This window comes from Salmo salar, chromosome ssa19, assembly GCF_905237065.1.
Source record: "Salmo salar chromosome ssa19, Ssal_v3.1, whole genome shotgun sequence".
In the NCBI taxonomy this organism is placed as follows: domain Eukaryota; kingdom Metazoa; phylum Chordata; class Actinopteri; order Salmoniformes; family Salmonidae; genus Salmo; species Salmo salar.
Window position 1 is genome coordinate 4,703,515 of NC_059460.1, and position 144,179 is coordinate 4,847,693.

At 42.8% G+C, this 144,179-nt stretch overlaps 3 protein-coding genes across 11 annotated transcripts; 2 read left to right on the plus strand and 1 right to left on the minus strand.

Moving 5' to 3' along the window:
• Nucleotides 1-2,595: 2,595 nt before the first annotated feature.
• LOC106578327 (eukaryotic translation initiation factor 3 subunit C) lies at nt 2,596-58,869 on the plus strand. 6 transcript variants are annotated; one of them, XM_014157018.2, is made up of 27 exons: nt 2,596-2,789; nt 5,258-5,378; nt 5,467-5,532; nt 9,719-9,908; nt 20,296-20,421; nt 28,781-28,841; nt 29,625-29,743; nt 30,009-30,136; nt 30,490-30,652; nt 31,053-31,156; nt 31,498-31,639; nt 37,188-37,316; nt 37,638-37,731; nt 38,021-38,208; nt 40,448-40,672; nt 42,579-42,770; nt 43,254-43,425; nt 47,461-47,620; nt 47,932-47,997; nt 50,120-50,207; nt 50,396-50,561; nt 54,379-54,423; nt 56,491-56,535; nt 56,744-56,791; nt 57,408-57,449; nt 57,934-57,972; nt 58,319-58,869. In XM_014157018.2, the coding sequence occupies exons 2-27, from the start codon at nt 5,278-5,280 to the stop codon at nt 58,504-58,506; spliced, it is 3,087 nt and encodes a 1,028-aa protein (XP_014012493.1). In that variant the 5' UTR covers nt 2,596-2,789; nt 5,258-5,277; the 3' UTR covers nt 58,507-58,869. The 6 variants fall into 6 exon arrangements, with proteins under 6 accessions (XP_014012493.1, XP_014012494.1, XP_014012496.1 ...); XM_014157019.2 differs by having other exon boundaries at nt 31,065-31,156; XM_014157021.2 differs by lacking the exon at nt 56,491-56,535.
• Nucleotides 58,870-61,279: 2,410 nt separating this feature from the next.
• Nucleotides 61,280-101,885, plus strand: prodh2 (proline dehydrogenase 2). 4 transcript variants are annotated; one of them, XM_045701999.1, is made up of 12 exons: nt 61,280-61,514; nt 69,065-69,145; nt 69,263-69,550; nt 70,736-70,926; nt 74,200-74,326; nt 75,078-75,149; nt 77,764-77,844; nt 80,306-80,449; nt 91,799-91,965; nt 100,762-100,872; nt 101,037-101,125; nt 101,549-101,885. In XM_045701999.1, exons 3-12 carry the CDS (start codon nt 69,296-69,298, stop codon nt 101,728-101,730), a joined length of 1,419 nt encoding a protein of 472 aa, XP_045557955.1. In that variant the 5' UTR covers nt 61,280-61,514; nt 69,065-69,145; nt 69,263-69,295; the 3' UTR covers nt 101,731-101,885. The 4 variants fall into 4 exon arrangements, with proteins under 4 accessions (XP_045557955.1, XP_045557954.1, XP_014012500.2 ...); XM_045701998.1 differs by having other exon boundaries at nt 61,282-61,514; nt 69,062-69,145; XM_014157025.2 differs by having other exon boundaries at nt 61,282-61,514; nt 69,062-69,550.
• A 29,852-nt stretch (nt 101,886-131,737) lies between these two features.
• tbx6 (T-box transcription factor 6) lies at nt 131,738-136,780 on the minus strand. Its single transcript, XM_045701907.1, has 8 exons — nt 136,561-136,780; nt 135,758-135,971; nt 134,977-135,244; nt 134,602-134,745; nt 134,321-134,391; nt 134,160-134,209; nt 133,630-133,939; nt 131,738-133,076 (listed from the first exon to the last, which is right to left on the minus strand). Exons 1-8 carry the CDS (start codon nt 136,628-136,630, stop codon nt 131,738-131,740), a joined length of 2,466 nt encoding a protein of 821 aa, XP_045557863.1. The 5' UTR covers nt 136,631-136,780.
• Nucleotides 136,781-144,179: the final 7,399 nt, after the last annotated feature.

Sequence of the window (144,179 nt, forward strand, 5' to 3'; positions counted from 1 at the left end):
GTATGTTGCATTGATCCGGTCTGACGAGGAAGGAGTGGGGGGGGGGGGGGGGGGGCTGGGCGTTCCTCATTGAGGACCAAGTATGTTGCATTGATCTGATCTATGGCAGTAAAGCGTATGGTTCGGCAGCCCGGACATATTTGGAAAGGCTAGATATCATACAAGGGCAAGAATTTGTAATGGGGCGTTTCGGATGTCTCCAGTGGCTGCACTACAGATGGGGGATATGCCATTACAGATTAGGAGACAGCAGCTGGCAATTAATTGTTGGGTCAACCTACAGGGACATGGGGTGTCTCATCCTACAAAACTGATTTTATAGGCATACTGGAAACATGAGCGAAGACAGAACACGAGCTTTGGGTGGGTGGGTAATACCCAGGCGAAGGAGATGGGACTGTATGGAAGGGAGTTTAGTCCAACGGTAGCTATCCCTGTGAGTCCACCATGGCTCCTCCCACCTCCAGTAGTTGATCTCTTCAATCTCTCCCTATCCCAGTCTGCTGACCCCACATGCTTCAAGATGGCCACCATTGTTCCTGTCCCAAGAAGGCAAAGGTAACTGAACTAAATGACTATCGCCCCGTAGCACTCACTTCTGTCATCATGAAGTGCTTTGAGAGGCTAGTCAAGGATCATATCACTTCCACCTTACCTGTCACCCTAGACCCCCTTCAATTTGTTTACCGCCCCAATAGGTCCACAGACGATGCAATCGCCATCACACTGCACACTGCCCTATCCCATCTGGACAAGAGGAATACCTATGTAAGAATGCTGTTCATTGATTATAGCTCAGCATTCAACACCATAGTACCCTCCAAGCTCATCATTAAGCTTGAGGCCTTGGGTCTCGACCCCGTCCTGTGCAGTTGGGTCCTGGACTTCCTAGCGGGCTGCCCCCAGGTGGTGAAGGTAGGAAACAACATCTCCACTTCGCTGATCCTCAACACTGGGGCCCCACAATGGTGCGTGCTCAGCCCTCTCCTGTACTCCCTGTTCACCCATAACTGCGTGGCCATGCATGCCTCCAACTCAATTATCAAGTTAACAGACGTCACTACAGTAGTAGGCTTGATTACCAACAACGACGAGACAGCCTACAGGGAGGAAATGAGGGCACTCGGAGTGTGGTGTCTGGAAAACAACCTCTCACTCAACTTCAACAAAACAAAGGAGATGATCGTGGACTTCAGGAAACAGCAGAGGGAGCACCCCCCTATCCACATTGACAGGACAGAAGTGGAGAAGGTGGAAAGTTTTAAGTTCCTCAGCGTACACATCACTGACAAACTGAAATGGTTCACCCACACAGACAGTGTGGTGAAGAAGGCGCAACAGCGCCTCTTCAACCTCAGGAGGCTGAAGAAATTTGGCTTGTCACCTAAAACCCTCACAAACCTTTACAGATGCACAATTGAGAGCAGCATCCTGTCAGGCTGTATCACCCCCTGGTACGGCAACTGCACCGCCCACAACCTCAAGACTGTCCAGAGGGTAGTGAGGTCTGCCCAACGCATCACCGGGGGCAAACTACCTGCCCTCCAGTACACCTACAGCACTCGATGTCACAGGAAGGCCAAAAAGATCATCAAGGACAATAACCACCCGAGCCATTGCCTGTTCACCCCGCTAACATCCAGAAGGCGAGGTCAGTACAGGTGCATCAAATCTGGGACCGAGAGACAGAAAAACAGCTTCTATCTCAAGGCCATCAGACTGTTAAACAGCCATCACTAACACAGAGAGGCTGCTGCCTATATACAGACTTGAAATCATTGGCCACTTCGCTACACTCGCAATAATAACATCTGCTAACCATGTGTATGTGACCAATAACATTTGATTTGATTTATAAGTGTTGGAGAGACTAAAGAAAGATAGGGAGGGTGTTGATCCATCTGATTTTTTTAAGAGACGTCTGGATACTGTGTATCAGGATTTTATGGCCTTTTACACAGATAGTTCAAAAGATGCAAGGACAGGATGTACTGGGTCAGTATTTGAAGTGCAGGAATGTGGGGTGGCAATCAGGAAACATATTACAGATCATCTGGCTGTATATACGGCTGAGATGATGCCCATACTGTTGGAAGTTAAGCTACACTAATTGTAGTCTCACCCATTCATTTCTAATGACCGGTCATTTTTGACCAGGAACACCACAGGTGTACAAAAGTTAAAGAAAACCCAACATTTTATGAAAATCAGATGCCCTGTGTGGACAAAGTCATGGAACCTTATGAGAATCAGATTAAATGAACTACATTTTTCAGAGAGAAAACTTGTAAATCGGTCCAATTCAACCAGAATACAGCAGGAGGGTTAAATGTGATAGTAAAGCATTCAACAGTAAAGTGTGATTATTTCCAGGAAACAGACTGTGGAGCTTGTATTGCTACAGTGTGGGCAGTATCAGAGGGAACGAGAGAGGTTGAGATCTAGTATGAGGGAGAAGGGGAAACAGTAAATTCGTTTATTGATTAGAACGTGATCAGATATAGTCTAAAATATTTTGTTATCATTTAGTTTCTCTGTCTCTGGCCCACACTCCAGTACAGTTGGTGGCGGTAATGCACCATAACGTTGGATGCCAATCGCCGATAAACCCCACTGAAGAAGAAGAGGAAGTGACGTCACGTCCCTGGAACCACGTTATACCTCTTTCCTGAAGCCAGTGCCTGAAAGAGGTTTTGCACTCGAGTGCTGTACCCGTAAAATTGCAAAGGTGGAGTAGAAATCATTCCCAAGTGATCAGACACACAACAGAAGATTTTTCCTGGACATAGGTGAGGCCCTTGTAATGATTAGTTGGAGCTGTGTTTAATTTACATTTGCTGGTAACGTTTTGTCTAGGCATGTCTGGGCCTAGTAGTAATGCGTCAGCAGCACACTAGCTAGCGGGTCGTCGTTGTTGCCTTGAAAAGGAAGCGTTCACTGTTTATTTGATGTTGTTCGCTAGCTGTCCTACCCTTTACCATTTCACAGTGCGAGGATATGTGAAACCAATGGTTAGTTTACTTGCTAACTAGTTTCTGAATTAACTAATAGGCAGCCTTACTCTGCCAATAATAGATGATCGTGCCCAGAGCCATGTATTTATAGCCAGCTGCAGATTCTTATACCCGATAATGTGATTATTATTTTTTTAACCAAAGATTTGGTATCCATTACTGCTGGGAGTTTGCCCATCCAAAACTAGGCCAGATATTTTTTTACAACAAACCTAGTATTTTTCTAGTATCTAAGTTCTCGATTCGGCCAAACATTTCTTCTAAAATGTCCAGTTGCAGATGGTACGTTGGAATTTAGAAAATGCTCCGTTATTAAAACAGTTTTTCCCCATGAAGTAATCTAACAATGTGTACGCCACCATATTGTGTATTTCAAATCTAATCCAAAGATTCTAGATTTACAAAATATTCGAGTGATAGCTCTAACAATGGAAATGCATGTCCTCAAAGATGGAAGGCATACGGGAGGAGGCGAGTTCAGGTGGGGCCATTCTAGCCAATGAGAGGGCAGATACGTGTGATCAAGGCCATCTCCATTTAAAAGTAGTGAGTTTTCTTCATTGGCTGTTTTGATCTCGACTCATAGGAATCCCCAACCAGTTGACTACTTTTAAAATGGTGGAAGGCCCCAATTGCTGTGTCCATTCTAAAATGTGTTATGTCTGTGAGTCCTCTCTATTAGTGTTGTCCCGATACTACATTTTTGACTTCGATACTCAATACCAAAACGGTACTCAATACAAAACGATACCATGGCAATAAAAAATATGCTTATTAACTAAAGTCACAGAATAACCACTGTGCTTAATTTTTTTTAAACATTGAACATGGTGATAACTGGTAGAACAAATAAAACAAATTCTATACTGAACAGAAATATCAATGCAACAATTTAAGATTTTACTGAGTTACGATTAATAAAAGGAAATCGGTCAATTGAAATAAATGTAATAGGCCCTAATCTATGGGTTTTACATGACTGGGAATACAGACATGCATATGTTGGTCACAGATACCTTAAAAAGGGTAGGGCCGTGGGCCAGAAAACAAGTCACAATCTAGTGTGACCAGCATTTGCCTCAAGCAGTGCGACACATCTCCTTTGCATAGAGTTGATTAGGTTGTTTATTGTGGCCTGTGGGATGTTCCACTCTTCAATGGCTGTGCGAAGTTTCTGGATATTGGCAGGAACTGGACCACGCTGTCGTTAATGCCGATCCAGAGCATCTCCAAACATGCTCAATGGATGGCATGTCTGGTGAGAATGCAGGCCATGGAACAACTGGGATATTTTCAGCTTCCAGGAGTTGTGTACAGATCCCTGTGACATGGGGCCGTGCATTAACATGTTGAAACATGAGGTGATGGAGGAGGATGAATGGCACTAAAATGGCCCTCATGATCTTTTCACAGTATTGCCATCAGTAAAATGCAATTGTGTTTGTTGTCCGTAGCTTATGCCTGCCCATACCATAACCTTAAAGCCACCATGGGGCACTCTGTTCACAACGTTGACATCAGTAAACCACACAACGCCATTCATCGGTTTTCTCTCATTCATTGAGATGAGTGGGTCCACTCCAAAGTGCAGAATGTCATGACACTCACCTGTCTTGATCTGTAAGACAACCTGTAGCTATGTATTTAGAGTTGTCAATTGGGTTTCTGCATTGATGCATTTACATGACACTACAACATTGTGGCAGCCATGTTAGCCCCCCATTAACCTAACCTAGCAAGCGTAAAAGAAACACCTGAAATTAAATGTTGGGAGGTTCTCTTCTGCACTGTTCAACCAATCCAGTAAATGTGGGAATATTAATAAAAATACTATACAACTGATTGTCTAAACTGAGCATTATGAAGCATTTAAATGACACTATAACATTCTAAAGGAGCCAGGGCAAGTGTTAGCTAAATTGCTAGCTAACTAGCTATTAGTCTTGTGCCATGAGACAAACTTTAACATCTACTGGCCAACAATCTAGCTAGCCAGCTGCATCATTTCAATAATGATGTAGGGATTTCCACTTATTTTTCTGGTTCAACTGGTACGTGTTAGCTTTCCAGTTGCATGTAGGCCTACATCTGACATGGAATTTCTACAGATAAATACAGTATGTAGTCAGGGAAGTTGATTCTAGAATAGTACAAAAACCAAAATGTTATCTGTAATTTCATGTTGCTCCTTCACACCAGATGTTTGAACCTCATTGTAAGATATCATGATTCCACTTCCACAGATTGACGGCAGCCTTAAGCAATGTCACGTTTCTTTGCCACCGGGTCCGACAGTGAGTCTGAATCCTCCTCGTCGGCTGACGAGATCACCCCTAAAGCACCTGGAACTACTTTCACCAAGCAGTCAGTACTACTTTCTCTCGTCAAAACCTCAGTCACACTAACTTTTGTTTCTACAGCTCTCTCACTTTTCCACATTTGGTCCCTGTAGGTCATTGCTACTTAGTGACGATGAGGAGGACACCAAGAGAGTGGTGCGCAGTGCCAAGGACAAGAGGTCAGGAATTTACTCTACTTCATGATCCAAAGAACAATCTTAGCCTTGTCCCTGATCTAGTTGTGCTGTACAGCCAGCTCCTGTGGTAGTTATTATGCCCTTTGGATATCAACCATCATAGGAGTTGGCAATACAGCATAGGCATAACTAGGGTTGCGACGGGTTGGAAACTTTCTTGGAAATTTTCCATGGGAAGTTAAGCCCGGGAATTTGGGGAATTTTGCTTAAATTCATCAAAAGTGATCTTATAACAGTGACCCTTTTTTGTGGGATACACAAGGCAATTCTAGGTCTTGTGGCATATTGTGGTTGAACTATCCCCAATTCAATGGAACTGCAACCCTCTGCATGCACAGTGCATTCTTCCATTTTAATAATAAAAAAAATAAATCACCTTTATTTAACCAGGTAGACCAGTTGAGAACAAGTTCTCATTTACAACTGCGACCTGGCCAAGATAAATCAAAGCAGTGCGACAAAAACAAAAGAGTTACACATGGGATAAACAAACGTACAGTCAATAACACAGTAGGAAGAATCTATGTACAGTGTGTGCAAATGTAGTAAGATTAGGGAGGTAAGGCAATAAATAGGCCATAGAGGTGAAATAATTACAATTTAGCATTAACACTGGAGTGATAGATGTGGAGATGATGATGTGCAAGTAGAGATACTGGGGTGCAAAAAAAAATAAACCATTAACAATATGGGGATGTGGAGTGTAATCTTCCATCATATGTACAGCTGATTCTCAAGATCTTGCACATTCATGAGATGCTATTGAGCCCACACTACTACACTGTCTGAGCCAAGGACTACATGCTTTCTGGTAAGTTATGATTACATTACTGGGTGGGGTGAATATATTTTATATGACATGCATGATTGTATTTGTGAACTAGTAAATAGTAGCCTACAGCAAAGTGTTTAAATAATTTCTAACTTGTTAGCAATTTCTGCTAGTTAGTTTTTGCTACCATGTGGGTTTTAGCTTGCTTGAGCCTGTTAACTGAGCAGTGTTAATTCACCTGTTTCCATACATGTTTCATTTTTAAAACATTTATCTTACAAAGAAGTTGTTTAATCTAACTGCGTAACTATTTATCTGTACATGGAATTGTATTTGGGTTCTTTTTAAAATTATTTTTCTAATCTTTACAGGAAAATGCCACGGGCACGATCTGATGTGTGGAGACATTTCACTGCAGCTAATGTAGAAGGAAAACCTCTGTACATTTGCCAATACTGTACCAAATCATATGTGAAGAATGCAATAAAGATGCAGAATCATCTGGCCAAGTGCATAAAGTTCCCTCAGCGCTCACAACAAGCAACTTCTGACATAAGTCCTTCTACTTCTATTTGAGGAATCGGACACCTTATCGATAGCCAACAGCTCATGGTCCTCCTGGAATCAGATGTTTTTTTTACTCAATGGAGGAAGGTAGTCAGAGAAATGCTGATGGATGTCTGGCTCGAGCTGTCTATGCAACTGGTTCACCTCTGATGCTCACAGGCAATGTGTATTGGAAGATATTTCTGAATGTTCTTCTCCCAGCATACACCCCTCCAACCAGACGCTTTATCTACTCATTTGCTGGATGCAGAGTTCAAGTGAAGGTCAAGCTAATCATTAGAGAAAGCAGACTATTGCAATCCTCTCTGATGGGTGGTTGAATGTTAGTGGGCAAGGAATAATTAACTACATCTCCACCCCTCAACCAGTATTCTACAAGAGCACAGACACACGGGGCAACAGACACACTGGTCTCTACATTGCAGATGAGCTGAAGGCAGTCCTCAATGACCTTGGACCACAGAAGGTATTTGCACTGGTGACAGACAATGCTGCGAACATGAAGGCTGCTTGGTCTAAAGTGGAGGAGTCCTACCCTCACATCACACCCATTGGCTGTGCTGCTCATGCGTTGAATCTGTTCCTCAAGGACATCATGTCATTGAAAACAAACTCTACAAGAGAGCCAAGGAAATGGTTAGGTATTTGAAGGGTCATCAAGTTATAGCAGCAATCTACCTCACCAAGCAAAGTGAGAAGAATAAGAGCACCACATTGAAGCTGCCCAGCAACACCCGTTGGGGGGGTGGTGGTGTTGTCGTCATGTTTGACAGTCTCCTGGAGGGGAAGGAGTCTCTCCAAGAAATGGCCATATCAGTCTGCTTATATGGATACCCCCATCAAGTGTCCTCCTGGATGATGTATTTTGGGAGCGAAAGTTATGCGGCCTGAAACTCCTGAAACCTATAGCAGTAGCCATAGCACGTATTGAGGGAGACAATGCCATCCTGTCTGATGTTCAGACTCTGCTTGCAGACGTAAGAGAAGAAATCTGTACTGCCCTGCCCACTTCACTTTTGCTCCCAGCAAAGGAAACTGCAGTTCTGAAATGTGTCAAAAGTGAAGACTTCTGCCTGATACCCATACACGCCGCAGTGTACATGTTGGACCCCAAGTATGCTGGCAAGAGTGTCCCGTCTGTTGCAGAGATCAACAAGGCCTATGGTGTCATCACTACCATGTCTCGCCACCTTAGCCTGGATGAGGGCAAGGTTCTTGGCAGTCGAAGTACACTTCCAAGCAAGGGCTTTGGGATGGAGATGCAATATGGATAGTGGTTGTGCCAACATATCTCATCAGCCACCTGGTGGAAGGGACTTTGTGGATCTGAGGCTCTTTCCCCTGTTGCCTCCATCATCCTCCAAATCCCACCAACATCAGCCACTTCAGAGCGCAAATGGTCCTTGTTTGGGAACACACACACACCCACACACCAAAGCACGCAACAGGCTGACCAATACAAGGGTTGAAAAACTGGTGGCCATCCGGGCAAATTTGAGGCTTTTTGAGCCTGACAACGAGCCATCCTCAACAAGGTTGGAAAGTGACAGTGAAGATGAGGCCTCAGAGTCCGATGTTCAAGAGGTGGACATTGAGGAGAAGACATGGAAGCCTGAGAGGAAGACAACCAAAGCTTTAGTTTCTAGACTATCATTTTACAGATGTATGTTAAATGTTTTTGGGAGATGCGATGGCTCATTGGGGATCATTCAATATTCCCTTTTGTTGTTCAGTGAAGTCATCCCATGTGAAGAGTAAACTCATTTAATTAAAGTTCAATTCATAACTAAATAGTTTTTTTATTTCTAATGGAAGGATTTAATCATTTGCAATTTTCTACTTATAAGGTAAAAGGTTTCTGTCTCCATGTGATATGGTAAATATATCCAATGCAAAAAACATTACATTTAAATGGTATTAATATTAATTAGCATACTCCCATTAATTCCCATGGAAGGGTTCCACCTCTGAATATTCCCCAAATGTGCAACCCTAGGCATAACAGATCTGGGACCAGGCTACCACCCATAGGACTTGGCTGTACAGCATAAACATACAGTACCAGTCAAAGGTTTGGACACCTACTCATTCCAGGGTTTTGCTTTATTTTTCCTGTTTTCTACATTGATTAATAATGAAATAACTCGGATAGAATCATGTAACGAAAAAAAGTGTTCAACAAACCCAAATATGTTTTGTATTTGAGATGCTTCAAAGTAGCCACCCTTTGCCTTGATGACAGCTTTGCACACTCTTGGCATTCTCTCAACCAGCTTCATGAGGTAGTCACCAGGAATGCATTTCAATTAACTGGTGTGCCTTGTTAAAAGTTCATTTGTGGCATTTGTAATGTGTTTGAGCCAATTCGTTGTGTTGTGACAAGGTAGGGGTAGTATATAGAAGATAGCCCTGTTTGGTAAAATCCCGAGTCCATATTATTATGGCAAGAACAGCTCAAATAAGCAAAGAGAAACAGTCTATCATTACTTTAACACATGAAGGTCAGTCAATGCGGAACATTTCAGGAACTTAGATTTATTTAGAATTCAAGGAACACTTAATTAGCATGGCTTCCACAGCATTTTGCAGCGATATCCCATCTGGTTTGCGCTTAGTTCCACTATCATTTGTTTTGCTGTCTTTACTATTATTCTACAATGTAGAAAGTAGTAAAAATAAAAACCATTGAATGAGTAGGTGTGTCGTAACTTTTGACTGGTACTGTATCTGGGACCAGACTAGTGTCCTTTGACTGGACTGCCTCAGACAGTATGTGTTGTTAGTATGCCTACTCTGGACTATGCCATCTAACCAATTCTTATATCCCAGGTTTGAGGAGCTGACAAACCTGATCAAGACGATCCGCAACGCCATGAAGATCCGAGACATGTCCAAGTGTCTGGAGGAGTTTGAGCAGCTATGTCGAGCATTCCTCAAAAGCAAGACTATAGTGGACAAGGAAGGGGTACCCCCCTTCTACATCCGTCTTCTGGCCGACCTGGAAGACTATTTGAATCAGGTAAACCTCCACAGTTCACACTTTTCTGCATGTGAAACTGCTCGAATGTCAGCCTGTGACATCTTGGGACTATAAGGTTCTAGCGAAAAGCATATTTCTGAGATATTGAACATCAGTTTTCAGATCTCAGAATTGTTTTGTAGTGGATTTTTCTTTCATAACCCATTTAAGGGTCTCACCTTAAAGGTACCTAAAGTGCAGAGTGGTAAAATCCTGAGATGTTTTGTAAATCAGTTTTTTGGGGGGGGGTTGCAACTAGGGCTGTGCCGGTCACAAAATTGTCAGCCGGTGATTGTCAAGCAAAAACATTTGAAGTGGGAAGTTTACATATACACCTTGAAATAAAGTGGTGATCCTAACTGACCTTAGACAGGGATTTTTTTACCAGGATTAAATGTCAGGAATGGTGAAAAACTGAGTTTAAATGTATTTGGTTAACCTGTCTGGGCCAGTGGGACGCGTCCCACCCTAAATCAACAGCCAGTGGAATCGCGCGAAATGCAAAACCTCATAAATGCTATAACTTCAATTTCTCAAACATATGACTATTTTACACCGTTTTAGATACACCTCTCCTGAATCGAACCACGTTGTCCGATTTCAAAAAGGCTTTACAGCAAAAGCAAAACATTAGATTGTTAGGAGAGAACCCAGCCAGAAATAATCACACAGCCATTTTCAAAGCAACTAGATGCATCACAAATACCCAAAACACAGCTAAATGCAGCACTAACCTTTGACAATCTTCATCAGATGACAATCCAAGGACATCATGTTACACAATACATGCATTTCTTGTTCGATAAAGTTCATATTTATATATAAAAACAGCATTTTACATCGGCGCGTGACATTCAGAAAATCTTTTCCCTCAAATGCTTCCGATGAATCAGCGCTACAATTTACAAAATTACTGTTTGAAAACATTGTTAAAATGTAATATTGTCATTCAAAGACTTATAGATTAACATGTCTTGAATGCCACTGCTTTGCCAGATTTAAAAATAACTTTACTGGGAAATCACACTTTGCAATAAACGACGTGCTATACCCAGCAAAATAGGCTAGGCTATACATGTTGGGGCCATCTTGGAACGATCAACCATCAAAAATACTATTGTAAATAAAACCGTACCTTTGATTCTTTATCAGAAAGCACTTCCAGGAATCCCAGGTCCATAACAAATGTAGTTTTGTTCGAAAAAGTTAATCATTTATGTCCCAATTGTTAGCGCGCTCCGAAGGCTACTGAAAATGTACCGTGCTGAGTAGGACTTGTTGTCACGAATGTACAAAAAAAATATATTTAAGTTCGTTCAAACGTTGTATAACATAAATCTTTAGAGCTTTAATAATATTCCATGGGGACGTTTGCATTGTCTTTCAAAACGTTTCGAAAGGGGAGGGTAGCCATGGGCGGCCGCGTCATAATGGTAAATGGCCCTCCACCTGTGACCACATTCCACAGCCACTCTTTCAGTCAGTTTTGATAGTAGGAGACTCAAACCACTTTGTAAAGACTGGGGACATCTAGTAGAAGCCTTAGGAAGTGCTAAATGATTCATAAGCCCCTGTGTGTTTCAATGGCAAATGTTTGAAGTGATATCCACACATCAGATTTCAGTTTCCTGTCAGGATTTGTCTCAGGGTTTTGACTGCCATATGAGTTCTGTTATCCTCTCTGGGCTAGGCGGGACGAATTCGTCCCACCTACGTAACAGCCACTTGCAGCCTGTGGCGCGATTTTCAAAACCTTAAAAATCCTATTACTTCAATTTCTCAAACATATGACTAATTTACAGCTATTTAAAGACAAGACTCTCGTTAATCTAACCACGCTGTCCGATTTCAAAAAGGCTTTACAACGAAAGCAAAACATTAGATTATGTCAGCAGGGTACCAAGCCAGAAATAATCAGACACCCATTTTTCAAGCCAGCATATAATGTCACCAAAACCCAGAAGACAGCTAAATGCAGCACTCACCTTTGATGATCTTCATCAGATGACAACCCTAGGACATTATGTTATACAATACATGCATGTTTTGTTCAATCAAGTTCATATTTATATCAAAAACCAGCTTTTTACATTAGCATGTGACGTTCAGAACTAGCATACCCCCCGCAAACTTCCGGGGAATTCGCTAACATTTTACTAAATTACTCACGATAAACGTTCACAAAAAGCATAACAATTATTTTAAGAATTATAGATACAGACCTCCTCTATGCACTCTATGTCCGATTTTAAAATAGCTTTTTGGTGAAAGCACATTTTGCAATATTCTAAGTACATAGCCCAGGCATCACGGGCTCGCTATTTAGACACCCGGCAAGTTTAGCACTCACCATAATCATATTTACTATTATAAAAGTTTCATTACCTTTTGTTGTCTTCGTCAGAATGCACACCCAGGACTGCTACTTCAATAACAAATGTTGGTTTGGTCCAAAATAATCCATCGTTATATCCGAATAGCGGCGTTTTGTTCGTGCGTTCCAGACACTATCCGAAATGGTAAAGAAGTGTCGCGCGCATGGCGCAATTCGTGACAATAAAATTCTAAATATTCCATTACCGTACTTCGAAGCATGTCAACCGCTGTTTAAAATCAATTTTTACGCCATTTTTCTCGTATAAAAGCGATAATATTCCGACAGGGAATCTCCTTTTCGGCAAACAGAGGAAAAAATCACAAAGGCGGGGCGGTCGGGTCACGCGCATAAGCCCAGAGTCCCTTGATCGGCCACTTGAGAAAGGCGATAATGTGTTTCAGCCTGGGGCTGGAATGACGACATTCTGTTTTTTCCCGGGCTCTGAGCGCCTATGGACGACGTGGGAAGTGTCACGTTAGAGCAGAGATCCTTAGTAAAAGATAGAGATGGAAAAGAAGTTCAAGAAATGGTCAGACAGGCCACTTCCTGTAAAGGAATCTCTCAGGTTTTGACCTGCCATTTGAGTTCTGTTATACTCAGACACCATTCAAACAGTTTTAGAAACTTTAGGGTGTTTTCTATCCATATGTAATAAGTATATGCATATTCTAGTTACTGGGTAGGAGTGGTAACCAGATTAAATCGGGTATGTTTTTTATCCAGCCGTGTCAATACTGCCCCCTAGCCCTAACAGGTTAAACTCATAGACACCATTCAAACAGTTTTAGAAACTTTAGGGTGTTTTCTATCCAAATCAAACAATTATATGCATATTCTAGTTACTGGGCAGGAGTAGTAACCAGATTAAATCGGGTACGTTTTTTTATCCGGCCGTGCAAATACTGCCCCCTATCCCCAACAGGTTAACCTCTCTAGGGTAGGTGGGACGAAATCGTCCCACCTACGTAACAGCCAGTGGAATCCCGTGGCGCGTTATTCAAATACCTTAGAAATGCTATTACTTCAATTTCTCAAACGTATGACTATTTTACACCATTTTAAAGACAAGACACTCGTTAATCTAACTACACTGTCCGATTTCAAAAAGGCTTTACAACGAAAGCAAAACATTAGATTATGTCAGCAGAGTACCCAGCCAGAAATAATCAGACATCCATTTTTCAAGCTAGCATATGTCACAAAAACCAAAACCACAGCTAAATGCAGCACTAACCTTTGATGATCTTCATCAGATGACACTCCTAGGACATTATGTTATACAATACATGCATGTTTTGTTCAATCGAGTACATATTTATATCAAAAACCAGCTTTTTACATTAGCATGTGACGTTCAGAACTAGCATTCCCACCGAACACTTCCGGTGAATTTACTAAATTTCTCACGATAAACGTTCACAAAAAACATAACGATTATTTTAAGAATTATAGATAGAGCTCCTTTATACAATCGCGGTGTCCGATTTTTAAAATAGCTTTTCGGTGAAAGCACATTTTGCAATATTCTGAGTAGATAGCCCGGCCATCACAGGCTAGCTATTTTGACACCCACCAAGTTTGGTACTCACCAAACTCAGATTTACTATAAGAAAAATTGGATTACCTTTGCTGTTCTTCGTCAGAATGCACTCCCAGGACTTCTACTTCAACAACAAATGTTGGTTTGGTTCCAAATAATCCATCGTTATATCCAAATAGCGGCATTTTGTTCGTGCGTTCAAGACACTATCCGAAGGGTGACGCGCGGACGTGTATCGTGACAAAAAATGTCAAAATATTCCATTACCGTACTTCGCGGCATGTCAAACGCTGTTTAAAATCAATTTTTATGTGATTTCTCTCGTAAAATAGCGATAATATTCCGACCGGGAGTCGTTCAAAGACTCAAAGAAGAAAATTGACTCTTCTGGGCAGGAGTAATAACCAGATTAAATCGGGTACGTTTTTTTTATCCGGCCGTGAAAATACTGCCCCTATCCATAACAAGTTAATAACCAATTCGCAAAAGTTTGGACACCTACTTATTCCTACTATTATTCTGACATTTCACATTCTTAATTTCATACCTTATTCTAAGGTGTATGTAAACTTCTGACTTCAACTGTATATATAAACTCAAAAAAAGAAACATCCTCTCACTGTCAACTGCGTTTATTTTCCGCAAATTTAACGTGTAAATATTTGTATGAAAATAAGATTCAACAACTGAGACACAAACTGAACATGTTCCACAGACATGTGACTAACAGAAATTGAATAATGTGTCTCTGAACAAACGGGGGGGGTGTCAAAATCAAAAGTAACAGTCAGTATCTGGTGTGGCCACCAGCTGCATTAAGTACTGCAGTGCATCTCCTCCTCATGGACTCTACCAGATTAGCCAGTTCTTGCTGTGAGATGTTACCCCATTCTTCCACCAATGCACCTGCAAGTTCCCAGACAGTTCTGGGGAGTAATGGCCCTAGCCCTCACCCTCCGATCCAACAGGTCCCAGACGTGCTCAATGGGATTGAGATCCTGGCTCTTCGCTGGCCATGGCAGAACACTGACATTCCTGTCTTGCAGGACATCGTGCACAAACGAGCACTATGGTTGGTGGCATTGTCATGCTGGGGGGGTCATTGTCAGGATGAGCCTGCAGGATGGGTACCACATGAGGGAGGAGGATGTCTTTCCTGTAACGCCCAGCGTTGATATTGTCTGCAATGACAAGCTCAGTCCGATGATGCTGTGACACACCGCCCCAGACCATGACGGACCCTCCAAATCGATCCCGCGCCAGAGTACAAGGCCTCGGTGTAACGCTCATTCTTTCGACGATAAACGCGTATCTCACCATCACCCCTGGTGAGACAAAACCGCACACTCGTCAGTGAAGACCACTTTTTTTTTCTCCAGTCCTGTCTGGTCCAGCGGCGGTGGGTTTGAGCCCATAGGCGACGTTGTTGCCGGGTGATGTCTGGTGATGACCTGCCTTACAACAGGCCTGCAAGCCCTCAGTCCAGCCTCTCAGCCTATTGCGGACAGTTTGAGTACTGATGGAGGGATTGTGCGTTCCTGGTGTAATTCGGGAAATTGTTGCCATCCTGTCCCACAGGTGTGATGTTCGGATGTACCGATCCTGTGCAGGTGTTACATGTGGTGTGCCACTGCGAGGACGATCAGCTCTCCGTCCTGTCTCCCTGTAGCGCTGTCTTAGGCGTCTCACAGTACAGACATTGCAATTTATTGCCCTGGCCACATCTGCAGTCCTCATGCCTCCTTGCAGCATGCCTTAGGCACGTTCACGCAGATGAGCCGGGTGCCTAGGCATCTTTCTTTTGGTGTTTTTTTAGAGTCAGTAGAAAGGCCTCTTTAGTGTCCTACTTTTTCATAACTGTGACCATAATTGCCTACTGTCTGTAAGGTGTTAGTGTCTTAACGACCGATCCACAGGTGCATGTTGATTTAATTGTTTATGGTTCATTGAACAAGCATGGGAAATAATGACGATCTGTGAAGTTATAATGACGATCTGTGAAGTTATTTGGATTTTTATGATGCCGTTTAGGGAGCTTGCCAAACGCATCAAAGGTGTGCGATCCTCTAAACCGTTTACAGGCCAGGGCTGCAGAGCATCTGTTGACTATCAGGGTTTATCCAGTGGGCTGTATCACCAATGAAGCTCCGTAATCTTGCAGACCAGCAGTCGGTGGCGATGGCGACGTGGTCAACCCCTCTCATGGCTTTCATCACCTTTATTTCCTTGGAGGCTTCATCAATCCTGAAGCGCAGTGTGGGCCTTGATAAGATATTTGAGTTGGGCTGCAGATCCTGAACAAACTCAGAACGGTTCTTGTTCTACAACAGCGAATGGTTGGAGCTCTTGGACCACATACTTCACCACAGCTTTGTTGATGGATTTTTGAGACACTGTCTTCAGTAATGTGCTCTGCTTGATGGTGGAAGGAGTCTTAGGGCATGTTTTCTATATATTGTGTTTGCCGTTAGTTCTCCATACTTAATAAGATGGTGTACATGCTTTCTCTGAAATAAGAAAAGGAAAAGAGTTACTTAGCTCTAACTACCATCGCCAAATACTTAAGGTGTAGGATCCTAATTTTAAAGCTATAAACATTTTTTTTTATCATTGTAAAATGGTGGTTACAAACTCTTACCTATGTTAATTGATCTAGCTAGAAGGTTACGTCAACTTAAGTCTACAGTAATTAGCAAGGTAAAAACTTCATCAGTTTAACAAACTAGCTAGTTAGCTCATGTCAGTTTAGTTATATTGCGTTAGCTAGTAAAGCTTCTGAATCTGGGCACATTTTAGCCAGCTAAAGTAGCTAGCTACTAGCTAGTGAACTTTTTAGGTATAGGATTAGCGAGCATCAACTAACGCTGCTTGTTGCATTAGCAAATATGGGCTACTTAGGTTAGCTTATGTTAGCTAGCATGCTAACGTTATTCTAGCTAGCAAGCTAACAGTAGACTTACCTCAATGTGTTTTTTTAGGTTAGACAGCGAGTTCTTGAACGCTAGTATTTCCTGAACTTTTGGTGAACATAACAGACATCTCATCCGGTAGGATGAATCCTTCATTCTGAGAAAATAAAACATTTATTTTAAATACAGCCATGGGTGTTCGAACACATCAGGGGTGGTGGTAGAGTGATGTCGGACATGATTGTGCGATTTCGGACACAGTTGGGCAAAGTGCTGCTGAGTAGATTTACTTTTTGCAAGTGACAGGCTCCCGGTGGGTGGGGTTTAAACTTCAGGAGCCTTGGATTTGCCCAAACTGATAAGGATTGGATCAACTTTGCATGTCATTGCCTGCTGCCTAGCAAAATAAGTTCACCCATGAGTGTGCCGACTCGCCGACGTTGCTTGCATCTTTTTTCCAGCAGTTTTTTTTTCTTAGAGCTTCAAATTGATTTTGTAGCGAGTAAAGGAAGATGTTAGGGGAAATGTATCAGAGTAAAAGTGTACTTTTTATTTGTAGTGAAGTAGAAGTCGACAAATACAGACTTAAGTACAGTAACAAAGTATTTGTACTTTTACTTTACACAACTGCTCTATACCTGTTGTAAAGTGGATTAATGTGCTTGATTTTAAGAAGTTATTTGACCACTTTAGTTGTGATACAAACCTCATCAAAACATATAGGCCTATGGGATAGGCTACATGAGGTGTGTGACTATGATTTTTTTTAAATTAATAAAAAAATTAAAAAATTGTCGCAAATAAAGGGCCGTGTTTATTGCTTTATGCTGGGCATCATTCACAAGTGATGGGTTAATATTGTCACCCGTCAAACGATTCTTGATTTAATCTCGTATTTACATATAATATATTTGTGAAATGTTTTTATTTAGAATGGACCGTTATCATGCACCTTTCTCAAAACAGGGGAAGTGGGAGAAAATGCATGTCATCTATGCACTTAAATAGTGAATGGAGGCTTTTTCCGTGGTTCATTTTCATGCCAGCCAGGTAGGCTATACTCCTGTTGTAAAGATAAGCAATGTGCTTAATATTAGGAAAGTTGAGAAATAAATATAGTAGGCCTGGCCTATAGAAAGCTGATGGGATCCTCTTTTTAAGAGAGGCCATCACTGTTTTCTCGGGCAATTGCATAGCCTATAGAAACGTTGCGCAACATGACCTCATGGGCTCTCATGAACTGTTTGTTTCGCATTGAGTGATTTTAGAGGGACTATAGAGTGCTGTGTACCAGGCAGTTAAGCTAGGCTCCTAATGACCAGCAGCATCAGACCTTGGAGAAGCCTAATTACCGCGACTAAACGGTCACGTGGAATTTGACTGCCTTCATGACTCGTGACCGCCGATGTGGCGGTAATACGGTCACTGCAACAGCCCTAGGTGTAACCGCAGATAGAACCTTATGGCTTTCAAATGTCAATCTGGGTTCAGCCATAAAGTTCTGACACTTCTGAATTAGATTTTTTTTAATTTTTTTTAACTGAACATATTAGAATACATAAATGATAGAATAACACTTTACCAAGATAGTCAGAACACATCGTCAAATACATTAGTAAATGTGATGACATCATTTACTTAAGCTTTTTTGTTGTTGCTTGCCAGCCGTTATTGCTTACTAGCCTAGATCACTGTTTCCCAAACTTGTTCATGGGGCCCACCATGGATGTGCATTTTGGTTTTTGCTCTAGCACTGCACATCTGATTCAAATAACCATCTCAAGATTTGATTATTTGAATCCATTGTGTAGTGCTAGTAGGAACAAACAAGATGTGGACCCATGGGGGGTCCATCTGTATTTGTTCTGGCTTGTGATTGGTTTGCAGATAGACCCTTATGTTGCCAAGTTCAAATGTTGTATTTGTATGAAAAACCATTTTACAAAAATTTCAGAGAACCTTGATCTATTGATTTGAGGTTATCCAAACTATGAAAAAGAAAAACTATGCACAGACGTTATCGATAGAAAGAAGAAAAAAAAAAAACATTAACCTCTATGGGCTAGGTGGGACGCTAGCGTGCCACCCGTGGTGCACTCCATCAACAGCAGGTGCATTTCAAGAGCGGCAAATTTGAATCCAAATAAATGTCAAAATTCAAATTTTTCAAACATACAACTATTTTACACCCTTTGAAAGATAAACATCTCCTTAATCTAACCACGTTTTACGATTTCAAAAAGGTTTTACGGCGAAAGCATAAATTTAGAGTATGTTAGGACAGTACATTTACAAGAGTTGTGTGTAATGTTTTGTCAAGTCAAAGACAGGGTCACCAAAACCATAAAATCAGCTAAAATTATGCACTAACCTTTTACAATCTCCAACAGATGACACTCCTAGGACATTGTTAGACAATGCATGCATTTTTAGTTCTATCAAGTTCATATTTATATCCAAAAACAGCGTTTTACTGTGGCGTTGATGTTCAGGAAATCGTTTCCCTCCAATAACCGGCATTCAAGTCAGCACCACAAATTAAATAATTAAAAATTAGAAAACATTGGTAAAATATTATATTGTCATTTAAAGAATTATAGATTTACATCTCTTGAACGCAATCAACTTGCCAGATTTAAAAATAACCTTACTGGGAAATCATACTTTGCAATAATCTGAGCACTGCGCCCAGAAAAATACGCGTTGCGATACAGACTAGCCGCCATGTTGGGGAGATCTAAAATCGAAAATACTATGTAAATAATCCATTACCTTTGATTCTCTTCATCAGATGTCACTTCCAGGTATCACAGGTCCATAACGAATGTAGTTTTGTTGAAAAAAGCTCATTTATGTCCAAAAATCTCCGTCTTGTTAGCACATGATCTAAGCCCGCCGGACTTCACTTCATGAACGAGGGGAAAAAATATATTTACGTTCGTTCAAACATGTCAAACGTTGTATAGCATAAATCATTAGGGCCTTTTTTAACCAGAACATGAATAATATTCAAGGTGGACGAATGCATTCTCTTTTATAACGTATTGGAACGAGGGTACCCAACATGAACTCGCGCGCCAGGTGTCTAATGGGCCATCATCGTTCCATGGCTCTTGTTCGGTCAGATCTCCCTCCAGAAGACTCAAAACACTTTGTAAAGGCTGGTGACATCTAGTGGAAACAATAGGAAGTGCCAAAATATTCCTCAGCCCCTGTGTTTTTCAATGGCATAGGTTTAAAGGTAATACAACACATCAGGTATCCACTTCCTGTCAGAATCTGTCTCAGGGTTTTGCCTGCCAAATGAGTTCTGTTATACTCACAGACACCATTCAAACAGTTTTAGAAACTTTAGGGTGTTTTCTATCCATATATAATAAGTATATGCATATTCTAGTTACTGGGTAGGATTAGTAACCAGATTAAATCAGGTACATTTTTTTTATCCAGCCGTGCAAATACTGCCCCCTAGCCCTAACAGGTTAAGTAATGTCCGGAACGCTGTGATTTATGAAGACGCACTCTTAACACTATCCCTAAAGACATGATGTTTCCCTACAGCTTTGGGAGGACAAAGAAGGCAAGAAGAAGATGAACAAGAACAACGCCAAAGCCCTCAGCACCCTGCGGCAGAAGATCCGGAAGTACAACCGGGATTACGAGACGGAAATCACCAGCTATAAGGAGGTGAGGCTTTTCACTACAACACAGGATGGTAGATTCTTAAGAAGCTGTTTTTAAAAAAACAGTGCATATAACACTTACCACTAAGGAATGCACATATGAAGCTACATTGAAGAATCTAGATATTCATTATGGCACTTTTTTTTACTTTTTTTTTTTACATTCACTGCCTTCAGAAAGTATTCACACCACTTGATTTCTTCCATATTGTGTTACAGCCTAAAGTAAAATTGTATTAAATTAAGGTTTTGTCACTGGCCTACACACAATACCCCATAATATCAGTTGTTTTTTGAAAATGTTTCAAATTAATGAAAAGCGCTAATGTCATGAATGCAACAACATTCTAGTACATTTATAAACTGGATTGTGTTTCGGAATTATATCCGTTTTTCCTCTTCTTTTTTTTTCATCGTTGTTGCTTATAGCCGATTTGATACAGTTCAAACAAAATGCATGGTTGGTGGTTCAAATTAATCAAATGTGGTTTAGCGATTGAGTGGATCGTTTGTAGAAAGGTAATTCGAAGAATTGCTGTGATATCCGTACTTCACTAAGTAAAGTTGTATGGTTAAAAACACATGTTGGGCTGTATAGGCTGTTTATCTGACAAATCGGCTACCTATTTGAAATCAATGCAGCAGCCTGCCTTCGATCATGGGCATGTAGTCTAGACTACGACTGGAAAAATTGAGGAATTCAAGACAATATACAGTGCATTCGGAAAGTATTTTTCCACATTTTATGTTACAGCCTTGTTCTAAAATTGATTAAATCTACACACACAACACCCCATAATGAAAAGCAGAAACAGTTTTTTCAATATTTTTGCATATGTATTAAACTGAAATCACATTTACATAAGTATTCAAACGCTTTACTCAGTACTTTGTTTAACCTCTTACATCTAGACGTTCCGCTAGCGGAACACCTGCTCCAATATCCAATGATGGGCGTGGTGCGAAATACAAACTCCTCTAAAATCCGAAAACTTCCATTTTTCAAACATATGACTATATTACAGCATTTTAAAGACAAGACTCTCGTTAATCTAACCACACTGTCCGATTTCAAAAAGGCTTTACAGCGAAAGCAAAACATTACATTATGTCAGCAGAGTACCCAGCCAGAAATAATCAGACACCCATTTTTCAAGCTAGCATATAATGTCACAAAAAACAAAACCACAGCTAAATGCAGCACTAACCTTTGATCTTCATCAGATGACAACCCTAGGACATTATGTTATACAATGCATGCATGTTTTGTTCAATCAAGTTCATATTTATATAAAAAAACAGCTTTTTTACATTAGCATGTGACGTTCAGAACTAGCATACCCCCCGCAAACATCCGGTGAATTTACTAAATTACTCACGATAAACGTTCACAAAAAAACATAACAATTATTTTAAGAATTATAGATACAGAACTCCTCTATGCACTCGATATGGCCCATTTTAAAATAGCTTTTCGGTGAAAGCACATTTTGCAATATTGTCAGTAGATAGCCCAGCCATCATGGCTAGCCATTTAGACACCGACCAATTTTAGCCCTGACCAAACTCCGATTTACTATTACAAAAGTTTGATTACCTTTGTTGTCTTCGTCAGAATGCACTCCCAGGACTTCTACTTCAATAACAAATGTTGGTTTGGTCCAAAATAATCCATCGTTATATCCAAATAGCGGCGTTTTGTTCGTGCATTCTAGACACTATCCGAAGTGTAAATAAGGGTCACGAGCATGGCGCAATTCGTGACAAAAGATTTCTAAATATTCCATTACCGTACTTCGAAGCATGTCAACCGCTGTTTTAAATCCATTTTTATGCAATTTTTCTTGTAAAAAAGCGATAATATTCCGACCGGGAATCTGCGTTTAGGTAAACAGAGGAAAGAAAACAAAGCATTCGGTCGACGCGGGCACGCGCCTGAGTCTCACAGTACTGTAACCAGCCACTACCCAAACGCGCTACTTTGTTTCAGCCAGAGCCTGCAAAGCCACGATTCAGCTTTTTGTCGCCTTCTGAGAGCCCATGGGAGACGTAGGAAGTGTCACGTAACAGCAGAGATCCTCTGTAATGGATAGAGATGGCAAAGAAGGCCAAGAAATGGTCAGACAGGGTACTTCCTGTACAGAATCTTCTCAGGTTTTGGCCTGCCAAATGAGTTCTGTTATACTCACAGACTCCATTCAAACAGTTTTAGAAACTTTGGAGTGTTTTCTATCCAAAGCTAATAATTATATGCATGTTCTAGTTTCTGGGCAGGAGTAATAATCAGATTAAATCGGGTACGTTTTTTATCCGGCTGTGAAAATACTGCCCCCTATCCATAACAGGTTAAGCACTTTTGGCAGCGTTTACAGCCTGGAGTCTTCTTGGGTATGTTGCTACAAGCTTAGCACACCTGTATTTGGGGAGTTTCTCCCATTCCTTTCTGCAAATCCCATCAAGCGCTGTCAGGTTGGGTGGGGAGCGTCGCTGCACAGCTATTTTCAGGTCTTTCCAGAGATGTTTGATTGGGTTCAAGTCTGGGCTCTGCCAGGCCCTCTCAAGGACTTTCAGAGACTTGTCCCGAAGCCACTCCTGCGTTGTCTTGGCTGTGTGCATAGGGTGATTGTCCTGTTAGGTGAACCTATGCCCCAGTCTGAGGTCCTGAGTGCTCTTGGGGAGGTTTTCATCAAGGATCTCTCTGTACTTTGCTCCATTCATTTAACCAGGTAGGCCAGTTGAGAACAAGTTCTCATTTACAACTGCGACCTGGCCAAGATAAAGCGCGACAACAGTGACAACAGTTACACATGGGATAAACAAACGTACAGTCAATAACACAATAGAAAAGTCTGTATACAGTGTGTGCAAATGATGTAAGGCTATAAATAGGCCATAGTGGCGAAGTAATTACCATTTAGCAATTTACACTGGAGTGATATATGTGCAGATTAGGAAGTGCAAGTAGAAATACTGGTGTGCAAAAGAGCAGAAAAACAAATATGGTGATGAGGTAGGTAGTTGGATGGATGGGCTATTTACAGATGTGCTGTGTACAGCTGCAGCAATCGGTAAGCTGCTCTGACAGCTAACACCTAAAGTTAGGGAGATACGTTTCCAACTGATTTTTGCAATTCGTTCCAGTTATTGGCAGCAGAGAACTGGAAGGCGCCCAAAGGAGGTGTTGGCTTTGGGGATGACCAGTGAAATTTACCTGCTGCACGCGTGCTACGGGTGGGTGTTGCTATGGTGACCAGTAAGCTGAGATAAGCGCCAGTGGGTTTGGCGACGAGTATGTAGCGAGGACCAGCCAACGAGAGCATACAGGTCAGTGTGGTTGTTAGTATTTGAGGCTTTGGTGACAAAACGGATGGCACTGTGATAGACTGCATCCAATTTGCTGAGTAGTGTTTTGGAGGCTTGTTTGTAAACGACATCACTGAAGTCAAGGATCGGTAGGATAGTCAGTTTTATGAGGGTAAGTTTGGTAAGGAGGCTTTGTTGCAAAATAGGAAGTCAATTCTAGATTTAACATTAGATTGGATATGCTTAATGTGAGTCTGGATGGAGAGTTTACAGTCTAGCTAGACACCTAGGTATTTATAGTTGTCCACATATTCAATGTCAGAACTGTCCACAGTAGTGATGCTAGTCAGGCGGGCGGGTGCAGGCAGCGATCGATTGAAGAGCATGCATTTCGTTTTACTTGCATTTAAGAGCAGTTGGAGGCCATGGAAGGAGTGTTGTATGCCATTGAAGCTCGTTTGAAGATTTGTTAAGTGTCTAAAGAAGGGCCAGATGTATACAGAATGGTGTCATCTGCGTCGAGGTAATAATCACCCGCAGCACAGCAAGAGTGACATCATTGATATATGTATATACAGAGACAAGAGTTGGCCCGAGAATTGAAACCTGTTGCACCCCCATAGACTGCCGGAGGTCCGGACAACAGGCCCTCCGATTTGACACACTAAACTCTATCAGACAAGTAGTTGGTGAACCAGGCGAGGCAGTCATTTGAGAAACAAAGGCTGTTGAGTCTACCGATAAGAATACAGTGATTGACAGTCGAAAGCCTTGGCCAGATCGATGAATACGGCTGCACAGTAATGTCTTATCGATGGCGGTTATATCGTTTAGGACCTTTAGCGTGGCTGAGTTGTATCCGTGACCAGCTCTGAAACCAGATTGCATAGCGGAGAAGGTACGGTGGGATTCGAAATGGTCGGTGATCTGTTTCCTCACTTGGCTTTCAAAGACTTTAGAAAGGCAGGGCAGGATGCATATAGGTCTGTAACCGTTTGGGTCTAGTCTCCCCTTTGAAGAGGGGGATGACCGCGGCCGCTTTCCAATCTTTAGAAATCTCAGATGATACGAAAGAGATTAAACAGACTATTGATAGGGGTTGCAACCGTAGCAGCGGATCATTTTAGGAAGAGGGTCCAGATTGTCTGGCCCAGTTGATTTTGTAGGGATCCAGATTTTGCAGCTCTTTCAGAACATCAGCTGTCTGGATTCGGGTGAAGGAGAATTTGGGGGGGGGGGGGGGATCTTAGTCCAGTTGCTGCGGGGGGTGCAGAGCTGTTGGTTGGGGTAGCCAGGTGGAAAGCATGGCCAGCCGTAGAGAAATGCTTATTGAAATTATCTGTGATTTATCAGTGGTGACAGTGTTTCCTAGTCTCAGTGCAGTGGGCAGCTGGGAGGAGGTACTCTTATTCTCCATGGGCTTTAGTGTCCCAAACTTTTTGGAATTAGTACTGCTGGGTGTACGTTTCTGTTAGGAAAGCAAAGGCTAGCTTTTTCAAACTGACTGTGTATTGGTTCCTGACTTCCTTGAAAAGTTGCATGTCGCGGGGGCTATTCGATGCTAGTGTAGTACGACACAGGGTGTTTTTGTGCTGGTCAAGGGCATTCAAGTCTGGAGTGACCCAAGGGCTATATCTGTTCTTCTACATTTTTGGAAAGGTGCATGCTTATTTAACCTGTCTGGGAAACGTGGGACGTTTGCGTCCCACCCTAGTCAACAGCCAGTGGAATCGCGTCGCGCGAAATACAAATACCTCATAAATGCTATAACTTCAATTTCTCAAACACATGACTATTTTACACCATTTTATAAATACACCTCTCCTGAATCGAACCACGTTGTCCGATTTCAGAAAGGCTTTACAGCAAAAGCAAAACATTAGATTGTTAGGAGAGTACCCTGCCAAAAATAATCACACTGCCATTTTCAAAGCAACTAGCATGCATCACAAATACCCAAAACACAGCTAAATGCAGCACTAACCTTTGACAATATTCATCAGATGACACTCCTAGGACATCATGTTACACAATACATGCATTTTTTGTTCGATAAAGTTCATATTTATATATAAAAGCAACATTTTACATCGGCGCGTGACCTTCAGAAAATATTTTCCCTCAAATGCTTCCGGTGAATCAGCACTACAATTTACAAAATTACTATTCGAAAACATTGGTCAAATATAATATTGTCATTCAAAGAATTATAGATTAACATCTCGTTAATGCAACCGCATTGCCAGATTTAAAAATAACTTTACTGGGAAATCACACTTTGCAATAAACGACGTGCTATGCTCAGAAAAATAGGCTAGGCGATACAGGTTAGCGCCATCTTGGAACCATCTAAAATCAAATATACTATTGTAAATATTCACTTACCTTTTATCTTCATCAGAAGGCACTTCCAGGAATCCCAGGTCCACAACAAATGTTGTTTTGTTCGAAAAAGTTTATAATTTATGTCCCAATAGCTCCTTGTTAGCGCGTTCCGAAGGCTGTGCGAAGCGCGCGGGACTTGTCCTCACGAATGTGCAAAAAAAAAGTATTTACGTTCGTTCAAACATGTCAAACGCTGTATAACATAAATCTTTAGGGCCTTTTCAATCAGAACTTCAATAATATTCAAGGCGGACGATTGCATTGTCTTACTAAACGTTTCAGAACGAGTGAGTACTCACGGGCACGCGCATCATAGTAGTAATGGCCCTCCCTCTATGACAAACTTTCCAGGCCTCACGTTCGGTCAGTTTTTACCAGAGAAGACTCAAACCACTTTGTAAAGACTTGACATCTAGTGGAAGTCTTAGGAAGTGCTAAATGAATCATTTTTTTTACATTTTTACATTTTAGTCATTTAGCAGACGCTCTTATCCAGAGCGACTTACAGTAGTGAATGCATACATTTCATTTCATACATTTTTTTTTTCCTGTGCTGGCCCCCCGTGGGAATCGAACCCACAACCCTGGCGTTGCAAACACCATGCTCTACCAACTGAGCTACAGGGAAGGCTAACTCACGGTGTGTTTCATAGGCAAAGGGTTGAAAGTGATTCCACAAATTTCCACTTCCTGTTAGGATTTGTCTCAGGGTTTTGACTGCCATATGAGTTCTATTATACTCACAGACACCATTCAAACAGTTTTAGAAACTTCAGAGTTTTCTATCCAAATCTACTAATTATATGCATATTCTCGTTTCTGGGTAAGAGTAGTAACCAGTTTAAATCGGGTACGTTTTTTATCCGGCTGTGAAAATACTGCCCCTTATCCCCAACAAGTTAACCTGTTATGGCTAGGGGGCAGTATTTTCACGGCTGGATAAAAAACGTACCCGATTTAATCTGGTTACTACTCCTGCCCAGTAACTAGAATATGCATATAATTATTGGCTTTGGATAGAAAACACCCTAAAGATTCTAAAACTGTTTGAATGGTGTCTGTGAGTATAACAGAACTCATATGGCAGGCAAAAACCTGAGAAGATTTCATGCAGGAAGTGGCCTGTCTGACAAGGTGTCGTTCTTCTTGTCTCTGTTTATTGAAGAGTGAGGATCTTAGCTGTCCCGTGACACTTCCTACGGCTGCCATAGGCTCTAAGAAGGCGGCAAAACGCTGAATCGTGGCTTTGCAGGCTCTGGCTGAAACAAAGTAGCGCGTTTGGGTAGTGGCTGGTTACAGTACTGTGAGACTCAGGCTCGTGCCCGCGTCGACCGAAAGCTTTGTTTTCTTTCCTCTGTTTAGCTAAATGGACATTCCCGGTTGGAATATTATCGCTTTTTTACGAGAAAAATGGCATAAAAATTGATTTTAAACAGCGGTTGACATGCTTCGAAGTACGGTAATGGAATATTTAGATTTTTTTTGTCACGAATTGCGCCATGCGCACGACCCTGATTTACCATTTCGGATAGTGTCTGGGACGCACGAACAAAACGCCGCTATTCGGATATAACGATGGATTATTTTGGACCAAACCAACATTTGTTATTGAAGTGGCAGTCCTGGGAGTGCATTCTGACGAAGACAACAAAAGGTAATCAAACTTTTATAATAGTAAATCTGATATTGGTGAGTGCTAAACTTGCCGGGTGTCTAAATAGCTAGCCCGTGATGCCTGGGCTATGTACTTAGAATATTGCAAAATGTGCTTTCACCAAAAGCTATTTTAAAATCGGACATATCGAGTGCATAGAGGAGTTCTGTATCTATAATTCTTAAAATAATTGTTATGCTTTTTGTGAACGTTTATCGTGAGTAATTTAGTAAATTGTTAGTGAATTCGCCGGAAGTTTGGGGGGGTATGCTAGTTCTGAACGTCACATGCTAATGTAAAAAGCTGGTTTTTGATATAAATATGAACTTGATTGAACAAAACATGCATGTATTGTATAACATAATGTCCTAGGTGTGTCATCTGATGAAGATCATCAAAGGTTAGTGCTGCATTTAGCTGTCTTCTGGGTTTTTGTGACATTATATGCTAGCTTGAAAAATGGGTGTCTGATTATTTCTGGCTTGGTACTCTGCTGACATAATCTAATGTTTTGCTTTCGCTGTAAAGCCTGTTTGAAATCGGACAGTGTGGTTAGATAAAGGAGAGTCTTGTCTTTAAAATGCTGTGAAATAGTCATATGTTTGAAAAATTTAAGTTTTTGTATTTTTGAGGAATTTGTCATTCGCGCCACGCCTATCATTGGATATTGGAGCAGGTGTTCCGCTAGCGGAACGTCTAGATGTAAGAGGTTAAGATGGTGAGGAAAGTACTTTTATAGAATAACAAGGCATCCTCTACAGACGGGATGAGGTCAATATCCTTCCAGGATACCCGAGCCAGGTCGATTTAGAAAGGCCTGCTCGCTTTTCATGACAATTATGCTGGCATACACTACGCTGTCTGAAGTAACTTCTGCACGCATAAATTCAATCCGACCTACCCCTTGTGATTTCAACTTAATAATGAACCTTTCCCAAGATACTCCGAGCCAGGGTGAGACGCTTAGTTCCTACGCATGGCCCGTTGACATGGCAATCTTACTTTTCTCCCTCTCATTCAGAACCCAATGGCGTCAGCGGATGAGGAGGAGGAGGAGGAAGAGAAGTATGAAGTTGACTCGGGTGAGTTTCTTACCACACCTTTTCATTACACCTCGAGCTATGCCTACAGTAAATGCCAGTAGTGGAAGACTCAAGTCTGCTTTTGTTAAAGCCAGAACCGACCATAGGGCATGAGACTACCTCCTATTTGAAAATCGCGCCACGGGATTACACTGGCTGTTGCCCAGAGAGGTTAACGAGTGATTATGTTAAGATTGATTTTTTTTTTTTATAAGATAAGTTTAATGCTAGCTAGCAACTCACCTTGGCTTCTTGCTGCCTTCGCGTAACATGTAGTCAGCCTGCCACGCAGGCTCCTCGTGGAGTGCAATGTAAGGCAGGTGGTTAGAGCGTTGGACTAGTAACCGGAAGGTTGCAAAAACGAATCCCCGAGCTGACAAAGTAAAAATCTGTCGTTCTGCCCCTGAACAAGGCAGTTAACCCACCGTTCCTAGGCCGTCATTGAAAATAAGAATGTGTTCTTAACTGACATAACCGATTGTTATGAAAACTTGAAATCGGCCCTGATTAATTGGCCATTCCGATTAATCGGTCGACCTCTGGCCGAAATAACTTAAACCCTTACCAATATCCAAAACAAATGTCACAAAATGTTGTCATAATATATGCTCAAACGCTTCCGAACTGTTTTGGCTGAGAAGGCATTGGGCCCATTTTTAGTGGTATGATTTGACTAGGGATCAAATCCCCATCTTTACAATCGCAGTGCACCATTGATACATGAATTCTATGGACTAGCCACTGTTTTAACTGCAGTTATCGTTCTAATCACTTTGTCTGTAGGGTCGTCGTCAGACAGCGACGAAGTGCCGGGAGTTGCCAAGAGCTTCCTGAAGAAGAAACCGGCTGCCGAGGTGGCAGCGCCTCCGCCGGACGCCAGCAAGTTCCTGAAGGCAGCGACGGTAAGAGGATGATGCCCTCAGTGGCTCTATTGCAGTGCGCAGTTATTGGCAAGCACACTCACTTGAAAATGTAAATTTTTTTATTGTAGTAAGCCAGAAATGTGACATTTCTCTGTTTTGGCTGAGGGGCTGCCTAATCATAAAGCACTATCATTCTCCCTACCAAGCCCTCTCCCACCGACAGTCAATCTTTTGTTATTGTCCACCATCACTTTAATCTAACTTGTATGTGTGTAATGACTGTGTACATTGTCATCTTCAACAGGACAAGGAGGCTTCCAGCAGCAGTGATGAGGATGACGAAGACTGGGACTCGGACACCGCGGAAAGTGGCAGTGGTAGTGAAGACGAAGAGGGCAAGAATGCCTCCATGGCCCAAATCTTCCTGAAGAAGTCAGTCCCTTTCCCTGTTCTTTTTACTACAACATCCTTTGTACCTCACGTGTTAGACTCAATCCACAATCATTCTGTCCCATCACTGCCTGTGTAACTGAACATTGCTCGAATTCTAAACATCCTGCCTTTTGCTTTCCTTCAGTAGCTCGCACTCTATGTAAAAATATGCTCTAGAGTAGGGGTCAGCAACAGATGGTATGCGGGCCATATTCAGGCCCATGTTTTCTGTTCTGGGAAGAAATCAGCCGACAGCAGGATCTAGTTGCCTACCCCTGCTCTAGAGACGCTTGTCTCTGACAAGTTTTAGACACTGTCTGTCTGATTTACAACACCCCATTCTGCCTCGCAAGGCCCGGTAGTGAGGCAGAGCGACACACAAGCGAGAAGAAAAAGGAGGATAGGAAGAAGAGACACAGGCGGAAGGAGCGCCTGGAGGAAGAGGCAGAGGAAGAAGCCCAAGAGGAGGGTGAAGGCGAATGGGAGAAGGTGAAGGGAGGAGTGCCCCTTGTCAAGGTGGGTGATCAAGTTGTGGCATGACAATACAAAGAGTATCCTCACTACACTTATCTGTATATATGGTTTGTATTCATTAGGCACCAAATGTAAGAGAACTGATTTGAAACGGAGAGCGACCACTTGGACTTTACCAACAAGAAACGCTAATTTTTATTTTCCATTGCAAAATGTTCTAAAGCATTTTCTGTTGCGTGCCCAAATGAACACAACCCAATGGTCCCGGAGACATAATGCTTCTGAGTAGAAGTGCTGTTAATCTAGGATCAAGTCTATAGATTGTAATGAATAGACAGAGGGGACCTGATCCTCGATAAGCACTCCTACTCTGAGACTTTTTTTATACAGACCCAAACCTGCCAGAGGATGTGTGGTGTGTGCTAATTGCTTCTCCCGACAGGAGAAGCTTAAGATGTTTGCCAAGGGAACAGAGATCAACACAACAGTTGTGGTAAAGAAACTCAATGAGATTCTGCAGGCCCGTGGAAAGAAGGGAACCGACAGGTACAACTCATTTGACAACATTTGCATATGCTCTGTCCCAAAATTAGCCCCTAGTCACTTCTCGTTGGCCCTTTGTAGATCTGAAATCCAGGCTGATGGAAACAAAATGGTATTGGTTCTTCCTAAGGCTAGACAAAGTTTTAGCCTTTCACTGATATAGCACTTTGTCTACAAGGGGACATCCTGTAGGGTTTTGGGGTTTCTTTTGCGACCAGACCAAAAAAGTAGTTAAAGCCCTAGCCGATATGACATCAACGCCTGAAAAGACCCAAAACTAACCTAACGCTGTTCCTACACCCCCTGTTCTGTCTACCACCACGTCTACCTTCTGTTCTGTTCAGAGCTGCCCAGATTGAACTTCTCCACGCTCTGGCCAACATCTCCAACGAGAACAACCTGGGTGAGGGCATCCTGGTCAAGATCAAGTTCAACATCATCGCCTCCCTGTACGACTACAACCCCAACCTGGCCGCCTTCATGAAGGTCAGATGCACTGCTGTAAAGTGATAATTTGTTAAATGCTTAATTGTTAAATTGCCAAATGCTAAAACCTTCGTGGTTTTAGTACCACCCATCTGCCGCCTCCATGGATGTGTGGCCATGCTTACGGGACAGAAAGACTTTCCGTCGTTGTCTTATGGGGTTGAGCCTGAGCGGCCTTAATTCCGCCACCTCTATGAAAGGATTGCTCATTTGGAGAGAGAAAAAAAAACTATTTTCTGAGAATCCTGCAATAATGGCTATTCTATCCCTTTTTAATATTCTCCCAATAGTAGTTGGGGGTTAAACGGGTACAACTTGAAGTTATTGGACAAGTTCAAGTTGTACTTTGCCCATTTTTAGAAATGTCTTCTCAGAATCGCAATTTACAGTGCCTTGCAAAAGTATTCACCCCCCTTGGCATTTTTCCTATTTTGTTGCATTACAACCTGGGATTTAAATGGATTTTTATTTCGATTTAATGTAATGGACATACACAAAATAGTCCAAATTGGTGAAGTGAAACGAGGGGAAAAAAACTTGTTTAACAAATTATAAAAACAGAAAAGTGGTGCATGCATATGTATTCACCCCCTTTGCTATGAAGCACCTAAATAACATCTTGTGCAACCAATTACCTTCAGAAGTCACATAATCAGTTAGATTGCACACAGGTGGACTTTAAGTGTCACACGATCTCAGAGTATATATATATATATATATATATACCTACCTGTTCTGAAAGGCCCCATAGTCTGCAACACCACTAAGCAAAGAGGTCAGGGACAAAGTTGTGAAGTACAGATCAGTATTGGGTTATAAAAAATATCTGAAACTTTGAACATCCCACGAGCACCATTAAATCCATTATTAAAGAATATGGCACCACAACAAACATGCCAAGAGGGCCGCCCACCAAAAATCACGGACCAGGCAAGGAGGGCATTAATCAGAGGCAACAAAGAGACCAAAGATGACCCTGAAGTTAGCTGCAAAGCTCCACAGCGGAGATTGGAGTATTTGTCCATAGGACCACTAAGTCGTACACTCCACAGAGCTGGGCTTTACGGAAGGGTGGCCAGAAAAAAATAAGAAAACATGTTTGGTGTTCGCCAAAAGGCATGTGGAAGACTCCCCAAACATATGGATGCAGGTGCTCTGGTCAGAAGATGCTAATATTGAGCTTTTTGGCCATCAAGGAAAACTCTGTCTGGCGCAAACCCAACACCTCTCATCACCCTGAGAACACTATCCCCACAGTGAAGCGTGGTGATGGCAGCGTCATGCTGCCTATTTTTCATCGGCAGGGACTGGGAAACTGGTCAGAATTTAAGGGATGATGGATGGCGCTAAATACAAGAAATTCTTGAGGGGGGAAACCTGTTTGTCTTCAGAGATTTGAGACTGGGACGGAGGTTTACCTTCCAGCAGGATAATGACCCTAAGCATACTGCTAAAGCAACACTCGAGTGGTGTAAGGGGAAAGATGTAATTGTCTTGGAATGGCCTAGTCAAAGCCCAGACCTCAATCCAATTGAGAATCTGTGGTATGACTTAAAGATTGCTTTACGTCAGCGGAACCCATCCTACTTGAAGGAGCTGGAGCAGTTTTGCCTTGAAGAATGGGCAAAAATCCCAGTTTCTAGATGTGCCAAGTTTATAGACACCCTAAGAGACAAGCAGCTGTAATTGCTGCAAAAGGTGGCTCTACAAAGTATTGACTTTGGGGGGGTGAATAGTTATGCACGCTCAAGTTGTTTGTTTTATTTCTTGTTTGTTTCTCACAAAATGATTTTGCATCTTCAAAGTGGTAGACATGTTGTGTAAATCAAATGATACAAACCCCCCAAAAATCTATTTTAATTCCAGGTTGTAATGCAACAAAATAGGAAAAATGCCAAGGGGGTGAATACTTTTGCAAGCCACTATTTATTATTTTTTCCACCTTTATTTAACCAGGTAGGCTAGTTGAGAACAAGTTGTCATTTGCAACTGCGACCTGGCCAAGATAAAGCATAGCAATTTGACACATACAACAACAGTTACACATGGAATAAACAAAACATAGTCAATAATGCAGTAGAACAAAAGAAAACAAGTCTATATACAGGGAGTGCAAATGAGAAGTTAAGGCAATAAATAGGCCATGGTGGCGAAGTAATTACAATATAGCAATTAAACACTGGAATGGTAGATGTGCAGAAGATGAATGTGCAAGTAGAGATACCGGGGTGCAAAGGAGCAAGATGAATGAATGAATGAATAAATAAATACAGGATGAGGTAGGTAGGTAGATGGGCTGTTTACAGATGGGCTATGTGCAGTGATCTGTGAGCTGCTCTGACAGCTGGTGCTTAAAGCTAGTGAGGGAGATATGAGTCTCCAGCTTCAGTGATTTTTTGCAGTTCGTTCCAGTCATTGGCAGCAGAGACCTGTAAGGAAAGACGACCAAAGGAGGAATTGGCTTTGGGGGTGACCAGTGAGATATACCTGCTGGAGCGCGTGCTGCTATGGTGACCAGTGAGCTAAGGTGGGGCTTTACCTAGCAGAGACTTGTAGATAACCTGTAGCCAGTTTGGCGACGAGTATGAAGTGAGGGCCAACCAACGAGAGCATGCAGGTCGCGATGGTGGGTAGTGTATTGGGCTTTGGTGACAAAACGGATGGCACTGTGATAGACTGCATCCAGTTTGAGTAGAGTGTTGGAGGCTATTTTATAGATGACATCACCAAAGTCGAGGATCGGTAGGATGGTCAGTTTTACGAGGGTATGTTTGGCAGCATGAGTGAAGGATGCTTTGTTGCGATATAGGAAGCCAATTGTAGATTTAATTTTGGATTGGAGATGCTTAATGTCAGTCTGGAAGGAGAGTTTACAGTCTAACCAGACACCCAGGTATTTGTAGATGTCCACGTAGTCGAAGTCAGAACCGTCCAGAGTAGTGATGCTGGACGGGCGAGCAGGTGAGGGCAGTGATCGATTGAATAGCATAGATTTAGTTTTACTTGCGTTTAAGAGCAGTTGGAGGCCACGGAAGGAGAGTTGTATGGCATTGAAGCTCGTCTGGAGGTTAGTTAACACAGTGTCCAAAGAGGGGCCAGAAGTATACAGAATGCTGTCGTCTGCGTAGAGGTGGATCAGAGAATCACCAGCAGCAAGAGAAGCAACATTGATGTATACAGAGAAGAGAGTCGGCCCGAGACTTGAACCCTGTGGCACCCACATAGACTGCCAGAGGTCCGGACAACAGGCCCTCCGATTTGACACACTGAACTCTATCAGAGAAGTAGTTGGTAAACCAGGCGAGGCAATCATTTGAGAAACCAAGGCTGTCGAGTCTGCCAATAAGAATGTGGTGATTGACAGTCAAAAGCCTTAGCCAGGTCGATACTGTGCAGCCATACTCAATGTCTCTTATCGATGGCGGTTATGATGTCGTTTAGGACCTTGAGCGTGGCTGAGGTGCACCCATGACCAGCTCTGAGTCTGCGTAGCGGAGAAGGTACGGTGGCATTCGAAATGGCCGATAATCTTTAACTTGGCTTTCGAAGACCTTAGAAAGACAGGGTAGGATAGATATAGGTCTGTAGCAGTTTGGGTCTAGAGTGTCACTCCCTTTGAAGGGGGGGATGACCGCGGCAGCTTTCCAATCTTTGGGAATCTCAGATGATACGAAAGAGGTTGAACAGGCTAGTAAAAGGGGTTGCAATAATTTTAGAGGGTCCAGATTGTCTAGCCTGGCTGATTTGTATGGGTCCAGATTTTGCAGCTCTTTCAGAACATCAGCTATCTGGATTTGGGTGAAGGGGAAATGGTGGGGACTTGCAGGCAATGAGGCAGTGATCGCTGCGATCTTGATTGAAAACTGCAGAGGTACATTTGGAGGGCGAGTTAGTTAGGATTACATCTATGAGGGTGCCTGTGTTTATGGATTTGGTGTTGTACCTGGTAGGTTCATTGATAATTTGTGTGAGATTGAGGACATCAAGCTTAGATTGTAGGATGGGCTGGGGTGTTAAGCATGTCCCAGTTTAGGTCACCTAGTAGCATGAGCTCAGAAGATGGATGGGGCAATCAATTCACATATGGTATTGAGGGCACAGCTGGGGGCAGAGGGAGGTCTATAGCAAGCGGCAACAGTGAGAGACTTGTTTCTGGAAAGGTGCATTTTTAGAAGTAGAAGCTCGAATTGTTTGGGTACAGACCTGGATAGTAGGACAGAACTCTGCAGGCAATCTTTGCAGTAGATTGCAACACCGCCCCTTTGGCAGTTCTATCTTGGCGGAAAATGTTATAGTTACCGATGGAGATTTCAGGGTTTTTGGTGGTTTTCCTAAGCCAGGATTCAGACACGGCTAAGACATCCGGGTTGGCAGAGTGTGCTAAAGCAGTGAGTAAAACAAACTTAGGGAGTAGGCTTCTAATGTTAACGTGCATGAAACCAAGGCTTTTACGGTTAGAAGTCAACAAATGAGAGCACCTGGGGAGTGGGAGTAAAGCTAGGCACTGCAGGACCTGGATTAACCTCCACATCACCAAAGGAGAGGGAGGGGCTGGCAAGCTAGCAGTTGGCAGACCGGGGCTGGCAAGCTAGCAGTTGGCTGACGTCGCAATGGGGGTAAGTCTGTTTTTGCCTCTTCGTGCAGTGACGTCGATAGACCAGTCGTGGAATTAGAAGTGTCCCAAGTAGCTCTAGGTAGCTAGTAGGCCGCGGTTAGCAGAATGGGCCTTCAGCGGACGTCGCGCCTGAGGGGCCTGTTGGAATCTTCGGGCAGATTATGTCGGTATTCCAGTCGTAGAGGATCGGCGGGGTTCCGTGCCCCGTACCGGCAGTAGAAGGGGTCCGGATATTGTAGCCCAGGAGTGGGCTTCGGTGGTAGCACAGGAGCACTGGCCGGGCTAGCTTCAGGCTAATTGGTGCTTGCGGGATAGAAAAGCTAGCCAGGAGTAGTCACCCGGGATTGCGGTTAGCTAGTTGCGAAGATCCAGATGAAAATGTTCAGAGTTTGCGGTAGGAATCCGGGGATACAGGGGAATTAAATTTTTTTTTTAATAATAATAGGTCCGTTATGCTCTGGTTTGAGTCACATTGTTCGAACTGGCGAGAGCTTTCCGAGCTAAAGGCTAGCTGATGACTGCTAGCAATGGTTTGCTGACTGATTGCTGGTAGGTAGTTAACTGGCTAGCTTCAGTTGAGGGATTCCAGATCTGAAGTAAATAGAAATACTTTAGAAAAAAACAGATCCACGCCACATTGGGTGAGGCGGGTGTCAGGAGAGTATTTAGAAGTTGAGGTTGGGAATTAAAAAAAAAAAGATATGCTAAGAAAAAGATGTAAAAAGATATATACAAAGACGTCTGACTGCTACGCCATCTTGGATTCACTGTACAAGTATATTTACAAGGAATTTGTCCTGGCAAAATGGTGCTGACAGCCATAAACTCCTGTGTACAGCCTGGATTCTCCTGTATTTGTCCCTGAGCGTGACCCCAATTCCCGCTAATATTCTCCTCATCCCCTTTACCTGTTCCGCACAACCCCTCTCCCAGGCTGACATGTGGAAGACGTGTCTGGACTGCATTGACGAGCTGCTGGACATCCTCTTTAACAACAACAACATATTTATCGGCGAGAACATCGCAGAGGACAGTGAGAACCTGGCCATAGCCGACTCTCAGGTAATTCTCAAACTCTTAGTGAATGATTGGTTGATTGAATTTCTTAGAGAATTATTGATTGGTTGGTTACATTTATTTGAACTACTCCAAACAAGAAGTTCCCTCACAGGAAAATAAAGCTCTAATATAATTTAAACATAAATAAATACGTAAACAATCAAGAACAAGCAGTATGTACATTAGAAAAACCTTTCAAATATAACAAGCTTTTATTCATTTCCATATTGGTCCTTTTGGCAAGAATGACAATACACTTCATGTGATAGGCTACAGTTTTGAAGTATTTTGTCCAACTAAAGTCAGTTTTTCTCTCTTCCTCAGCCATTCAGGGTGCGCGGCTGCATTCTGACCTTGGTGGAGAGGATGGATGAAGAATTCACCAAGATCATGCAGAACACTGACCCCCACTCTCAAGGTGAGGCCCATTTTGGATCCACATCCCCCTTTTCAAAATATAGAGGTCACTTGTGCGTTTGTCAAGGACAAACTAAGTTGATACTCAATCACTATAGACTCGTATGAAGTAAAATTATTGATAGAGTAGATGGCAATAAAATTCCTATGAAAACCTGTACACCACAAATTATTGGGATCACTTTTCTTTACCTATAAATTAGTGTTTCCTTACCACTGCAGTTTGAGCTGATCTTTCACACTCACTTGCAATCGTACATGATCATTCAATCACTCACTATCTCCCCCAGAGTATGTGGACAACCTGAAGGATGAGGGGCGTGTGTGCGGCATCATCGACCGCCTGCTGGGCTACCTGGAGACCAAGGGCAGCACGGAGGAGGTGTGCCGTGTCTACCTACGCCGCATCATGCACACCTACTATAAGTTTGACTACAAGGCTCACCGCCGCGCACTGGGCCTCCAGGGAGAGACCAAGGTAAGGAAATGGATAGAGACCCCAACAAAGACATAGAATGACATCCTTGTCATGGGTACATTAAATATGGCAGCCGGTCCACACATCCTAGAACTCTAATGGTAATATCTGTTTTAGAAATTGATTTTCTATGGACCCCAAGGCTGCATCTCAATTGTTTAAAATTACTTCCTCATCTCTTTTTCGTTTGAGATTTCAGGATCGGAGAGGTGTAAGCAATATCGCAGATACTCACTAGGAATTTGTTCAGAACCTATCAGTAGACTATTGAGGGTAGAGGTTGACCGAATATGATTTTTCAACGCCGATACCAATTATTGGAGGACTAAAAAAATGCTGATACCGATTAATCGGCCAATTTTCTTTTGTTTTTATATATACACATTTGTAATAATGACAATTACAACAATACTCAATGAACCCTTGAACTTAATATAATACATAAATAAAATCAATTTAATCTCAATAAATAATGAAACATGGTCAATTTGGTTTAAATAATGCAAAAACAAAGTGTTGAAGAAGAAAGTCAAAGTGAAGTATGAGCCATGTAAAAAAGCTAACGTTTAACCTGTCTGAGCTAGTGGGAAGTCACCGTCCCACCCTATTCAACAGCCAGTGGAACACCGTGGCGCGAAATACAAAAACCTCAAATGCAATAATTTAAATTTTTCAAACATACGACTATTTTACACCATTTGAAAGAAGACTCGTTAACCTGTTAGTGCTAGGGGGCAGTATTGACACGGCTGGATAAAAAACATACCCGATTTAATCTGGTTACCACTCCTACCCAGTAACTAGAATATGCATATACTTATTACATATGGATAGAAAACACCCTACAGTTTCTAAAACTGTTTGAATGGTGTCTGTGAGTATAACAGAACTCAAATGGCAGGTCAAAACCTGAGAGATTCCTTTACAGGAAGTGGCCTGTCTGACCATTTCTTGAACTTCTTTTCCATCTCTATCTTTTACTAAGGATCTCTGCTCTAACGTGACACTTCCCACGTCTTCCATAGGCGCTCAGAGCCCGGGAAAAAACAGAATGTCGTCATTCCAGCCCCAGGCTGAAACACATTATCGCCTTTCTCAAGTGGCCGATCAAGGGACTCTGGGCTTATGCGCGTGACCCGACCGCCCCCGCCTTTGTGATTTTTTTTCCTCTGTTTGCCGAAAAGGAGATTCCCTGTCGGAATATTATCGCTTTTCTACGAGAAAAATGGCGTAAAAATTGATTTTAAACAGCGGTTGACATGCTTCGAAGTACGGTAATGGAATATTTAGAATTTTATTGTCACGAATTGCGCCATGCGCGCGACACTTCTTTACCATTTCGGATAGTGTCTGGAACGCATACGAACAAAACGCCGCTATTCGGATATAACGATGGATTATTTTGGACCAAACCAACATTTGTTATTGAAGTAGCAGTCCTGGGTGTGCATTCTGACGAAGACAACAAAAGGTAATCAAACTTTTATAATAGTAAATATGATTATGGTGAGTGCTAAACTTGCCGGGTGTCTAAATAGCGAGCCCGTGATGCCTGGGCTATGTACTTAGAATATTGCAAAATGTGCTTTCACCAAAAAGCTATTTTAAAATCGGACATATCGAGTGCATAGAGGAGGTCTGTATCTATAATTCTTAAAATAATTGTTATGCTTTTTGTGAACGTTTATCGTGAGTAATTTAGTAAAATCTTAGCGAATTCCCCAGAAGTTTGCGGGGGGTATGCTAGTTCTGAACGTCACATGCTAATGTGAAAAGCTGGTTTTTGATATAAATATTAACTTGATTGAACAAAACATGCATGTATTGTATAACATAATTTCCTAGGGTTGTCATCTGATGAAGATCGTCAAAGGTTAGTGCTGCATTTAGCTGTGGTTTGGGTTTATGTGACATTATATGCTAGCTTGAAAAAATGGGTGTCTGATTATTTCAGGCTGGGTACTCTGCTGACATAATCTAATGTTTTGCTTTCGCTGTAAAGCCTTTTTGAAATCGGACAGTGTGGTTAGATTAACGAGAGTCTTGTCTTTAAAATGGTGTAAAATAGTCATATGTTTGAAAAATTGAAGTTTTTGCATTTTTGAGGTATTTGAATATCGCGCCACGGGATTACACTGGCTGTTGAGACGTAAGCGTCCCACCTAGCCCATAGAGGTTAACAAAAGCACATTTGAGTTATCACTCTATCCCTCTCCACCTTTCTCTCTCTCCTCCCTAGTCTGAGCAGGATGCGGAGGAGAGCGAGGGTGAGGACAGCGCCTTCATCATGGACCGCCTGTGCAAGTTCATCTACGCCAAGGACCGCACGGACCGCATCCGCACGTGCGCCATCCTGTGTCACATTTACCACCACGCGCTGCACTCGCGTTGGTACCAGGCCCGTGACCTGATGCTCATGAGCCACCTGCAGGATAATATTCAGCATGCCGACCCACCCGTACAGGTATGAACACATGAGTGTGGGGGCACACAGCACCCAGAATGTCAAGCTGTTCATACAAGCAGGGACACCCTGCTGGGCAACATCCGCAGCGGTGTAAAATACTACTTTAGGTTTTTTGGGGGGGTATCTGTACTTTACTATTTATATTTTTTACCACTTATTTTTACCTCACTGCATTCCTAAAGAAAATGTACTTTTTCCTCCGTACATTTTCACTGACACCCAAAGTACTCATCACATTTTGAATTCTTAGCAGGACAGGAAAACTGTCTAATTCACACATTTATCAAGAGAACCTCCCTGGTCATCCCTACTGCCTCTGATCTGGCGGACTCACTTAACACATGCTTGAGTGTTGGAGCGTGCCCCTGGCTACTCGTAAATAAAACAAAATGATGATGCCGTCTGGTTTGCTTAATATAAGGAATTTGAAATTATTAAGTATAAGTGTATTTTAGCGTTTGCATTTACTTTTGAGACTTAAGCATATTTAAAACCAAATACTTTTACCCGGTGCCAATTTTTTGTATTTTTTTTTTAAGCTATCTTTTATTTTACTCAAGGATGGGTACTTTTTCCACCACTGATCATCCGGCACGCTACAGGGCTCCAGACTTACTCTTTCCCCTGGTGGCGCTGGTGCCACTAATTTTCAGTTAGTGGGAGCAGCCCATGATTTGGTCACAACATTTTGCTGTGGTGTCACGCAATAGAAAACCTTTGCAATCATCTTACAAAGTCATATAACGTAATTCACAGTGCTACTAAGATTGTATGATTCAAGAAACTGTTTATTCTATCATGTCCAAACAGGAATGCCTAATTCAATATATATTGATGTGCAACCTAAACTAGTGATTGTCATGAATTTTGGGTTGATAATTAGTCTTGCTATATTTACACTCCTAATTGGGCTCCAGAACTTCTGATTTCATTTTTTTCAGTAGAGATTAATTTACTTACATATTTTTGATATACTAACATCCAAAAATATGTATGTTTTATCATTGGAATGTGCTACAAAACGAGGCAACGATGCACTTTAGGACCATGTGGATGTGTCCGAGCGGTCGGGTAGACTGTTTGGAGTGTTTATACGACTGGATAAATGTTTTTATAAAATGTCTCCCCCCCACTTCTAAAATGAAAGTTGCGCCCCTGCTAATATCACATACGCTTTACTTTATTTGGGGCTTATTCACCATCTAAGGAAGTGGAAATTCAACTCATTATCTAGATCACTAAATATAATAAACTGCTTGTTAGATTAATTACAACTAACAGTACATTTAATGTCCTAAACTTAGCCATGTACTACCCAATGATGTCTATATAAGCCTATGCAATCATCAGAGATGGCCGATACGCGCTTTGCCCGATCCGAATCTCAAAGATCCATACCAGTTTATTTGTTTTTAAAACGGTGCTAAAAGACTATTTGGAGTTGAGAAAATAAACAAACACATGTAATACCTACATAAAGCTGAGACCTTCCTTTCCTCAACTGTCACAACAGTAGTTGCTTTCAAAACCGTTCTTTCTCGCGATTTGATTTTGAAATGTTGCGCAATCAGAACACATTTTCTTTCTGTCTACTCGAACTGCTCAGGGGGGAGGGAGTGAGTCGCTCCTGCCAGCGACACAGGGGCAGGGCAGACACTTTAATTGCAGGGATCAGGATAAGCCTGCTTGACCAAATCAAGCTTTTAGCCACCCCAAAAACAGAAAGCCTTGTAAAGTGATCAACTAGAATTTGCAGCTCGTGACGAAGAAAACATTGAACTTGCACAACCAAGTCAGTCTCAAAATTCGACTGAATTATTGCACTCTGGGGCCCTGCACATAACTGTGTACACCCACCCACACAGACTGATAGAACTCTGTGTGACCATGTCTCCCCCTCCAGATCCTGTACAACAGGACCATGGTGCAGCTGGGGATCTGTGCCTTCCGCCAGGGCATGATCAAGGATGCCCACAATGCCCTGCTGGACATCCAGTCGAGTGGCCGCGCCAAGGAACTGCTGGGCCAGGGCCTGCTCATGAGGAACATGCAGGAGAGGAATGCAGAACAGGAGAAGATTGAGAAGAGGCGACAGGTAAGCTACGGCTTGGCTAAGCTTAACTCAGCGGAAGAAACTACTGGTAGTCTAAGGCTAGGATAGGTTGAAGCCAGCAAGCAGAACAGTAGAGGATTGAAAATACACTACAGGTAGCCTAGGCTAGTCAAATGCAGAGCAGAAGAGACGAGTGGTAGGCTAGGCTAAACCCAGCAGATCAGTTGACAAGTAGGCTCAACCCAGCAGAACAGTTGACAGCAGGAAACGATTGAGAAGAGACGACTGGTAGACCAATCTCAGCTAGACAGACAGGTAGGCTAGGCTAAACGTGGGCTAGGCAAAACTCGACCGTGTAGGTTCCGAGCTGTAAGGCCTTTGTCTGGAAAGATTAAATAAAGATTTTCACGTTTGTTAAGGATGATACACTGGAACCTGTTTTTGACTATTGTACAGTATTACACTGATACACTACACTGACTGGGGTTGGTTTACGACGTGACATTGTTGTCCATCTTGTTCCAGGTGCCCTTCCACATGCACATTAACCTGGAGCTGCTTGAGTGCGTGTACCTGGTGTCTGCCATGCTGCTGGAGATCCCCTACATGGCAGCCCACGAGTTTGACGCCCGCCGAAGGATGATCAGCAAGCAGTTTCACCACCAGCTGAGGGTGGGCGAGAGGCAGCCCCTTCTCGGTACGTACAGTAGATAATGGTGACAAAGCAGGGTTGTGTTCATTAGGCCCCAAATGGAAGAAAACAGACTGAAATGGAGAGGGACTACATGGACCTTTCCAAAAAAGAAACTCATTTTGGTTTTAGAAAGTTTTCCGTTGCGTGCCATAATGAACTCCGCCTAGTTTAGGACCAAAGGGTGGGTGGGCACAAGTAACTCATGCCTAAAAAGAGACAAGACTTAAGACGGGCAAAAAAGGTTGTTTTATTCTGATTGGCCTCAAATATCCAGTAATCCTGAGATGTCAACACAATGATTCAGAGATGATGTGGTGACCATATTACCGCCACAGGTAGTCATGACCGCAGTTAAATTTCACATGACCGTTGAGTCACGGTAATCTCTTATGCACTCTGGACATGCGTTAGTAGTACCGAACTCGCTAAAGACCTGGTACTCAGTGCTCTATTGTCCCTTTTAACAACTCTGATGTAAATGCAATCGAAAGTCACATCAAACACTTACCAAAACGTTTTGACGATTTTAAAACTCACCGTTAGGCTACATTTTTTTACCTCGCTGTCATGATCAATTTGAAGAAAAGTTCAACCGGTGGAAAACATGGTCGTTGTGGATGTTGTTTCAAAGCCAAACACAGTGAAATGGACAGCGCTTTCTAAGGGATCGAATAAATCCAAGCATTTAAAAAGTTGAATGTAGAAAACCCATATGCATATTAGAGCTTATGCATTGACCTATATCAGCCGAAGGCCCCCCCCCAAAAAAAACGATTAATTTAAAATGATTGTGCCGTTATACAACACACAGATAACCTACCGTATATTACGCACTGCAGAAAAAAACCATTAAATAGCAGACTGATTTTAAGATGTATTTGGTACATAATTGGTCTAGCCCAGTAGCCAATATTTTTTTTTCTTCCCAAGATCACTTTCTGAGTTAAAATGCAAGCCGGGATGGCCTCCCGAGTGGTGCAGCGGTCTAAGGCGCGGTGTTGCGTCATCACTACGGCCTGGGGTTTGATCCCAGGCTGTGTCACAACCGGCCGTGACCGGGAGTCCTATAGGGCGGCACACAATTGGCTCAGCATCTTCCAGGGGAGGGTTTGGCCGGGCGGGCTTTACTTGGCTCATCGCGCTCTAGCGACTCCTTGTGGCGGGCCGGGCACTTGCAGGCTGAGTGTCAGTTGAAAGGTGTTTCCACCGACACATGGGTGCGGCTGGCTTCTGGGTTAAGCGAGCAGGTGTTAAGAAGCGTGGCTTGGAGTGTCATGTTTCGGTGGACGCATGACTAGACCTTCGCCTCTCCTGAGCCCGTTAAGGAGTTGCAGCGACGAGACAAGGTCGTAATCACGAAATTGGGGAGAAAAAGGGGGTGAAATGCAAGCCGAGCTCTACCGCTCATTACTTAAAAAAGGTAAGCCTATGCAACATTAACCTATTAAAAACAGTGATGTAGCAATGTTTGTACAGTAAGCTTCAGGCCCAATACATTACCGCATATTGGCTTTGCTTCAGTTGCCCTACTAATACATTGTTGTTACTTGTGAGGCACAGCTGAGTGTACATATGTTTAAATCATTTGCTTTTTATTTTACTGGGCGGATGGTGCCTGCATCTGATGGTCAGTCTCAGCGGAGGTGTCCGCCTCTCAACGTCCCTCCGCTCTCCCTTTTCTCCGCTGACACTGACCAAAGGGACACCATCTTTCAGCTGATGGTGAAACTACAGTTGCACCTCATTATTTCTGCCTCATGCACAAATTCATGTTACTCCTATGAACCCAGAAAGTGAAATATTCCTCAATATTATGACCCAAGCCACTAATAATAACGCAAGCCTATCGATACACTTTCCTACTTCCTTCACATTCATTGCAGTGCTGGTTGTAGCGCGAATGGAAGCGTTATAAAAAGTGTTGACAGTGAGAACACTTAAACACTTAAACATGTTTAAGTAAGAACTTAAACATGAACTCATAAAAACAGCAGCTCTTTGCTGTATTTGTTGAGTCTCTAGTCATGGTTTTGAAATCTCACAGTATCATCATTGCTGTAGCTTTCTTTTACGCCCGCTACGTTACTGCAGACCCGGTAATCTCAGCCATCCAATTGGCCAGTGGTAGGCCTATAGTGCACTTGATTAGCTCTCTGGGTCCGCCAGTAAGGTAGAGTTTGTACCTTCAGATGCATGAAGTGGCTCAACATCAGAACATTTCGCCTACCTGGCACGCAGGGCAGCTGAATATGGTGCACCTACCGCCAACCGTGCGAGACGATTACCAAAAAATTGGACCGCAAGGCTTTATCTTTTTTTTTTTTTTTTTGAAATGTTTGGCGCTCGACGAAATGCCTTGGAGATCGACCAGTCGATCTCGATTGACCGGTTGGTGACCACTAGTCTAGCTTATACTCCAAAATTAAACACATTCAAGTCTTCGCCTTTGAGTGGGGACTGTATTATTATGCTAACTGCTACGCTCCAAATGTTCTATCCATTAGTCTGGGAGAGAACGTATAGGCCTAGATGACGCTGTTGGTACATTGATTGTGTACGGCGGCGGTATCTTACAATTATAGTGTTTGATTTTGAATAGCCTAGTAAGGTTTTTTTTTTTTCTATATAATTTTATAATTAATAGGCTGACATTACCTTTAGGTACAGAATCTCACCACCGTGTGTTTCCATATCCTCTCTCCTTCATTCCTTTCTTGAGCGTGCAGAGATGGGGGGGCTGTCAACACTTTAACAAATGTTTTGTTGTGAAAACATGTTATCGATGTTCTCGAACAGATTTCACTTGGTTTCCCAAATTAAGCTGCAGGAACATGATTGGAGAGCCCATGGCCTACAGAGTTTGGGCAGAATTTCACCTGTCGTGCAGCGAGTGGCTGCATAGTCCTCAAACAGTGGTTGATGCGTGAAGTGAAATAGGAGCTCTAATAAGCACAGACATATCTATATACAATCCTGTGTGAAGGAATATATATCTATCTATCTTTTTTCCCCTGCCCCTGTTCCTGCCCCATTTAATAATGGGCCATTCTAAGTCAAATACATTTGACATATTTGACATGAAATCTGATGGGTGAAAATATGATCACTTGATGAGAGAACAGCGTGTGCAGCCTGAGGAAGGAACAGAGCATAACCTTTTTTTGCAACTTTTTCAAATAGCCTATTAGTCGCATCATGCAGCCCATATGTTTTGATTTCTAAGACATAAGGTTTGCGTAATTCGTTAACTCAATTAGCCAAATAACTCAATCGAGCATATAGAACCTGTTTCAAATGATCACTTTTACGCTCAACATGGGCACTTCATATGCACACTCACTCCGGACTGGGAAAAATATGTTGTATTTTATTCCGCTAAGTTCAATTATATTATTGTAACCATAAAAGCATATAGAATAAAATAATGGCAGTTTATACCATTTTAAAAGCATTACAATATGTTCAGATTTCACACACGCTGTGTGCCCTCAGGCCCTACTCCACCACTACCACTTCTACAGTACTGAATCCAATGTTTGTGTTGCATCACAGTCCCTGCTGTTCCATAAGGTGTTTTTTAAATCTACTTTTATTGCTTGCGTCAGTTACTTGATGTGGAATAGAGTTCCATGTAGTCATGGCTCTATGTAGTACTGTGTTGACATCCCCAGGAAATAAATTAGTTAATACACCAATAAGAAAGAGTTCTAAACCTCTGCCAATAACAGCTAGTTTTCAGTTTTCCCCTCCCCACTCAGACCACTCTCAGACAGAACTAGCAAAATTGTTGGTTGTGAAATTGCTATTTTTCTAAGTTTTTATTTTATTTTTTATTTTTTTTACATCCTTTTTGACCATTTTAATAGAAACATAATCACACTAATTCACTTACTGGTTACCCAGAAATGATTTGATATTGAGATAAAAACAGCTGCATTAGACCTTTTTAAGTTAAGATTGTATTGGTACTTGTCTGTATTAGCTGTACAGACACAACAATGGACATGCAAACACTAAACAAATCCGTGCATCCTCCAGGACCCCCAGAGAGCATGCGCGAGCACGTGGTGGCGGCCAGCAAGTCCATGAAGATGGGCGACTGGCGCACCTGCCACTCGTTCATCATCAACGAGAAGATGAACAGCAAGGTGTGGGATCTGTTCCCTGAGACGCAGTGTGTACGAGAGATGCTCGTCCGGTGAGTTTTTCGAAAATTGCTGATAAATAAGGTCTGCATCAACACCCCTCTTGTTCAACTGTCCGTAGTTTGATCAGTAGTCAGTATCAAGCAATCGCGGCCTGGAATGGTTTAATAAAATTAATTCAATCAAGATCGTCAAATGGCTAATATAATGCTACCTTTTAGTAGCTTTCTTTAGAAAAATTAAGTTGCACACAGTATTTCTCACAGTAATTGGTTATTTCATGACTGAACTAATGTTTCGGCAACACAGTGCATCCTTCAGAGGTAGCATTCCTGTAACGTTTCCTGATGGTTTGTGGTTGCAGGAAGATCCAGGAGGAGTCTCTGAGGACGTACCTGTTCACCTACAGCAGCGTTTATGACTCCATCAGGTAATAACTTTTAAAACGGTTAGAGGTTGTTCCCCAGTTAGAGTACACCTAGTCTTGGACTGAAAAGCACATTTAGTGGAGATTCTTAACTACTGTAGCCTGGTCCCCAACTGTTGTGTTGTATAGCTGACAGCAATGACCATGGAGATTACTATAGGCTTAGTGTTTCGAAAATAGCCAGCCTTCCAAAATCCCACTTGACTATTAAGTCAGGCGAACTTCACATTTTGGTTTTTACCAAATTCGGCACTCACATTTGATAAGCTTTAAGTAGAAATTACGTTTCCCCTCAGGAAAGGCATTTCGTTGTCTTTTTTTAGTAGCCTGTGTGGCGTTCATTTGTGTCTTATGCATGCTAGTTTGTTGCAAGTCAGGCATCTTTTTTGGAACTCCACTCAATGCAAAATGTACCGTATTTTAATTTTAAGTTTGCGTCATTAGATTTGGGGTTGAGTCCCCAGAAATTCTGGCAAAAAAATTGTCCCTGCTGAAAAAGGTTAGGCTAAACCAGTTGTATTTATTTGAACTTGGCTGGTACAGAGCAGTAAAGAACAGAAAGCAGGAGAGGAATGTGGGCTAGACGGAGCAGAGAATTCCACCAAAGCAGTCCAAAATGTCCAGTCAGAAAATACTTTCTCTGTGTCGTCTGTCGGACGCATGAACACTAGCCTATAGCCTAAACATTATTTTTTTATAACGGACACACCATCTTGTCTAGTTTTAAAAAAAACGTAGCCAATATTACCTTCTCTCTCCATTCGATAGGCAATGAATATGGCTGAAGGCCACCCTTCATAATTTTATGCATGGCTTTCTCCCGATCAAACAATAAAATGTAACAGTTCTATTTCAAAGTTATGTGAATAACCTAAAAACGTAAGGTAACCAGAGGACTAATAATGAGAGGGAACAAACAATATAGGCTATTGTATTTTACCTTTATTTAACTTGGCAAGTCGGTTAAGAACAAATTCTTATTTTCAATGACGGCCTAGGAACAGTGGGTTAACTGCCTTGTTCAGGGGCAGAACGACAGATTTTTACCTCCCCAGCTCGGGGATTCGATCTTGCAAACTTTCGGTTACTAGTCCAACGCTCTAACCACTAGGCTACCTGCCGTTCTCATTATTAGTCCTCTGGTTACTTTAAGTTTTTTAGGTTATTCACATAACTTTGAAATAGATCTGTTACATTTTGTTTGATTGGGAGAAAGCCATGCATAAAACGATGAAGGGTAATTTAATCAAGTTTAAGCTTATTAAGAAATAAATGATTAATGCTCCTGGGAAAATCCCTCCATGTGAGGTTGAACACCGAATGGCCAATAGCCTATCCTCTAACTAGGCCGATCATAAAAGGTTTAAGACAACTTAGTTATGAACAGTAGCTTATTTCCCAAATAATCTGACCTACACAGGTGTTGTGGCTTTCAAAAAGAACAAGAAAGGAAATCTGTAGCATAGGCTTTTCTCAATTACAGCTTTGAGAGAGAATTAAAGCAATTATACAATTCTGAAAATGGTAGACTGCTTCTATGCAGACAGTGATTTAAGGCTATAATGTAGCTCACTACGGTAAAACAGCCCGTTCCTCATCAGACAGTCACTGCTCCATGTGCGCGCCCCACACATACACCCGTTTTGCTCCTCCACCAGAAAGGAATATTAGAAAAGATTTTGCCATTGCCTGCACTTAGCCTCTTCCCAGACTTTCAACATTCTTTCGTCATGATTTGTCTAGTTGCATTTGATTTCGTGCTATAGCCCAACTGTCGTTTTTATGAGTTTTTGTATAAAACATTTTTAATTTGAGGAGGAGCAGCAATAGGGTCGATTTAGCAATGTGTATCACAATGTTTTATGGGTACATTATCACAATAGGACAATGGTTGACGTCACTGTCTAACAATCTCCTTCGGAGTAGTCTTGCTTAGGTTACTTCCCCAGGCTTTCAAACTAATGTGAGAAGCCTGGGTTTCCAAGGCTACCATTGCTTATACAGCACAAAGTGGTCTGGGACCAGGCTACATCTACTGTGCCTCCTCATATAATTGTCTTACCTGGTTAAAGAATGGATAAACACAATTCAGACATTTCCTCTTCCCCCCCTCTTTGTGTCTCAGCATGGAGACACTGAATGAAATGTTTGAGCTGGAGCTGCCCACAGTGCACAGCATCATCAGCAAGATGATCATCAATGAGGAGCTCATGGTAAAACCCACGGCGTCAGTGATCTCAAAGGGTTGTGCGTTGTCATGTGTAGACGTACAGCCCCATAGATTTAATTAAGCTAGATGATATGATGTATAAAGGTGTAATATGTTCATGTCTGTGTCTGAATGGCTTTCTCCTGTGGGTATCTGTCTGTCCGTGTGTGTTATGTCTCCCCCCTCACACAGGCGTCCCTGGACCAGCCCACCCAGACTGTGGTGATGCACCGCACAGAGCCCACCTCCCTGCAGAACATGGCCCTGCAGCTGGCCGAGAAGCTGGGCGGCCTGGTGGAGAACAATGAGCGCATCTTTGACCTCAAGCAGGGCGTGTATGGTGGCTACTTCAACAGAGGTTAGTGGGGCTGCCCCATAGAATACATGCAGACCTGCCAACTTGCACACATTTTGTCTATCATTCACACATTTTGAGGCCAAAGTACATGAAAAAGTATGAAAAACTACCTCAACTAGAAGCCTATTTTTGCATATTTTATCATGTTGTTTTTGACTCAAACCATCTGAAGTTGATGCCAATCAGAGGACTTGGGCATCTCTAGCTCTCCAACCCGCCACCGTAGTCATAGTAGTTTCCTCTCTCAAGCTGGATGGCAGCACTCCACTTTGGAGTTGTTGATCTGTCCTCTTGATATAGCTGTATGTCACCAGTAGGCTGCTAATAGTGGGATAATAGCCTAGTCAGTTCACCAATGACAAAAAGGCATGTTGAATGAATGGTAGCCAAGTAGTCAGACCTAACTTGATTGATTATGTCAGGGATGGAGATCTGAAAAAAGCTACTATAGGCCTAGTTGTTTCATATTACAGTTTAAGACTATCCACATATTTAATAAGAATAATCATTACCCCTAAATTGTACCTAAAATAATTGAGACAACGCTCAATTTCATTTAGGATCAAACAAGACTTCTGTGTTGGCTACATGTTATTATATAATTTTAGACTGTTTCAGGAAATGGCAGTTACGGGTTTTTCAAAAATGCTAAATTCTCCAACTTCGGACCTCCCCTCTACCCAACCTTAGGCCTACATCAGCACAACCTTGTCACAAAATCCTAGGGAGAGCCCTGATTTTGTTAATTTGAATGCATTTCTAGTTGGCTACTGAATAGCAGCCAATTACCAAGTATTCATAAGTCTATTGCCTACCATTCCTACTGAGGCAGTCTTCATTATTAGGCTTAAAAGGTGCATTCGTCTATGATTTGAGCAGTGTGGGTGTCGCACGGAGCTGGGGGTGCCGCTGCGCTGAAGTGGTACTCATAAAAATGATTCTAGGTTGGCAGCTCTGCATGTGCAGAGCCTTTGGTCTAGTCCATTTGGTCTTCACCAAGGTCCGGTTGGCCACACGTTTTTATTTTTTATTTCCCATTGTCCAAATTTGCTGAGAATGATACCATATCCATCGCTTTTGGAATTTGATGCTCCCCGACTGTCCAGCATTTGTTTTTGATGTCTCTTAGCAAGGTGGACAGAGTGAAGGACTATAAATGTAGCTCCATTATAATGTTTACAGTTTTGATTTAGTTTTTTGCCATTTCAATGTCAATTGAAATAGTTTTTCCCAGAAAGTGTGTATATTAATGCACACAGTGCATTTGGAAAGTATTCAGACTCCTTGACTTTATCCACAGTTTGTTACGTTAAGCTCTCCAGAGACGTTCGCTTGGGTTCAAGTCCGGGCTTTGGCTGGGCCACTCAAGGACATTCAGAGACTTGTCTCGAAGCCACTCCTGCATTGTCTTGGCTATTTGCTTAGGGTCGTTGTCCTGTTGGAAGGTGAACCCTTGCCCCAGTCTGATATCCTGAGCGCTCTGGAGCAGGTTTTCATCAAGGACCTGTCTATACTTTGCTCCGTTCATCTTTCCCCTCGATCCTGACTAGTCTCCGAGTCCCTGCCACTGAAAAACAACCCCACAGCATAATGCTGCCATCACCATGCTTCACCATAGGGATGGTGCTAGGTTTCCTTCAGACGTGACGCTTGGGATTTTGAAATTTGCTAGCATTTCTAAAAACCTATTTTCACTTTGTCATTATGGGGTCTGAATACTTTCCCAATGCACTGTGTGTGTGTGTGTGTGTGTGTGTATACAGTACCAGTCAAGTTTGGACACGCCTACTCATTCCAGGGTTTTTCTTTGTTTACTCTTTTCTACATTGTAGAATAATAGCGACCATCAAAATCATGAAATGACACATATTTGATATTCTTCAAAGTAGCCACCCTTTGCCTTGATGACAGCTTTGCGCACACTCTTGGCATTCTCTCAACCAGCTTCATGAGGTAGTCACCTGGAATGAATTTCAATGAACAGGTGTACCTTGTTAAAAGTTAATTTGTGGGATTTCTTTCCTTTTTAATACGTTGGGGCCAATCAGTTGTGTTGTGACAAGGTAGGGGTGGTATGCAGAAGATAGCCCTATTTGGTAAAAGACCAAGTCCATATTATGACAAGAACAGCTCATTTAAGCAAAGACAAATGACAGTCCATTATTACTTGAAGATATGAAGGTCAGTCAATCCGGAACATTTCAAGAACTTTGAAAGTATCCTCAAGTGCAGTCATAAAACCATCAAGCGCTATGATGAAACTGGCTCTCATGAGGATCGCCACAGGAAAGGAAGACCCAGAGTTACCTCTGCTGCAGAGGATACGTTCATTAGTTACCAGCCTCAGAAATTGCAGCCCAAATAAATGCTCCAGAGTTCAAGTAACGAGACACATCTCAACATCAACTGTTCAGAGTAGTCTGTGTGAATCAGGCTTTCATGGTTGAATTGATGCAAAGAAACCACTACTAAAGGACACCAATAAGAACAAGAGACTTGCTTGGGTCGAGGAAGAACAAGCAAATAAACAGTAGACCGTTGGAAATCTGCCCTTTTGTCTTGAGTCCAAATTGGAGAGTTTTGGTTCCAACCGCCGTGTCTTTGTGAGACGGAGTAGGTGAACGCATGATCTCTGCATGTGTGGTTCCCACCACGAAGCATGGAGGAGGTGGTGTTGGGGTGCTTTGCTGGTGACACGGTCTGATTTTATTTAGAATTCAAGGCACACTAAACCAGCATGCCTTCCACAGCATTCTGTAGTGATACACCATCCCATCTGGTTTGTGCTTAGTGGGACTATCATTTGTTTTTCAACAGGACAATGACCCAACACACCTCCAGGCTGTATAGGGCTATTTGACCAAGGAGAGTGATAGAGTGCTGAATCAGATGACCTGGCCTCCACAATCACCTGACCTCATCCCAATTGAGATGGTTTGGGATGAGTTGGGCTGCAGATTGAAGGAAAGCAGCCAACGAGTGCTCAGCATATGTGGGAACTACTTCCAGATGAAGCTGGTTGAGAGAATGCCAAGAGTGTTGCAAAGCTGTCATCAAGGCGAAGGGTGGCTACTTTGACGAATCTAAAATATAAAATGTTTTTGGGTTACTACATGATTCCATATGTGTTATTTAATAGTTCATGTCTTTACTATTATTCTACAATGTAGAACATAGTAAAAAAAATTAAGAAAAACCCTTGAATGAGTAGATGTCTGAACTTTTGACTGGTACTGTAAATGTATATCTTTACGAAGCATGTGATGATCCTGTGTTTGATCCCGTGTCCACCATTTCATGTGATCTCCTCTTCATGCATCTCCCCCTTACTTAATATGTGCAAATAAAACATAATAACTCCACACTACAGAGACAGGGGAGAGGCTCTTTATCGTTAGCCATGTAGTAGTCAATTTAATCCAAAATGAAGTGGGTAAGTGTATCACCCACCATTTACTAGATGCAAGCGTTAGTTCACCCAGGGTCATAATCAGATCAGTCTGTTATCAAATCAGTCATAGAGTAGTCTATCAATGGCACTATCAAATGAACTGAAATCTGCTTAAAATGTGGCTGCTTCTGGAGTAGACTGATATGCCTTACTCGTACATAGTCCCAACAATCACAAATACAAGCATGCTGATTATGTATCAGTATTTTGTTTAAATATGCCCTGTTAAGTGAGATGAAAATTGCCACAATACCACTTACTGAATCCTCTTGGTGCCTTGGGACGCGACACATAAGGCACCTCATTCCACAAATAACACTGCCTGTAAGTGATTTGTTGGGTCCTGTATGTGTGTGTCTATTACAGATCAGAAAGGTGGCTACCAGCAGAAGCAGGGTGGTTACAACAGAGGTAAGTGCCAATCTTGAACAAACAGGGCGTCTGCCGTAGACCCTTAGGGAGTGCGTTTCCGTACCATTATCTTTAGCCAACCTGCATGTTTCTTACAGTAGATGCATCGCAGGAAGTCGCTGTCATGAATGTTTAAATTATTCCCCCTGATATTGAAAGCTAATTATGATGATTTATTGAAGATGTTAAGATGTTTGAGTGTATTGCCTATTTCACAGTACTGGGCCCGGCCAAGCTGAATACACATCCACTATAAACCCTGGAACCGTGCTGGAGAGAATGTGAAAATAAAATATTAAGCTAGCACATACAAGTATGGCTGGCACGATAGTGTGAAAAAGATATTGGTGTGCATGTGGGCCTGGAGGCAATAGACATGTATCGTGTGAAACGTATATGTACGGTGCATTCGGAAAGTATTCAGACCCCTTCCCTTTTTCCACATTTTGTTACGTTAGAGCCTTATTCTAAAATTGATTCAATATTTTTTTTCCCCTCGTCAATCTACACACTACACCATAATGACCAAGCAATTATTTTTTTTTTTATACGTTTGCATATGTATAAAAAAATCTACAGAAATACCATATTCACATAAGTATTCAGACCCTTTGCTATGGGACGTGAAATTCAGTATCCTGTTTCCATTGATCATCCTTGAGATGTTTCTACATCTTGATTGGAGTCATCCTATGGGAAATTCAATAGATTGGACATGATCCAGGCTGTATCACATCCGGCTGATTGGGAGTCCCATAGGGCGGTGCACAATTGGCCCAGCGTCGTCCAGGTTTGGCCGGGGTAGCCGTCATTGTAAAATAATTTGTTCTTAATTGACTTGCCTAGTTAAATATAGGTTCAATAAACAACAATAAAAATGTGGAAAGGCACACACCTGTATAAGGTCCCACAGTTGAGGTCGAATGAATTGTCCATTGAGCACCAAGACAGGATTGAGTCAAGGCACAGATCTGGAGAAGGGTACTAAAACATTTCTGCAGCATTGAAGAACACAGTGGCCTCCATCAATCTTAAATGGAAGAAGTTTGGAACCACCAAGACTTTTCCTAGAGCTGGCTGCCCGGCCAAACTGAGCAATCAGGGGAGAAAGGCCTTGGTCAGGGAGGTGACCAAGAACCCGATGGTCACTGACAGAGCTCCAGAGTTCCTCTCTGGAGATGGGAGAACCTTCCAGAAGGACAATCATCTCTGCAGCACTCCACCAATCAGACCTTTATGGTACAGTGGCCAGACGGAAGCCACTCCTTCGTAGAAGGCTCATGACAGCCCGCTTGGAGTTTGCCAAAATGCACATAAAGACTCTGACCATTTAGAAACGAGATTCTCTGGTCTGATGAAACCAAGATTGAACTCTTTGGCCTGAATGCCAAGCATCATGTCTAGAGGAAACCTGGCCCCATCCCTACGGTGAAGCATGGTGGTGGCAAGCATCATGCTGTGGGATATTTTTCAGCGGTAGAGACTGGGAGATCCTTGATGGAAACCTGCTCCAGAGTGCTCAGGGCCTCAGACTGTGGCGAAGCACACAGCCAAGACAACGCAGGAGTGGCTTCGGGACAAGTCTATGTCCTTGAGTGGACTGAGCCTGGACTTGAACCCGATCGACCATCTCTGGAGAGACCTGAAAATAAGCTGTGCAGCAACACTCCCCATCGTACCTGAAAGAGCTTGAGAGGATCTGCAGAGAAAAATGGGAGAAACTCCCCAAATACAGGTGTGCCAAGCTTGTAGCGTTATACCCAAGAAGACTCGAGGCTGTAATCACTGCCAAAGGTGCTTCAACAAAGTACTGAGTAAAGGGTCTGAATACTTATCTAAATATGATACTTCAGTTTTTGCTTTGTCAAGGTATTGTGTGTAGATTTAAAAAAAAAAGATACATCTTAGAATAAGGCTGTAATGTAACAATCTGGGAAAAGTCAAGGTCTGAATACTTTCTGAAAGCACTGTATATTTTGTATGATTTTTATTTTGTTTGTCTACGCCCACGCTCATTGCATGCCACAGCTGTGTGTTTTCTAAACTGTTTTCACTGTACGGTTTCAGACCAGAGAGGCAGTTACCAACAGAAGCAAGGCGGTTACAACCGAGGTGTTTGAAATAACTGATTGAAATGCATGATTGTCGGAATATTATGAGAGCGACTGTATTTGTCTTATTTCAGTCTATATGTGAAAGTGAGAAACAAATGACTAGTATATGTATGTAGTCAAATGTTTTAATTTAATTTTTTAATCCCCTTTGTGTGTGTATGCCCAAGACGTGTCATGGCTGTGTCTAAACTGTTGTGTGTTTTCAGATGGTCAGAGAGGCAGCTACCAACCGAAGCAGGGAGGTTACAACAGAGGTGCTTATGACCCAATTTATACCTCTACTTTCTAATGGAAGACTTTCTTTGAAAAAAAGGAAAAAATCCTGCTATTTTTAAAGTCACTATCAGTGAGCTGCAGTCCCCTCTGTCTGAATGATAAGACATCTGGATTTGACACCAAGTGGCGGCAACAACTATCTTTTTAACGTCTACATTTTAAAGTGTAATAATTCCATTTAATGTATACCATCACAATAATATGCGTTGGTTGTCTTTAGGCAGTTCTTCAGAAACATTGGGATACCATAAGTTAGAATTTCTAAGAACACAATGTATTCATTACTGTACTGTGTACATACTATCATTGTTTTTTCAGTTTTATACATTTCAGCTTTGGATTGCTCTAGCTAAAACTATGAAACCGAAAGAACATGTAATTGAACCAAATAACGGCTTCTTGCTATGAGATTATTATATATTTTTTTACCTAAACCTGCATGCAAGGTCTAGTGACAAACACCTAAAGAACACAAATGTATAGACATAAGAGGAAAATAACTGTAGTTCTAAAAGTGCACAAGTAAGTAGTGAATTATATTGGCCACGTTGAGTTGTGGATTCGCTCGTGCTTACAGTTTCTGGTTGGTTTCAGATGGAGGTGGTTACCAACAGAGGCAAGGCGGTTACAACCGAGGTGCTTATGAACCATTTTATACCACCTTTATTTTCTCACATTTTTTCTTCTGTTTATTCTAAAAGCCACCTTCAGTAAGCTGCTCGCCTCTTTATCTCCCATTCCGCTATGCCCGAGCCTAAAAATGTAAAAATCTACTTTTAAGTGTGCTAATTCCATTGAATATATACCATTGTAAAAACACAATGCATTGGGTATGTTTAGGTAGGTCTAAAGAAACCGGTATTTCAAACCTACTATTAACTTTATTTTTCTTTGGAAATAAATTTATTTTATTTGTGGATCGCTTGAGCTAAAACTCTGAAACAGAATTAACATGTCTTTGAACCCAGTAAAAACTTATTTTTATGAGAAGGAAGAAAAAGTACCTTAAACCTGCATGGAAATAAAAACAACTAACCACTGCATAAGCACCAATGCAAAGTCATTTGTAGGTTATACTGGACATGCCTTGCACATGTTTACCATTTCTGGTTGGTTTCAGATGGAGGCAGTTACCAACAGAGGGGCGGTTACAACCGAGGTGCTTATGAATTTATGCCACCTTTATCCTATAAATGTCAGAATTTTACTTTAGTTTTTTGTTAAAGCCACAGTCTGTGACCTGCAGTCCCCTCTCATCCTCCCTCCATGCCTGAGCCTTTTGGCTACTCTAACCCCCCCCACACACACACACACACACCATTCTCTCTTGCAGTCTTTCACTTCTGTTCTTTGCACAACTTGTTAACATTAGCCCACATATATTGTGATATGTCTTGTCATCTCATTTTGTCTGGACATTTTAGTGTCACTGTTCTGTACACATTTTCTTAATTTAATCTCCAAATCGTTATTTTTTTTGTCTCCATCTTTGGTCCTCTCCACAGACGGAAACAGAGGTGGTGGTGGTGGCTACCAGGGCCAGAACAGGGGAGGCTACCAGGGAGGCGGGGGCTACCAGGGAGGCGGGGGCTACCAGGGAGGCGGGGGCTACCAGGGAGGCGGGGGCTACCAGGGAGGCTACAGGGGTGGCTACAAAGGGGGCTACCAGAACCAGGATAGGAGAGACTACTGAGCCAGAGGAACCTGGTGTAACAGAGCCAGCCAGTCTTCATTCCAAAACATCATCTTGGGTTACATCACTTGACATTGCACCTCTACTACACTATTCTCCCTTTGTACAACATTAATCAGCTTTCCCAGCTTGAAAACTGTCAGCTTCCATATCTATGAATACTTTGCAGTGTAATATCAGTATTGACTACTCTTTTTGTCGAGTGAATGGTTTTTCGACTAATTGAGTTTTGAATAATTGTGTATTGACAAGATTACTGCATTTGCAGTGTGACAGGTTTTCTTTTGGCAGTTCAGTCGGGGCAGATGTGTCAAGTGACGTTTTTTCAGTTGTGACCTGCGAAATAAACATTGAATGAATACATGCTTTGACTGATTCTTTACGACCATTGTAACATCAGAAACATTGTCTAGTAATGGTAACGACTACAGCATCTAGTGTATGTACACACATTTTCAGTGATTGCTGCTTGAACTGCTTAAATCTTTTCTGCACACATTAATTTCCCCGTTCAGTTGGTTTTCAACATGTTACCACATTTTCTGAAGTTTGGCATGTATTAATAAAAAACAATCCTCTGAATAAGGTATTCAATGACTTTAAACTAGGCAAGGTTTGCCCCAACATTCTCTGGGACTTAAATAGAGTGCATCATCTGTTGGGGTGGTATGCAAATTGGAGTGGGCCTAGGGTTTCTGGGATAATGGTGCTGTGGGTCATGACAAGCCTTTCAAAGCACTTCATGGCCACAGACGTGAGTGCTACGGGTCGGTCGTCATTTATGCACCATAGGGACTATGGTGGTCTGCTTGAAACATGTTGGTATTACAGATTCAGATGAGGAGAGGTTGAAAATGTCAGTGAAAATGGTCTGCTCATGCTTGGGGTAATCCGTCTGGCTCTGCAGACTTGTGAATGTTGCCCTGTTATAAAGGTCTTACATCGACTATGGCGAGCTTGATCACACAGTTGCCCGGAACAGCTGATGCTCTCATGCATGTTTGTTGCTTGTCTGGTAGGCTTGTGTCTCTGGGCAGCTTGCAGCTGTGCTTCCCTTTTGTAGTCTAATAGTTTGCAAGCCCTGCCACATCCGACGAGCGTCGGAGCCGGTGTGGTGTCTCTCGATCTTAGTCCTGTATTGACACTTTGCCTGTTTGATGGTCCGTTGGAGGGCATAGCGGGATTTCTTATAAGCTTCCGGGTTAGAGTCCTGCTCCTTGAAAGCAGCACAGTATGGATGCAGGAATTATTTTGGTGGATGAATATGAGCAAGCTTACAGGAGCCTTTTGAAGTGATTCTCAATCAGATGAAAACATGACTGGTTGTGTTAATGCCAGTCCATTTTAAAAGTTAAACGGCGAATCTTTACTATTAGACCCTGATATCCTATTCAATTAATGGAGTTTCTACATGTAATTCTATGTTTAGGACCCCCCCCCAAAAGAAATGGTGCACGCGAAATAAATGTTCTGTACCGGGAAATGAAATGTACTTTCGCTCCTGAACAAGTGCAAGCACGTCAAAGGCTGTTGAATGATGGTGCACACCGTTATGGGGAAACATGTCGTTCAGTACAAACTGTCAAACACAGCAAACTTTGAGGTGAACTGAACACACCACTATTCAAGGCAGTTTGGAGTTAATGTTTTCCTCTGGGACAGTTGGCTTGGTCTACTTTGGGGCAAAGTCTTTTACCTCCAACTCCTCTAAACTACTATCTGTTTAACACCTGTCCCTTTCTCTCTACCGTTTCTGGGTAATTCTAACATCTGTGATTTTCCCATCATGATCTATTGGTCGAGTCAAGTTCCTTCCCGACTACTGTAGTCGGGCATCAAATTGCTATGTCATATGAAGTGGTAGCTGATAAGTTAAACACCTACCCAAGCATTGTGAGTTCTAGCAGGGGTCTGCAATGTAGACAGGAATGCCACTTGTACTTTATTTTGGGTGGTTGCCATTCTCTTTGTCTGGGAAAAGGGGGGAACAGAGGAGAAGTTGGGGTTTGGCAAAAGGTTGAAAATAGGGAGGAGTTGGGGTCTGGGAAAAAGACTTTGGGACTTTATTTCCAATTTTTCCTGAAACTTGAGGAGTTGGTCCAAAATGAGCAGAGAGGAGAAAGTACCTGGCTTATACAATATGAATAAAACAAAATTTTGCCACAAGTGGTATAGCTACACAAATGGTCTATGAAATTTTGAATGATTTCCTGTTTTTAAGTTAATCGAGGTCAATGGTTTTTATATTGGTTGTTGTCGAGTCAATTATACCTTGTCAATTTTCTCAATGGGTGTACAATATAATTTATTTAAAAGTACAACAATTGATGTAGCAATCACATATTGCAACTTTTAGCTACATTTTTGGTTAGTATCTGGAGTAACAATGCACTTTGTAAAGCATTTATCTTCATAGAAAAAAAGTGGGTTGATTTTTGGATGTCAATTTCATTGGGGTTACTCATCAGAGAGACTAGTGCTGTTTTGTTTTAATGAATTAAAAGCTCTGTGAAATCTTTCAATTGTCTGTCTGAGATGGAACTACTACTTCCATTGATTTGTAAGGTTTTGCCAATGATACTTTGGATCCAACGTGGGCTTGACATTACTGCTACAACCATTGATTTGTAAGGTTTTGCCAATGATACTTTGGATCCAACGTGGGCTTGACATTACTGCTACAACCATTGATTTGTAAGGTTTTGCCAATGATACTTTGGATCCAATGTGGGCTTGACATTACTGCTACAACCATTGATTTGTAAGGTTTTGCCAATGACTTTGGGATCCAACATGGGCTTGACAATTACATTTTGGATCCAACGTGGACTTGACACCAATTATTTGTGCTCTCCGAGGTGAACCTGATGTTTACTCAAGTTAGCCACTCATTAACTAGCTAGTTACCCAGTAAATGGTACAACACATCTGTGTCCACCCCCATAGAACCTCCCTCTAGATGAAATGTGCTAATCGACTGGTGACAGACCGTGTACTCTGGATATATGGTAAGGCTTCCTTTGCTTTTTCTGTCTTGGTCTTTATTAGCGATGGGCACCTATAGAAAAAAAATAAAAAAAACATCTTTATATTGATACAATATTGATATTTGTTTTATACATTTTTTTTTATAGTATATAGACATTCACATATAATTTCACTTCTTTAAATCAACTGTGGCAGTGCAACTAAGATGACCTCAGAAAAATGTCAAATTCTTACATTTTGTTTGAGTACTACTTTTATACAAAATATGCATTTTTCTACTGAGTGACATGCCTAAACGATTGAATGTTTTTTGTCAATTTAGTGTATTTTCATCCAAGTATAAATTTCAAGTCATAACATTGCTGAATGACCCCTATTTTTTTACGTTAGTGTTACAACTGTCCCATATAGCATTACAATTAACCCTGCTATTGGGGTTATTTGTAACATCAGGACTTTTTCAGATTAAGACAGAATTGTAAAAATTCCACATTTAGCACAGGTGTCTAAACTATATTAATAGTTAGCAGGCAAATAAATGTAAGTTACCTTTGTGAAATGTAGAACTCTACATCAAACAGTGTTAGAATAAATACAATTTTAAAAAACAACTCCAAAATGTGTTACAACTGTCCCCGGTCTCCCCTACAGAAACAGTGCAGAATGTAGGTTACACTGTTAACAATTTAAAAAAAAAATGTTCCTCGTTCATCTGGACATGGTGTCGTGTGGTTTACTCCACAAAGATAAAATGGTCTTTTTGCAGTTCAACACCCACTACTATGTACAGTATATGGACATCAGGTTTTATCTTAGCTAGACATTACACGCCTGATGTTCAAGTGCAGTCTTACTGCTCTGAATCAGCAAAATAATGCAACAAAAACCACAAACATGTCTTGCATTGAGTAATACTTCTTAGTAAGTCAGCATCACTTAAATAGAGTTCATGGGAATTTACAGCAGAGGGCTGGAAAGGAGGATGGCATAAGGAGGGAGAGAATGGAGGCAGACAGAGTAGGGGAAAGTGGGGTAAGTTGATCCAAAGGGTTAGTTGAGCCACCTCTTGTTTCTAGGAAACAATACACAAAATGAGTCATGAAACCAAATATTTTGTAAGAGGTAATCATTTCATTTGAAGTCTGTGAAGGAAGAAACCACATGGAAAAAGTGGTAAGCAACCTAGGTCCAAAAAACAGATTTCACAAAGTCCAATTTATTTGTTATTCATTTCATAATGTTTGTATCGAAACCAAAGTAGAAGATATGTATAAAATAATTTGGTCTCTATAAGCTACAATATGACACCCTAAAACAGGGGTGTCAAACTCATTCCATGGAGGGCCTAGTGTATGAGGGGAGTTTCTGCAGACACTCCATGGATTGAGTTGGACATGTGTGCCCTAAACCTAGCATGAAAGTGCATATTTGCAGCTATGTGGGCTAATGTAGTCAAAATGTTTGCTTTGTGGTATGTTTGCTTTGATTACATTGTCAGTTTTATGCATAGTATTTTTTCAATGTGTCATGCATATGAATTCAAAACTGCATTTTTGTTACAGAGCAGATATCATCATGCTCCATGTATACAAATGTAAATCAAGTAGGGGTCTAGCCCCCCTTGAGGTTCTTGACAGAGCAGCCAAGGAAGTGAGAGAAGGTAAGAAATCCATTTGAGCAGAAGCAAGGGTTGAAAAAATAGACTGACACTGAAGAGGTACATTGACAAAAAATGTAAAGAACAAGTACCTGTGTGAAAGAGAGGCTATGATAGAGTAGCAGAGGCATACTGGTCTTATCTGATGACATGGAGTCTGAACTTGCTAAACATATCACGAATTTTGCAGACCAGTTTCATGGTCTTAGTAGCCTCAAATGCAGAGAACTTGCCTACGAATTGGCACATCGAAACAACATCCCTGTCCCAGACAATTGGTCAAGAAATGGAAGGGTAAGTAATATTGAACAGAGATCTACAAGTAACTGACAAAATAATGGCAACACTTGAGTAAATGAGGGTTCTGGCGGCTCTTATGGTATGGGGTGGAATTTCCTGTCATCGTTTATGTCCACTCAACCCCTTAGAGGGCAAGGTAAATGGCAGTAAATACACAGCCATTCTGAGTGATCACGTTCAACCTATGGTAAATCATCTCTATCCTGATGGGAGCGGATGACAATTCCCCCATCCACAGCGCACGAGTGGTCACTGAATGATTTGATGAGCATGAAAACAATGTAAACCATATGCAATGGCCGTCTCAGTCTCCAGATCTCAACCCAATTGAACATTTATGCAAGATTCTGGAGCGGCGCAAGGAGATGGCTGCCGTTTTACGATCTCCTAACCAATTGTGATATTGTGTGTTTTTTTTGCCGTTATTTGTAACTTATTTGTACATAATGTTTCTGCCACTGTGTCTTATGACTGAAAAGAGCTTCTAGATATCAGGACAGCGATTACTCAGCCCGTACTGGTGGAATACTTTTTCTTTAAAGTGTTGGATGGGAAGGATTTACTTCAGATGCCTGACAAGGCCCTCGTCGTTCTCAGAGAAAGAGACGGAGATATCGGGGACGAAGATTGGGGTGCCGATGGTGATCGGTCCTATTAGCCAAAGTACAATAAAATAGAAGAGATACCAGCACGTATATCCTACGAACGGGACATTAAAAACTGTAATATCTTATGTTTCACCGAGTCGTGGCTGAACGACGACATGAATAACGTACAGCTGGCGGGTTTTAAGCTCTTTTGGCAGGATAGAACAGCGGCCTCTGGTAAGATAAGGGTTGGTGGTCTATGTATTTTGTAAACAACAGCTGGTGCATGCAATCTAAGGAAGTCTCAAGGTTTTGCTCACCTAAGGTAGAGTATATCATGATAAACTGTAGACCACAATATCTACCTTGAGAGTTATCATCTGTATTTTTCATAGCTGTCTACATACCACCACAGACCGATGCTGGCACTAAGGCTACACTCAATGAGAGGTATTCCATCATAAGCAAACAGAAAAACGCTCATCCAGAGGCAGCGCTCGGGGACTTTAATGCAGGGAAACTTAAATTATTTTACCTCATTTCTACCAGCATGTTAAATGTGCAACCAGAGGGGGAAATAAACTCTAGACCACCTTTACTCCACACACAGAGACTCGTACAAAGCTCTCCCTCGCCCCCCATTTGCCAAATCTGACCATAATTCTATCCTCCTGATTCCTGCTGTGAGCGGACCAAGTATTTTTTGTCTGTTGCTGTAAAGCGGAAAGGTGGAATAAACAAGCCGGGAGCAGAAAATAGAACAAAGTTCTCTATGGAGGTATCTTTTCTTCTCCCACAACCAAGGATGATCTCAAAAGGATAACACATATCTTCTTTAAAGGAATAAGGAAAACAAGGTGAGTAACTTTTAACTATCACATACATCAAGAGTGTGTCACCGTCTTAACTATACGTTGGTGGAGAGCTCATTTCTGGTAGTGGAGAGAATCAGTGTTTGCCATTCCCAAAAGGTAGTCCGTTCCTTTCGTCTGTCGTCTGTCAAGTAAGTCCTCCGTTTGGAGAATCAACACGTCCTTTTTCCACGAGCTCCCCCTACTACTGGTTCTCCCGTATCTTATGTAGGAGGAAGAGAATAAGTGATTTGTGCCGCCAGGTGTGCTTAACTGCCTCTGATCCCCTGTACTCACATGCTGGCCTGGGCTACAATCAGTGGGCACAGCCTTCTCCCTGGTGGTCCTTCCACACTGCTTACAAATAAAAACTGAAGCAGGATGCACCAGTGACTCGGTAAATTAGAAAGTGGTCAGACGAAGCAGATGCTAAGTTACAGGACTGTTTTGCTAGCACAGACTGGAATATGTTCTGGGATTCTTCCGATGGCAATGAGGAGTACACCACATCAGTCACTGGCTTCATCAATAAGTGCATCGATGACATCATCCCCACAGTACATACCCCAACCAGAAGCCATCGATTACAGGCAACATCCGCACTGAGCTAAAGGGTAGAGCTGCCGCTTTCAAGGAGCGGGACTCCAACCCAGAAGCCTATTAGAAATCCTTCTAGGCCCTCCGACAAGCCATCAAACAGGCAAAGCATCAATACCGGACTAAGCTTGAATCGTACTACACCAGCTCCGACGCTCATCGGATATGGCAGGACATGCAAACTATTACAGACTAGAAAGGGAAGCCACAGCCGCGAGCTGCCCAGTGACACAAGACTACCAGATGAGCTAAATTACTTCTATGCTCACTTCGAGGCAAGTAACACTGAAAAATGCATGAGAGCATCAGCTGTTCCGGACGACTGTGTGATCACGCTCTCCGTAGCCGATGTGAGTAAGACCTTTAATCAGGTCAACATTCACAAAGCCGCAAGGCCAGACGGATTGCCAGGATGTGTACTCCGAGCATGCGCTGACGAACTGGCAAGTGTCTTCACTGACATTTTCAACTTGTCCCTGACGGAGTCTGTAATACCAACATGTTTCAAGCAGACCACCATAGTCCCTGTTCCCAAGAACACTAAGGTAACCAGCCTAAATGATTACCGACCCTTAGCACTCACGTCTGTAGCCAGGAAATGCTTTGAAAGGCAGGTCATGGCTCACATCAACCACATTATCCCAGAAACCCTAGGCCCACTCCAATTTGCATACCGCCCTAACAGATCCACAGATGATGCAATCTCTATTGCACTCAACACTGCCCTTTCCCACCTGGACAAAAGGAACACCTATGTGAGAATGCTATTCATTGACTACAGCTCAGTGTTCAACACCATAGTACCCTCAATGCTCATCACTAAGCTAAGGACACTGGGACTAAACACCTCCCTCTGCAACTGTATCCTTGACTTCCTGACCGGCCGCCCCCAGGTGGTAAGGGTAAGTAACAACACATCCGCCACGCTGATCCTCAACACGGGGGCCCTCAGTGGTGCGTGCTCAGTCCCCTCCTGTACTCCCTGTTCACTCATGACTGCATGGCCAGGCACGACTCCAACACCATCATCAAATCTGATGACACAACAGTGGTAGGCCTGATCACCGACAACGATGAGACAGCCTATAGGGAAGAGGTCAGAGACCTGGCCATGTGGTGCGAGGACAACAACCTCTCCCTCAACGTGATCAAGACAATGGAGATGATTGTGGACTGCAGGATAAGGAGGACCGAGCACGCCCCCATTGTCATCGACGGGGCTGTAGTGGAGCAGGTAAAGAGCTTCCAGTTCCTTGGTGTCCACATCACCAACAAACTAACATGGTCGAAACACAATTAGACAGTCGTGAAGAGGGCACGACAAAGACTATTCCCCCTCGGAGACTGAAAAGATTTGGCATGGGTCTTCAGATCTTCAAAAGGTTCTACAGCTGCACCAGCGAGAGCATCCTGACTGGTTGCATCACTGACTGGTATGGCAACTGCTCGGCCTCCGACTGCAAGGCACTACAGAGGGTAGTGCGATGGCACGGTACATCACTGGGGCCAAGCTTCCTGCCATCCAGGACCTCTATACAAGGCGGTGTCAGAGGAAGGCCCTAAAAATTGTCAAAGACTCCAGCCAGCCTAGTCATAGACTGTTCTCTCTGCTTCCGCAAGGCAAGCGGCACTGGAGCCCTAAGTCTAGGTCCAAAAGGCTTCTGCTTTTACTCCCAAGCCATAAGACTCCTGAACAGCTAATCAAAGGGCTACCCAGAACCCCCTTTTACGCTGCTGCTATTCTATGTTTATTATCTATGCATAGTCTCTTTAACTCTACCTACATGTACATATTTCCTCAATTACCTCGACTAACCGGTGCCCCCGCACATTGACTCTGTACTGGTACCCCCTGTATATAGCCTCGCTATTGTTATTTTACTGCTGCTCTTTATCTACTTGTAACTTTATTTCTTACCCAAAGACACTATATGTTGGTGTTTCCATAATTTTTTGCAGTTATCTGTATATCTCAATGAAAACATACATTTAAGATATACAATATAGCACACCCCCATCCGTTAATTAAACTTTACCTACTAGCACCAACACCCACTGCGGCTCAACTTACCCTGTCCCCATACTCAACTTACCCCATATCCGGGGTAAGTTGTGCCAGCTATGTTTTCAAAACTTTTATGTTTACATTCATTCTGATTATTTCCAGACCATCTTGAAATATATGTAGATATCTTTTTTTTTTGAAAGAATACAATATTTCCCTTGACCTAGTAATGCTGAATGTAAAAAATGGCTCAACTTCACCCCTACAGACTGTATGTACATTTGGAGAGAAACAGAGAGACATCCTTTGATGACCTGTCAGCAGGCAATTAAGTATGATAAGTTGAGAGCCTGTGAGAAGGTCTGTGAGGGGGTTTTGTGCATGAAGGTGTCATGATACTGATGATTTGTCGCCACAGATGGTTTGTTTACTTTTCTACCGTTGTGGCTAGATGGAGTAGCGCTACCGCTTCTAGTGGTCGCGTCGAGGACAACAGCTGTTGACAAATGTAGCATTGTAGCTAATCCAAAAGGCGTCCTCATGCTTCCTAGCCGAAACAGTTCAGCAGAGTTTGTGCATATATTATGACGACATTTTGTGACGTTTTTGTTCGTTTTGGACTTCAGTAAGGGTTTTTTTCGACTGTTCAGCCGCTCAACATTTTTTTCTGGAGGCAAGCCGAAATTCGGAGCCGAAGTCTCCGCCCCTTCGTCGGTGATTGGTCAACAGTAGGGATTCTTCAATAAAGGCTTTGTTGTCATTCAACGAGAGATGACTCGTTTTCATGCACATTTTTAATTGAAAAATAATTAGTTAGATGTAAAATTGCGCGACTAAGATCGCCTCGGCAAAAACTGAAAAATTAATGATAGATTTCTTGAGTTATGTTAGATTAATTCTGCGGAAGTGTATACTGGCTACGGCGTCTCAAAATGGAAAAACAGTACTATTGCCGCTTTTTCTCATTTCTCAAGAAAAAGTCTTATGACAGCACACTTGTTTGGTTCGGCTTGTCGAGTTCAGCCAGGCGCCAGCTGAACTGAAGCATGCTGACGCCTTAACCATAACCCTTTTCCTTATCTTAACCTCATTCTCCTAACCTGCCATGTTAATTCACCTAACCTGCCACGTTAATTATCCTAACCTGCTATGTAAACAAACCATCTGTGGCGACAAATATTTTCAGTATCACCAGACTGGACTTCATTTATGCTTTTTACATAAAACTATTCATTATGCCTTGCTCATATCGATATTAAACATTATCGATATTGGTGCCCACCACTAATCTCTATCAGAGCAATTCATATTTGTGGCTTAGTTTACTCGCATTTGGAGAAATTAACAGTTAACTTAATAGGCATGGATTTATAATAATGTACAATTGTCAAAGTTTTAATTTAAGTGGAAAGTAATTTAATGCGTGTATGGAGGGATACTCATTATCAGCATCTATTGGATAAAAATTGTGAATTGCTGTACTGTATTGATGGTTAATGTTTACTTGTACTGTATTTCTCTTTCTCTGTATGTGTTTACATGTTCTCTACCCCTCATTCCTCTCTTTCAGCAGGTTCTCAGCTGAGGGTATCTTCATTTGTTTATGTATGTGTGACCCTGTTAGACTGCTGACTGAACAAGCGGTCAAGGCAAAGTGAGTCTACACAACTAGGCAAGCAAGGAAAGTAAACACACCACAGACACACACACACACACACATTAACAGGCATATTGTTCACATACACACATACAAATACACACATCTACACAGACGTCGGGTCCATCCAGACGTCCTCCATCAGCGATGATGACGTCTCCACTGCTTCGCCCATCATTGCATCACTTCCTGTCGCTGAGGCTGTTGGGTACTGCGGCCCCAAGGGCGGTGGAGCGGTTGGCAGTGGCACCGTCACAGGGGTTTGCAGCGGACACCCTCCCCGTGGCATTGACCTTTGAGGACCCCAGCGCCTTCAGGGTAAAGAGCTTTGGGGAGCTGCTCCGAGCATTAGGGGTGTTCCAACTCTGCTCTGTCCCAGTGCTGGTCAACAACTGTGGGAAGGTGAGATACTGGGAGGGAGGGAGGGAGGGAGGGAAGTGAAAAGATATACACTACATGAGCAGTATGTACCAGGGAAGGGGTGAGAGAGAGAGGAATTGAGGGCAATGAGTGAGTGGTGAAGTGAATGAATGAGTGAGTGAGTGTCACTACTTTTGACATGGGCTCACAGGACTGTCACTACTTTTGACACCGGCTGATAGGGCTCTGGTCAAAGGTTGTGCATTATATAGGGAATAGAGTGCCATTTGGAACTCAATCAGTAAGTGAGTGAGTGCAGACAGTCAAATGCTTAAACTGTTGCACTCAATGTGTCTGTCAATGTATAAAGGTCAAGTATGTTTGCTGTTAAGAGAATTATGTTCTCAATGTTAACTTCAATTAAAATACTCAGTCTGCCATCCAGAATGTGTAAGATTCTGGTTTAATAACACAGACAGAGGCCCAGCTTACAAGAATCAGAATTGTTTATTCAGGAGAGCGCTCTCCAGTTCATTGTACAGAGACATCATTATATACCAGGCTCCTCATCTACGCACACACATTACACACTAACACTAAGGAGAGTTAATTGTTCTTCCCCAGAACTCTCAACACCGTAAATTCTTACCCAGCCGACAGTTTCATATCTCTGAGATTAGGGAAACCTAGAGGGGTACTCCCTCTCAGATCATAAACTCTCAGAGTTCTAGCTAGGTCAGGTCAACCACAGTTTAACAGTTCTTGATGTTTACTTAAACCCACAGATACCCATTCCTCTCCTATCCTAGTCAATCTCGTGAGACTTATGCTAACCCTTTAGTTACTCATGCTACAGGCTATATAGACCATATCCCTAAATTCAGGGTAGAATTATTTAATCATTACACTCAAGCAGGAATTCCTTTAACATTTGCCCGTCTCGGTTTCCCCTCCCTGTCAATCAGAGCCCACTCTTTCTCTGCCTCTCATACTCCTTATTTATTTTGTATATCCCCCTCTCTTTACCTCTAACCAAAATGATCTCTTTATTTGTATCTGACTCACTCACTCGCTCTCCCCTTTCCTATCATTTTGACTCACTCATTCTTTCTTTCTTTCTTTCTTTCTTTCTTTCTTTCTTTCTTTCTTTCTTTCTTTCTTTCTTTCTTTCTTTCTTTCTTTCTTTCTTTCTTTCTTTCTTTCTTTCTCTCTTCCTCCCACACTCAGCTCATGTCTGTAGCGCGGACTCTGCTCGGGAAAAGGGGGTTTGCCCTGTTCCTGCGGCCCTCTGTATATGCTCAGTTTGTGGCCGGGGAGAGTGAGGGTGAGATCACCCATTCCATGGAGAAGATGAGCTCCCTGGGACTCTGCCCCATGCTGGCTGTGCCCATTGAAGAGGACCTGGGAGAGAGCACTGGGTTAGACACATATTTCTATGTTAAACCCCTTTCCACACAAGCGTGCTAAACTATACTGCACTTCTGGGCTTGGATAGTTTAACTATAGTGGATCAAATCAAATTGTATTAGTCACAAGTGCAGAATACAACAGGTGAAATGCTTACTTACCCTAACCAACAATACAGTTAAAAAAATATGAATAAGAAATAAAGTTACAAGTCGATAAAGAGCAGCAGTAAAATAACAATAGCAAGACTATATACAGGGGGTGTCGGTACAGAGTCAATGTGCGGGGTCACCGGTGTTGAGGTAATTGAGGTAATATGTACATGTAGGTAGAGTTATTAAAGTGACTATGCATAGATAATAACATTTTATTAGATGTTCAGGAGTCTTATGGCTTGGGGGTAGAAGCTGTTTAGAAGCCTCTTGGACCTAGACTTGGCGCTCCGGAACCGCTTGTCGTACGGTAGCAGAGAGAACAGTCTATGACTAGGCTGGCTGGAGTCTTTGACAATTTTTAGGGCCTTCCTCTGACACAGCATGGTATAGAGGTCCTGGATGGCAGGAAGCTTGGCCCCAGTGATGTACTGGGCCGTACGCACTACCCTCTGTAGTGCCTTGCGGTTGGAGGTTGAGCAGTTGCTGTACCAGGCAGTGATGCAACCAGTCAGGATGCTCTCGCTGGTGCAGCTGTAGAACCTTTTGAGGATCTCAGGACCCATGCCAAATCTTTTCAGTCTCCTGATGGGGAATAGGTTTTGTCGTGCCCTCTTCACAACTATCTTGGTGTGCTAGGACCATGTTAATTTGTTGGTAATGTGGACACCAAGGAACTTGAAGCTCTCAGCCTCGTCGATGAGAATGGGGGCGTGCTCAGTCCTTTTCCTGTAGTCCACAATCATCTCCTTTGTCTTGATCACGTTGAGGAAGAGGTTGTTTTCCTGGCACCACACGGCCAAGTCTCTGACCTCCTCCCTGTAGGCTGTCTTATCCTCTCTGGGCTAGGCGGGACGAAATCGTCCCACCTACGCAACAGCCAGTGTAATCCCGTGGCGCGATTTTCAAATACCTTAGAAATGCTATTACTTCAATTTCTCAAACATATTACTATTTTACATCATTTTAAAGACAAGACTCTCGTTAATCTAACCACACTGTCCGATTTCAAAAAGCCTTTACAACGAAAGAAAAACATTAGATTATGTCAGCAGAGTACCCAGCCAGAAATAATCAGACACCTATTTTTCAAGCTAGCATATAATGTCACAAAAACCCAGAAGACAGCTAAATGCAGCACTAATCTTTGATGATCTTCATCAGATGACACACCTAGGACATTATGTTATACAATACATGCATGTTTTGTTCAATCAAGTTCATATTTATATCAAAAACCAGCTTTTTACATTAGCATGTGACGTTCAGAACTAGCATACCCCCCGCAAACCTCCGGTGAATTTACTAAATTACTCACGATAAACGTTCACAAAAAACATAACAATTATTTTAAGAATTATAGAAACAGAACTCCTTTGTGCAATCGAGGTGTCCGATTTTAAAATAGCTTTTCGGTGAAAGCACATTTTGCAATATTCTGAGTAGATAGCCCAGCCATCACGGCTAGCTATTTAGACACCCACCAAGTTTAGCCCTGACCAAACTCCGATTTACTATTAGAAAAGTTTGATTACCTTTGGTGTTCTTCATCAGAATGCACTCCCAGGACTGCTACTTCAATAACAAATGTTGGTTTGGTCCAAAATAATCCATCGTTATATCCAAATAGCGGCGTTTTGTTCGTGCGTTCAAGACACTATCCGAAGTGTAAATAAGGGTCACGAGCATGGCGCATTTCGTGACAAAAATGTTTCTAAATATTCCATTACCGTACTTCGAAGCATGTCAACCGCTGTTTAAAATCCATTTTTATGCCATATTTCTCGTAAAAAAGCGATAATATTCCGACCGGGAATCTGCATTTAGGTAAACAGATGAAAGAAAACAAAGCATGAGGTTGACTCGGGCACGCGCCTCTTCTCAGGTTTTGGCCTGCCAAATGAGTTCTGTTATACTCACAGACACCATTCAAACAGTTTTGGAAACTTTGGAGTGTTTTCTATCCAAAGCTAATAATTATATGCATATTCTAGTTTCTGGGCAGGAGTAGTAACCAGATTAAATCGGGTACGTTTTTTATCCGGCCGTGAAAATACTGCCCCCTAGCCATAACAGGTTAATATCACGTTGGTAGTTTAATCTTTGTCGGTCGTCGATTTTATTTTCCAATGATTGCACGTTAGCTAGAAGAACGGAAGGTTTATTCGATCGCCTATTAATTCTCAGAAGGCGGCCTGACCTTCGTTCTCTTTTTCTCCGTTGTCTCTTCACGCAAATGATGGAGATTTGGACCTGATCGCGGGAAAGTCGTATGTCGTTCACGTTGGGCTCGTCGGACTCGTTAAATGAAAAAAAAGCTTCTGCCAGTTCGTAGTGAGTTATCGCTGTGCTGATGTCCAGAAGTTATTTTCGGTCATAAGAGACGGTAGCAGCAACATTATGTACAAAATAAGTTAAAGATATGTAACCAGGCTCAGTTCAGTTTGGCTCAGTGGTGTGAAAAAGGTTTTATGCTGGCAATGCTTGGCTACCATACGCTGTGCAATTACATGGGTTTCATGCAGCACTTTACATAAATTGATGATAAAGATCTATTTTACTTTTTTCAATGTTTGTTTTCATTCAGAAATATTGAAGGGCCTCCCGAGTGGCGTAGCACTCTAAGGCACTGCATCGCAGTGTTTGAGGCGTCCCTACAGTCCCGGGTTCAATCCCGGGCTGTCGCAGCAGGCCACGACCGGGAGACCCATGAGGTGGCGCACAATTGGCATCGTCCGTATTAGGGGAGGGTTTGGCTGGCCGGGATGTCCTTGTCCCATCGCGCTCTAGCGACTCCTTGTGGCGGGCTGGGCGCATGCACGCTGACTCGGTTGCCAGTTGTACAGTGTTTCCTCTGACACATTTGTGCGGTTGGCTTCCGGGTTAAGCGAGCAGTGTGTCAAGAAGCAGTATGGCTTGGCAAGGTCGTGTTTCGGAGGACGCATGGCTCTCGACCTTCAACTCTCCCGAGTCCGTACGGGAGTTGCAGCGTTGAGACAAGACTGTAACTACCAATTGGATATAATGAGAATGGGGAGAAAAGGGGCAAAACAAAATAATAATAATAATAATTAAAAAATATGGAATAACTTTCAGTCTGAATGCATGTGCTCAAATATCAATTGTCAACAGGGAGCGACGGTACAACGACAACCTGGCGTCCATGTTGGAATGTGTCGACATGTCCCATAGCAATGCATGGAGCAAAGATCCCATGATGCAGCTGAAGATCACTGCCTTGCTCAGTCCAGAGCTGTGTGTAAGTGTATGACTTACTTGACTAAAACCCTTTTACTCTGCGAGAAGCATAGTTCATGCTTTTTTGGCTAATTAAGTTTATTTCTTCCATCTTTTTGTAAGTGAATGCCTTTCTATTGAAACAATCTTTCTCCATTGTGTGTAATCATGGTATTAATTAGACCTTTGAAGACTAAATTATTTTAATTGTACTGTCCTGCAGGGTTGGGGCCAATTCCATTTCAATACAGTTAATTCAGGAGGTAACGTAAAATTCCAATTCCACATTTTAATCATAGAAAATCTTTGAGGAGAATTGGAATTTCAGTTTTCATCCTGAATTGACTGAATTTAAATGGAATATACCCCCATATACCCCAACCCTGCTGTCTTCCTGTCCTTATGAAATATATTATATAAGCAATAAACACTACATTCCTGTGTAGCCTGGGTGCCAGTCTGTTTGTGCTATCATACCAACTTCTTGTGACTCATTATCATGACACACAATGTTTACCTTGACAAGGACTGAAATTGTAAGCGCACAAACAAGTCTGGGACCAGTCTAGCTCTTGTGTATAACTAGCTCTCTATTATTTAGTAACAATATCTTCCAATAAAGGGCCGGTTACATGGACACTGATCTAGGATCAGGTCCTCCCTGTCCATACTAATATAATTCAATATGATCTAAGAAACAAAACCGATCCTGAATCAGCAATCCGATAAATGCAGGCCCAGATCTCTGTTGACACATTTCCCTTTGTACTTAGGTGAAGCTAACAACCCTGCTCTCAGAACAACAGTATGACCTAGACCTCCTAGTCAGAGCCATGGACGGAGAGGTGGGTGAGCCATTTTGTGAGATGTTCAGATGCCTCTCTATTTATAAGTCTTGAGCAGTGGTTCCCAAACCTTTCATAGTATCGTACCCCTTCAAACATTCAACCTCCAGCTGCGTACCCCCTCTAGCACCAGGGTCAGCGCACTCTCAAATGTTGTTTTTTGATATCATTGTAAGCCTGCCACACACACACACTATACGATACATTTATTCAACATAAGAATGAGTGTGAGTTTTTGTCACAACCACGCTCGTGGAAAGTGACAAAGAGCTCTTCTAGGACCAGGGCACAAATAATAATAATAATCAATAATTTTGCTCTTTATTTAACCATCTTACATATAAAACCTAATTTGTTCATCGAAAATTGTGAATAACTCACCACAGGTTAATGAGAAGGGTGTGCTTGAAAGGATCGACATAACTATGCAATGTTGGGTTGTATTGGAGAGAGTCTCAGTCTTCAATCATTTTCCACACACAGTCTTGTGTCTGTCTGTATTTAGTTTTCATGCTAGTGAGGGCTGAGAATCCACTCTCACATAGGTACAGTGGCTTGTGAAAGTATTCACCCCCTTGGCTTTTTTCCTATTTTGTTGCCTTACAACCTGGAATTAAAATGAATTTTTGGGGGGTTTGTATCATTTGATTTACACAACATGTCTACCATTTTGAAGATACAAAATAATTTTTCTAATGACACAAACAAGAAATAAGACAAAAAAAGAAAACTTAAGCGTTTATTACTATTCACCCCCCCCCGAAGTCAATACTTTGTTGAGCCACCTTTTGCAGCAATTACAGCTGCAAGTCTCTTGGGGTATGTCTCTATCAGCTTGGCACATCTAGTCACTGGGATTTTTGCCCATTCTTCAAGGCAAAACTGCTCCAGCTCCTTCAAGTTGGATGGGTTCCGCTGATGTACAGCAATCTTTAAGTCATACCACAGAATCTCAAGGTAGGATTTTCTGAGCGCAGCCCAATCCAGAAATATGGCAGTGGCTTCTGATTAGATTTTCACAGAACCGCTTGTTGCAATTTCAATGAAGCTCTCTTGTTCAGTGGACTGGAGGCAGGGCATGAAAGGGATAACGAATCCAGTTGTTTGTGTCATCCGTTTCGGGAAAGTACCTGCATAATTGCGCACCCAACTCACTCAGGTGCTTCGCTATATCACATTTGACATTGTCCGTAAGCTTGAGTTAATTTGCACACAGAAAATCATACAAAGATGGAAAGACCTGTGTGTTGTCCTTGTTAATACAGACAGAAAAGAGCTCCAACTTCTTAGTCATAGCCTCAATTTTGTCCCGCACATTGAATATAGTTGCGGAGAGTCCCTGTTATCCTAGATTCAGATCATTCAGGCGAGAAAAAACATCACCCAGATAGGCTAGTCGTGTTGGAAACTCGACATCATGCAAGTGGTCAGACAAGTGAAAATTATGGTCAGTAAAGAAAACTTTAAGCTTGTCTCTCAATTTAAAAAAAACGTGTCAATGCTTTGCCCCTTGATAACCAGCGCACTTCTGAATGTTTATACACATCTTGACCACCAAAGTCCATTTGATGTCACAAAACTGTCCAGTACTTTAAAAATATCCTCTTCTGTTGTCCTGGTTTCCAGTGGTTTGCATAAGAGGATGTCTTCCTTAATTGTCCCCCCATAAACGTAACGGACATATACCAGGAGCTGTGCCAGGCCCGCCACGTCTGTTGACTCATCCAGCTGTAATGCATAGAATTCACTGGCTTGTATGCGAAGCAGTAATTGTTTCATTACATCTCCAGCCATGTCACTGATGCATTGTCTGTATAGTTTTATGGGCCTTTTCCCCAGCATTGTCCCAGCCATATCTTGTGGCAGCAGGAAGAATTAAGTAATCCACAATAGTATGGGGCTTGTCTGTCCTAGCCACTTGGGTAGCTCACCATATAAGACGCTTCTAGCCCCTTCTTATTATTGGTACCTGTTGCTTTTATACATGTGTTACTACTCAAAAGTCGTCTTAATTCTCACTCCAAAAACTCCTGAGGCTAATTTTTCAAATTGGCATGTTTTGTTTCTAAATGTCTGCGCAATAGTGAAGGTTTCATTGAGTTGTGAGATAGTACTTTTGCAAATTTAACACACTGTGGCTGAGGAAAGGTACTACTCCCAAGTGAACCCCAAATCAATGTAGTTCTCATCATATTGGTGCCTCTTCGATGGTCCAACGTCCCTGTCTGTTGTTCGGTGCATTCCCGGGTAAGGGGGCAGTAGCTCTTCGGTTGCATCAGATTCATAACTGTCAGTGTCCATGCTAGCTGGACTAACAACAAATGTAGAATTACTGATGCTAGCATTGGATGTGCTCGTGGAAGCAGAACAACTTGTGTCATCGACAGGTGCAGGTGTAGTACTGCTGGTAGTAGCAGTACTACCAGTAGAGCTGGTATGTGTCTCTATGGACGCGGGCCTTACTAAATGGACTGTTTGAAAACGTGAAAAAAATGTAGATTTTTTAATTTATTTTTATTATGTGTATCACATTTTTATTTGGCGTACCCCCCTAGTTTGGGAATACCTGGTCTAGAGTGATGACTGATCCACTGTCTGGTCCTGTTTCTCACAGCCAATCAGCTTCCCCGGTTTACAGGAGAGCGAGAACACACATTTCCTGTGCGGCCTTCAGAGGCTCAACAAAGTGGGAGAGGTATGGAGAGAAAAAAATATGTATTTTCATAAATTCTGAAATATTGGCACCTGTTATTTGCTTATGCAAATATTACAGCCTACACTGGTATTGTCCACATACATTTATTTATACTTTTATACTTAGATGCCCCATGTGTCCTGTATCTTCTTTTCCACATGAAATTATATTTCTTGCTTCAATGCACCATGTGCCCCGTAATATATCTTGTTTTCCACATGTAATGATATTCCTGTCATGAAGTTAGATGTAAAAGAGTCGGTAAAACTTTACCTTAAATATCCCTTGTACCTACAGTTACAGTTGAAGTCGGAAGCTTACATACACTTAGGTTGGAGTCATTAAAAATTGTTTTTCAACCACTCCACAAATTATTTGTTAACAAACTACAGTTTTGGAAAGTCATTTAGGACATCTACTTTGTGCGTGACACAAGTCATTTTTCCAACAATTGTTTACAGACAGATTATTTCACTTTTAATTCACTGTATCACAATTCCAGTGGGTCAGAAGTTTACATACACTAAGTTGACTGCGCCTTTAAACAGCGTGGAAAATTCCATAAAATGATGTCATGGCTTTAGAAGCTTCTGATAGGCTTATTGACATCATTTGAGTCAATTGGAGGTGTACCTGTGGATGTATTTCAAGGCCTACCTTCAAACTCAGTGCCTCTTAGCTTGACATCATGGGAAAATCAAAAGAAATCAGCCAAGACCTCAGAAAAATAATTGTAGACCTCCACAAGCCTGGTTCATCCTTGGGAGCAATTTCCAAACGCCTGACGGTACCACGTATCTATATCCACAGTAAAACGAGTCCTATATCGACATAACCTGAGAGGCCGCAAGGAAGAAGCAACTGCTCCAAAACTGCCATAAAAAAGCCAGTCAACGGTTTGCAACTGCACACGGGGACAAAGATCGTACTTTTTGGAGAAATGCCGTCTGGTCTGATGAAACAAAAATATTGGCCATAGTGACCATTGTCATGTTTGGAGGAAAAAGGGGGATGCTTGCAAGCCGAAGAACACCATCCCAAACGTGAAGCACGGGGGTGGCAGCATTGTGTTGTGGGGGTGCTTTGCTGCAGGGGAGACTGGTGCACTTCACATCATGAGGAAGGAAAATTATTTGGATATATTGAAGCAACATTTCAAGACATCAGTCAGGAAGTTAAAGCTTGGTCCCAAATGGGTCTTCCAAGTGGACAATAACCTCAAGCATACTTCCAAAGTTGTGGCAAAATGGCTTAAGGACAACAAAGTCAAGGTATTGGAGTGGCCATCACAAAGCCCTGACCTCAATTCCATAGAAAATGTGTGGGCAGAACTGAAAAAGTGTGTGCGAGCAAGGAGGCCTACAAACACCCAACTTGTTGTGGGAAGCTTGTAGAAGGCTACCCGAAACGTTTGACCCAAGTTAAACAATTTAAAGGCAATGCTAGCAAATACTAATTGAGTGTATGTAAACTTCTGACCCACTGGGAATGTGATGAAAGAAATAAAAGCTGAAATAAATCATTCTCTCCACTATTATTCTGACATTTCACATTCTTAAAAAATAAAGTGGTGATCCTAACTGACCTAAAACAGGGAATTTTTACAAGGATTAAATGTCAGGAATTGTGAAAAACTGAGATTAAATGTATTTGGCTAAGGTCTATGTAAACTTCCAACTTCAACTGTAACTGCCAAAATAATGGAAACACTTGAGTAGATGGTTTGATAAGCATGAAAATAATGTAAATCATATGCCATGGCCGTCTCAGTTATCAGATCTCAACCCAAATTGAACACTTCTTCTGGAGCAGAGCCTGAGATGGTGTTTTCCACCACCATCAACAAAACACCAAATTATAGTATTTCTCATGGAAGAATGGTGTCGCATCCCTCCAATAGAGTTCCAGACACTAGTAGAATCAATTTTTTAATTTTTATTTATTTATTTATTTAACCTTTATTTAACCAGGTAGGCAAATTGAGAACAAGTTCTCATTTACAATTGCGACCTGGCCAAGGCTAATACAAGGTGCATTGAAGCTGCTATGGCTCATGGTGACACAACACCCTGTTAAGACACTTTATGTCGGTGTTTCCTTTATTTGGGCAGTTACATGTATGTAACTACTCATTAATAGCTGTAGTTACAACATTGTATTCACATGTACTAACATACTATCTGCTTTGTAATTACATGGTCATGGTCTCCAACACTGTTCCTGGAGAGCTAACGTCCTGTAGGTTTTCACTCCAACCCTAATCTAGCATACCTGATTCTAATAATTAGCTGGGTGATCAACTGAATCAGGTTAATTACAACTGGGGTTGGATTGAAAACCTACAGGCCGGTAGCTCTCCAGGAACAGGGTTGGAAAGCCCTGGCCTACACATTATAGACATAAGAATCACTTTAGGTAAAGTGTTGCCAAAGTGCCATTACTCTATGTGTTTCATTCTCAGACCAGTGCCAACAAAGTGCGAGTTCTGGTCGACGCAGAGTATACATACATGAACCCCGCCCTCTCACTCGTCACCATGGCCATGATGAAGAAGTTCAACCGAGATGGCGCCTGGATCTGGAACACCTACCAGTGTTACCTTAAGGTAGTCTACTTTTCAGCTCCATTTTGATTCCTATTCATCCCCCTCTTGCTGTTTCTCTCTCTCCCTCCCCCCCCCCTCTCTCTCTCTCTCTCTCTCTCCTTCCCTCTCTATTTGTTTCTCCACAATGAATGGTTGTGTAAAAAAAATTGCACAGACATTCTCAGCAGAAATATCTATTCATTGTCTCAACCAAATGTGTTTTACATCAGTTCTAGAACTTACAGTGCATTCGGAAAGTATTCAGACTCCTTCACTTTTTCCAGATTTTGTTCGATTACAGCCTTATTCTAAAGTGGAAGAAGTAGAATTTGAATCTACACACAATACCCTGTAATGACAAAGCAAACAGGTTTTTTGACATTTTTGCAAATGTATTAAAAATAAAATACATAAATACCTTATTTACATAAGTATTCAGACCCTTTGCTATGAGACTCAAAATTGAGCACAGCTGCATCCTGTTTCCACTGATCATCCTTGAGATGTTTCTACAACTTAATTGGAGTCCACCTGTGGTAAATTCAATTGAATGGACATGATTTGGAAAGGCACACACCTGTCTATATAAGGTCCAACAGTTGACAGTGCATGTCAGAACAAAAAACAAGCCATGAGGTCAAAGGAATTGTCCGTAGAGCTCCAAGACAGGATTATGTCGAGGCACCGGTCTAGGGAAGGGTACCAAAACATTTCTGCAGCATTGAAGGTCCCCAAGAACACAGTGGCCTCCATCATTCTTAAATGGAAGAAGCTTTGTAACCACCAAGACTCTTCCTAGAGCTGGCCGTATGGCCAAACTGAGCAATCGGGGACAAAGGCCTTGGTCGGGGAGGTGACCAAGAACCCGATCGTCACTCTGACAAAGCTCCAGAGTTCCTCTGTGGAGATTGAAGAACCTTCCAGAAGGACAACCATCTTTGCAGCACTCCACCAATCAGGCTTTTATGGTAGAGTGGATAGACGGAAGACACTCCTCAGTAAAAGACACATGACAGCCCACTTGGAGTTTGCCAAAATGTACTTAAAGGATTCTCAGACCATGAGAAACAAGATTCTCTGGTCTGATGAAACCAAGATTGAACTCTTTGGCCTGAATGTCATGCATCAACTCTGGAGGAAACCAGGCACCGCTCATCACCTGGCCAATACCATCCCTACGGTGAACCATGGAGGTGGCAGCATCACTCTGTGGGGATTTTTTTCAGCGGCAGGGACTCGGAGACTAGTCAGGATGGAGGGAAAGATGAATGGAGCAAAGTACAGAGAGATCCTTGATGAAAACCTGCTCCAGAGTGCTCAGGAGGTCGGACTGGGCCGAAGGTTCACATTCCAACAGGACAATGACCCTAAGCACACAGCCAAGACAACGCAGGAGTGGCTTTGGGACAAGTCCCTGAATGTCCTTGAGGGGCCCAGCCAGAGCCCGGACTTGAACCCAATTGAACATCTCTGGAGAGACCTGAAAATAGCTGTGCAGCGACACTCCCCTCCAACCTGACAGAGCTTGAGAGGATCTGCAGAGAAGAATGGGAGAAACTCCCCAAATACAGGTGTGCCAATACCCAAAAAGACTCGAGGGTGTAATCACTGCCAATGGTTCTTCAACAAAGTACTGAGTAAAGTGTCTGAATACTTATCCACATGATCTTTTGTTTTTTCATTATGGTGTATAGTGTGTAGATTGATGAGGATTAAAAAAATATCTATTTTAGAATAAAACTGTAACGTAACAAAACGTGGAAAAGTCAAGGTGTCTGAATACTTTCCGAATGCTCTTTTTACAGTTGAAGTCGGAAGTTTACATACACCTTAGCCAAATACATTTAAACTTAGTTTTTCACAGTTCCTGACATTTAATCCTAGTAAACATTCCCTGTTTTAGGTCAGTTAGGCTCACCACTTTATTTTAAGAATGTGAAATGTCAGAATAATAATAGAGAGAATGATTTATTTCAGCTTGTATTTCTTTCATCACATTCCCAGTGGGTCAGAACTTTACATACACTCAATTAGTATTTGGTAGCATTGCCTTTAAATTGTTTAACTTGGGTCAAACGTTTCGGGTAGCCTTTCACAAGCTTCCCACAATAAGTTGGGTGAATTTTGGCCCATTCCTCCTGACAGAGCTGGTGTAACTGAGTCAGGTTTGTAGGCCTCTGTCACGACTTCTGCCGAAGTCGATGCCCCTCCTTGCTCGGGTGGTGCTCGGCGGTCGACGTCACCGGTCTTCTTGCCATCATTGATCAGTTTTTCATTTTCCATTGGTTTTGTCTTGTCTTCCTACACACCTGGTTCCAATCCCATTCATTACATGTTGTGTATGTAACCCTCTGTTTTCCCTCATGTCCTTGTCAGTGATTGTTTGTGAGTTATGTACGCGTGTATTTTGTATCGGTGTGCGACGGGTTATTTTTACCCATGTTATTTGTGTACTTTGGTTTTGGAGTTTTTTTTTTTTGTTAATTAAAATACTCCAGTTTAACCAAGTTGGTTTCTCCTGCGCCTGACTTCCCTGCCACCTACAAACACGACTATGACAGAATCACTGACCAAAATATTGAAGTCAGCAGGAGAAGATACCCCGGACAGGGAGGTGGAGGAGCGCATCCAGGAGAATGCAGAGAAGCTACACCATCTGTGCGCCGCCATGGATCGCGTTGTCCAGAATATGGACCGCTGGAAGAGACAGGGAATTCATCCAGCGCCTCCACCAGCCCAACCGGGGTCTATCTGGAGCGCCCCTTGTCAACCTGTTCCCGGTGGCATCCGTCTAGCCATGCCTCAGGGTTACGACGGAAGTGCTGCCAACTGCCAGGGTTTCCTACTCCAATTAGAACTTTATCTGGCCACGGTCCACCCAGTTCCAACTGACCGTGAGAAGAGTTTCGCGCTCGTCTCGTGCCTCACAGGGAGAGCCCTGGAGTGGGCCAGCGCTGTGTGTGGAGAAGGAGATGCGGCGTTGGACCATTATGAGGAATTCACCCGCCGTTTTCGGGCAGCTTTCGGCCACCCACCCGAGGGCAGAGCGGTGGGTGAGCGCCTCTACCATCTGAGGCAGGAGACGTGGAGCGTCCAGGATTTTGCCCTGGAGTTCAGGACCCTGGCAGCCGTTACGGGACGGAATCACAGGGCCCTGATCCACCATTACCTCTGCAGTCTGCGTGAGGACGTGCTTTGGGAGCTGGCCTGCAGAGACACCACCCTCACCTTCGACCAGCTGGTGGATCTGTACATCCGGCTGGACAACCTGCTGGCTGCTCGCGGACGTACAGATCGGGGTCTGGTGGTTCCATCCTCCCGCACCCCCTCTCCTCTACCCATGGAACTGGGAGGGAGGATGCACAGGGAGACTGGAGGGGGTTCCCGCTCGTGCACCATCGGTGGCCGCAGAGGTCACACTGCTAGTCGGTGCCGGGTAGGTTCCTCTGGGAATCGAGGTAGAAGGCAGGGCACTCTGGCGCCACCCCAGGTGAGTAGGCACCATTCTCATCCAGAGCCCTCTGTTGCACATATATTTGTGTCTGTTACTTTTCCTGATTTTTCCCCGCGTTCCCAGCATAAGGCGCTTGTAGATTCAGGCGCGGCTGAGAATTTCATTGATCAAGCTTTTGCTCATAGTTTAGGGATCCCCATTGTACCCGTGGATGTGCCTTTCCCCATTCACACCTTAGATAATCGACCATTAGGGTCAGGGTTGATCAAGGAGGCCACAGCTCCTTTGAGTATGGTGACGCAGGGGGGTCAGAAGGAAAAAATGTGTATTTTCCTTATTGACACTCCTGCGTATCCCGTGGTGCTGGGCCTACCTTGGTTAACTAGTCATAACCCCACTTTTTCTTGGCCACAGAGGGCTCTCACGGGGTGGTCGCGAGAGTGCTCAGGTAGGTGTGTAGGGGTTTCCATTGGTGCTACTACGGTGGAAAGTCCAGACCAGGTCTCCACCGTGCGCATTCCCCCCGAATATGCCGATTTGGCTCTCAGAAGGCGACTCAATTACCACCCCATTGACAGGGGGATTGTGTGATAAATCTCATGGTAGGCACTTCCTAAGAGTCACGTGTATCCCCTGTCGCAAGCGTAGACGGTGGCTATGGAGACATATATCTCAGAATCCCTGCGTCAGGGGTACATTAGGTCCTCCATTTCACCCGTCTCCTCGAGTTTCTTTTTTGTGAAGAAGAAGGATGGAGGTCTGCGCCCGTGCATTGATTATCGAGGTCTTAATAAAATCACGGTGGGGTACAGTTACCCGCTACCTCTAATCGCCACGGCGATTGAGTTAATGCACGGGGCGTGCTTCTTCACTAAACTGGATCTCAGGAGTGCGTACAACCTGGTGTGTATCCGAGATGGAGACGAGTAGAAGACATAATTTAGTACCACCTCAGGGCATTATATGAGTATCTCGTCATGCCGTACCGGTCGAAGAATGCTCCATCAGTCTTCCAATCTTTTGTAGACGAGATTTTCAGGGACCTGCACGGGCAGGGTGTAGTGGTGTATATCGATGACATTCTGATATACTCCGCTACACGCGCCGAGCATGTGTCCCTGGTGCGCAGAGTGCTTGGTCGCCTGTTGGAGCATGACCTGTATGTCAAGGCTGAGAAATGCCTGTCAACAGTCCGTCTCCTTCTTAGGGTATCGCCTATCCACGTCAGGAGTGCAGATGGAAAGTGACCGCATTGCAGCCGTGCCTAATTGGCCGACTCCAACCACGGTGAAGGAGGTGCAGCGATTTTTAGGGTTTGCCAATTACTACCGGAGGTTTATCCGGGGTTTTGGTCAGGTAGCTGCTCCCATTACCTCACTGTTGAAGGGGGGTCCGGTGCGTTTGCAGTGGTCGGCTGGGGCGGACAGGGCTTTGAGGAAACTGAAGGCTTTCTTTACCTCGGTTCCCGAGGTAAAGGCCCTACAAACGGCGGAGTCTCTGTTTACACACATCTTTTGGCACTACGGGGTGCCTGAGGATATAGTGTCTGATTGGGGTCCCCAGTTCACTTCAAGGGTCTGGAAGGCGTTCATGGAACGTCTGGGGGTCTCCGTCAGCCTTACCTCAGGTTTTCACCCTGAGAGTAACGGGCAGGTGGAGAGAGTTAACCAGGATGTGGGTAGGTTTTTGAGGTCTTATTGCCAGGATAGGTCGGGGGAGTGGGCGGAGTTCGTGCCCTGGGCAGAGATGGCTCAGAACTCGCTCCGCCACTCATCCACTAACCTCTCTCCCTTTCAGTGTGTATTGGGGTATCAGCCGGTTCTGGCTCCTTGGCATCAGAGTCAGACTGAGGCTCCTGCGGTGGACGACTGGTTCCGGCGTGCCGAGGAAACCTGGGACTCCGCTCATGTCCGCCTTCAGCGCGCCGTACGCGGCAGAAAGTTGCCGCAGACCGACACCGCAGTGAGGCCCCGGTGTTCGCACCGGGGGACAGGGTCTGGCTCTCGACCAGAAACCTGCCCCTCCACCTGCCCTGCCGGAAGCTGGTCTGCAGTTTGTGCGGCCATTTAAAGTCCTGAGGAGAGTGAACGAGGTATGTTATAGGTTAAAGCTTCCCCCCCATTACTACATTAACCCCTCGTTCCATGTGTCTCTCCTCAGGCCGGTGGTGGCTGGCCTGCTCCAGGAGGCTGAGGTGCGGGAGGTTCCTCCGCCCCCTCTGGACATTGAGGGAGCCCCGACGTACTCTGTTCGATCCATCCTGGATTCAAGACGTTGGGCGAGGGGCCTTCAGTACCTCGTGGACTGGGAGGGGTACGGTCCAGAGGATGTGTTAGATCCTTCCCTGCTGCGAGAGTTCTCCATCCGGATCGCCCTGCACCTCATCCTCCGGGTCGTCCCCGAGGCCGGTGTCGACGCGTTGCTTGAGCCGCGCATCAGGGGGGGTACTGTCACGACTTCTGCCGAAGTCTTTGCCCCTCCTTGCTCGGGTGGTGCTCGGCGGTCGACGTCACCAGTCTTCTAGCCATCATTGATCAGTTCATCATTTTAATGTGTCTCTCCTCAGGCCGGTGGTGGCTGGCCCGCTCCAGGAGGCTGAGGTGCGGGAGGTTAATTAAAATACTCCAGTTTAACCAAGTTGGTTTCTCCTGCGCCTGACTTCCCTGCCACCTACAAACACGACTATGACAGCCTCCTTGCTCCCACACGCTTTTTCAGTTCTGCCCACAAATGTTCTATGGGATTGAGGTCAGGGCTTTGTGATGGCCACCCCAATACCTTGACTTTGTTGTCCACAACTTTAGAAGTATGCTTGGGGGTCATTGTCCATTTGGAAGACCCATTTGCGACCAAGCTTTAACTTCCTGACTGATGTCTTGAGATGTTGCTTCAATATATCCACATCATTTTCCATCCTCATGATGCCATCTATTTTGTGAAGTGCACCAGTCCCTCCTGCAGCAAAGCACCCCACAACATGATGCTGCCACCCCCATGCTTCACGGTTGGGATGGTGTTCTTTGGCTTGCAAGCATCTCCCCTTTTTCCTCCAAACATGACGATGGTCATTATGGCCAAACAGTTCTATTTTTGTTTAATCTGACCAGAGGACATTTCTCCAAAAAGTACGATCTTTGTCCCCATGCGCAGTTGCAAACCGTAGTCTGACTTTTTTATGGCAGTTTTGGAGCAGTGGCTTCTTCCTTGCTGAGCGGTCTTTCAGGTTATGTCGATATAGGACTCATTTTACTGTGGATATAGATATGTTTGTACCTGTTTCCTCCAGTATCTTCACAAGGTCCTTTGCTGTTGTTCTGGGATTGATTTGCACTTTTTGCACCAAAGTACATTCATCTCTAGGAGACAGAACGCATCTCCTTCCTGAGCGGTATGACGGCTGCATGGTCCCATGGTGTTTATACTTGCGTACTATTGTTTGTACAGATGAATGTCGTACCTTCAGGCGTTTGGAAATTGCTCCCAAGGATGAACCAGGCTTGTGGAGGTCTATCATTTATTTTCTGAGGTCTTGGCTGATTTCTTTTGATTTTCCCATGATGTCAAGCAAAGAGGCACTGAGTTTGACGGTAGGCCTTGAAATACATCCACAGGTACACCTCCAATTGACTCAAATGGTGTCAATTAGCCTATCAGAAGCTTCTAAAGCCATGACATCATTTTATGGAATTTTTCACGCTGTTTAAAGGCACAGTCAACTTAGTGTATGTTAACTTCTGACCCACTGGAATTGTGATACAGTGAAATATAAGTTACATTTTCTGTCTGTAAACAATTGTTGGAAAAATGACTTGTGTCATGCACAAAGTGGATGTCCTAACCGACTTGCCAAAACTATAGTTCGTTAACAAGAAATTTGTGGAGTGGTTGAAAAACGAGTTTTAATGACTCCAACCTAAGTGTATGTAAACTTCCGACTTCAACTGTATGTACAGGGTCTTATTTCCTGGTGACTCCCAAGTGTTAAATGTAGTTTTTGTGACCCTTGATGAGGACAAGCCCTCTTTCAGTGTCCTTATATTACTATAGATTGTAAATGAATGAAGCAGCAAATTAATTGCAGAATCAGGAGTAACGTAGGAGCTTAATGACGAACCTAGTCATAGCCCACTACTCAATCTGGAAGATAAAGAAACGCACACCTATTAAGGCGAGGTGCTGGCTAGCGGAGTAGAAAACTTGAAAATAAGGGAGAGCCGCACACTCTAGGAGCTCAGATGCAAAAATGTAATATCCAACGTTTCGACAGCCAAGCTGTCTTCATCAGGGTATGATCAAACACTGCGAGATGACTCGTTTATATAGTGTCAAAAGACACACAGGTGTCTGTAATCATGGCCAACGTGTGGCCTAATATCATTGGTTAATTCTCAAATATAAAAATGGCATACAAAGAACAGCATACAAAAAAAACAAATGGAAAGCATACGATCATAGATTCATTTCAGATTACACAAGCTTACAAACAATTACAATGGCAAAGTCACAATAATCACAAGAATGGCTTAAAACCTCTTACATCTAGACGTTCCGCTAGCGGAACACCTGCTCCAATATCCAATGATAGGCGTGGCGCGAATTACAAATTCCTCAAAAATACAAAAACTTCAATTTTTCAAACATATGACTATTTCACAGCATTTTAAAGACAAGACTCTCCTTTATCTAACCACACTGTCCGATTTCAAAAAGGCTTTACAGCGAAAGCAAAACATTAGATTATGTCAGCAGAGTACCCAGCCAGAAATAATCAGACACCCATTTTTCAAGCTAGCATATAATGTCACAAAAAACAAAACCACAGCTAAATGCAGCACTAACCTTTGATGATCTTCATCAGATGACACGCCTAGGACATTATGTTATACAATACATGCATGTTTTGTTCAATCAAATTCATATTTATATCAAAAACCAGCTTTTTACATTAGCATGTGACGTTCAGAACTAGCATTCCCACCGAACACTTCCGGTGAATTTACTACATTACTCACGATAAACGTTCACAAAAAACATAACAATTATTTTAAGAATTATAGATACAGAACTCCTTTGTGCAATCGAGGTGTCCGATTTTAAAATAGCTTTTCGGGGGGAAAGCACATTTTGCAATATTCTGAGTAGATAGCCCAGCCATCATGGCTAGCTATTTTGACACCCACCACGTTTAGCCCTGACCAAACTCCGATTTACTATTAGAAAAGTTTGATTACTTTTGGTGTTCTTCATCAGAATGCACTCCCAGGACTGCTACTTCAATAACAAATGTTGGTTTGGTTCAAAATAATCCATAGTTATATCCAAATAGCGGCGTTTTGTTCGTGCGTTCAAGACACTATCCGAAGTGTAAATAAGGGTCACGAGCACGACGCATTTCGTGACAAAAAAATCTAAATATTCCATTACCGTACTTCGAAGCATGTCAACCGCTGTTTAAAATCAATTTTTATGCCATTTTTCTCGTAAAAAAGCGATAATATTCCGACCGGGAGTGGTTGTTTTTGTTCAAAGAGAGAGAAAGTAAACATGGAGTCGACTCGGGCACGCGCCTCAGTCTCATAGTACTCTGACCGACCACTATCCAAACCCGCTGATGTTTTTCAGCCAGGGCCTGCAAAGCCACGATTCAGCTTTTTGCCGCCTTCTGAGAGCCCATGGGAGCCGTAGGAAGTGTCACGTAACAGCAGAGATCCCCTGTTTTGGATAGAGATAATCAAGAAGGCCAAGAAATGGTCAGACAGGGTACTTCCTGTACAGAATCTTCTCAGGTTTTGGCCTGCCAAATGAGTTCTGTTATACTCACAGACACCATTCAAACATTTTTAGAAACTTTGGAGTGTTTTCTATCCAAAGCTAATAATTATATGCATATTCTAGTTTCTGGGCAGGAGTAATAATCAGATTAAATCGGGTACGTTTTTTATCCGGCTGTGAAAATACTGCCCCCTATCCATAACAGGATAAGATCAAAGTCTATGTTGAGACCGAAGGGTGCAAGGGTCTTTAAGTTAAAGATCCAGGCAGCCTCTCATTTTAACAATAAATTATCAAGGTCACCCCCTCTCCTAGGGAGGGTGACATGTTCGATGCCAATATAACGCAGAGATGAAATCGAGTGGTTTGCTTCCAAAAAGTGGGCCGCAACTGGGTAAGTCAAGTTTTTGCACCTAATGGTGCTACGATGCTCTGAGATACGTACTTTTAATTCACGCTTTGTTTTACCCACATAATTTTTACCACAAGGACAAGTTATAAGATAAATAACTGCCTTAGTGGAGCACGTAATAACACCTTTGATTGGGATCGATTTCCCTGTTTGGGGGTGTTTGAAGGATCTACATTTATAAGTACCATTGCATTGAGCACAGCCATTACACTTGTAATTTCCATCCAGTAGGGGCGCAAATAGATGTTGTTCAGGAATATCTTGGGGTGGTAAATCAGAGTGTACCAATTGGTCTCTGAGATTTCTGCCCAGCGTAAATACGACCAAGGGAAGGTCTGAAAACACATTACCGAGACTATCATCGTATTTTAGAATGTGCCAATGTTTGTGAACGATTCCCTTAATTTGTTCAGAGCGCTTTGAATAGCGGGTAGTTAGAACGCAAGAATGTGTCTTTTCGCGAGACTGACCTTGAAAAAGGTCATGTCTAGTTTTGTTTTGAATTTTATCAATGACAATATTAATCTGATCATTTTTTTACCCCCTCTCCTTGAACTTTCTTTGCATCTCAGCCATACTTCTGTCGAAATCTGATTGTTTTTTGCAAATTCTTTTGATTCGACAGAATTGGCTGTAGGGCAAACTATTTTTCAAGGGAAGTGGGTGACAACTGTCAGCCCTCAACAAACTGTTACGATCAGTAGGTTTCCTGTAAAGATCAGTGTATAGAACATTATTTTCACACAAGATCAGAAGATCAAGAAAACTGATTTGACGTGTATAAGATTGCATAGTAAATCTCAAATGTTCAGAACAGGAGTTAAGAAAAGCATGGAATGCCTGGAGCTGTTTTGCATCACCACTCCATAGAACCAAAATATCATCAATATACCGTTTCCAATGATGTAAGGCAAGAAAACATTTTTGAGAGGATTGAAAATAGACTGTTTCTCTATGTAACTCACATACAAATTAACATAGTTAGGAGCCATGGGGGATCCCATAGCATTACCCTTCGTCTGAATAAAGAAATCATTTAGAAACATGAAATAGTTATGTGTGAGTACTATTTCAGCCAATGTTATAATGCAGGCACTGGAAGGTAGTTCATAAGGGTCACGTTGCAGAAGAAAATGTTCCATAGCTTCAATACCGCCCTCGTGTGGAATATTTGTGTATAATGACTCAACATCAAAAGTAACTTACAAGGTATTCTCAGGAAGAGGATCAAGAGATTCAATAATAGAGATCATACTACTGGTGTCCTTTACAAAGAAGGGGAGCTGTTCTGCGAGTGGTCTAATAAAAAAGTCAACAAAAGTAGATAGAGGGGCCGTTACTGCATCAATGCCCACTACAATAGGGCGCTCTGGAGGTTTTGTAACATTCTTGTGTAATTTCGGCAAATTATAGAAAGTGGCAATTTTAGGGTGTTGAATAGCCAAAAAGTCATGTTCTTTTTTGGTTATCTGACCAGAACTTAAATACCGATCTAGGACAGAAAAGATAGTATTCTGAAATTGGGAAGTAGGGTCACTTCTGAGTTTCTTGTAAAAGGTGTTGTCAAGCAGCTGTCTATGACACTCATTTACAGTATAGCCCACTACTCAGCAATTTCACAACAGTTTTACCATATGTTTTTCCTATATAATGCAATTGTGCTTGATACAATACCTGCTAATTCTCTCTCTCTCTCTCTCTCTCTCTCTCTCTCTCTCTCTCTTTTTTTCAGGAATCGCGGTCTCTCCTGCTCAAGGACGTCCACCTGTCCATCAGCGAGTCCTTCTGTCTGGGTGTGAAGCTTGTGAGAGGGGCGTACATGGACAAAGAAAGGAAACTGGCCAATAGTGAGGGGTGGTCAGAACCTGTTCACGAATCCTGGGAGCACACCAATGACAGGTAACTCTCTTGTGCATGTCGGTTTTTGGGGTGACGGAAGATGTTATATTACGGAGTGGTGCACCAAGCACCACTCTCCCGACGTTCAAATAACCAATGTCCAAATAATCAATTCTTTCTCCTCAAGTCTACACCTGTGTCCACTCCTCCCCATGCATTAAACCATTGGATTGGTGCGGTGCTTAATTTGTAAATCGGGAGGTTCCGGAACACATAGTGAGCGCGAGAGGGGTGGGGGTATCTGGAGGGCTCTGAGGTTCCAGGACCACATTGAGAAAAAAGTGTCAAACACAACGTGGCAGCGTAGCAGATAGAGAAAACATCCAAGTAGCCTACTGTCTATTGTGGTGAAACGGACAGGTGCTGATTAATTCAAAGCATTTTAGATGTCACTGCAGTATGCCCACGTACTTGAGTATAGCTGCGGGGCTTAGACATGTCCAAATTTCTTATATCCTAATTTTCAAGATATCAACATACAGGAACATTTTTAGACAACACTGCAGAACACCCGCCACACACATACTCAGCTGTGGGGCTTACAAGACCCCAATTTCATATAATTGTCAAGACATCAATGTAGCAGTAGAACAAATATCACAATATCAGAATATAACTTAAAATAAAATGAATCAATGTAGGCTACAGCAGAACACACATATGAGAATATATAGGCCTCCTGCCTATGTGATAATATGAAGCACATATTCAGGTTACCTTTACCATACAGAACAAGTTTGTAAAGAAAAAATAAAAACCTACCTTGGTTTTCAAAACCTCCCACAATGACTCTCCCCATGTCAAGTCCATTTAACTCCTGTCAGTCAATTTCTTAATCTAAGCCATGAGCGGGCCTGTGGCTATAACTTTTAGCCTCCTTCTAAGGTTGTTCTGAAGACTCTGGCTGTAGTGTCTATTTTTTCAGAATGGGTGTCCTCTTTACCCTTATCTACAAGGCTTGCTACCACCAAATGCGCCTTGGTTAGGGCATGTTCAAAAACCTTTTTCTGAGGGCTCTTTGTTGTTGTTTTTTTACGTCTGAGGTATAGGATTTTAAATTACTGTACATCCCACCCACTCTTTTGCTAGTTTAATCCCTCCAGTCGTTTCAAGCTCCCTACCTTTCTGCATGTTGTACAGCCCAACTATTAACTATACATGACAAGTCAGGGGATATACAGTACCAGTCAAAAGTTTGGACACACCAACTCATTCAAGGGTTTTTCTTTATTTTCTACAATTTTCTAAATTGTAGAATAATAGTGAAGACATCAAAATTAGGAAATAAAACATATGGAATCATGTAGTAACCAAAAAAGTGTAAAACAAATCAAAGTAGCTACCCATTTCTTTGACAGCTTTGCACACTCTTGGCATTCTCTCAACCAGCTTCACCTGGAATGCTTTTCCAACAGTCTTGAAGTTCCCATATATGCTTAGCACTTGTTGGCTGCTTTTCCTTCAATCTATGGTCCAACTCATCCCAAACCAACTCAATTGGGTTGAGGTTGGGTGATTGTGGAGGCCAGGTCATCTGATGCACCACTCCATCACTGTCATTATTGGTCAAATAGCCCAATCACAGCCTGGAGGTGTGTTGGGTTATTGTCCTGTTAACCTGTTATGGCTAGGGGGCAGTATTTTCACGGCTGGATAAAAAACGTACCCGATTTAATCTGGTTACTACTCCTGCCCAGTAACTACAATATGCATATAATTATTGGCTTTGGATAGAAAACACTCCAAAGTTTCTAAAACTGTTTGAATGGTGTCTGTGAGTATAACAGAACTCAAATGGCAGGTCAAAACCTGAGAGATTCCTTTACAGGAAGTGGCCTGTCTGACCATTTCTTGAACTTCTTTGCCATCTCTATTTTTTACAAAGGATCTCTGCTCTAACGTGACACTTCCTACGTCTTCCATGGGCGCTCAGAGCCCGGGAAAAACCTGAATGTCGTCATCCCAGCCCCAGGCTGAAACACATTATCGCCTTTCTCAAGTGGCCGATCAAGGGACTGTGGGCTTAGGTGCGTGCCCTGGCCGCCCCTGTCTTTGTGATTTTTCCTCTGTTTGCCGAAAAGGAGATTCCCGGTCGGAATATTATCGCTTTTTTACGAGATAAATTGCATAAAAATTGATTTTAAACAGCGGTTGACATGCTTCGAAGTACGGTAATGGAATATTTAGAATTTTTTTGTCACGAATTGCGCCATGCGCACGACCCTGATTTACCATTTCAGATAGTTTCTGGAACGCACGAACAAAACGCCGCTATTTGGATATAACGATGGATTATTTGGGACCAAACCAACATTTGTTATTGAAGTAGCAGTCCTGGGAGTGCATTCTGACGAAGACAACAAAGGTAATAACATTTTTGTTATAGTAAATCTGATTTTGGTGAAGGCTTAACTTGCCGGGTGTCTAAATAGCTAGCCCGTGATGGCTGGGCTATGTACTTAGAATATTGCAAAATGTGCTTTCACCAAAAAGCTATTTTAAAATCGGACATATCGAGTGCATAGAGGAGTTCTGTATCTATAATTCTTAAAATAATTGTTATGCTTTATGTGAACGTTTATCGTGAGTAATTTAGTAAATTGTTAGTAAATTCCCCGGAAGTTTGTATGCTGTATGCTAGTTCTGAATGTCACATGCTAATGTAAAAAGCTGTTTTTTGATATAAATATGAACTTGATTGAACAAAACATGCATGTATTGTATAACATAATGTCCTAGGTGTGTCATCTGATGAAGACCATCAAAGGTTAGTGCAGCATTTAGCTGTCTTCTGGGTTTTTGTGACATTATATGCTAGCTTGAAAAATGGGTGTCTGATTATTTCTGGCTGGGTACTCTGCTGACATAATCTAATGTTTTGCTTTCGCTGTAAAGCCTTTTTGAAATCGGACAGTGTGGTTAGATAAAGGAGAGTCTTGTCTTTAAAATGCTGTGAAATAGTCATATGTTTGAAAAATTGAAGTTTTTGTATTTTTGAGGAATTTGTAATTCGCGCCACGCCTATCATTGGATATTGGAGCAGGTGTTCTGCTAGCGGAACGTCTAGATGTATTAAAAACAAATGATAATCCCACTAAGTGCAAACCAGATGGGATGTCGTATCACTGCAGAATGCTGTGGTAGCCATGCGGTTAAGTGTGACTTGAATTCTAAATAAATCACTGACACTGTCACCAGCAAAGCACCCCCACACCATAACACCTCTTCCTCCATGCTTCACGGTGGGAACCACACATGCAGAGATCATCCATTCACCTATGTCTCACAAAGACATGGCGGTTGGTACCAAAAATCTCAAATTTGGACAGATTTCCACCCGTCTAATGTCCATTGCTCGTGTTTCTTGGCTTCTAATTGGTGTCCCTTAGTAGTGGTTTCATTGCAGCAATTCGACCATGAAGGCCTGATTCACGTAGTCTCCCCTGAACAGTTGATGTTGAGATGTGTCTGTTACTTGAACTCTGTGAAGCCTTTATTTGGGCTGCAATCTGAGGTGTAGTTAACTCTAATGATCTTATCCTCTGCAGCAGAGGTAACTCTGGGTCTTCCTTTCCTGTGGCGGTCCTCATGAGAGCCAGTTTCATCATAGTGCTTGATGGATTTTGCGACTGCACTTGAAGAAACTTTCAAAGTTCTTGACATTTTCCAGATTGACTGACCTTCATGTCTTAAAGTAATGATGGACTGTCATTTCTCTTTGCTTATTTGAGATGTTCTTGCCATAATATGGACTTGGTCTTTTACCAAATAGGGCTATTTTCTGTATACCACCCCTACCTTGTCACAACAAAACTGAATGTCTCAAACGCATTAACCTCTCTAGGCTAGGTGGCACCAAATCGTCCACACCTACGTAACAGCCAGTGTAATCCCGTGGCGCGAATTACAAAAACCTCAGAAATGCAAAAACTTCAATTTTTCAAACATATGACTCTTTTACACCATTTTAAAGACAAGACTCTCGTTAATCTAACCACACTGTCCGATTTCAAAAAGGCTTTACAACGAAAGCAAAACATTAGATTATGTCAGCAGACACCCATTTTTCAAGCTAGCATATAATGTCACATAAACCCAAACCACAGCTAAATGCAGCACTAAACTTTGATGATCTTCATCAGATGACAACCCTAGGACATTATGTTATACAATACATGCATGTGTTGTTCAATCAAGTTCATATTTATATCAAAAACCAGCTTTTTACATTAGCATGTGACTAGCATGTGACTAGCATTCCCACCGAACACTGCCGGTGAATTTACTAAATTACTCACGATAAACGTTCACAAAAAGCATAACAGTTATTTTAAGAATTATAGATACAGAACTCCTCTATGCACTCGATATGTCCGATTTTAAAATAGCTTTTCGGTGAAAGCACATTTTGCAATATTCTAAGTAGATAGCCCGGCATCACAGGGCTAGCTATTTAGACACCCAGCAAGTTTAGCACTCACCAAAGTCAGCTTTACTATAAGAAAAATGTTATTACCTTTGCTGTCTTCGTCAGAATGCACTCCCAGGACTTCTACTTCAATAACAAATGTTGGTTTGGTTCAAAATAATCCATAGTTATATCCAAACAGCGGTGTTTTGTTCGTGCGTTCAAGACACTATCCGAAAGGGAAAATAAGGGTGACGAGCATGGCGCAATTCGCGACAAAAAATGTCTAAATATTCCATTACCGTACTTCGAAGCATGTCAACCGCTGTTTAAAATCAATTTTTATGCCATTTTTCTCATAAAAAAGCGATAATATTCCGACCGGGAATCTGCGTTTAGGTAAACAGAGGAAAGAAAATAAAGCATTCGGTCGACTCGGGCACGCGCCTAAGCCCACAGTACTCTGATCGGCCACTATCCAAACGCGATAAAGTGTTTCAGCCAGAGCCTGCCTCGATATCCTTCAGCTTTTTCCCGGGCTCTGAGAGCCTATGGGAGCCGTAGGAAGTGTCACGTTAGAGCAAAGATCCTAAGTCTTCAATAAAAACAGCCTAGATGAAACACATCTTGTCAGACAGGCCACTTCCTGCATGGAATCTTCTCAGGTTTTGGCCTGCCATTTGGGTTCTGTTATACTCACAGACACCATTCAAACAGTTTTAGAAACTTTAGGGTGTTTTCTATCAAAAGCCAATAATTATATGCATATTCTAGTTACTGGGCAGGAGTAGTAACCAGATTAAATTGGGTACGTTTTTTATCCGGCCGTGTCAATACTGCCCCCTAGCCCTAACAGGTTAAGAAGGAAATGCCACAAATGAACTTTTAACAAGGCACACCTGTTAAACAAATCAAAATATATTTTATATTTGAGATTCTTCATAGTAGCTACCCTTTGCCTTGATGACAGTTTTGCACACTCTTGAACATTCTCTCAACCAACTTCATGAGGTAGTCACCTGGAAAGCATTTAAATTAACCTGTCAACAGCCAGTGGAATCGCGTCACGCGAAATACAAATACCTCTATATGCTATAACTTCAATTTCTCAAACATATGACTATTTGACACCATTTTATAGATACACCTCTCCTGAATCGAACCACGTTGTCCGATTTCAAAAAGGCTTTACAGCAAAAGCAAAACATTAGATTATGTTAGGAGAGTACCCTGACAAAAAAAACACACTGCCATAGCATGCATCACAAATACCCAAAACACAGCTAAATGCAGCACTAACCTTTGACAATCTTCATCAGATGACACTCCTAGGACATCATGTTACACAATACATGCATTTTTTGTTCGATAAAGTTCATATTTATATATAAAAACAGCATTTTACATCGGCGCGTGACGTTCAGAAAATATTTTCCCTCAAATGCTTCCGGTGAATCAGCGCTACAATTTACAAAATTACTATTCGAAAACATTGTTAAAATTTATTGTCATTCAAAGAATTATAGATTAACATCTCGTGAATGCAACCGCATTGCCAGATTTAAAAATAACTTTACTGGGAAATCACACTTTGCAATAAACGACGTGGTATGCTCAGAAAAATAGGCTAGGCGATACATGTTAGCGCCATCTTGGAACCATCTAAAATCAAATATACTATTGTAAATATTCCCTTACCTTTGATTATCTTAATCAGAAGGCACTTCCAGGAATCCCAGGTCCACAACAAATGTAGTTTTGTTTGAAAAAGTTAATAATTTATGTCCCAATAGTTCCTTCTTGTTAGCGCGTTCCGAAGGCTACTCATAATGTACTGAAGTGCGCGGGACTTATCATCACGAATGTGCAAAAAATATATATTTACGTTCGTTCAAACATGTCAAACGTTGTATAACATAAATCTTTAGGGCCTATTTCAACCAGAGCTTCAATAATATTCAAGGCGGACGATTGCATTGTCTTACTAAACGTTTCGGAACAAAAGGATTCCCATGGGCGCCTGCGTCATAGTAGTAATGGCCCTCCCCCTGTGACCAACTTCCCAAGTCTCTCTTTGGGTCAGTTTCTACCATAGAAGACTCAAACCACTTTGTAAAGACTGTTGACATCTAGTGGAAGCCTTAGGAAATGCTAAATGATTAATAAGTCCCTGTGTGTTTCAATGGCAAAGGCTTGAAAGTAATTCCACACATCAGATTTCCACTTCCTGTTAGGATTTGTCTCAGGGTTTTGACTGCCATATGAGTTCTGTTATACTCACAGACACCATTCAAACAGTTTTAGAAACTTTAGAGTGTTTTCTATCCAAATCTACTAATTATATGCATATTCTCGTTACTGGGCAGGAGTAGTAACCAGATTAAATCGGGTACGTTTTTTACCCGGCCGTGCAAATACTGCCCCCTATCCCCAACAGGTTACACTTTTTTTGGTTACTACATGATTCCATATGTGTTATTTCATAGTTTTGATGTCATCACTATTTTTCTACAATGTTGAAAATATTAAAAATACAGAAAAACCCTTGAATGGGTAGGTGTGTCCAAGTTTTTGACTGGTACTGTACGTTTGCTTGTTCTTGAACTGCAAATTGCACCTACTCCGAGCACTTTGTTGGTGGATGCACTGCCCCCACCCCCCCAACTCCCCACCTCCCTCTCCCACTGAGTCTGATTCGCTAGTAGACCTACTAGCTAGTGGAGGTGCCGATGGTGATGCTGAACTGGCGGGATTAGCAGCGCTGCTAGCTAAGGCATGCCATCAGGAACAGTTTGCCCCTCACTCCTCTCCTTCGGCATTGATAGTTCTCTGGCTTGTTCTGGGTTCAATTCAACATATTTCTCTGAATTTCTGGACTTGAAAAATGTAATCAAACTCGATTGCCTGGTCTTATCCATTTTTGATTTGGTTTTCCTACAATTCAAATTCAGTAGGGAGATGACTAGCCTAGGCTACGTAATGTGATTACGTAGGAACCTCTTCACTAGCTGACCACCACTACCAAGACCTGTCTCAAGATCAGTTATTTACCCCACCGACCCTCCCCATAACCTCTATATACAAATAAGAGAGCAGGTCTGGAATCAGAGTGGCAGGATAGGATGATTACACAGAATTGTCACTGTGCTTTTACATGATGGTCTTTCTGGGGGGTGGGAGAAATAATGAGGAGGTAACTTGATTAGAATTTTATTAGAATGTCTACAGTGCGAACAGTGAAACAATAAATAAATCATGCCTCGAGAGCTACCGGATCAAGACAAATAGGTGCCGGAACAAACAAAGTCAAATCAGAGAGGTGCCGGATCCTGTTCCTGGCAGGATCTTGCTCAAATTAAGCACTGGATTGGTGTTAGCCTGGACATATTTTTTTTGTGCAAATTACATCATTTCCATAACTATTCAGAACCTTTACTCAATACTTTGTTGAAGCACTTTTGGCAGCGATTACAGCCTTGTGTCTTCTTGGGTATGACGCTACAAGCTTGGCACACCTGTATTTGGGGAGTTTCTCCCATTCTTCTCTGCAGATCTTCTCAAGCTCTGTAAGGTTGGATGGGGAGCGTAAATGCTCTGGCTGGGCCACTCAAGGACATTCAGAGACTTGTCCCAAAGCCACTCCAGCGTCGGGCTGTCACACCCTAGCTGGCTCGATAAGTTCTTTCCCCAGTTGGCTCGGAAAGCGCCCATCCCACGTCGGACCTCAGCCGGATCGTCAGGTTCTTACGCCCAGACGGCTCGTCAGGCTGCTATGCCTCAGCTGGATCATCGGGCTCCCACGCCGCAGCGGGATCGACAGGCCTTTCTCGCCTCAGCCGGATTGACAGGCTCCTATGCCTCAGCTGGCTCACCAGGCTCCCATGCCTCTGCCGGTTGGTCGGGAGTTTATGCCCAGCCAGCTTGCTCAGCGCCCGTGCCTCGGCCGGTCCGTCAGGCTGGCCCAGTTGGGACGCCGGGTGGCGCTTCTAGAGGGTGGGGTACTGTCAAGTCTGCTCCCGCTCTCCCTCTTTGGCGCAGGCTCCCCAGCATTACGCAATCCTGCCACCATCAGTAAGCACTCTTTCCCCGTCACGCGCATCTGCACTCATTGGACTCACCTGGACTCAATCATCAAATTAAGCACTAGATTGGTGTTAGCCTGGACTAGAGGGAGTTTCCACCATATCTCTTATAACAGTTGTTTCTTTTGAAATCCATGAAACAGGAGTGAACGTGCACATTTCACGAGAAAAAGATTGATTATTGGGAATGTTTTTAACCATTAATGGTTTTGTTATGATATGTTAATTTAAAAATATCATTGATATGATAATGCTATGTCACAACATGCCATTGTGTATCTCCATAATGTTGTTGTGCTCCTGTAGTTATAACGGATCATTGGACATCCTGCTGGAACTCATCTCCCGGGACCCTCAGCGCTATCGGATCATAGTCGCTACGCACAACGAGGAGTCTGTCAGGCGTGCAGTTCAACGGTAAGATTCACTATTGTTTTACCTCAAATTTAGAAATATTCCTGTCCATTTAGGGGACCCTCTTTTGGCTCAAGAGCACCCCCAGAGGTAAAAGTTATGTAAAGCCTCTCATGCAGCACAGGCATTACATGACATTGAATTGGTATTGTGACATCTGTCCTAAGGATGGGAGAGCTGGGAATAGACAAAGATGGTGGATCTGTGTGTTTTGGTCAACTGTTGGGGATGTGCGACCATGTGTCTCTCACTCTCGGTAAGGTTCCTTTCTCCCTTCAAATCCAACTTGTATTCAAGTGTATCGTCAAAGAAACTCAAGTCCCTATTCTGCCTTTCCTTGCTTAGCTACACAGATTAAGATAGTGTTGTGCATAATATTTACTTTTTTCTTCCCATATCCATCTTTCCTTGTTTCTCTGCCTCTCTCTATCCTTCCCTCTTCCTCTCCTCTCTCTCCTCTCCCCCACCCATCCTCTCTAACCTCTCCCTCTTTACTTCCTTGTCCTTTCTCTGTCCCTCTCTCCTGCCTCTGTCTCTCTCTTTCTCCTGTCCTCCCTCTGTCCCCTCAACGCCCTCTCTTTATATCCTTGTCCTTTCCCTCTGTCTTTCTCTGTCCTTTGCTTCTGTGTCTCTTTTTCTCCACCTCTCCCCCTTTTTTACCCTATCTCCTCCCCCATAGCCCAGCAGGGTTACTTGGTGTACAAGTCGGTGCCATATGGCTCGGTGGACAACACCCTGCCCTACCTGGTGCGCCGTGCCCAGGAGAACCGTACCGTGCTGCAGGGCATCCGCAAGGAGAGAGACCTCCTGAGACTGGAGCTCCACAGGAGGCTGCGACAGGGGCTCAGACAGGGAAGCTAGGGGTAGGGAGGATAGGGAAGCGGGGATGGTGTGGGCTAAATTTGCATTAAAGACAGTCAATTCAGGAAGTAAACTAAAACTCTTATTCAATAATTTAAAAAAGGCCATCTACTTTTAGTGATTTCTCAATAAAGGATAAGCAAATTATGTCAAAAGTTTTTCAATTGTTTTATTTTTTAATTTACAACATCTGAATTTATTGACTTTACCTAATTTCTCAAGATTTCCAGCCGTTGCCTAGTCTATACGCACATGATTGAAATCAACACAGGTAGGCTGTTGCATTGTTTTCAAATAGGTAGCTTATTTTTCAGATAAACCAGAATCTACAGGCTGCAGCCCAATATATTTTTTAACTATACAAATTTGCTTAGTAAAGTAAGTTAGATGATAACAATTTCTGTAATTCCCTTTCTACAAACGACCCACTCAATCTCTAGACCAGATTTGATTAATTCAAACAGTTAATAACCATGCACTTTGTTTGAACTGGCAGTTGGCTGTAATCAACAATAATGATACTGACAACAAATTACATTGACAACGTCATACATAATTCCGAAACCCAATCCAGTTGATAAATGTAGAATGTTCATGCATTTATACACCGTTTTTCATAACCACTACCAGCCTACACATAATCTTTCGTGGACAGACGTATGTAACATAAATGGTACCATAGCATCTGACTGTGGGATGCGACGACTAATGAGGAACTTGTGGAACAGTATCCGGTGTGGTGATACTGATGGTTTGTTGAAACTGATGGTTTGTTTACATAGCAGGTTAGGAGAACTAACGCAGCAGGTTAGGAGAACTAACGTAGCAGGTTAGGAGAATGAGGTTAGGGTTAGGAAAAGGGTTAGGGTTAGGCTTAGCTAAAATGGTACAGTTCTCAACAACTGTAGTCCCTGACGCGACAACTAGATAGAGATGTAGGCCTACGCCATCTAGCCACAAGTCCAGACAAACCATAAGTGTTGATAAACTATCATTATCATAACACCTTTGTGCAGATTTTCTATTACTGATCATTTTGACAAATCCCGATTTTGCAGGTGCTCGCATCTTTCAAATATCTGAAGAGGAGGGGGACATTTGGCCCATAGACTTACCTGAAACTTGCAGAGAGATGGGGGTGGAGCTGCTTCCGCTCCTCGCTCTAGTGTCTTTTCTAACACTTTTCTAATCTCCCCCCAAGAATCTGAGTCAGTTATGCAAGACTTTAGTTCTGGGTTTCCGAGATTACCCTATACATCATTGTAGGCTTGCAGTTTACAATTCCAGAGGTAACAATGCATAAACAGTCAATTTCTGACAGCTCATTTAACCTGCATTGCTCCGCGAAGATGCAAGAAAAATAAACTTGCTGCCTAACATGATGTGCTATAGGCTTGTGACACAATTGATGCTCGCGACCCATCTGTTTTCTCTCATTCACTTCTATGCATTCTATTTCCAGCGTAAGTACGATTGTTCACGTGTGTATAAAAATAACAAAATGGCTGCGTGGCTGGATTCTTCATGCACCCAGGTGATTTTATTGTTACTATGGTTTGACCTTTAGGTCTTCATCAGGCATCCATATCCCAGGATGGGGTGGGGGGTGGGGGTGGGGGGGTCCTATACAGTGCATTCGAAAAGTACAGCCATATTCTAAAATGGATTATATAATTTTTTCCCCTCATCAATCTACACACAATACCCCACAATGACAAAGCAAAAACAGGTTTTTATACATTTTTGCAAAAAACTTAAATATCAGATTTACGTACAGTTGAAGTCGAAAGTTTACGTACACTTAGGTTGGAGTCCTTAAAACTCGTTTTTCAACCACTCCACAAATTTCTTCTTAACGAACTATAGTTTTGGCAAGTCGGTTAGGACATCTACCTTGTGCATGACACAAGCCATTTTTCCAACAATTGTTTACTGACAGATTATTTCAATTATAATTCACTGTATCACAATTCCAGTGGGTCAGAAGTTTACATACACTAAGTTGACTGTGCCTTTAGCAGCTTGGGAAATTCCAGAAAATTATGTCATGGCTTTAGAAGATTCTGATAGGCTAATTGACATAATTTGAGTCAATAGGAAGTGTACCTGTGGATTTATTTCAAGGCCTACCTTCAAAATCAGTGCATCATTGCTTGACATCATGGGAAAATCAAAAGAAATCAGCCAAGACCTCAGAAAATAAATTGTCGACCTCCACAAGTCTGGTTCATCCTTGGGAGCAATTTCCAAACGCCTGAAGGTACCACATTCATCTATACAAACAATAGTAAGCAAGTATAAACACCATGGGACCACGCAGCTGTCATACCGCTCAGCTTGGAGATGCGTTCTGTCTCCTAGAGATGAATGTACTTTGGTGTTAAAGGTGCAAATCAATCCCAGAACAACAGCAAAGGACCTTGTGAAGATGCTGGAGGAAACCGGTACAAAAGTATCTACATCCACAGTAAAACAAGTCCTATATCAACATAACCTGAAAGGCTGCTCAGCAAGGAAGAAGCCACTGCTCCAAAACCGCCATAAAAAAGCCAGACTATGGTTTGCAACTGCACATTGGGACAAAGATCGTACTTTTTGGAGAAATGTCCTCTGGTCTGATGAAACAAAAATAGAACTGTTTGGCCATGGAGGAAAAAGGGGGAGGCTTGCAAGCTGAACAACACCATCCCAACCGTGAAGCACGGGGGTGGCAGCATCATGTTGTGGGGGTGCTTTGCTGCAGGAGGGACTGGTGCACTTCACAAAATAGATGGTATCATGAGGATGGAAAATTATGTGGATATATTGAAGCAACATCTCAAGACATCAGTCAGGAAGTTAAAGCTTGGTCGCAAATGGGTCTTCCAAATGGACAATGACCCCAAGCATACTTCCAAAGTTGTGGAAAAATGGCTTAAGGGCAACAAAGTCAAGGTATTGGAGTGGCCATCACAAAGCACTGCCCTCAATCCTATAGAAACTTTGTGGGCAGAACTGAAAAAGTGTGTGCGAGCAAGGAGGCCTACAAACCTGACTCAGTTACACCAGCTCTGTCAAGAGGAAGGAGCCAAAATTCACCCAACTTATTGTGGGAAGCTTGTGGAAGGCTACCTGAAACTTTAGACCCAAGTTAAACCATTTAAAGGCAATGCTAACAAATGCTAATTGAGTGACCCACTGGGAATGTGATGAAAGAAATAAAAGCTGAAATAAATCACTCTACTATTATTCTGACATTTCACATTCTTAAAATAAAGTGGTGATCCTAACTGACCTAAGACAAGGAATTAAATGTCAGGAATTGTGAAAAACTGAGTTTAAATGTATTTGGCTAAGGTGTATGTAAACTTCTGACTTCAACTGTAACTATTCAGACCCTTTAGCACCCTTGGCAGCGATTACAGCCTCGAGTCTTCTTGGGTATGACGCTACAAGCTTGGCACACCTGTATTTGTGGAGTTTCTGGCTGGGCCACTCAAGGACTTTTGGACACTTGTCCAGAAGTCACTCCTGCGTTGTCTTGGCTGTGTGGTCATTGTCCTGTTGGAAGGGGAACCTTCCCCTCAGTCTGAGCTCCTGAGCGTTCTGGAGCAGGTTTTCATCAAGGATCTCTCTGTACTTTGCTCTGTTAATGTTTCCCTCGTTAATCTTTCCCTCGATCCTGACTAGTCTCCCATTCCCTGCTGCTGAAAAACATCCACACAGCATGATGCTGCCACCACCATGCTTCAAATCAAATCAAATCCAAGTTTATTTGTCACGTGCGCCGAATACAACAGTGAAATGCTTACTTACAGGCTCTAACCAATAGTGCAAAAAAGGTATTAGGTGAACAATAGGTAAGTAAAGAAATAAAACAACAGTAAAAAGACAGGCTACATACAGTAGTGAGGCTATAAAAGTAGCAAGGCTACATACAGACACTGGTTAGTCAGGCTGATTGAGGTAGTATGTACATGTAGATATGGTTAAAGTGACTATGCATATATGATGAACAGAGAGTAGCAGTAGCGTAAAAGAGGGGGTGGTGGGTGGCGGGACATAATGCAGATAGCCCGGTTAGCCACTGTGCGGGAGCACTGGTTGGTCGGCCAAATTGAGGTAGTATGTACATGAATGTATAGTTAGTGACTATGCATATATGATAAACAGAGAGTAGCAGCAGCGTAAAAAGAGGGTTGGGGGGGCACACAATGCAAATAGTCTGGGTAGCCATTTGACACCTTTGGCAGATCCGTTCTAACTGACACTTCAAGACCAAACTACTACGAAGGACATGGTGACCTCTGGTGGACAACCAGAGACTTACAAAACCAGAGACTTTCTGTCGAATTACTCCCCAGCGTAGACGGATCGAGTGATTTCACCAGAGAGAGACACGACAAAGACATACAAGTGTAAATATGTACTTTGTGTTTCTAAATCCGAATGAGCGGTTGTTAGGGTGCTAAATATCCACATTTACGATGAGTATATTATTGAACTGTATGTACGATAGACTAATTCCTTTGTCTCTCCTCCTCCCGCTCTTTCTTCCCCCGCCTTTCATTGTGCAACAAGCCGTCATGTCGGGTTAGTCCACTAGGGACTTTTCATTGCATTATGTAGTAATCAATATATAATCTATCCTGTGTGTGTGTTTATGTTATTCTGTTTGATTATTTAGTTAGTTAGTAAATAAAATTTAAGCCAATTTGTGCAGATTTATAGGATATTACGATGTTCAGAATGAGTTATGAGGTAATAATAATTAATGGATGACTAAGATGATCATTTGGTTAATTTGGGAAACGGTAACTCATTAAATAAACTTTTTCCGTGGTGCCCCAATTGTTACATGATTAATTGAATCATCGTATTAATTAAACATAGTTAATTTATTTGATAAAATAATCACCATTGCATTAATGGTAGCAATGTCACAACATTTCTCATGGTCTGCGAGTCCTTTAGGTGCCTTTTGGCAAACTCCAAGCGGGCTGTTATGTGCCTTTTACTGAGGAGTGGCTTCTGTCTGGCCCCTCTATCATAAAGGCCTGATTGGTGGAGTGCTGCAGAGATGGTTGTCCTTCTGGAAGGTTCTCTCATCTCCACAGGGAAACTCTGGAACTCTGTCTGAGTGACGATTGGGTTCTTGGTCACCTCCTTGACCAAGGCCCTTCTCCCCTGATTGCTCAGTTTGGCCGGGCTGCCAGCTCTAGGAAGAGTCTTGGTGGTTCAAAACTTCTTCCATTTAAGAATGATGGAGGCCACTGTGTTCTTGGGGACCTTCAATGCTGCGGAAATGTTTTGGTACCCATCCCCAGATCTGTGCCTCGACACAAAACTGTCTCGGAGCTCTACGGAAAATTCCTTTGACCTCATGGCTTGGTTTTTGCTCTGGTTTGTGCCTTTCCAAATCATGTACAATCAATTGAATTTTCCACAGGTGGACTCCAGTCAAGTTGTAGAAACATCTCAAGGATGATCAATGGAAACAGGATGCACCTGAGCTCAATTTCGAGTCTCATAGCAAAGCGTCTGAATATTTATGTAAACAGGCGCGGATTCCCTCTCCAGAGCTTGGCGAATGTCCACATCTACGTCCCAAAGCACGGGGACAACAACTCGGGAGAGCGGAATGATGGGTACACTCAGGACAGGAACCTCTCCCGAATCAAAGAAGACGGGACAGGGCATCGGCTTTGATGTGACTTGAACCTGGGCGATATGATAAGGTGAAGTCGAATCTAGGGAAGAAAAGGGCCCACTTTGCTTGGCACGCAGGTTCCAATGGTTGGTGAGGATGAGAAATAGATCCTCCAGCCAGTGTCTCCACTCCTCTAATGCCAACTTCACCTCTAAGAGCTCCGGTCGCTGACGTCATAGTACCTCTCTGCAGGAGAGTTTGTTTTGAGTAGTATGCACATGGATATCATTTCTGTGGGTTACCTTGATGTTGGGACAGGACGGCTCCCACGCCCACTTCTGAAGTGTCCACCTCAACCATGAAGGGCAGCGTACGATGGGTGTTTGAGCCACGGGCGGAGGTGAAACGCCCTTTCAGTATACAGAAGGCCTCTTTGGCTGCAGTACCCCACACCAACTTACGGGGACCACCCCTGAGGAGAAAGGTGAGAGGAGAGGTGATGGAGCTGAAGTTCCTAATGAAGCGGCGGTAGAAGTTGGCAAACCCCAAAAAACGTTGTAGCCCCTTTATGGTTGTTGGGACTGGCCATAACCAGCCACAACCTTCCTCTCCTCCATCATCACTGCCTGTGGACTGATCTGGTATCCTAAGAAGGAGACCGCGGCCTGATGGAACTGGCACTTCTCCGCTTTCACATACAAGTGATTCTCCAGGAGGCGTTCTAGGACTACTCTAACGTGGGTAATGTGATCCTCCAAGGTGGCTGAGTGGACCAGGATGTCGTCGACATACACGACTTGGCGCCTGGGCATGTCCCGGAACACCTTGTTAACAAATGCCTTGAACACCGACGGAGCATTGGCTAATCCATAAGGAATTACCAAGTACTCTTAGTGGCCAGACATTGTGCTGAATGCCGTTTTCCATTCATCCTCCTCCCGGATGCGGTGTAGATTGTAGGCACTCCAAAGGTCCCATTTGGTCAAAAAAAAAGAGTGCAGCGCGGAGCTGTTAGATCGCAGCCGGCAACAACTGGAGAGGGTAGCGGTACTTGGTGGTGATGGAATTGCGGCCTCTGTAATCAATGCACGGGCGTAAAGCTCCGTCCTTCTTGGCCACGAAGAAGAAGCCTGCTGATTCAGTGGAGGTGGACTTGTGGATGAAACCCTGTTGGAGAGCCTCCTGGCTGTACTCCTCTATAGCCTTGGTTTCAGCTACCGACAGAGGGTAGATGCGGCTGCACATAGAGCCTGCAAGCAGGTCGATGGCACACTACCAGGGCCGAAGTCGGCTAGGCGAACCGAACTAGTATGCTGGCATACTCCCTTAAAACCTGTTATGGATTGATCCCGTTAGCGGGATCGATATGACAACAGCCAGTGAAAGTGCAGGGCGGCAAATTCAAAACAATAAAAATCTCATAATTAAAATTCCTCAAACATACAAGTATTATACACCATTTTAAAGCTTTACTTCTTGTTAATCCAGCCACAGTGTCTGATTTCAAAAAGGCTTTATGGTGAAAGCAAACCATATGATTGTGTTAGGTCAGCGCCTACACACACAAAAACACAGCCATTTTCCAGCCAAAGAGAGGAGTCACAAAAAGCAGAAATAGAGGGAAAATTAATCACTAACCTTTGATGATCTTCATCAGATGACACTCATATGACTTCATGTTACCCAATACATGTATGTTTTGTTCGATAAAGTTCATATTTATATCCACAAATCTCAGTTTACATTGGTGCGTTATGTTCAGTAATCTTTTGCTTCCAAAACATCCAGTGATTTTGCAGAGAGCCACATCAATTTACAGAATTACTCATCATAAATGTTCATGAAAATACAAGTATTATACACTTTAGATAAACTTCTCCTTAATGTCAGATTTCAAAAAAGCTTTACCGAAAAAGCAATAATCTGAGTACGGCGCTCAGACACAAAAACATGCCCAACAATATATCCGCCATGTTGGAGTCAACAATAGTCAGAAATAGCATTATAAATATTCACTTACCTTTGATTATCTTCATCAGAATGCACTCCCAGGAATCCCAGATCCACAATAAATGTTTGTTTTGTTCGATAAAGTCCATCCTTTATGTCCAAATACCTCCTTTTTGTTCGCGCCTTCAGTTCACAAATCCAAATTCATGATGCGCATGTCAGACGAAAACTCAACAATTTCCATTACAGTTCCTAGAAACATGTCAAACGATGTATAGAATCAATCTTTAGGATGTTTTTATCGTAAATCCGCAATAAAGTTTCAACCGGAGAAATCCTTTGTCTTCAGAAATGCAATGGAACTGAGGTACCTCTTACGTGAGCGCACATGCCTGAGGCTCATGCCCTGCTGGCAGTGTTCTGACTCCAGGAGCTCTTATTCATCCCCACTTCACAGTAGAAGCCTCAAACAAGGTTCTAAAGACTGTTGACATCTAGTGGAAGCCTTATGAAGTGCAAAATGACCCCACAGACACTGTAGTTTGGATAGGGAATTAATTGAAGTCCTACAGACCACTTCCTGTTTGGGTTTTTTCTCAGGTTTTTGCCTGCCATATGAGTTCTGTTATACTCACAGACATCATTCAAACAGTTTTTGAAACTTCAGAGTGTTTTCTATCCAAATCTACTAATAATATGCATATCTTAGTTTCTGGGAGTGAGTAGCAGGCAGTTTACTCTGGGCACGTCAGTCATCCAAGCTACTCAATACTGCCACCATCCATAAGAAGTAAAAGACATTCGCTTGAAAAAAGCGGAAATAGTACTGTTTGTCCATTTCGAGAAGCTGTAGCCAGTATATGCTTCCTCAAAATAGTCCGAATTAATCTAAGAACTCAAGAAATATGTCATTGATTTTGACGTTTTTGCAGAGATCTTAGTCATGCAATTTTACATCTAACTAAGATGTTGGTGCAGTATTTCTAAATGAAAAAATTTGCATGAAAACGAGTTGTCTCTCCTTGAATGACAAGACTACTGAAGAATCCCTACTGTTGACCAATTTCCAACTAAGGGAAGTAGACTTTGGCTACCGACTTCAGCTTGCCTCAAGAAAAAATGTTGTGTGCCCGAACAACCGAAAAACTGTTACCTAATTCCTAAACGAAAAGAAAACGTCACAAAATGTCATCATAATATACAGTACCAGTCAACGTTTAGACACACCTACACATTCCAGGGTTTTTCTTTATATTTACTATTTTCTACATGGTAGAATAATAGTGAAGACATCAACACTAGGAAATAACACATATGGAATCATGTAGGAACCAAAACAAGTGTTAAATATTATATATTTTATATTTGAGATTCTTCAAAGTAGCCACCCTTTGCCTTGATGACAGCTTTGCACACTGTTGGTATTCTCTCAACCAGCTTCATGAGGTAGTCACCTGGAATGCATTTCAATTAACAGGTGTGCCTTGTTAAACATTAATTTGTGGAATTTATTTCCTTTTTAATGCGTTTGAGCCAACAAGTTGTGTTGTGACAAAGTAGGGGTGGTATACAGATGATAGCCCTATTTGGTAAAAGACCAAGTCCATATTATGGCAAGAACAGCTCCAAAAAGCAAAAAGAAAACGACAGTCCATCATTACTTTAAGACATGAAGGTCAGTGAATCTGGAAAATGTCAAGAACAAGTGCAGTTGCAAAAACCATCAAGTGCTATGATGAAACTGGCTCTCATGAGGACCACCACATGAAAGGAAGACTAGCGTTACCTCTGCTGCAGAGGATAAGTTCATTAGAGTTACCAGTCTAAGAAATTGCAGCCCAAATAAATTCTTCAAGTAAGTTCAAGTAACAGACACATCTCAACATCAACTGACTATGTGAATCAGGCCTTCATGATCGAATTGCTGCAAAGAAACCACTTCTAAAGGACACCAGTAAGAAGAAGAGACTTGCTTGGACCAAGAAACAAGAGCAATGGGCATTAGATTGGTGGAAATCTGTCCTTTGCTCTGATGAGTCCAAACTTGAGATTTTTGGTTCCAACCACCGTGTCTTTGTAGATGAAGAGTAGATGAATGGATGATCTCCGCATGTGTGGTTCCCACCGCAAAGCATGGAGGAGGAGGTGTGATGGTGCTTTGCTGGTGGCACTGTCAGTGATTTATTTAGAATTCAAGGAAAACTTCACCAGCATGGCTACCACAGCATTCCGTAGCGATTCACCATCCCATCTGGTTTGTGCTTAGTGGGATTATCATTTGTTTTTCAACAGGACAATAACCCAACACACTTCCAGGCTGTGTAAGGGCTATTTGACCAAGAAGGATAGTGATGGAGTGCTGCATCAGATGACCTGGCCTCCACAATCACCTGATCTCAACCCAATTGAGATCGTTTGGGAAGAGTTGGACTGCAGAGTGAAGGAAAGCAGCCAACAAGTGCTCAGCATATGTGGGAACTCCTTCAAGGTTGTTGGAAAAGCATTCCAGTTGAAAATGGTTGAGAGAATGCCAAAAGTGTGCAATGCAGCTGGCAAAATGGCATACTAAACACACCGGTGCAAAATCGTATCAAGATAATACGTAATATTCAATATCAGTAAGTTAGACTAAATATTAGCACTTCATATACTCGGGGGTAATTACATTCAATCTGGAAAATAACAAAACAAATCATAAGGCTAGAGAAATGTTTTGAAAAATATTACAAAAACAAGCAACACTCAAACATGACCGAGAGTAAATGTGAAGAATCAATATCGAAAAGGAAACGTGACTCCTCCACGTATACAAACGATTTATGCTTTTCACCACTGGGACTGGTAAGTGTGGAAAACGATCTGTTAAAATCGACAAATGACAAACTGGGCATACTTCATTTAGTCAGTAAGTATATAAAGGAGTTGAAGGCGAGCCTTGAAATGAGTGATGAAACAGCTGCGATAATGGAGAAAGAAACAAACAAGCTAAAAGCGACAGTCAATAAGATAGAAACGGACGTTAATGAACTTAAAAAGGAGAACATCTTTCTGAGAGAAGCCTTACTATACATACAGACTAGATCTATGATCTATGAGAGAAAATCTAGTACTTACAGATACCCGAGAAGGAGAAGTTCCCAAAAACGTATTGAAGGAATTCTTTCTTACAGTGCTTCGATAAAATCCAATGCAAAAGTGTACACAATTTCGGGCAAAGAGGACAGAGATGTGAGCATCGAATTGTTGCCAAATTTGCTGTCTTTAAGGATAAAGTAAATGTTAAAAACTTGGGTAAAAGACTCACTGGCACGAAAATAGGCATGAATGATCAGTTCCTGAGGGAGCTTGCAGAACGGCGCAGAGTTCTGCATCCAATCTTCAAGGAAAATAGATTGAAAGGGAAACATGTAGCTCTCGTAGTCGATAAACTGTATATTGACAACCAAATGTTCTGAGACACAAAGACTACTATGGCTATTCTAAAAATTACAAAGTTTTCATAGAGGAGTCGAATAATGGAGCACCCAATACTAGCCATGGTAGGGATTGTAATAATACAAAAAAATGATAGAAATGCAATATTTATTAAATAAATAAAGTACAACTACACGATACCAAACAAGATAGGGAATGTTGTAAAATAATTAGTATTCAATTTTCCATTTATATTACTTTATAAACAGATAAGACGGAATTTGAAGAAAGGATAACTAGCAAAATAACACATCTTCAAATATAAGTAATTGGAACACAAAATAACACATTCAACATGGTGGAGATAGAAACACAGCAAACAGAAGACATAGAAGGCACAGTATGTGGGGATGTATTGTGATGGAAGGTGTGGTGTGTGTGTTTGGTAAAGGGTGGCGTTAAGTGAGTGAGAAAGGAAATGGTTGCATATCCCATAACCAATGTGTGTCTGTGAGCAGGGCTTGTGAGAGAGAGCTTTCAATTTTGTGCAGATGAGGATATACATTTTATATGAATTATACATCTAATTTATTTCTGTATTGTTCTATCATGATGGAACTACATTTAAAAATAAATTATACATCTAATTTATTTATTTATTGTCCTATCATAATGGAATGGTCCACAACCCTATACCCTAGACACACACCTGAACGACCCATATACTAAAGAGAAGTCCCTATCTGTTTTATGGGCCTGCTGTTAGCTGCCTGTATGCAGCCAAAACAGAAAGATAAATGTGGTCAGAGACCTACTAGAGCAGCACCGCCAACCTCAAGATTCTGAGCCTACCTGGCAGGGTTGGTCCTACATAGCAAGAGCCCCCTGATGGGAGTGCATAATATACAAGGAAATTCTCAAAGCTGCTGATGAGAACCTTGACGACCTTGTACCTAGCTGGTGGGGATTGTGGTGGGGTACCCCCACCCATGTAGTGGCAGTGCTGGATACACTAGCTGCAGTAACCCATGGGAGGGGGTCACACTCGCACAATCAGAGAGTGGGCATACTATTGTGGTCCTGGTGGCACAAAATAATTAAAGGTCTGACTGCACAGAGATGCTTGGGAAAATGGTCACAACGGGGGACAGGCGTGCATGTGTTTCAGGGGAACGGTTGGATCTGATCTCCATCACCTAGGTCTTGACAATTTTTGCTCAATCTTGCATGCTTTCTCAAACAGCTGTAACTGTACAGTGAGGGAAAAAAGTATTTGATCCCCTGCTGATTTTGTAAGTTTGCCCACAGACAAAGAAATTATCAATCTTTAATTTTAATGGTAGGTTTATTTGAACAGTGAGAGACAGAATAACAACAAAAAAATCCAGTAAAACGCATGTCAAAAATTTTATAAATCGATTTGCATTTTAATGAGGGAAATAAGTATTGCGCCTTGGTTAAGTGGTCTATCAGAGGACCATCAGACTGAGGCTCGTGCACGAGGGGATCCCATGTTTTTATTTTCTCTCTCTTTGAACGTAAACACGCGTTCCCGGTCGGAATATTATCGCTTTTATTACGAGAAAAATGGCATAAAAATTGATTTTAAACAGCGGTTGACATGCTTCGAAGTGCGGTAATGGAATATTTAGATTTTTTTGTCACGAAATGCGTCGTGCGCGTCACCCTTCTTTACCATTCGGATAGTGTCTTGAACGCACGAACAAAACAGAGGATATTTGAACATAACTATGGATTATTTTGAACCAAACCAACATTTGTTATTGAAGTCGAAGTCCTGGGAGTGCATTCTGACAAAGAACAGCAAAGGTAATCAAACTTTTCTAATAGTAAATCGGAGTTTGGTGAGGGTCAAACTTGGTGGGTGTCAAAATGCCGAGCTAGCCGTGATGCCGGGCTATCTACTTAGAATATTGCAAAATGTGCTTTCACCGAAAAGCTATTTTAAAATCGGACATAGTGAGTGCACAAAGGAGTTCTGTATCTATAATTCTTAAAATAATTGTTATGTTTTTTGTGAACGTTTATCGTGAGTAATTTAGTAAATTCACCGGAAGTTTGCGGGGGTATGCTAGTTCTGAACGTCACATGCTAATGTAAAAAGCAGTTTTTTGATATAAATATGAACTTGATTGAACAAAACATGCATGTATTGTATAACATAATGTCCTAGGGTTGTCATCTGATGAAGATCATCAAAGGTTAGTGCTGCATTTAGCTGTGGTTTGGGTTTATGTGACATTATATGCTAGCTTGAAAAATGGGTGTCTGATTATTTCTGGTTGGGTACTCTGCTGACATAATCTAATGTTTTGCTTTCGTTGTAAAGCCTTTTTGAAACCGGACAGTGTGGTTAGATTAACGAGAGTCTTGTCTTTAAAATGGTGTAAAATAGTCATATGTTTGAGAAATTGAAGTAATAGCATTTCTAAGGTATTTGAATAACGCGCCACGGGATTCAACTGGCTGTTGAGTAGGTGGGACGATTTCGTCCCGCCGATCCTAGAGAAGTTAATATGCCTTGTCCATTGCTGTTCTGGTTAGTGATTGTTTTATTTCACTGTAGAGCCTCTAGCCCTGCTCAATATACCTTATCCAACCCTTTAGTTCCACCTCCCATACATGCAGTGACATCACCTGGTTTAAATCATGTTTCTAGAGACAATATCTCTCTCATCATCACTTAATGCCTAGGTTTACCTCCACTTTATCCACATCCTACCGTACCTTTGTCTGTACATTATGCCTTGAATCTATTCTATTGCGCCCAGAAACCTGTTCCTTTGACTCTCTGTTCCGGATGTACTAGACAACCAGTTCTTATAGCCTTTAGCCGTACCCTTATCCTACTCCTCCTCTGTTCCTCTGGTGATGTAGAGGTTAATCCAGGTCCTGCAGCACCTAGCTCCACTCCTATTCCCCAGGTGCTCTCATTTGTTGACTTCTGTAACCATAAAAGCCTTGGTTTCATGCATGTTAACATTAGAAGCCTCCTCCCTAAGTTTGTTTTATTCACTGCTTTAGCATACCCTGCCAACCCAGATGTCCTAGCCGTGTCTGAATCCTGGCTTAGGAAGACCACCAAAAACCCTGAAATTGCCATCCTGAACTATAACATTTTCCGACAAGATAGAACTGCCAAAGGGGGCGGTGTTGCAATCTACTGCAGAGATAGCCTGCAGTGTTCTGTCTTACTATCCAGGTCTGTACCCAAACAATTCGAGCTTCTACTTTTAAAAATCCACCTTTCCAGAAACAAGTCTCTCACCTTTGCCGCTTGCTATAGACCACCCTCTGCCCCCAGCTGTGCTCTGGACTCCATATGTGAACTGATTGCCCCCCATCTATCTTCAGAGCTCGTGCTGCTAGGTTACCTAAACTGGGACATGCCCTCTTGACGGTCGCCTAGGAAAGGGGGCGCTAAAGCGATTTTTGAAAAACATTCGTGCCCATTTTAAATGGCCTCCTACTCAAACTCAGAAGCTAGGATATGCATATAATTAATAGTTGTGGATAGAAAACACCCTAAAGTTTCTAAAACTGTTTGAATGGTGTCTGTGAGTATAACAGAACTCATATGGCAGTCAAAACCCCGAGACAGATCGTAACAGGATGTGGAATTCTGAATTGCGGACTCAACTTCATCACTTTCCTATAAATCACACCGTGAGCTATGGTTCATTGAGCACTTCCTATGGCTTCCACTAGATGTCCCCAGTCTTTACAAAGTGGTTTGAGTCTTTTACTGTGAAAACTGACAGAATGAGAGTCTGTGGAACGTGGTCACATGGGGAGGGCCATCACCATTATGACGCCGGCGCCCCTGGCTACCCTCCCCTTTCGAAACGTTTTGAAAGACAATGCAATCGTCCCCCTTGAATATTATTGGAGCTCTGGTTGAAAAAGGCCCTAAAGATTTATGTTATACAACGTTTGACATGTTTGAACGAACTTAAGTATTTCTTTTTTCCATTTTGGTAAGAGAGGAGTCCCGCGGACGACGGTACATTTGGTGCAGCCTTCAGAACGCGCTAACAACAAGAAGCTATTGGGGCATAAAGGATTAACTTTTTCGAATGAAAATACATTTGTTGTGGACCTGGGAAATCCTGGAACTGCCTTCTGATGAAGATAATCAAAGGTAAGGGATTATTGACAATAGTATACAAGAGTAGATTTGATATGCGATTGTTCCAAGATGGCGCTGACCTGTAACGGTAGCCGATTTTTCTGAGTATCGCATCCCCTTTTATCGCAAAGTGTGATTACCCAGTAAAGTTATTTCTAAATCTGGCATTGCAGGTGCTTTCAAGAGATGTTAATCTATAAATCTTAGAATTACAATATTACATTTTAAAAATGTTTTCGAATAGTAATTTAGTAAATTGTAGCCCTGTTTCACCGGATGCATTTGAGGGAAAATAGTTAGTCAACGTCACGCGCCGATGTGAAATGCTGTTTTTATATATAAATATGAACTTTATCGAACAAAAGAATGCATGTATTGTGTAACATGATGTCCTAGGTGTGTCATCTGATGAAGATTGTCAAAGGTTAGTGCTGCATTTAGCTGTTTTTTGGTTATTTGTGATGCATGTAGTTGGTCGGAAAATGGCTATGTGGCTACTTTTACGATATACTCCTCTAACATAATCTAATGTTTTGCTTTTGCTGTAAAGCCTTGTTGAAATCGGACGACGTGGTTCGATTCAGGAGAGGTGTATCTATTAACCTCTATGGGCTAGGTGGGACGCTTGCAGACCTCCTCTATGCACTCGATATGTCCGATTTTAAAATAGCTTTTTGGTGAAAGCACATTTTGCAATATTCTAAGTACATAGCCCAGGCATCACGGGCTCGCTATTTAGACACCCGGCAAGTTTAGCACTCACCATAATCATATTTACTATTATAAAAGTTTCATTACCTTTTGTTGTCTTCGTCAGAATGCACACCCAGGACTGCTACTTCAATAACAAATGTTGGTTTGGTCCAAAATAATCCATCGTTATATCCGAATAGCGGCGTTTTGTTCGTGCGTTCCAGACACTATCCGAAATAGTAAAGAAGTGTCGCGCGCATGGCGCAATTCGTGACAATAAAATTCTAAATATTCCATTACCGTACTTCGAAGCATGTCAACCGCTGTTTAAAATCAATTTTTACGCCATTTTTCTCGTAGAAAAGCGATAATATTCCGACAGGGAATCTCCTTTTCGGCAAACAGAGGAAAAAATCCCAAAGGCAGGGGCGGTCGGGTCACCCGCCTAAGCCCAGTGTCCCTTGATCGGCCACTTGAGAAAGGCGATAATGTGTTTCAGCCTGGGGCTGGAATGACGACATTCTGTTTTTTCCCGGGCTCTGAGCGCCTATGGACGACGTGGGAAGTGTCACGTTAGAGCAGAGATCCTTAGTAAATGATAGAGATGGAAAAGAAGTTCAAGAAATGGTCAGACAGGCCACTTCCTGTAAAGGAATCTCTCAGGTTTTGACCTGCCATTTGAGTTCTGTTATACTCACAGACACCATTCAAACAGTTTTCGAAAATTTAGGGTGTTTTCTATCCATATGTAATAAGTATATGCATATTCTAGTTACTGGGTAGGAGTGGTAACCAGATTAAATCGGGTATGTTTTTTATCCAGCCGTGTCAATGCTGCCCCCTAGACCTAACAGGTTAAACGATATAAAATAGTCCTATATTTGAATTTTTTTTAATAAAATTTTGTTATGAATATGGCGATAGGATTTTTCGCTGGATGTTCATCCCGCATACGGGACGGAGACCGTCAAGAGGACCCCAGCCATCCTACAACCTAAGCTTGATGCCCTCAATCTCACACAAATTATCAATGAACCTACCAGGTACAACCGCAAAGCTGTAAACACGGGCACCCTCATAGTTATCATCCTAACCAACTTGCCCTCCAAATACACCTCTGCTGTTTTCAACCAAGATGTCAGCGATCACTGCCTCATTGCCTGCATACGTAATGGGTCTGCGGTCAAACGACCACCCCTCATCACTGTCAAATGCTCCCTAAAACACTTCAGTGAGCAGGCCTTTCTAATCGACCTGGCCCGGGTATCCTGGAAGGATATTGACCTCATCCCGTCAGTAGAGGATGCCTGGTTATTCTTTAAAAGTGCCTTCCTCACCATCTTAAATAAGCATGCCCCATTCAAAAAATGTAGAACCAGGAACAGATATAGCCCTTGGTTCTCTCCAGACCTGACTGCCGTTGACCAGCACAAAAACATCCTGTGGCGTTCTGCATTAGCATCAAATAGCCCCCGTGATATGCACATTTTCAGGGAAGTTAGGAACCAATATACACAAGGAGTTAGGAAAGCTAAGGCTAGCTTTTTCAAGCAGAAATTTGCATCCTGCAGCACAGACTCAAAAAGGTTCTTGGACACTAAAGTCCATGGAGAATAAGAGCACCTCCTCCCAGCTGTCCACTGCACTGAGGCTAGGAAACACTGTCACCACCGATAAATTCACTATAATTGAGAATTTCAAAAAGCATTTTTCTACGGCTGGCCATGCTTTCCACCTGACTACCACTACCCCGCCAAACACCCCTGCACCCCCCACAGCAAATTGCCCAAGCCTCCCCCATTTCTCCTTCACCCAAATCCAGATAGCTGATGTTCTGAAAGAGCTGCAAAATCTGGACCCCTACAAATCAACCGGGCTAGACATTCTGGACCCTATCTTTCTAAAATGATTTGCCGAAAATGTTGCAACCCCTATTACTAGCCAGTTCAACCTCTCTTTCGTATCGTCTGAGATTCCCAAAGATTGGAAAGCGGCCGCGGTCATCCCCCTCTTCAAAGGGGGAGACACTCTAGACCCAAACTGCTACTGACCTATATCTATCCTACCCTGTCTTTCTAAGGTCTTCGAAAGCCAAGTTAACAAACAGATTACCGAACATTTCGAATCCCACCGTACCTAATCCGCTATGCAATCTGGTTTCAGAGCTGGTCATGGGTGCACCTCAGCCACGTCTTAAACGATATCATAACCACCATCAATAAGAGACAATCCTGTGCAGCCGTATTCATCAACCTGGCCAAGGCATTTGACTCTGTCAAATGGGGTTAGAAGGATTACTTTATCCTATCCTAGGTATTCCTTAAATAGGTGGGGTTTCAGGTGTCTCCGGAAGGTGGTGATTGACTCCGCTGTCCTGGCGTCGTGAGAGAGTTTGTTCCACCATTGGGGTGCCAGAGCAGCGAACAGTTTTGACTGGACTGAGCGGGAACTGTGCTTCCTCAGAGGTAGGGGGGCCAGCAGGCCAGAGGTGGATGAACGCAGTGCCCTTGTTTGGGTGTAGGGCCTGATCAGAGCCTGAAGGTATGGAGGTGCCGTTCCCTTCACAGCTCCGTAGGCAATCACCATGGTCTTGTAGCGGATGCAAGCTTCAACTGGAAGCCAGTGGAGAGAGCGGAGGAGTGGGGTGACGTGAGAGAACTTGGGAAGGTTGAACACCAGACGGGCTGCGGCGTTCTAGATGAGTTGTAGGGGTTTAATGGCACAGGCAGGGAGCCCAGCCAACAGCGAGTTGCAGTAATCCAGACGGGAGATGACAAGTGCCTGGATTAGGACCTGCGCCGCTTCCTGTGTGAGGCAGGGTCGTACTCTGCGAATGTTGTAGAGCATGAACCTACAGGATCGGGTCACCGCCTTGATGTTAGTGGAGAACGACAGGGTGTTGTCCAGGATCACGCCAAGGTTCTTAGCACTCTGGGAGGAGGACACAAGGGAGTTGTCAACCGTGATGGCGAGATCATGGAACGGGCAGTCCTTCCCCGGGAGGAAGAGCAGCTCCGTCTTGCCGAGGTTCAGCTTGAGCTGGTGATCCGTCATCCACACTGATATGTCTGACAGACATGCAGAGATGCGATTCGCCGCCTGGTTATCAGAAGGGGGAAAGGAGAAGATTAATTGTGTGTCGTCTGCATAGCAATGATAGGAGAGACCATGTGAGGATATGACAGAGCCAAGTGACTTGGTGTATAGCGAGAATAGGAGAGGGCCTAGAACAGAGCCCTGGGGGACACCAGTGGTGAGAGCGCATGGTGCGGAGACAGATTCTCGCCACGCCACCTGGTAGGAGCGACCTGTCAGGTAGGACCAATCCAAGCGTGGGCCGCGCCGGAGATGCCCAACTCGGAGAGGGTGGAGAGGAGGATCTGATGGTTCACAGTATCAAAGGCAGCAGATAGGTCTAGAAGGATGAGAGCAGAGGAGAGAGAGTTAGCTTTAGCAGTGCGGAGAGCCTCCGTGACACAGAGAAGAGCAGTCTCAGTTGAATGCCCAGTCTTGAAACCTGACTGATTAGGATCAAGAAGGTCATTCTGAGAGAGATAGCAGGAGAGCTGGCCAAGGACGGCACGTTCAAGAGTTTTGGAGAGAAAAGAAAGAAGGGATACTGGTCTGTAGTTGTTGACATCGGAGGGATCGAGTGTAGGTTTTTTCAGAAGGGGTGCAACTCTCGCTCTCTTGAAGACGGAAGGGACGTAGCCAGCGGTCAAGGATGAGTTGATGAGCGAGGTGAGGAAGGGGAGAAGGTCTCCGGAAATGGTCTGGAGAAGAGAGGAGGGGATAGGGTCAAGTGGGCAGGTTGTTGGGCGGCCGGCCGTCACAAGACGCGAGATTTCATCTGGAGAGAGAGGGGAGAAAGAGGTCAAAGCACAGGGTAGGGCAGTGTGAGCAGGACCAGCGGTGTCGTTTGACTTAGCAAACGAGGATCGGATATCGTCAACCTTCTTTTCAAAATGGTTGACGAAGTCATCCGCAGAGAGGGGGGAGGGGGAGGAGGATTCAGGAGGGAGGAGAAGGTAGCAAAGAGCTTCCTAGGGTTAGAGGCAGATGCTTGGAATTTAGAGTGGTAGAAAGTGGCTTTAGCAGCAGAGACAGAAGAGGAGAATGTAGAGAGGAGTGAGTGAAAGGATGCCAGGTCCGCAGGGAGGCGAGTTTTCCTCCATTTCCGCTCGGCTGCCCGGAGCCCTGTTCTGTGAGCTCGTAGTGAGTCGTCGAGCCACGGAGCAGGAGGGGAGGACCGAGCCGGCCTGGAGGATAGGGGACAGAGAAAATCAAAGGATGCAGAAAGGGAGGAGAGGAGGGTTGAGGAGGCAGAATCAGGAGATAGGTTGGAGAAGGTTTGAGCAGAGGGAAGAGATGATAGGATGGAAGAGGAGAGAGTAGCGGGAGAGAGAGAGCGAAGGTTGGGACGGCGCAATACCATCCGAGTAGGGGCAGAGTGAGAAGTGTTGGATGAGAGCAAGAGGGAAAAGGATACAAGGTAGTGGTTGGAGATTTGGAGGGGAGTTGCAATGAGATTAGTGGAAGAACAGCATCTAGTAAAGATGAGGTCAAGCGTATTGCCTGCCTTGTGAGTACGGGGGGAAGGTGAGAGGGTGAGGTCAAAAGAGGAGAGGAGTGGAAAGAAGGAGGCAGAGAGGAATGAGTCAAAGGTAGACGTGGGGAGGTTAAAGTCACCCAGAACTGTGAGAGGTGAGCCATCCTCAGGAAAGGAACTTATCAAGGCGTCAAGCTCATTGATGAACTCTCCAAGGGAACCTGGAGGGCGATAAATGATAAGGATGTTAAGCTTGAAAGGGCTGGTAACTGTGACAGCATGGAATTCAAATGAGGAGATTGACAGATGGGTCAGGGGAGAAAGAGATGAGGATTCCAGTGCCACCACCCCGCTGGCTCGATGCTCTAGGGGTATGCGAGAACACGTGGGCAGACGAAGAGAGAGCAGTAGGAGTAGCAGTGTTATCTGTGGTAATCCATGTTTCCGTCAGCGCCAGGAAGTCTAGGGACTGGAGGGTAGCATAGGCTGAGATGAACTCAGCCTTGTTGGCTGCAGACCGGCAGTTCCAGAGGCTGCCGGAGACCTGGAACTCCACGTGGGTCGTGCGCGCTGGCACCACCAGGTTAGAGTGGCAGCGGCCACGTGGTGTGAAGCGTTTGTATGGCCTGTGCAGAGAGGAGAGAACAGGGATAGACAGACACATAGTTGACAAGCTACAGAAGTGTTGTTTCTTGTATTATTGTCTCTGGTGTCTTTAGAGAACTGTTTCACTTTGATATCCTTTTTCTTCTGTCCTGATTTTCTCTTTCTTTTCTTCTGTTAACTAGATATTCTTTGTTGTTCTTCGTTAGCTAGCTAGCTTCTTCCAAAAGAGTCCCTAGCAACTGCTTAGCAACTGGTAAACAATTCAGCTAGCTAAGATAACTACAATTCTTTGTTTGTTGCTTGTTTTTTCTCCTATTCAGTCTTGCAGTTTTCTTTTGCTTTTTTCCGATGTACTTCACTCTAAAAACCATGTAAATTTCAATATTTGTAGGAGCTCATTTTTCAGCTGCTGCTGCTCAAATTGGAGTTCCGGAACGGTAAATGGTAAATACGAAGCGTAGGGGTTGGTAATGTTCTCCAGTTGTGCTGTGATTTGCTCAGTGTTCTTTCAATCATGGGGATTCTACATCACTGCAAAATCTACGGGGAGAGCTCGAAAATTCAAGCCCCATGGGTGCTACCATAGAATTACATTAGAAGTGCCCATCCAAGAATGCTCATGGTCATTGGCCACATATAAAATTATGTACAATCACGTTATATCTAGCTTTGATTGTACTGATCATGTCAACATCATACTTTCAAAATCTTAGCTAGCAAGCTAGACAAGCATTCATCATCATGAATCATGTTGACAATCTACTGGAAAATCCTTTTCAATCCTTCATATGAAGGATATGAAGAGAAATTACAGATAAAACGTATTGGTGCTCATCGGCCATTGGACATAAACATTACACAACAAGTTGGAAATCACAAATTCAACAATGAGTGGTTTGGAAGGAATCAGTGGCTAACTGCAAGCATTGCAAAGCAATCTCCAGCCTGATATTCAGTGGAGTGGGTGTGTGGTCCAAGTCTGGGTTTAAGTGTCACTTTCCCAAGCATAATAGAATGCGGTCAGACCATCAGATAATTGGTATATACATTACTCTTACTGAATTTCCATGTGGGCAAGGATATTGGAAATTTAATCAAAGGCTTTTGGATGATAACTTGTTTTTAACTAGGACAGAGGAATTTATGACTGAATGTTTCCGACATAACATAGGTACAGTAAATCCGCTTATTCTACGGGACACTTAAATGTGACTTTAGAGGCCATGCTATTCAGTACTTATCTCGAAAACAAAAGCAATTTAGGTCAAAGGAGTCCATACTAATAAAGAAAATAGGTCTAACAGAACAGATAGATAGCAATAAAAATGGTACCATAGAGGCTCAGAATAAGTTAGAGGAAAAGCAAAAAGAAATGGAGGAACTTATTCAACAACGATCAAGTGTAATATATTATAATAATAATAAAGCAAACTGGATGGAATATGGGGAAATGGGCACCAAATTCATTTTTTATCTTCAACATAGAATTGACTGAAACTTGTTAAAAATGACAGAGTCACCTATGATTCACAAAATTATATTTTGAAAGAGGAAGCAAAGTACTTTAAGTATATGTTTTTGTTTCAGTGTCCTCCAACCGAAGCTAATTGCATGGATTATTTTTCTATTAATAATAAATTAACAGTCATACAGAAAGACTCAAGTGAAGGTGAAATTACAAAGGAGGAACTTCTTGATGCAATTAAAGCCTTTAAGTCTGGGAAAACTCCAGGGCTGGATGGCATACCAGTTGAGGTATACCAAACCTTTTTTGATATACTCAGAGAACTGTTATTAGCATGTTGTAACCACTCCTATGTAAATGGTAGATTATCAGACACTCAACAAGAAGGTCTGATTTCATTATTACTGAAACAGAATACAAGTGGGAAATATAAAGATCCAGCCCATTTAAAAAATTGGAGGCCCCTTACACTTCAGTGTTGTGATGCAAACATTCTAGCAAAATGTTTAGTGCATAGAATTAAAAAGGTTTTGTCGGACATTATTAATTCTAATCAGACAGGGTTTTTACATGGACGACACATTTGAGATAATGTAAGGCAATTACTGGAAACAATAGAATACTATGAAAAATCTGGGAAACCAGGCCTACTATTCATAGCGGACTTTGAAAAGGCTTTTGATAAAGTATGACTGTAGTTTATAAATAAATGCCTGGTACATTTCAATTTTGGAGAATCTCGTATAAAATTTGTTAAAATCATGTATAGTAACCCTAGGTGTAAAATAGTAAATAATGGCTACTTATCAGAAAGTTTGAAACTGTCAAAAGGAGTAAAATGGGCTCCCGAGTGGCGCAGTGGTCTAAGACACTGCATCTCAGTGCAAGAGGTGTCACTGTAGTACCTGGTTGGAATCCAGGCTGCATCACATCTGGCCGTGATTGGGAGTCCCATAGGGCGGCGCACAATTGGCCCAGCACAATAGGGGGTAGGCCGTCATTGTAAATAAGAATTTGTTCTTTACTGACTTGCTTGGTTAATTCAATTTAAAAAACAAGGTTGTCCACTATCGGCATATCTATTAATTATGGCCATCGAAATGTTATGTAACACTCCTCTTCGTCTGAAGATATAGAGAAATCGCTGTCGGAGAAAGTAGACCAATACGCAGCGGGTTGCGTGCTCATCATATTTTATTTAAATGTGAACACCAAGAAAAAACAAGAAACAAAGACCGACAGGAACAGTTTTGCAGGCTATACACAACGCAATGCAAAAACAACAACTCACAAACCCCAGGTGAAAAACACACTCCTAATATATGACTCCCAATCAGGAACAACGAAATACAGCTGTTCCTGATCGGGAGCCACACAAACTAACAAAGAAATAGAATACCTACAAAACACATACAACACAAACCTTCTGCCACGTCCTGACCAAAACTAATACAATACTCTCTCTGCTGGTCAGGATGTGACAGTACCCCCCCCCCTAAAGGTGCAGACCCCGGATGCACCTCAAAAGAAAACACAAAAAAAACAACCCCCCCAAAAAATTCCCCCTTAACTAAAGGGAGGGAATGGAGGGTCAACGACGGCACCTGTGCAACACCCCCCCTCCCCAACCCACCTATACTGGAGGTGGCTCTGGTTCTGGCCTACTATCCTCCAGACTATAGACAGAGTCTCTTAGCTCCGGGTCGTAGGCGGACTCATTCGGTTCCAAGCTGTAGACAGACTCACACAGTTCACAGTTAATTTCACCCTCATTCTGTTCCGGGTCGCAGGCAGACTCACCCGGTTCCGGACAGTGGGCCGTCTCCCCCGGTTCCGGACCCTCTGGACGAGGCACTGTTGCCGGACCCTCTGGACGAGGCTCTCTTGCCGGACCCTCTGGACGAGGCACTCTTGCCGGACCCTCTGGACGAGGCACTCTTGCCGGACCCTCTGGACGAGGCACTCTTGCCGGACCCTCTGGACGAGGCACTCTTGCCGGACCCTCTGGACGAGGCACTCTTGCCGGACACTCGGGGCTGGTCTGACGCACTGGAAGCCTGATGCGTGGGGCTGGTAGTGGAGGTACCAGCCTGGGGACACGCACCTCAGGGCTAGTGCGAGGAGCGGGAACAGGCTGAGTAGGACTAGGCTGACTCACTGGAAGCTTGATGCGTGGTGCTGGTACTGGACGTGCCAGACTAAAGGTTCGCACTTCCGCGTCAGCACGAGAGGCGGGAACTGGAAAAACTGGGCCCTGGAGGCGCACAGGTGGTCTTGATCGCAACTCCTGCACAACCCGTCCTGGCTGGGTGGAACTAGCAGCCCTGTACGAGCGGGGTGCTAGTACAGGGCGAACTGGGCTGTGCAGGTGCTTGATGGTTACCGTGCGTCGAGCGGGCATAGGGTAGCCTGGTCCTAGGAGGCGTACCAGCGACCAGACGCGCTGCGCAGGCATCCTCCTACCAGGCTGGATGCCCACTCTAGCACGGCATCTGCGATGGGCTGGAATAGCTCGCACCGGACTGTGCGAGCGTATGGGCGAGATCGTGCGCACTTCTTCAAACTTCGGCGCCCTCCACTCCATACGTTTCTTCCTATAAGCACGGGTAGCTGGCTTAGGGCTCATCCTTGACGCAGCCAAACTACCCGTGTGCCCCCCCCCAAAAAAAATATTGGGGGTGCCTCTCGTGCTTCTCCCTCAGCGCGTACATGGCCTTATATCGACGCCTCTCTGCCTTGGCCTCTTCTATCTCTTCCCTTGGGCGACGGTATTCCCCAGCCTGGTGCCAAGGTCCTGCCCCGTCCAGAATCTCCTCCCACGTCCATTTCTCTCGATTGTCCAACTCAAAGTCCCTTTTCTCCTTCCTCCGCTGCTTGGTCTCTTTATGGTGGGTTGTTCTGTAATGCTCCTCTTCGTCTGAAGATATAGAGAAATCGCTGTCGGAGAAAGTGGACCAATACGCAGCGGGTTGCGTGCTCATCATATTTTATTTAACCTGTTAGGGCTAGGGGGCAGAATTTGCACGGCTGGATAAAAAATTTGTACCCGATTTAATCTGGTTACTAATCCTACCCAGTAACTAGAATATGCATATACTTAGTATATATGGATAGAAAACACTCTAAAGTTTCTAAAACTGTTTGAATGGTGTCTGTGAGTATAATAGAACTCATTTGGCAGGCAAAACCCTGAGACATTTTCTGACAGGAAGTGGATACCTGATGTGTTGTATTACCTTTAAACCTATGCCATTGAAAAACACAGGGTCTGAGGAATATTTTGGCACTTCCTATTGCTTCCACTAGATGTCACCAGCCTTTACAAAGTGTTTTGAGTCTTCTGGAGGGAGATCTGACCGAACAAGAGCCATGGAACGATGATGGCCCATTAGACACCTGGCGCGCGAGTTCATGTTGGGTACCCTCGTTCCAATACGTTATAAAAGAGAATGCATTCGTCCACCTTGAATATTATTCATGTTCTGGTTAAAAAAGGCCCTAATGATTTATGCTATACAACGTTTGACATGTTTGAACGAACGTAAATATATTTTTTCCCCTCGTTCATAACGAGAAGTCCGGCTGGCTTAGATCATGTGCTAACAAGACGGAGATTTTTGGACATAAATGATGAGCTTTTTTGAACAAAACTACATTCGTTATGGACCTGTGATACCTGGAAGTGACATCTGATGAAGAGAATCAAAGGTAATGGATTATTTACATAGTATTTTCGATTTTAGATCTCCCCAACATGACGTCTAGTCTGTATCGCAACGCGTATTTTTCTGGGCGCAGTGCTCAGATTATTGCAAAGTGTGATTTCCCAGTAAGGTTATTTTTAAATCCGGCAAGTTGATTGCGTTCAAGAGATGTAAATCTATAATTCTTTAAATGACAATATAATATTTTACCAATGTTTTCTAATTTTAATTATTTAATTTGTGGTACTGACTTGACTGCCGGTTATTGGAGGGAAACGATTTCCTCAACATCAATGCCATAGTAAAACGCTGTTTTTGGATATAAATATGAACTTGATAGAACTAAAAATGCATGCATTGTCTAACATAATGTCCTAGGAGTGTCATCTGATGGAGATTGTAAAAGGTTAGTGCATCATTTTAGCTGGTTTTATGGTTTTGGTGACCCTGTCTTTGAATTGACAAAACATTACACACAACTCTTGTAAATGTACTGTCCTAACATACTCTAAATTTATGCTTTCGCCGTAAAACCTTTTTGAAATCGTAAAACGTGGTTAGATTAAGGAGATGTTTATCTTTCAAAGGGTGTAAAATAGTTGTATGTTTGAAAAATTTGAATTTTGACATTTATTTGGATTCAAATTTGCCGCTCTTGAAATGCACCTGCTGTTGATGGAGTGCACCACGGGTGGGACGCTTGCGTCCCACCTAGCCCATAGAGGTTAAATGTGAACACCAAGAAACAAAGACCGACAGGAACAGTTTCGCAGGCTATACGCAATGCAAAAACAACAACCCACAAACCCCAGGTGAAAAACACACTCCTAATATATGACTCCCAATCAGGAACAACGAAATACAGCTGTTCCTGATCGGGAGCCACACAAACTAACAAAGAAATAGAATACCTAGAAAACACATACAACACAAACCTTCTGCCACGTCCTGACCAAAACTAATACAATACTCCCTCTGCTGGTCAGGACGTGACATGTTAGCTATTAAAATCAGATCCAACAATAATATCAAGGGATTAGAAATACAGGGCTTGAAAACAAAGGTGTCATTGTACGCTGATGATTCATGTCTCTTTTTAAATCCACAACTTGGATCCCTCCACAACATCATAGAGGATCTAGATCATTTTTCAAACCTCTCTGGATTACAACCAAATTATGATAAATGTACTATATTACGTATTGGATTACAAAAAAATACTGCTTTTATTTACCATGTAGTTTACCAATAAAATGGTCTGATGGTGATGTGGATATACTCGGTATACATACAGTATTTCTAAATAAATAAATGATCTCACTATAATACATTTTAATAGAAAGTTAGCAAAAATAGATAAGATCTTGCTACCATGGAAAGGAAAATACCTGTCTATATGTGAAAAAAATCACCCTGATTAACTCTTTAGTCATTTCCCAGTTTACCTATTTGCTTATGGTCTTGCGTACACCTAGCGAACTGTTTTTTAAATGATATGAGAAAAAAAGATTCCATTTTATTTGGAACGACAAGCCAGACGAAATTAAACGGGCCTATTTATATAATGAATATGAATTTGGAGGGCAGAAATTATTAAATATTTAAGCATTAGACTTCTCACTAAAGGCTTCACTCATACAAAGGTTATACTTAAATCCGAACTGGTTCTCAAGCAAATGATTAAGAATGTCTCACCCTATGTTCAAGAAAGGCCTTTTTTCCCTTTATTCAGATTACAACCTCTCACTTTCAGTTATTTGAAAAGGAAATAATCTCCCAAATATCGCTATAGCACAAAACATGTTACAAACATTATTGGGCACAGACAAGAGCACAAAGGGCAAGAAGGTAGAGACAACAATACATCACGCAAAGCAGCCACACCTGTCAGTAAGTGTCCATGATTGAGTCTTTAAATGAAGAGATTGAGATAAAACTGTCCAGTTTGAGTGTTTGTTGCAGCTCGTTCCAGTCGCTAGCTGCAGCGAACTGAAAAGACGAGCGACCCATGGATGTGTGTTTTTTGGGGACATTTAACAGAATGTGACTGGCAGAACAGGTGTTGTATGTGGCGGATGAGGGCTGCAGTAGATATCTCAGATAGGGGGAGTGAGGCCTAAGAGAGGTTTATAAATAAGCATCAACCAGTGGGTCTTGCGACGGATATACAGAGATGACCAGTTTACAGAGGAGTGTAGAGTGCAGTGATGTGTCCTATAAGGAGCATTGGTGGCAAATCTGATGGCCGAATGGTAAAGAACATCTAGCTGTTCGACAGCAGCCTTACCTGCCAATCTATACATTATGTCTCCATAATCTAGCATGGGTAGGACGGTCATCTGAATCAGGGTTAGTTTGGCAGCTGGGGTGAAAGAGGAGCGATTACGATAGAGGAAAGCAAGTCTAGATTTAACTTTAGCCTGCAGCTTTGATATGTGCTGAGAGAAGGACAGTGCACTGTCTAGCCATAATCCCAAGTACTTGTATGAGGTGACTACCTCAAGCTCTAAACCCTCAGAGGTAGTAATCACACCTGTGGGAAGAGGGGCATTCTTCTTGCCAAACCACATGACCTTTGTTTTGGAGGTGTTCAGACAAGGTTAAGGGTTGAGAAAGCTTGTTGGACACGAGTCGCCTCTTCACTGTTGAAGCATTCCAGGTGAAGCTGGTTGAGAGAATGGGTGGCTACTTTGAAGAATCTAAATTCAAAAATATATTTTGATTCGTTCAACACTTTTTTGGTAACTACATGATTCCATGTGTGTTATTTCATAATTTTGATGTCTTCACTACTATTCTACAATGTAGAAAATAGTAAAATAAAGAAAAACCCTTGAATGAGTAGGTGTGTCCAAACTTTTGACTGGTACTGTATAGTTTTGGTATAATGTGTATATTTATGGTGTATATACAGAGTGCATTTGTAAAAGAGACCAAGGTCTTAATATGTCTTTCCTGTGAAAATAAAGGTTAAATAAATACAAAATTACTAATAATTTCACTGTAATCGATTCACAAAAACATAGTCGAGAACGCACTTCATTGTTTTAATACTGGAATGGATTTGAAAAAGAACAGATTAAAAACTATTTACAAGTTTAAGTCCAATTCAACCGTTTTTTTAGTTAGAGAAAACAAAACATGGAACTTAAAAACGTCACCATAGTTTGATGCACAGTAGGTCAACAAACGTTCACACGGACAAAGTAAAAAAATAAATCTAATTATTTTCCAACTTCAACTAATACTACACATTGGATCCTTAAAAGCGCTATACAATCTATACATTTGTATTTATTTATAATGAACACACTTGCTATCACAAAACAATTTTGCAAAAGGCCACATTTCCAATTAACTGTTTTGACCACTGTAGCTCTTCTCTGTTAATTCACTCTCTTTCTCTCCATAGACAGTACACCATTTTCTGATGCATGTCATCTTCATAAATTAAAACATTGGAGGCATTCGATGTTGCAGCCGACTTTAAAGGTGAGTCGAGACTGACTGATCTACAAATCACCTTGCATCATACATAACTACTCAATAGTATTTGTGATCAGCCAGTCAGTCAAAATACAACACGGTTTTGATGCTCTCAAACACGGCCATTACATTTCCAATGACAACGGGTTCCTGCCCGACAACATTGCAGACGCATTCCAGATCTTACTGTACAATGCCTGGATAGGTATTTAACATATCAGCTTACCACATCATATGATATAGCAATCTGACGGACAACTGCACAGTCGATGACTTGGCACACAACCATTGGTTGATGCAATGGAACGCCTGCACATCTTGTTGGGCTGGAACTCGACCATTACCTTCTATCTCCTCTACCTCAGAATACAGCCCTCCCACTCATATCCAGGTAGGACCCCTGAGCGTGGGTGTGGCCATGCTGGTGCTGCCTGTACATGTGCCTGAGAGGTATGGGGAAGGACGAGCGGGGGTCCTGACACAGGCGCAGAGGATAGGAAGAGAAGGGGGGATAGAGGGCAGGGGGTGTGGAGGAGGAGGAGACACAAGATGAAAGAGAGGGATCCAGTCGAGGCAGGAGTGAGGGGTGGTGAAGTACCATTTCTGGAAGATAGGGTGTGCCAGAGTTGAACTGGGAGAAGGAGCCAATCTCGGTGGGCGCTATCGGGGGGTAGGAGGAGGGCGTGGTGGTCTGGTTCTGGGGACATGTCGTTGGAGGGAGGGAGTGGTCTGTCAGGGAGAAGGGCGGGATGTGAGAAGAGGCAGAAGGCTGGAAAGAGGCGACGGACACAGAGGGAATGGCGGAACAGGAAGAGGGTTGGTAAACTGGATTAGGAAGGGGGGATTGGGGGTGAGTGAAGGAGGAAGGAAGAAAGGACGACCCGACAGAGGGAGCTTGGATCTGAGTCGGGATGGGAATAGACACAGCGGAGTGGACGGAGCTGGAGGAAACATTCGGAAGAGTCCAATTTTGAACTGAAGAAGAGCAAGAAGAGAGGGATGAAGGGAGAGAGGGAAAGGGATAAGCTAGAGGTGCGGAATGGGAAGAAAGAGAGTAAGGGAGAGAGGGAACGGGGTGTGATTGAGAAGTTGAGTGACTTGAGAGGTTGAAGAGAGACGGAGGGGTGGTTTGGATGACGTTGGAGAGAGGTAGGTTTGGGTAGGGGTATGCTGTGGGGTTAAAGACCAACAGAGGGGGGGTCTGGTTGGAGATGGGGACAGCTTGTAGAGCCTGGTTCGGGGGAGTGAGCATGGAATGGGTGGTCACCCCATTCTGCTGGATGGGTTGACAAGAAGGAGGAGGGAGTGATGGAAAAGAGGTATTTGTGGGTGTATGAGGACTGAGCAGGCCTTCCTGTGGGTTGGATGGAAGGATGGAGTGAAAGGAGGTGGATGACAGGAGAGGCTTGGGGGAGGATGGAGTGGAAATAGACAAGGTGGGGTAGGTGAAACTAGTTTGCTGAAGCGAGGGAGATGTGGTGGAGGAAGGGAGGGTAGGAGAAGAGGAGAGAATAGAGGGATAGTCAGTGGTGGCCATGGATGGATAATTAAAAGTAGAGGTGGGGGAGGGTTGGGGGATGGAGAGATCTGAGCGGTAAGAGGATGAAGACTGAGGATGAGGAGCAGGGGCAAAAGAGGAAGAACCAAGAGGAGTGGCTGGATATGTCCCATTGTAAGTGGAAAGACTCATAGTGACGGACCTGCAAGGTAAAAAAAAAAAAAAAAATCTCATTATTGCAACCTGCTGTGAATGTAACTGACACATAACAGCTGACCAAAGGTGTTGTACCAATGATTTGTTAATTATTTAAAGATATGGATGGGGTACATCTCAATACTCTAAAGTGTCTTTGTTTCCTTGTCTCCATCTGGTGGCAGGTAAAGTCCAGCAAAGTCCAGGTAGGCATCCTCGATCCCCACATTGCTTTTATATAGCCAGATTTTCAAATCAGTGCAGATGAAGCATATAGATTTTAAAATGTAACCTTTATTTAACTAGGCAAGTCAGTTAAGAATAAATTATTATTTACAATGATGGTCTACTGGGGAACAGTGGGTTAACTGCCTTGTTCAGGAGCAGAATGACATATTTTTACCTTGTCAGCTCGGGGATTTGATCCAGCAACCTTTTGGTTACGTTCTAACCACTAGGCTACCTGCCACCCCAAAGAGCTAACCTTGGCCGCAGATCCTTACTTTAGACAATCAACATGCACTATTGTGAACTTAAATGTTTATAAACCCAAAACTCACCTGTCCATCATTCCATCGGTGACTTTGTTGCCCGATGCATCTTGTGGCCCCTTGGTCATATCGGCCGTGATGTTAGCTGTGATGTCAGTCATCTGGGAGGCAATGAAGGTTTGGCCCACCAGGTCTAGAGCCTGCTGCTGCTCTGGAACAGGGCTCTCGTGGAAAGGGGTTTCGTTGGAGCCATACCCACACACAGACTCGGGGAGAGGGGGAAGGGATGGGAGAGATGCCAGGGCCAGGCTCTGGAGGTCAGAGGAGGAAGAGGAGTACTGAGACAGGAGCTCAGTGGAGTCACACGGGTCACAGCTCACTGAGAGAGAGGATAGAGGAAGTAGATAGAAGGGATGAAAAACTAGTAAAATAGGATTTTAGTTGACCATTTTAAAAACAATAAACAAAACATATGTATAAATCAAATCATTGAGGAGGACACAGAAAACGGTCAGAAAACCGTCTCCATTGCAATGAATGATTGTTGGATGGAAGAGGAATCAACAAGTTGAGAGAAATTTGAGTAATATTAAGCTCACCAATATCTAGAGGTTCATTTAGCTTCCGCTTTTGCCTCACGTCCCTCTGTCTGGAAGAAAATAAAAATATAGATAGGTGAGTGTATGTGGACAAATTGGTGTGTGTGCGTGCGTGCGTGTGAATGTGTGTGTGTGAGCATGTGTGTCTGTGTGTGCTATACCTTTTGCTATTCATGCCATCCTCTCTAAAGCCCTTAGCGAAGGGATTGGATTGGATCTTCAGTTCAGTGATCTGCCAATCAGTCACACAGTCAGTAACCATTATAAGAAGAATAGAAAGTATTGTATATTAGAAGTGTATAAAAACATTCTCTGAGAAACTATATTATCTTTTACCCATTTTATATTTTATGCATATACTGTCACTCGTTCTCTCTCTCTACACACACACACACACACACACACACACACACACACACCCTTCCTTCTCTATCCTCCTTACCTTATTGTTCTGGTAGGCGGTGACGGTGAGAAACTGGGTCTCTGGGAAGATGAAGGAGTGTTGCCCTCCGCCCCACCTCAGCACGTCCCTGGCCTCGATCACGTGTACCCGCGGCTGGTAACGGTGGAGGGAGTGGAGGATGATCTACGAGAAGGAAGAGAGAGCGAGGAAGGAAGAAAGTCATTATTATTGTCATTATAGAAAGTTGGGTATGACATGACCATTTTTGTTTTTAAGAAATAGATAGGCCTAGATTCACACCTATAAACGCACACACAACACACACACACATACATCCATCAACCCCCCCCCCCACACACACACACACACACACACTCACTCACTGTCATACTTTCTTTCTCCCACTATACTCACATATCCCTGTGTGTCCAGCGTGTTGTTGGTGAGCTTGGCGCGGTGGAAGGAGATGCTCCTGCTCTGCCAGTGGGCACCCGTGGCTGGCGAGTCTGGGTGGATAAACACCCGGTCGGGTAAGCGGGCCTCAGCGCCACCCACCACCTGCCAGGTGTCGCCCTGAAAGCGGTAGCGAGAGGTGTCCATGGCCACCACATCCAGCAGCATGATGTAGCGCAGCGCCGGGTTCAGGCCTGACAGCTTTACCCTCAGCTGGGGGAACATCCGCCTTGGAGGAGAGAGTGGATGAAAGGAGACAGAGAAATAAGGAGGGGGAGAAAGAGAGGGAAAGATAATGGTTTTATTACACAATTTTTTTTACACAATTTTAGAAGCATTACAAAGTATCAATGGCAGCTAGGCTGAATTATTTGATACAATTTACACATTACATAGGAAGAGAGGAAAAGATGGAGAGAGAAAGAAGAAAAGGGAAAGAAAGAGAGAGAGAGGTTGCACGGGAGAAGGAGACAAAGGGGGAAGAAAGAAATAGAGAGGGATATAAGGAAAGGGAGGGAGATAGAGAGAAAGAAAGAAACAGAAGGGTGAGCAGGAAAGAAGAAGTGGGAGAGAGAGATTGATAAATATAATAATTCTCAACCATTAACACCTATGAGAAGGCATTTCCCAGTAAATGAATTTCCTTTATTAACCTTTGAGCATTTAGCAGTGGAGATACATTTAAATCAAACTTTATTGAAAAAAAAAATCGCAACATGGGTCACAGATGGACAGCACTCACCTGCCCTTCTTGGTGATGATCATCTCTGTGCCCACGGAGCAGAAATGTTTCCACAGTGAACCGTTCTCCAGCTCCATCTTGACGCTGTCCTGCTGGCCTTTACAGGTTGGCTTGCTGGGGGCGGGGGGTGGGGCCAGAGGGTGAGAGGGCATGGCCCCGGCAGCCATGTCATAGGAGGAGGGGTAGAGGGGCATGTGGGCAGGAGGTTCCCTCTCTGGTAGGGGGGCGTATAATTATAATTAATTTGCTTCAGTTAGGGTTCAAGTAAGCATGGGAGTGCTGTGCAACCTAACATCTAAATTAAAGGAAATTTCCACCCAAAAACAGGAATACCCCCGGTATGATGCAAAATGCATCATATTGGCTCTATTTCTGTATTTCTAAAGTTTTATGCATTGAAAACTTGATTGCTGACATGCAAAATATTTTGGGACTATATCAACATTAGACTAATGAAACAAATACCAAAAGATAATTTTGGGGTGAAATGTTCCTTTAATAAGGGCCAGGGTATCCCCATTTGAATTTGTAGCATCTTCATAAGAAATGACACCCCAGAATTTGGTGTTGATCAATGACCATTTTGGCATTGAGATAAGCATTACCACATAATATTAATACTCTGATATTCATACTAATTCATTTGAGCAGATCTTATCATAAAACAATGATCTGAATTGGATTGAGTAATTATGACAGTATTTCAAAGGATTTACCATGAATTGTAAAGCACCACATGACATGCATACACACTGATGCTTTCTCTCAAATACACATTGACACAGACAGACGCACACACTCGCCTCTATAGTAGCAGTCTCCAACTCTTTGGTGCCCAAGGGCCAAATTGGGGTACATCTCCACACTCAGCATCTCTTCGTTCTCGCTATACCTCTCTCTCTTTTTCCTCTCCCTTGCTCAGTAACTCACTCTATTTATCTCTTTCTCTCTCTGTCCATTTACTGCCAATCAGTGTGTTTGTTCTCCAGTGCGATTTGTCCTTGATGTTTCGATCTTGTCCTTGTAGTATTCTCTTTGAGTTTTCTTTTTGGCTATGGTATTTCTTCTTATTTTCCCCTTTACTCTGTCTGTCTTGTCCCTCTCTCTTTCTCTTCTTTAAATGTCCCTCTCGCTCAGGGCCTATGTGTTATATAGGTGAGTGAGGCTTCACACATCGGCCAAATGGGCAGTTTTCACACTCCCTTCTTTTTAACTCTCCCTAGGACCAACCTGCAGGCTGCAGGCCCCCTCTCTGTTCTCATTCTCTAAACAGACAGCTGACTAATGCAAAAACAGCACAGAGCAGCGTCCAATGGGTTACATCAAGAAATAAGGCCAGTTATATACATATATGTACACATTTTATTTTGTACATATATATATATATATATATATATATATATATATATATATATATATATATATATATATATATATACAGTACCAGTCAAAAGTTTAGACTGGTACTCATTCAAGGGTTTTTCTTTATTTTGACTATTTTCGAAATTGTAGAATAATAGTGAAGACATCAAAACTATGAAACAACAAGTAGTAAGCAAAAAAGTGTTCAACAAATCAAAATATAATTTGTATTTTATATTCTTCAAAGTAGCCACCCTTTGCCTTGATAACAGCTTTGCACACTCTTGGTATTCTCTCAACCAGCTTCATGAGGCCACCTGGAATGCATTTCAATTAACAGGTGTGCCTTGTTAATTTGTGGAATTTATTTCCTTCTTAATGCGTTTCAGCCAATCAGTTGTGTTGTGACAAGGTAGGGGTGGTACACAGAAGATAGCCCTATTTGGTAAAAGACCAAGTCCATATTATGGCAAGAACACCTCAAATAAGTAAAGAGAAACAACATGAATGTTAGTTAATCTGGAAAATGTCAAGAACTTTTAAAGTTTCTTCATGTGCAGTCACAAAAACCATCACGCTCTATGATGAAACTGGCTCTTATGAGGACCACCACAGGAAAGGAAGACCCAGAGTTACCTCTGCTGCAGAGGATAAGTTCATTAGAGTTACCAGACTCAGATATTGCAGCCCAAATAGATGCTTCACAGAGTTCAAGTAACAGACACATGTCAACATCAACTGTTCAGAGGAGACTGTGTGAATCAGGCCTTCATGGTCGAATTGCTGCAAAGAAACCACTACTAAAGGACACCAATAAGAATAGACTTGCTAGGGACAAGAAACACGAGCAATGGACATTAGATGGGTGGAAATCTGTAATTTGGTCTGATGAGTCCAAATTTGAGATTTTTGGTTCCAAATGCTGTGTCTTTGTGAGACAGATGATCTCTGCACGTGTGGTTCCCACCGTGAAGCATGGAGGAGGAGGTATGATGGTGTGGAGGTGCTTTGCTAGTGACACTGTCAGTGATTTATTTAGAATTCAAGTCACAGTTTTTTGCAAATTTAGTAAAATAGAAAAACCTTATTTACATAAGTATTCAGACCCTTTGCTTTGAGACTCGAAATTGAGCTTAGGTGCATCCTGTTTCCATTGATCATCCTTGAGATGTTTCTTCAACTAGATTGAAGTCCACCTGTGGTAAATTCAATTGATTGGACATGATTTTGAAAGGTACAGACCTGTCTACATAAGGTCCCACAGTTGACTGCGTGTCAGAGCAAAAACCAAGCCATTGAAGGAATGGTCCGTAGAGCTCCGAGACAGGATTGTGTCAAGGCACAGATCTGGGGAAGGGTACCAAAACATTTCTGCAGCATTAAAGGTCCCCAAGAAAAGCATGACCTCCATCATTCTTAAATGGAAAACGTTTGGAACCACCAAGACTCTTCCTAGAGCTGGCTGCCTGGCCAAACTGAGCAATCGGGGAGAAGTGCCTTGGTCAAGGAGGTGACCAAGAACTCGATGGTCACTCTGACAGAGCTCTAGAGTTCCTCTGTGGAGATGGGAGAACCTTCCAGATGGAGAACCATCTCTGTAGCACTCCACCAATCAGGCCTTTATGGTAGAGTGGCCAGACGGAAGTCACTGCTCAATAAAAGACACATGACAGCCTGCTTGGAGTTAGCCAAAAGGAACCTAAAGACTCTCAGACCATGAGAAACAAGATTCTCTGGTCTGATGAAACCAAGATTGAACTCTTTGGCCTGAATGCCAAGCGTCATGTCTGGAGGAAACCTGGCACCATCCCTACGGTGAAGCATGGTGGTGGCAGCATCATGCTGTGGATATGTTTTTCAGGGGCAGGGACTGGGAGACTAGTCAGTATCAAGGCAAAGATGAATGGAGCAAAGTACAGAGAGATCCTTGATGAAAACCTGCTCAACAGCCCTCAGGACCTCAGACTGGGGCGACGGTTCACCTTCCAATAGGACAACTAACCTAAGCACACAGCCAAGAAAACGCAGGAGTAGCTTTGGTACAAGTCTCTGAATGGGAGAAACTCCCCAAATACAGCTGTGCCCGTCACGTCCTGACCAGTAATAGGGGTTATTTGTTATTATAGTTTGGTCAGGACGTGGCAGGGGGGTGTTTGTTTCATGTGGTTTGGGCTATGTATTTAGGTAGAGGGGTGTTTGGTTTATGTGGTTCGGGGTTTGTTAGTCTATGTTCTATGTTAGTGTATTTCTATATTCTGTCTAGTCTATTGTAGTTCTATGTTTAGTTAATTGGGGTTGGACCTTCAATTGGAGGCAGCTGGTTATCGTTGCCTCTGATTGAAGGTCCTATAATTAGGAGTTTGTTTGTCATGGGGTTTTGTGGGAGATTGTGCTTGTTTAGCTGTGTGCCTGTCAAGACTGTCCATTTCGTTTGTGTTTAGTATACGTTGTTTGTGTTTTCCTTCTTCACTAAATAAAAAGATGATGAGTATATATTTTCCCGCTGCATCTTGGTCTCTACCCTACGACAACCGTGACAGAATCTCCCACCACAATTGGACCAAGCAGCGGGGTAAGGAGCATGAGGAAGAAGGATGGACATGGACGGAGATGAGCATTTCCAGGGCTATGGAGGAGTTAAGGGAGCCCGAGAGGCCGCCCCAAGAAATGTTTTGGGGGGGCACACGGGTAGTTTGGCTGGGCCAGGATTAAGCCCCAAGCCAAATCCCCGTGCTTTTTGGAGGCAACCTATTACTGGACAGGTCCCGTGCTTCGGAGTAATGCGCACTGCGTTAAGGCCAAGTATTTTCAGGCCAGTGTGCGCAGTGCCAGCGCCCCGCACTTGCCAGGGGGAAGTGGGCATCCAGCCAGTAAGGGTAGAGCCAGTACTGCGCTAGAGACCGCCAGTGCGCCTTCACGGTCCAGTATATCCTGTTCCCGCTCCTCGCACTAGGCTTCCAGTGCATCAGCCCAGTCCAGTATGTCCTGTTCCCGCTCCTCGCACTAGCCTTAAAGTGCGTGTCCCCAGTCTGGTACCTCCACTACCAGCCCCACGCATTAGGCTTCCAGTGCGTCAGCCCAGTCCAGAGTGTCCGGCAACAGTGTCTAGTCCGGAACAGAGTGAGACGGCCTACAGTCCGGCACCGAGTGAGACGGCCTACAGTCCGGCACCGAGTGAGACGGCCTACAGTCCGGCACCGAGTGAGACGGCCTACAGTCCGGCACCGAGTGAGACGGCCTACAGTCCGGCACCGAGTGAGTCCGCCTACAGTCCGGCACCGAGTGAGTCCGCCTACAGTCCGGCACCGAGTGAGTCCGCCTACAGTCCGGCACCGAGTGAGTCGCCCTACAGTCCAGAGCTCCCAGAGCCCAGTCCAGGGTCTTCAGTGACTGGCCTCAGGCAGAGGTATGCAGTGGGGGTGGTTTGGTCCGGTAGGGGATTAAGGCCTGAGCCTAAGCCACCTCCACTGTAGGAGATTTGGGGAGGGGGGGCTGTAGCACAGCCATGTTCTATGTTCTATGTTAGTGTATTTCTATATTATGTCTAGTCTATTGTAGTTCTGTGTTTAGTTAATTGGGGTTGGACCTTCAATTGGAGGCAGCTGGTTATCGTTGCCTCTGATTAAAGGTCCTATAATTAGGAGTTTGTTTGTCATGGGGTTTTGTGGGAGATTGTGCTTGTTTAGCTGTTTACCTGACAAAACCTGTTTTTGCTTTGTCATTATGGGGTATTGTGTGTAGTTTGAGCGGAAAAGGCTGTAACCTAACAAAATGTGGAAAAAGTCAAGGGGTCTGAATACTTTCAGAAGGTTACTGTATAAATACACTACATGACCAAAAGTATGTGGACACCTGCTTGTCAAACGTCTCATTCCAAAATCATAGTCATTAATATGGAGTTGGTCCCACCTTTGCTGCTTTAACAGACTCCACTCTTCTGGGAAGGTTTTCCACTAGTTGTTTAGAACATTGCTTTGTAGATTTGCTTCCATTCAGCCACAAGAGCATTAGTAAGGTTGGGCACTGATGTTGGGCGATTCAATTATCTCCACAAACCATTACTGTAGGGACCTCGCTTTCCGCAAGGGGGCATTGTCATGCTGAAACAGGAAAGGGCATTCCCCAACCTGTTGCCACAAAGTTGGAAACACAGAATCATCTAGAATGTCATTGTATGCTGTAGTGTTAAGATTTCCCCTCACTGAAACAACGGGGCATAGCCCGAACCATGAATAACAGCCCCAGACCATTATTCCTCCTCCACCAATCTTACCAGTTGGCACTATGCATTGGGGCAGGTAGCGTTCTCCTGGCATCCGTCAAACCCAGTTTCATCCGTTGGACTGCCAGATGGTGAAGCGTGATTCCTCACTCCAGAGAATGCGTTTCCACTGCTCCAGAGTCCAATGGCAGCGAGCATAACAATACTACAGCCGATGAACAGTTATTGGGCTGACATTGCTTCAAGAGGTAGTTTGGAACTTGGTAGTGAGTGTTACAACCGAGGACAGGCGATTTATACACGCTTTAGCACTCGGTGGTCCCGTTATGTAAGCTTGTGTGGCTTATCACATTGTAGACGTTTTCACTTCACAATAACAGCACTTACAGTTGACCGGGGCAGCTCTAACAGAACAGAAATTTGACAAACTGACTTGTTGGAAAGGTGGCATTCTATGACGGTGCCACATTGAAAGTCACTGAGCTCTTCAGTAAGGCCATTCTACTGTCAATGTTTATCTATGGAGATTGCTGTGGGCTTGATTTTATACACCTGTCAGCAACAGGTGTGGCTGAAATGGCCGAATCCACTAATTTGAATGGGTGTCCACATACAGTTGAAGTCGTAAGTTTACATACACCTTAGCCAAATACATTTAAACTGATGTTTTCACAATTCCTGACATTTAATCCTAATAAAAATTCCCTGTCTTAGGTCAGTTAGGATCACCACTTTATTTTAAGAATGTGGAATGTCAGAACAATAGTAGAGAGAATGATTTATTTCAGCTTTAATTTCTTTCATCACATTCCCAGTGGGTCAGAAGTTTACATACACTCAATTAGTATTTGGTAGCATAGCCTTTAAATTGTTTAACTTCGGTCAAACGTTTCGAGTAGCCTTCCACAAGCTTCCCACAATAAGTTGGGTGAATTTTGGCCCATTCCTCCTGACAGAGCTGGTGTAACTGAGTCAGGTTTGAAGGCCTCCTTGCTCGCACACACTTTTTCAGTTCTGCCCACATATTTTCTATAGGATTGAGGTCAGGGCTTTGTGATGGCCACTCCAATACCTTGACTTTGTTGTACTTAAGCCATTTTGCCACAACTTTGAAAGTGTGCTTGGGGTCATTGTCCATTTGGAAGACCCATTTGCAACCAAGCTTTAACTTCCTGACTGATGTCTTGAGATGTTGCTTCAATATATCCACATAATTTTCCATCCTCATGATGCCATCTATTTTGTGAAGTGCACCAGTCCCTCCTACAGCAAAGCACCCCCACAACATGATGCTGCCACCCCTGTGTTTCACGGTTGGGATGGTGATCTTCGGCTTGCAAGCCTCCCCCTTTTTCCTCCAAACATAACGATGGTCATTATGGCTATTTTTGTTTCATCTGACCAGAGGACATTTCTCCAAAAAGTATGATCTTTGTCCCCATGTGCAGTTGCAAACCGTAGTCTTGCATTTTTTATGCTGGTTTTGGAGCAGTGGCTTCTTCCTTGCTGAGAGGCCTTTCAGGACTCGTTTTACTGTGGATCTAGATACTTTTGTACCTGTTTCCTCCATCATCTTCACAAGGTCCTTTGCTGTTGTTCTGGGATTGATTTGCACTTTTAACACCAAAGTACGTTCATCTCTAGGAGACAGAACGCATCTCCTTCCTGAGCGGTATGACAGCTACGTGGTCCCATGGTGTTTATACTTGCATTCTATTGTTTGTACAGATGAACGTAGTACCTTCAGGTGTTTGGAAATGGCTCCCAAAGATTAACTAGACTTGTGGAGGTCTACAATTTTTTCTGAGGTCTTGGCTGATTTCTTTTGATTTTCCCATGATGTCAAGCAACGATGCACTGAGTTTGAAGGAAAGCCTTGAAATACATCCACAGGTACACCTCCAATTGACTCAAATGATGTCAATTAGCCTATCAGAAGCTTCTAAAGCCATGACATCATTTTCTGGAATTATTCAAGCTGTTTAAAAGCACAGTCAACTTAGTGTATGTTACCTTCTGACTCACTGGAATTGTGATACAGTGAAATAATCTGTCTGTAAACAATTGTTGGAAAAATTACTTGTGTCATGCACAAAGTAGACGTGCTAACCAACTTGCCAAAACTATAGTTCGTTAACAATACATTTGTGGAGTGGTTGAAAAACAAGTTTTATTGACTCCAACCTAAGTCTATGTAAACTTCCGACTTCAACTGTATTTTGGTGTATATAGTGTATATATGTATATCTTTTTTTACCATCATACTTTGTCATTACTATAATATTAACCTGGTTGTTATCTTAGATGTATTTGTGACATGAAATGTATAAGCTCATACAGCACCTGAAATGTCTCTCACCTCTGTAACTGAATCCATCTGTCAAAAGGGTATGCCACAGTGAAAGGACAGATATCACTGACATAAGTACCAGTGCACAATACTTTTTGGACCCTATTTAACTTTTTCCTAGTGATGAACCAGCAGTTAACACTGTTGCATGTTTTCAGATTCAGAGTGTTTAATTGTAACATGTACAGAGGTGCAGGTGTAATTGCAGGGTACAGCGAATAGCTTAGGCTCCAAGCTACAACATGCAGGACTAAGTGAAATAAAATAATGAAAAAAATCTAATAAAAACAAATGTATAAATAGCACTATATACACATCATAACTGTAGCGGTGTTGAATAAATAAATGTCAGTTGGGGTGGAGGCAGAGTAAAGACTTGATGGGGAGGGAATAACCATAGGGGGAGTAGCATGACCATTGAGGGGGTGTGGGGACCAAGTTAAATAAAAACAATGACAACTATAATCAAAATGATCTATAATATACTG

Coding starts and splice junctions, on each gene's coding strand:
- prodh2 (XM_045701999.1), top strand. CDS start 69,296: ATGATGACGTCTCCACTGCTTCGCCCATCATTGCATCACTTCCTGTCG. Junction 100,873..101,036: donor GTCAGGCGTGCAGTTCAACG/GTAAGATTCACT, acceptor ATCTGTCCTAAG/GATGGGAGAGCTGGGAATAG. Junction 101,126..101,548: donor CCATGTGTCTCTCACTCTCG/GTAAGGTTCCTT, acceptor CCTCCCCCATAG/CCCAGCAGGGTTACTTGGTG.
- tbx6 (XM_045701907.1), bottom strand. CDS start 136,630: ATGCTGAGTGTGGAGATGTACCCCAATTTGGCCCTTGGGCACCAAAGA. Junction 134,392..134,601: donor CCGCCTACCAGAACAATAAG/GTAAGGAGGATA, acceptor ACTGATTGGCAG/ATCACTGAACTGAAGATCCA. Junction 133,077..133,629: donor ACCGATGGAATGATGGACAG/GTGAGTTTTGGG, acceptor TTTACCTTGCAG/GTCCGTCACTATGAGTCTTT.
- LOC106578327 (XM_014157018.2), top strand. CDS start 5,278: ATGTCACGTTTCTTTGCCACCGGGTCCGACAGTGAGTCTGAATCCTCC. Junction 28,842..29,624: donor GAAGTATGAAGTTGACTCGG/GTGAGTTTCTTA, acceptor CTTTGTCTGTAG/GGTCGTCGTCAGACAGCGAC. Junction 30,137..30,489: donor GCCCAAATCTTCCTGAAGAA/GTCAGTCCCTTT, acceptor CTGCCTCGCAAG/GCCCGGTAGTGAGGCAGAGC.